The sequence below is a fragment of the Enoplosus armatus genome, chromosome 21 (assembly GCF_043641665.1).
Source record: "Enoplosus armatus isolate fEnoArm2 chromosome 21, fEnoArm2.hap1, whole genome shotgun sequence".
In the NCBI taxonomy this organism is placed as follows: domain Eukaryota; kingdom Metazoa; phylum Chordata; class Actinopteri; order Centrarchiformes; family Enoplosidae; genus Enoplosus; species Enoplosus armatus.
In genome coordinates, this window is record NC_092200.1 from 2,599,609 (window position 1) to 2,739,653 (window position 140,045).

The window sequence follows — 140,045 nt, forward strand, 5'->3', positions numbered from 1 at the left end:
TAATGGTAGCACAGTGGTACAGCATTAGTCGCTTATGATGTACATAAAGTTAGAGCTGAGACAATTAATCAATAAGTCAATCCACAGAGCACAGCAACTAACTAAAGCAACACCGTACAGCTGAAAGCAGACCGAATAAGCGTCTACCAAACGGAAACTGCTTTTTGGTTTGGGACAAGACTTAGTTTAATTAAAGCACTCAATTGCTTAATACATTCTTACTCTGTAGTCAAAACACTGCAAATTCCGTAAATGAAGAGCTGTACCTTGTGATGCAGAGAAGAGCATCACGACAGCCAGGGTGAGCAGACAAATCCAGCGGCTGGCAGAGAGAGTCGTCCACATCTTCAAACGCTGCACGGCACCAAAGCTGACTCTGGATCTCAGCTGCAAACTGCTTCGTTATTCAGTTACTAATGATGAGTGAACTAAAGAGGTGGGGTCTTTATATATTGAAGCTTCACGCAAAAAAAAGAGGAACCATTCTTGTCACGCACACACACACACACCCAGAAGATATTTAGTTAATCATGTCCATATATGTTCAGGTTCGTTGTGCATCTCGTCGCAGGGTCCATCCTCTTCACTGATGTTCACATCCAAACTGAACTTTAAGGAGTTCATCAGCAGAATGATATACGCTAATATGACCAAATATATGTGGACATCTCCTCAGGCAAGCCCCATGATATTTCTGCCAACTTTGTGACACCAGTTTGTCCCTTTCCTCTTTCAACATGACGATGCCCCCATGCACAAAGCCAGGTCCATAAAGAAGTGGTTTAATGTGGAAGAACTTGACCGGGTTGCACAGAGCTCCCTCTGCGAGTCAGACCTCATCACCCAACATCAGTGCTGGAACTCACTGATGCTCTGGTGTCTGAATGGGAGCAAGTCCCTGCAGCTGGCTCAACATCTGTTATAGCAGCAGATTAAAGCTGGAGTGCGGAACTTTTGTCTCCCCCTTCTGGTGTATGCCTGCAGGTTTTTCCGTAGTTGAGTCAACTCTGTTCTCTAACTAATGAGCATAAAATGTCTCTCTGTATTTACCATGGATGCATTATATGTATTGTATGTGAGTACTTCCTGGGACTATTTGAAGTCTGCCTGAATCACGTGATGATCAAGCATTTTGAACTTCTTTGATGCAACTCTACATGGCTCTGCTGTAGCCATGGTGATAGCCCACTCTGTCCCTACGGTTGCTCCTCCAATCAGCTCTAACAAACCAATCATTGCCGGTTGATGTAAAACGCATCACTATTGGTGCACCTGAATGTCGCCACAGACACCCGATTTAAAAACTCTATATACCGAGAAATACAAAGTGATTTAGCTGGCGGTGATCGTCTTTTGGCAACGGCTTGAATGTAACATGTCTATATGTTAAAGTCCCGCGCTCCGGCTTTACAGCCATGTTCAACTATCACATGTGGGTGTAATGTTGTGTACTGTATATTCAATTCAATAGGTCTATTTTTTTCTTATTTTTACCTGCTTGTTATTTTATTACAATCCTTACAGAAATGTGACACTGAAACCACACTGTACTGACATTTTAAATCAGTTTAACACGGTTTATTTTTTGGTTCCCGGTTCAAAAAGAACAACTCTGCCAATGCTGTTACTGACAACTTTACAAAATAATGCCACACAATTACAGGCTATATACAATTAAATACAAAAATAGCTTAAAAGTTAAATAGATATTTATGTAAAAGGAATAAATAGTAGATCAGCAGAAAATGGAGTTGCTGCTTTGCTGGGACGTTTTTGTCATGCGGCGTCAACTTCCAGGACTCCATGTAACGACAAATCAGGACGACAGTCCAATTCTCCCTGCAGTGTAGAGAAGGAGAGGGAAGAGGAAATGTACTATTAGTCCATAACAATTCAGGAAATGCTTGTTGAATAGTTGTACTGAGAAAGTGACTCTTTAATCTGTTTGTTTATAGCTTCTTCGTCTTCGCACACGACCGACCGGTGGCTGTGATGCGATTCTCCACCAGCTTCACACCCGCAAACATGTGGGTCAGTACTTTGCACCACCTACATTTTTCATGATGGTTTCTATTTAAAACACTTCAATTAAAATGCAGAAGTTATTGAGTTGAACGTCTTTTAACAATGCAAATTTCCCCGCTGAAGGATTAATAAAGGATTATCGTATTTTATCTTATCGCTCAAGGTGACTTGTGATTTTGATTCACCAGACCTGTAAATTTAGCTCATGATGAGCCAGTAATTTACCTACTCTGGTGTTTAACACATGAATCCAGACTTCATTTTGTTTGCTGCTTGGTGTGACTGATTCTCACCTTCACTATCTTGTCATTGAGCCACTTAGCAGCTGGATTGACGCACCGCGGTTTCCCCCTCTGCTTTATAATCCTGGAAACAGAGACACAAAACAATTAGACGCTTTCATTTCCTGAATGTTTGGTCATTTGGCCAGGAACAGCTGTTGAAATGAGAAAGGTGACATTCAGATTTATGTTTAAAGCATGCCGTGCTCACAGGAAGGCGTGGTGGTTGCAGCCCCCTCGTGGTTTCTGTTCATAACACGCTTTGATTCTCTCTATCCTCCTGGAGCTGACGTTGTGACAGCAGGGTAAAGCAATTGGATCATAAGAATCCACTGCAACACCAGACACACACACAAAGAGAGAAAATACTGTCATCATTCAGCATTACATTACATCACTAGTTCTTTAGTCATCAATATAGTAAGAGTGACCTGTTGCACACTGGGAGGTACCCATAAAATATGATTACTCCAAGACACACTGTAGCCATGGTTACAGTTCCCTGAATCACTGCTAGTACTGCTTTTTTGATACCTGAATCAAATATCTTTTTCACAATTATCTTTTATTTTAGTACAAGAATTTATTTTAATTGAAGACCATCTGACTGTGTTTTGAAGCTCAGAGGCCATAATTATGGTTTAGCTATCATACCGACTACATAAACCACACAGAAATTATATTAAATAATAGGTAGTCTACTCCTTGTGCATGGCAGTTTATTGACTTCATATAGTACTTGTGCAATAGTTTCTAAAATTGTGAGATGCTAATGATTATTTTCATCAATTAATCTGCCAATTTATCAGAGCCCAATGTGTTTAAATCCCTTGTTTTGTCTGACCAACAGTCCAGGACCTAAAGATAGTCAGTTAACTATCATACATTCAAGAATCCCTGAAACGGTTAATCCATTATAGGAATAGTTGCCCATTCATTTTATGTCCATTGACTAACAGATTCATTCACTAAGCATTTAATCCCTATTGTCTATATACTAGTTTTCATTGTTACAGCTGGTGCCTGCACACAATTCTCACATTCGATCATGAGTTCAGTTTTACCTTCTGATCTACGTATCTCTGTCCAAAATCAATAATAATTTAATTTGTACCTTGTGATGCAGAGAAGAGCATCACGACAACCAGGGTGAGCAGACAAATCCAGCGGCTGGCCGAGAGAGTCGTCCACATCTTCAAACGCTGCACGGCACCAAAACTGACTCTGGATCTCAGCTGCAAACAGGTTCGTTATTCAGTTACTAACTGCTCAACTTGCCAAAGTTTAATGATGAGTGAACCAGAGAGGTGGCATCTTATATACTGCGGCTTCACACAAAAAAGAGGAACCATTCTTGTCATGAGCAGTGTTGCTGGGATGGAAATAATCATGCTGCAGTGATGACAAGACAGAGGACAAAGACTCACACACACAGACAAGCTAGTAGAGTTTGTCCATCATCTCCATTTATGTTCAGGTTCATTGTGGTATCGTAGGACTCATCATCTTCGGTGATGATGCTGCCGTTTACTGTTACCTGACATTCACATTTCACTGATGCTTGAATCCAAACTGCAGTGATAGCCTACGTCAACATACTTTTGTGCTTTGTACTTTTGGCCCCTCAGTTCCAATGAGTACGACTGCAACGAGTTCAAAAACAGAATAATATATTTAGAAAACAAAATCACAAGCAACTTGTGAAATGTTTGAGTGACAGCCATAACTCTGACATTAAGTTTAGATCATACAAACACTTCTTGTAGGTAGAGATGCTCATGCTCAGGCCATGAATGAATGAAAGAAATTAAAAGTTTAAAGTTTATTTCGTTACTTTGTCAAAAAGAGTTTCTACACTGGCCCAACAAATGTAAAGCAGTTTGACTCTTGACACTCAAACTCAGATTTTCCTGCGTCCTTACAATGGTCATGTCAGAGAAGGAAGTCAAGGATTTCTTTCTCCTTCAAATTAGTCATGAATTAGTCAAGTCATGAATATTTCAGGTGTCAGTGCCAGAAAAAGATTTAAGAGTGCTGGAAGATTATTTGAATTGATTGATTTGTATATAAAGTTCTTTCAACGTCCTTTTTCACAACTACAGAACATCATACGCAGTGGCAGCGTCTCAGTTCAATTTGTTGGCTGCTGCTGGGGGCAACTGAGATAACTAAAACAATTGGAGGTTAACTTTGTCTATTAAATCGTCCTCATATTCCCATTTAATCTGGAATTTAATGTACAAACATTAAAGCATTTTGTGTGACCAAAACAGAGATCACGGAAGTATTTAGGAGCCAAGTTGCGAGGACATTTATGGATGAGGAGGAGAACTTTAAATGTAGCACAAAACTTGATAGAGTCAGGTGAGATGCTGTAGGTTGGAAAGATGATTCTATTCAATTAGGATGCATGGATGGGGGTCTCTGCAACAGAGTCAGGAAGTGATGGCTCGGGTCTGGAGATGCTCTTCAGGTGGAATTAAGCAGACTTCGATTTTAAGTGCAGCTCAAATGAAAGGGTGGAATCAAAGATAACGCCCACGTAGAGGGGCAGATGGAGCAGCCATCAATGGATGGTACGAAATCGCCAACTCTCTGGAGTTACAGTCTTGGACGCCACAAATATGAGCTCTGTTTTGTTGTTGTGTTGAGTTTCAGCATGTTGGATGTCCAGTTTTTTGTCATGATGGCAGCTGATGAGTGAGATGGGTGGAAAGTTTTGGGTGAAGATAAAATTGTGTATCATCAGCATAGCAGTGATGTCTAAGCCCATGATGTCTGATTGGACATTTACATAACTTCATTTTAAATTCTTGTAAAGATCCCAAGGTTTTCAAATACTAAATACTATTTGGTTGTCATAATATGTAACCTGTGCAGTAACATGCAAGACATGACTTTTCCCATTTTATGTAACTGTGCAGCCAAGTGTTAGAGTAAGTAGACAAAGAGTATAAAATAAATTAAAAGGGAACCTCCACATTTATGGGAGTCAAGAAGTTAAAATGTGGCTCTGATATATACATTTAATGCTTTTTGAGTATCCAAAAGTAATCAGTAATCCAGGTTTGACTATTGTGTGTGTAAACAGCCTGGTTTGACTTATATTCAACAAAACAACACCAGCATGACAGGGAACAAGCCACAGCAGAACAATGACCTTGACAAGGCACAACTTCAGGTGTGTTTGTTATTTCAACTGTGACAAAAATGGTCAAAATGAAATAATGTTTCTATAAAAGACAGAAAATGTCAGTCAAAACCTACAAGCATCAACACAAAAACACGACATCTAAAGCATACAGGTGCATGATGATGAGAAATAGTCATGTAGACTATAGTGCACAATCCATTAGGATATGTATGTTGACAGAAGTATTTTATAATGCTTTAATGACCTCACCGTAGCTGATTACATTAATGATTAGACATTACAGCAACTCAGGTTTTCTTGATATTTCGTGTGAGCAACAGAAGGGGAATCACCCACTCATGGGCCTGCTCAGAGACACACTAAGAATAACCATCATAGACTGACAAACCAACTATTCTTAGCATCCACTGTTACCATAATAACATCCAAAAACAGTCATAATGGCGTGAGACGCTGCTGAAAACCCTGAAAGAGGAATTACTCACACACATGGAATTTAGCTGCATCCGGAATATTCAAACTACATTTCTTTTCCACATCTCACGGTCTTCATCTGCAAATAGAGTAAAATATGTCTAATTTCTCTACGTTTTAATTACATTTTTAATTGAACATGGGGGGAAAAAATTAAGTTGTGATGCCGTGAATTAGAAAAACCATCTAAAGCCTGGATTGAGTCCTGACATTTCCTCTGTATGTGTTGTTATATGTCTGTTTGTTTAACTGGGTAGCTTCAAAGACTTAACTGCAACATACAACGTCTAATGAATCAACTTCAGTGTGATTAAATGAAACAAAGTTAGGACCTTCTGAAAATGTATATTTATATTGAATGTAGGGCTGCAACAAATCGATTATTTTAATTATAGATTAATTATAAGATTATTTTCTCGATTAGTAGATTAATCATTTACAATTTCTTCAAGCCTGCAGTGATGACCAACAGTCCAAAACCTAAAGACATTCAATTTACCAACTGCAAAAACCACACATGGTAGAAAATGTGAACTAATTTTGTCCTCAACACAACCCTCAAAGTGGAAAGTCCCCTCTGGTCAGCAGCCTCAAGCCTCCATGTGTGACCAGAGTAATTGCATGAGAGAGAACTAAAGAAAAAAGAGGAAGAAGATAAGGGCAAGGCCAGAGCATTGATAGATGGTATCAGTGTGTTCGCATCTTGCATCATACTAGTGTCAGCTTTCCTCTCCGTATGTCTTTGTGTGGGTGTTGGTTTGTAGCTTTTATTATTTAAAAATAAACAGAAATTGTCTAAGACTTCCATGATGAGTTCTCTCTCTCTCTCTCTCAGAGAGCACCTCACAGCGTTTCCGTCTTTGAACTGCACAACGTTATCGCCATACACCAGGGTCATGTCATATTTATGCATATTTAGAGGATTTATGATTTATGACAAGAAAATCAGTTCACATTCATGATTACACACATACATAATAGACATGTTGGGTTTTGGCTGATTATAATGTTTTTTTAGACCAAGTTTGACAGTTTTTCAGCAAAAACTACTAACTTAAAATGAAAGGAATTCAGTATTCACCAGAATTACATACCACTAGACTATCATGTAAAGAGATATAATTCACATGATATATAATTGAACAGTTAAAGCAGTAGATAAGATGTACATTACTGTCATTTCTTTAAACACAGAAATTTTAACAGGGTTTGGTTGGTGTCTTGTCCTGGGCTTGAACTCAAGCAGAGCACAGAAAACACACTGCAGTACTAAATAATCAAAACTGAAACTCTATAAATTGCAATCTCACAGTTTTTACAAACAGGCCTTTTTCCACAGAAGACATTTTGACGTTTCACAGTAGGAAAAGCACCAGTAACTGCTTTCAGTGTACATTTTTTACCAGTCTGGTTTGAAAGAGATGTGAAACTGTTTTCACTTAAACAGTACTCTGACAATTGTGAAACCAACTTCATGATGAAATCTGATGTTGAATAAGTCAATAGTTCAGTGAAAACAGTGACTGAGGACTTTGTCATATATTACATTCATAAATGAGTGCGCGCTCATTTTTTAAAAAGGGAAGTCATTGTGTAACAGTACAAAATATGGTAGTTAAACTGTTACTTTCAATCATTTCGACAACATTGTTTCTCAACACAAACACGACTATGCATGTGTAACAAACATTTGTTTGTAATGCTTGTGAATTCGTAATTTAATGACTTTATTCAGTTCATACGAAGTTAAACAAAAACCAAGACAAGCACAGAGGATAGCCAAGAAAAAAACATAAGGGCACATAAATTACTTAAATTTAAGTATTATTATTATTGTGTTGTTGTTGTTTGGCCCTGTAATGCTTCAAAATAACGTGGCTTCTTTTGATATCTTTTGTTTTAATAAAAAGGCATCTCTTTTCTGTGAATAAATTATTTCAACATTAATCCACGTATATGCGTTTGTTAAACATTTATTTATGGTGATTTCTGTGCCAATATCACAAATGGGGCTGCAACTAATGATTGTTTTTGTTTTTCATTATCTAACTAATCTAACTAACCTTTAGGACAAATCAATAAATCTAGATCTATAAAAATATAGTGAAAATCAAATGTCATCAAATGAATCCTTTCAGCTCTAATCACAAGGTGTAAGGATGACCGTCCATGGATGAACATGCCATTGTCTTTCAAATTGACCGCGTTGCGTGTGTTCTCGCGAGATCTCAACAACAGCGCCCCCTTGTTTGTGTGTGGCAAAACGACTGGAGATGTGAGGAATACTCTAACGGCTAACGATAGCAAGCTACACAAATAGGGTTTTAATTCACTTTCGATCTTCACTGACACTCTGGAGATCTACCAAAAGCAGCAGGAGGACATAATTTCGTTTAAACCTCTAGGTTTTGCTGCTAAGTTCCCACCGAGGCGAGCAGCGAGAACGAGAGAGTCCCGCTAATCCCGAGAAGTGGGGAGCGGCCTGCTTTTGTAGCCGGCTTCCCGGTGCAGCTCAGGCGGATAGAATTGTCACCAGAGCCCGGTGCTTTGGCTGGTTTATTTTTATTCACACCAACAGAAGCGTCGGAGCCTCGAATTTATTTTTGTTTTAATAGCCACAGCCTCTCCATCACCTATTTCCCTTCCTATCGTTGTGCAGCTGTCGGCGTCCCCCCCCTCCCCTCCCCAAAGAGGACCCTTTCAAGCTGGGGCGGCCTGTTTTGTTTTCGAGCCGCCTTGAATCTCCGCGAACAATAACACAACCATAACGAGCCTGCTGGGGCTGCACTGCCTAGCGAAATAGGAGCCACTGAAGCCTCGCTGTGAGACAATAAATGCATTGTGTGCTACCAGCTCTGGTATGGACGTGAAACCCCGGGACGAGCATGCATGTGGACTATGGAATTATACGGGGAAACCATTGCAAACCGGAGCACTTTATCACGAAAGCCCCTGTTTGAATTTCGGAGCTGCTGCTGCTGCTAGCTAACCAACTGTAAGTAACGTTAAAAGGCCACTGGCGGAGGAAAGAGCGCCACACGATGCTTTGTCTAATCATAACTCACGGACTGTATGGGAACAAACCGAACCGACTTGGATGAACGGACGTTTATATGCATGCTCGGCCTCCTTGTGAATGCATTTATAGTCTTCCCGCTCGAAAGCAGCAGTACTTTTAGAGCTGGGACATCACATTGGGGATGGATTGGATGTGATTTGGGATGAGTAACCTCGATTGCTCCCTGCGCAGACTGCTATATATGTTGGATTTACCGACGGGGAACCGAAACCGTTAAATCCATCTATGCTCTCTTCAAAGCCACCAGACTCCATTGACAAAAACAGTAATTTTACCTCGCAGAACACGGGAGTTGCTGGTCTACCGCTGCCTCGATCGGTTAGTTTGTTTGAGTTATTGTGTGACTTTGGTGTTTTAACGTATTAATACATCTTAACGGACCGGACCGGACTGGAGCCCCGGGAGAGGCAGCTGAGATGAACCCGGTGAATGCGACCTCTCTCTACGTGTCCGCGAGCCGTTCGGTGCTGCAGTGCGACCCCCGAGACCCCCGGGCCCTCGCGGAGCTCTGCAAGCTGCTGCCGTTTTTCCGCCAGTCCCTGTCCTGCTTGGTCTGCGGTAAGTGTGTGAGGATTTTATGTTTTATTTTAATGTGACAATAGACCAGTGTCAAGGAGTGTTTTGGGGGGAGGTTTGCGGGAACGTATGTTGTTGTCAGCTGTGCTAGAAGTGGGAGCGAACCTTTAAATAATGCTGCTTTCATGTACAGTCGGAAATGTCTGTTTCAGTACTAGTAATGACCAATGGGCCAAGTGATCAACAGTGGTGGGAAGTAAACAAGTGCATTTGCTGAAGTACTTGTACTTTACTTGAATATTTACATTTTATGCAACTTTATACTTACACCACATTTATGTGATAGTTACTCGTTACTTTGCAATCTAATTTCAATCAAGTTTGTCATATGTAATTATAAGGTCCAATTACGGCAAAACCTATGATGATTTTGTATAAGGAATACATAGAACATAATATTATTGTTTTAAAAAGGGTTTTGAGAAGTGATTTAAATTATGTTTAACCAAAATATGATATATTGTTAAAGAGTAATTGACCCTACATCCTAATACTATTACAGCTTACTTAAAATGTAAGGAATAATAATATTACCGCCACCCAACCAGCTGCAACTTTAAAAGGCTACTTGCACATAATGCATCAATAATAATAACTTTTACTTTTGGTAATCAAGTACACATTGCTGTGAATATTTGTCTAACTTTATCTAAATAAGATGTGTAGATACTTCTTCCACCACTGTTGATCAGCAATGACTTACGGTTAAACACTAGAGAGCCGGCTGTCTGGGAATAAGAGTCACAATGAATGTCGACTGTCTTGAATCTTTGTGAGGGTCCTTGACATGCCAGAGTTGCTAAACCACTGATTCCGATACCAGAATTTTCGAGATCAGACGTTCAGATAATATAGCTTTGGGCATTTGTACCTGATTTGTCTTAATCAGATTGTGAAGTTGTGTTTATGAAATTGGAGACGCAGTTTCCGGAGCGCAGTGAACGCACCATAACTCACAGCTACACCCATCATGACACACCCCCCTCTGTGTGCTGTTTGGCAGCATCGGGGCGTTTCTCTGTTTATCGTGTTGAATAACAGCCCTTCCACATACTGGATGTTATGCACCTAATCTCTCTCTCACCGCCTCATCCCTAAATACAAAACACAGTGAAATATGTGAACAACAGTAAAAGAAGTGGAGAAAAAGAGGGAGTACTTCGCAGTGTTTTCACACAACTTTAAATATCAGTGGCTGTGACTGTACAAGGCTGTAATTCAATCAAAGCATTTCTGTGGTTAGCCTGCTTGTGTTAGCTTGTAAATACACCTCATCTTTGATTTATTTCAGCGGTATATTTAATGCACGGTTGTCACTGCTCATACATAATGCAGTAACTCTCCCTCAGCCAAAGTGAGTGGACATACCGCTCCCGGTGAAGGGAATATCTCTAATAGGTGATAACTGTGTAGCTGTGATTGCAAGAGTATTTAAAAGAAGAGCAGCCTTGTTACACTCACAGATATTGACTGCTCCTCCACCCCCACGTTATGAATAATAGATCAACATGAAAGCAGTCCATACATCGTGTTAAATATAGACTTTCTGCAGTTACGTTGGATTTATCAGACAGGCAGTGTGTAAGGTTGGTTGTTTCTCATGAATGCACCTTCATCCTTTTTTTCGATCTGCAGCTGCACTCCCTAGCGACCAGCGTTGCTAAGGAAGCCCCTCTCAAAGAGCGGTTGTCATCCAGTCTGGCAAGTTGCCAGGCACTACTCAGGTTTACAAATACATGCCAGTTTAGGAAGCTGTGGAAACCCAGCAAACAAGGAAGCAATCGTTTGTAAATCTTAAACATTCTGAACACTCTCACACCGACACAATTTATTAGATCATGGGTTTACTTGAATACTTGTACTATTTGTTTTCTATATTTGCTGTTTCTCCTCAGGTAACCTGCTGCAGGACCCCATCGCTCCCACCGACTCATCATGTCAGCATTACGTCTGTCGAGGCTGTAAGGGTCAGAGGATGCAGCTGAAGCCGTCCTGTAGTTGGTGTAAGGACTATTCCCGCTTTGAGGAGAACAGGCAGCTCTCCTTGCTCGTCCACTGTTACAGGAAGCTCTGTCTCTACATCACCCAGTCCCCGCTCGCCCCGCACATAGCCAGCGCCGCCAGCGACTCGCCAGACCTCCAGGCCATCCTCAATGAGGGCCTCACGTTGGCCGAGAGCGAGCCAGAGGCGGAGGACATTTCAGATTCAGTCGGCCTGTCGCAGACGGCCTCCACCTCCGAGTTGGTCCAGCTTGATGACGCTCCACCTACGAAGGAGCTCAAGGGGGAGGAGCCGAGCCCCGTCAGTGTAAACGGGCTGCACGATTGTAACGGCCTGGTCAGCTCGGACGCTCTGCAACCCATCACTATAGAAACAGGTGGAGGTGTTGCAAAGCAGGAGAGCTTTTCGGAGGAGATCCCGGTGTGTGTGAGCGTCACAGGGACCGGGGAGGCAGGGCTTTGTGACATCAGCACTTTCGGGGATGACCTGAAACATGGCGGGGGGCCGTTGTTGTTGAGTGTTGAGGAGGTGCTCAGGACTCTAGAGACGGACACTGACCCTGAGCCCAACCCCCAGCCGGACTGCCCCCCCTCTGTACCTCAGTCCAGCCTCAATGGGCCTCACTGCCCATCTGGCCTTGACTCCTCCCGCCTCATCCCCTCCCTCCCCACAGAGAACAGCACTCGCCCCCTCCAACATCACCCACAGCCCTCACTGCAGCCTCCCGCTCAGCCCTCCACAGTCATCCCCCATGCCCCCCCTCGGTACCATCGCAAGCGTTCCCGCTCAGAAAGTGACAGTGAGAAGGTGCGGCCCCTCCCCATCTCCAGCCTCTTACGAGGGCCTCCCCTCGGTGCCAACAGCTCCCCCCATCACCCTTACCCTGGTGCCACCACCAAACAGGAGCCAAGGTTCCCTGCAGCCACGCCCCACCCACACCTGGCCCCGGTGCCTAACGGTGGCCCCCCCAAGGTGGGCAAGACTGTGCTCATCTCTAACAAGGCGCTGAAAAAGACTGTGGAGCACCATGGGGGCCCCAAGAAGGCTTACACGAAGGCCAGGCAAGGGGCCCCCAAGCCCCGTGCACAACCCCGTGACAGAGTAGCCCCACACCCCCATGCGCACCCCCTGACACACCCACCTAGCCCCTCGAAGCCACTGTATAAGAAGCCTGTGGAGAAGAAAGGCTGCAAGTGTGGCCGAGCCACACAGAACCCCTCGGTGTTGACCTGCAGGGGGCAGCGCTGCCCCTGCTACTCCAACCGCAAGGTGAGAACAACGCTGATGCTGCTCCCTGCCACCCCCCCCCACCCCGGTCTGCTGTGTCGCTCTGTTGTTGCTGATGCTGCTGTCACCACCAGGACCGCTAATGTTTGGAAATATATCTTTCTAAATGACTGGCAGCGTGTACACTAACCAAGTGAATTTCCACCTGGGGGCTCATTACATTTAACTGATGGCTTGTGTTTGTTGATTGTGCCGTAGTTTTATGACTAATTTGTTTCTGTGGGAGTCGTGCATGAGGTTGAAATACTGTTGACGCATCCATAAAGAGCTTTGCCTATTAGGGAAGTTGGACCTCTATAGCCGCGGTTCCCAAACCTCTTTAAACCACAGCACCCTTTTTATAGTGATTTACTTTTCTCCCCCACTCACAACACCCAAACATATGCAACTTTTTATTATAATTTAACAAACGTACAAAACACTTTTGTAAATATTCAGGAAAAAACTATTTAAACTTAAACGAGAATAAAATGAGTACACAGTACACATGTAAATGTCACCTCGTTTCTTTATGTGGTGAAATGTTAAACAACAATAGCGTAGTTGATCATTAATGGTGAAACTGTTCCTTTCTGCTTTACAGCAGCTGATAAATGTATTTAATTGTAGTAGTATTGTTAGTATTATTGGCATGAGCAGCAGGATTGTGTTCAAATCTAAAACCACAGTGAATGACAATGTGAAACCCCTTTCTTTTGACAAAATTATCTCAACTCAAGGTCCACTGATTAGCTTGCTCTGGAGCTTTCGACCATATCACACAGTCCTCAGCAGATGCAGTTTGCAAACTGGCACCTCGAGGACTTCTGTTCCATTTTGGCTTAATGTATGTCGACAGGTGATTCTTTCCCTTGGAGACAGCAGCTGATCTATTTAAGCTCTCCGTTATGGGACAGTCTTCGGATGATCTGTTGTGTGGTTGTCATTATTTATTAGATCTTGTTGTTATTAATTATGATTGTGTTTCGTAGGCGTGTCTGGACTGTATCTGCCGCGGCTGCCAGAACTCCTACATGGCCAACGGAGAGAAGAAGCTGGAGGCCTTCGCCGTGCCAGAGAAAGCTCTGGAACAGACTCGCCTCACGCTGGGCATCAACCTCACCAGTATCACCGCGGCGGCCCTCCGTAGCCCGGCCACCAGCTCCCCCGGCAACACCCTTCTCAACGTCACCACGGCAACAGGGGCCCCCGTCACGGCCACCTTCTTGTCGGGGGCGGGCCACGACAACAGGGGCTTCGACGATTCACTGGAGATGCGGTTTGACTGCTGAGGTCCAGCCCCTCCTCCGGTCAGTCGTTACGCACATTCCCCCCCCCCCCCCGCCCCGCCTGCTGGGCGTGATCCATCTGGGCGTGCCAGGGACCTGCGGTGGTGGAGCCAGAACAAGGCAGCTACAGTGACAGGCGATAGTGAGGGTCACCAGCTGAAGCTGAGGAGTCGCCCTCCGTCCATCGCCCGAAACTGCACCATGCTTGTGGTCTTGCATACAGAGAAGAAGAAAAAGAAAGAAGAGATGTAGCGTTACTGTATGTGCAGAGATTTCATTTCAGTGGGGATAGTTTCTTTTTGTTGTTTTCTTCTCTACTATGGGTAATGTGTAGAGCATGTTGTGTAGCTAAGTTGGGAGTGTTGACCACAGTCAAACGCCTGTGTGTGTGTGTGTGTGTGTGCGTGTGTGTGTGTGTGTGCGCGCGCGCGCGTGTGTGTGTATGTGAGGGGAAGGGTTTGGTTTGGAGATGAAACTTATTAGCAGGAACGGAGACATCATCATCATCATCATCATCGTCATCAGAGACTGGTGTAATTTATATAAAAGAAAGAACTTTTTGTACATGGACGTATCAGTTTCCATTTAAGAAGACATTTTATGATATATTTTATAAGTTACATTAAAAAAACAAAACCAATGGAAACCGGTGCAGGGGAAGACCTGCATTCAACCAGAATATTTTCACACAGGTAAGAGGTAGATTGTATTTTGTAAACTCTGCTAGACCTAGGAACAAACATGGAAGTGAGTAGACCCCTGAAGGAAAAGAACATAACTGCTATAAGGTAAAAACATTTACAATAATGCAATTTTTGATGTTTTTTGCTGCAAGAACTGGGATGTGAAGTTAACGCCACCAGCTAAATATACATTTCAATTTTGTCTGTTGAATGTTTATACTCTATGAGCCACTGTCAACAACATTGTTCTAAGATGTTATTGTATACAAAAAAAGTATATATAAAACTGGTAAAAAACCAACCATTGTGGCTGGTGGAAGATAACTTTTACTCCTGGTTTGCTGTTTGATATGTCGAGGATGCCAGTTTAACCTGTTTAGTCATTTGTGTGTTCTTGTATTAAGCACTTTTCACAGTTTTTCACCTTGGCCACACCGCTTAAAGCCACCATATTTCTTTGTTACTTGTGTTAAAAACTCTGGTTGATTGCAGGCCCCCCCCCGCACATTGTTATTCACATGTTTTTGGTTTCTGGAAGCTACACACATGCTGCTAAATACCACAAAGGACTCTAGAAGGAGAGCACATCTGTTTTCCTTGTCTTTTGTTTTTTTGTTCTTTTTTTTTTGTTTGTTTTTAATACATTTCGTTAACAACATTTGCAGTATTTATTGGACGTCTCCTAACATAGGTTACGTGTTGGGCGTCAGTTCTGCCCACTGCCTGTCGAGTCTGTCGATCCTGTCTGGACTTTTTTTCTGTCTCAGTTAAGTTGCCGTCTCCTTCTTAGTGATAGTTTCTGGTGTCTCCAAACGGTTTTTGTTCTCCCTCGGGGCATTTAAATACCTGTAATATAACTGTAACATATTTCCACAAAAAAGAAAGAAAATCAAAAACTTACAAAAGTGTTGTGTGATTATTTGTGTCCCTCTGAAGCCTTGTCTTCCTGCAGGAGCCTCAAAGTGTTGTTGCTTATTCCTGCAGTGCTGAAGGTGGACACTAGAGGGCGACACGGAGCTTCATTTTGCAGTTTTTAATAAGCACCAGCAGGGGGCAGAACAACCCAGTAAATGTCCATTAATCTACATTAAACCCCTGATGAAGACTCATCAAAGGTCTATTCAGGTTGTGTTTGTGTTCATCTGAACTTTTGGCTTCTTGCAACTGCACTTTTTTTTATTTTCAATGTCTTAGTTAAATGAAATGACTCAACTCTGCCAAAATAATAAGTAATTGCTTGCACGAACTAAAATCAAAGCTTTGCAGACCCAGACTGAGATGATCCAAATCAGATGAAAGACTCTGATCTACATCATTTTGTGTTCTGGTTTTGAATAAACGGGGGGGGGGGGGGGTTACAGACTGGACTCCCACGGCTGTAATCTCTTGATTTTAGCACTGCAGCGCTCTAAAACTTTAAAATACATCGCACAACTCTTCGCCAGGACACCGTACTTTGTTCACCTAACGTTTTGAGCTATCTTGCCTTCAGTAGTGTCGTCAGTAGTCTGAGGTAGAAAGAGAAATATAAAATGATCATGTTGTAAATACAAAGCAGACATTACTGGAAACAACCGGATACCTTGATGAAAGCAAGATGTTTGTTTTTACAGTGTCTTTATTTCACATATTTACAAACAAAACCACCTGGTTATTTACATTCACATTTAGTTTTGATCTATCTGGAAATGATTCAAATGTTGTTAGATTGTCTACAACCTGATCAGTGAACAGTCTTTTTGATGCCCTTTCAGGTGTTCGAGGTCCAGCTGACTGCAGGTGGATGTTTCCAGTCATCCCATTGGAGGAGGCTGAACGTAAAAGGTACCGACTTTCACTTTCTGTTTCACCGATCAGATGTGGAAGGGAAAACATAGACAGTTCTGCAGCTAGTTCTGTTAACATCCACCTCACAATTAAGTCAACTCAAAACTACAGATTTGTGTCAGTACATTCATATCAAGGAGCACAAATAAGGCCTTTAAACCGCCACTGTCCATTTTACATCATGTAAATTCCCCACAGAAATCTTTATGGATACCAAAACTATAAAACAAACATTTAAAGAAACTAGACATCCATAGCAAAAACAAGAAATTAAGGAGAGAGATTAAGTGTTGTGATATTTACATAAGTGCTACAGTGAATGCTGCATTCATGTCATATCGGAAAAAACGACGTTCGGTTGCCAAAACTTAATTCTAACTTTTTTTTTTTTTTTGGATGAATCAGAGAATTTAACTGAGAATTCATTCTTGCCCTTGGAAATAGTGTTTTGTCTCTTACTAGATTTCCTCTGGAGCTTTCAGCCACATCTCATCTCATAACTCCATCCGAGTCCCAGGAGAAATCTAGTGAGTAGACCTGAAGTTAAGAGTTTTTGTTCATTGCTTCATCGAGCTCTCCTTCGATCAAATATAACTGATCGTTTTGGTTTATACGTCCTCGTCAGTGGATTTGCTGCAGTGTTCACTGCAATCGCATGGAAGACAGAGGAGCTACAGGGAAAAAAAGAAATCCCATATTTCTTTGGATGCTGATGTGCATGATTGTTTTCCAAGTCTGCTTGTCACATCTGCAGTTAATCCAGCATGACATGAATGCCCAAGAATACCAGCCGTTAGGGAGCGTTTAAAGCACCATTTTGGAGAACGGTTACGATGGACGAGCCAACATGCTGGAAGACAGACAGCAGAAAGAGAGGCTGAGGTGCTGCTGCCAATAAAAACACAGCACTGAGCCTCATTTGTAAGGAGCAGTGTTTTAAAATTTACTGTAAAACTCATGGAGGAAGAGGTGATGATGTTACGCCTTGGGATTAACTGTCTGAAAGTCTCAGACGTTAATGCTTCTTTCTTCATGTTCGACATCTCACTGAGGGAAAACGGAGAGAGTTCATGGAGAGCCTCCAGACACCTAATTTGCAGTCTTATGAGAAAAATAAAAACAAAATATAGCGCAATATTTACACCTTTACACACATCCAGAGACTCGCTCAACCGATAAGAGTTTTATACAAACAATTCTTAGATGCAGACCCCAGTCTTTCAGTAAATAATAAATCATATCAGGCATTTGCTATAAAAATGTGTAATGAATGCAAATTACACAAAAGTCTAAACTGCGACAACTTTCCTTTCCTATAGGTGGCGCAGAGAGAACAAACAGCTCCCCCTTGTGGAGAGTGTGTAGGCTGTTAAAGGTGAGTTTGTGAATTTGTGAGATGATTTACAAGCTAGTTTTACAAATTTTAAAGCACGGCCTAGCTATGGCAGATTATCGCTATATTAGCATTGAGCTAACCTAACTTTGAACATAGCATGAGAGTTGGGTGATGTTATAGTATCTTCCCATTTCACCTTCCGTCATTTTAGTGCACAACTGCTTCGAGGATTTACTGTGAAAAATCCCAGTAACAGGTGACCCAGTTCAACTTTGGTGTAGGTTAGCTAAGCTTTCGCAGTCATGGATTCTTTGTTCGTAGGAGTCTATGTTTTTTTCTTCTTAGCTGTCCATCACTAGTTAGGAAACTTAATTCAGAAAATCTGTTGCTCTGCACACTTACATTTAGTACTTCTGCTTAAAGAAATGTTTGTACAACAGAAAGTGTAATCTGTCACTAACTTTAACTCAAATACAAATATTCGTTTAGTTGCATTAGCTCTCACACATACACACAGTCAGAAAACCCACTTCGGTCTCTTTTCCACCCACGAAATCAGTTTTTTGGTTTGTGATCCTGAAAAGAAATAAAGAGAGACGACTTCCCTGTGACTCACTGCTAGTTTTTCATTTCCTGGTTCTCCAAAAGTAGAAGTGGAGAGGCTGCAGCAATTGGATGCTTTACCAGACTGATGAGTTCATCACAAACATTAAAAACGTGACGGCGTCTGTCATCTGATCATCCCGAGTCCTGCATCTGGGCGCCTAGCTGATGAGAAACGCCCCAAAGAAGCTGCTTTTCTCGTCCATGTCCACAGCAGAGGCGTTGGTCACAGTGACAAACAGGCGGTCGCCGGTGCTGAGAGGGAAAAGCCCCCCCTGGTGGGCGGAGTGCAGAGAAAACTGGGAGTCCCTGGACCAGCAGGAGGTTCTGCTCGTCTTCATCAGCAGGATGGGCACCGGGTAGGAGCTCACCTGGCGGGAGAAGGAGAGGTGAGTGAGCTGTCAGGTCGTGAACACGCTCCACCACCCACAGACCCGAATAAAATCAATCTGTCAATCAGCTGATAGATTAGTAACGCCGCTGGGTCACTAGTCGGCATCATTTATGGTTTAAAGTCATTTTCAATCCTCTGAAGTTTGTTTTTGATTCATTAAAACTTTCTTCCCCAGTCCTGCGCCGGTCTAAGAATCGGCTTCTTCTTGCACAACACAAATGTCGCCTCCACCCGTCTTAATTATGACCCCAAGTGCTCCACGGGTCCTGATCTGAAAAAATGAGGGGGAACATTTTGGGAGATTTTATCCGTCCATAGAAATCCCTATTCTAACACAACAGACGATATTTAACTTCGTAGTCGCTCAGGAAGCAGCTGACCATTTATCATACAGGTGAAATGACGGATCTGAGGTCACCTGAGACCCAAGACTTCAGTCTGAGAGGGACAACCATGTTAGACAATATCTGGACATTTTTATGCTATGAAAACGTCACATTTGGTGTTTGTTTAGACTCAAGTAAATCCCTTGAAGACACACATCTGTGATCCAAATATAAAGAAAGTTCAACGCGCAGGATCTGAAACACTGATATGACCCCATATCACTAGAAAACATCTCGGATCAAATTCCTTCATTTTATGGTCAAATAATTTACCTTTAAATCATTACAGATCCTGAAGTATTTATCTTTATAATAAACTGCATTGATATTTTAACTTTGCCTCTCCTACATTATTAGGAAACTTCGGAACTTATTATAAATTATTCCAGTTTCCAGTCGCAACAGCTTTTATCTAGTGACACGTGCTGGAAAGTAGTTTCATCTTAATTAGATCTGGTTTCATCTGACAAAGCAGAAAGCGATTGTTATTGTTGTTGATTTGATTAAAATAAAGCCATTTTCACACTTATCTACACTTCAATAACGCAGAGGGAAAGTACAGTTGAAATATTCATCCAGAATGAAAAGAATCATTAGTTGCAGTCCGATACAAAATAGTTCAAAATGATTGATGATTAAATGACATTAATGATGAGGAATAATAGTCTAATCATAGAATATGTAATAGTATAACAGTCACAGGGGACATTTTACTGCATTCAGTACTTTTACTTTTAATACTTTTAAAACTACTTTAGTACTTTTTCCTGATTATACTTACATACTTTTACTTAAGTCACATTTTCAATTCAGTACTTGCAACAGAGTATATTTACAGTGTGGTATTAGTACTTTTCCTGCACTTAAGGATCTGAATACTTCCTCAAACACTGATTAAAACAACTTGTGACAATAGAGGTGAGTCAGAGAATCCACCATAAAATGGCTGATGAGTCAAAACCAGAGTCAAGCCAAATAATTAAACATTTAGACGAGCGGAGAAACGGCAGCAGAACAGAGTGAAGCATCAAAATCACACAGCACAAAGTTGAAATCAGAGACGAAGCGTGAATCATGACGGCGACCCTCACCTTTTTATAGACGTACTGCAGCAGGGGTCTCCCTCTGTCCTCACCCTCCTCACCCTCCTCGCCCTCCTCCTCCAGGGAGTGGGTGTGTCTGAAGTAGGTCTGGGCGTAGACGTAGTAGAGGCCGGGCTGCGGCACCACCAGCTCTCCGTTCACCAGCTGGACGTCCTGGAGGAAGGCCAGACCCTTCTGCCCCTCCCACCACGAAATCTTCTGGCCCTGAACTCGACGCCCAGCAGAGACTGGAGCTGTGGAGAACAAACAAACACACTCTGAATAAAAACACTTCAGGGGCTAAGTCATTTTTTTAGGTCAAAATAATGAGATAAAGTGTAAATATTGATGAAATGGAATTAAAAGTTATGGTTGATAAAATTAAAAATACCAAAATTATATGATTTTAAGTCAAAACTTGACCTTTTAAAGTCAAAATTGTCACTATTACACGATTCACTATTATTATGAGATAATAAGAAGTTTAAATCGTCACTTATTATTTAACAATTTTGACTCCGAAAGGCAACATTTTAATATAGTATCTCATAGGTTTGACTTATTGTACCATCAGTAATTTTTTCTCTTTTCCTGGTGGAAATGGGCTCCGCAGACACGTCTATTTGATAAGATGCATTTTTTACTGCAACGCTGCACTCCGCATCCTGACATGTTGACTGGGCCACACCTGACTGTTCATGTTAGTTTGAGCTAACTGAGACGAAAACTTGGAGCCACTTTTATCTAGATGCGGCGTTTCAGTAGGCCTTCATCATTAAGAGTCAGACCGAATTAAAATGGCTAAAGTTAAAATGTAGTCTGGTGCAGGCTGATTCTACTTATAACAAAATGTTGGTCTATACCTGTGGATGACACCCTAAACCAAAACAAACGCTTGCCAGACCACAATAAGCAAATCGAAGTTCCTACCAGTCACCAATCAATAAGGTCATAGGTGAACTTGGAACCAAACCACAGCTTAGACTGGCTTGTTAAATTCAAACACCACTGTGTGCAGTTCATCTCTGCAGGACTCACCTCCTCCCTCTCGCTCCAGTTTGGGCACAAAGCTGCCGGTGACATGGGCTGCGACTTTGGGGCGAGGTGAAGCCCTGTCCACCATCACAAGTGAGGGCAGCACCCGAGACACTTCATCTAACACGGACATAAACACAACAAATAACATGTCAACAAACCAAAAATGAAGTTTTACAAGTCTCTTATGCAACTACGTCAAACTCCTGAACAGTGCCAGGTTTATAATATACATCTTCAACACAGTCAGTGTATTTTCTCACCTCTAACTGCCGACGAAATCTGCTTCTGGTAACGCTGAGACAGAGACTGCAGGGTGAACAGAACAAAACATTTATTGTAGAACGCACAAAGGTATTTTTGATGCATTACCAGTGAGCCTTAAGACAAAAAACAAACAAACAGAAAACACTCATTTATGAATGGAATAAACAAACATAAATCTTTTGTTTTGACTTAAACCGTGAAATTCTGCTGACATCGGGATCGGGAACGTTTGCTCCGGTGAATAAAAAGGAGCTTCATGTTCGGGTCAGTGACAGAACCTTCCCTGGTGATCGACCCTTCTTCCCCTTTCTCGTGTTGCAGAGTCGGGATCAGAAATACTTTATTGATATCACGTTTCTCTCCCCAGTGAACTACTGCCAAACTGACAAAAACTATTTTCTAAGCTGTGGTGGATTCTGGTTGATGTTACACGTTTAAGAAATTGGAAAAACATGACGGGAAAAAAGAGGCATTCTGAACGCATTAGAGAAGAGAGACACAGAAGACGTATTATAAAGTATAAAGAGATGTTTTCCCATAATATTATATGTTAATAAATAACTTGTGTGTAGAAGGGAAAACACTGTTTTACCAGTGTTGTTGAAGTTCCCATTGAGTGCCAGTAGAGGTTGCAAAGGTTAACGATTTCCCCTTTAAAAATATTTTAACAGCTTCAGCAATAACTGAGAGGAAGGTGAAAGAAAACAACCCATTTATGAGCTAAATTTACCAGCGTTCAGTCAGCGTGAGCCACAATTTATGGGTAAAAGATCCCCGTAATGGCTCTCAGACTGTAACTGTCTCTTGAAGTTTAACTTGTTTCTGCATAAAACAGGACGTGAGGCGAGACTTCCATTTTGAGGGGAAATTCAAAAGGCAGACCGGCAGGTTTTTTAACTGACAGACATTTACGTGGAATTTAAAGGTGCAAGATGCCAATAATCCAAATGTGGCAAATGTGGTGCTCCTATTCTTCATGACATATATGGGAGGAAGGGATTCAACTGTTAAATTCAATTCAAAATACTACTCAGACTCCACTATTCCAAAATAAAACTACACAAAATCCATCTGTTAGGCCCTGTTGGTTTAGTATTTCTTCATTATTTTTACTAATTTAGAACCAGATCCTTTACTTCTCTGAAACTACTTTCCCATCCACTAATCTAAAAACTAAGACCTGGACTATTTAATTAACATCTTACATTTAGAGACGATTCGAGAACCTTCGATAAAAGCTCAACGGATCAGTGCTCCACGTCGGCCCAGACTGAAATATCTCAACGACTACTGGATGGATCGTTATGGTATTTGGTGCAGACATTCATGGTTTCCAGAGGATGAATCCTACTGAGTTTGGTGATCCTTTAACTTTTCCTCTAGCGCCATCTTCAGGTCAAGGTGTACCTGCGTGTCACTCTGCGTCCTGAGTTAAAAGCATTATGTTTATGTTCTGGACTAAATTTAATCAAGCGGCTGAGTCTGAAAACCCCCGGCTCGTGTTGTTTCAGAGAATCAGGATAACTGGGGGATAACTGGTGTGTGTGTGTGTGTGTGCGTGTGTGTGTGTGTGCGTGTGCGTGTGTGTGTGTGTGTGTGTGTGTGAGCAGGGCAGGTGAACACATTCCTCTGCTGATTAAACTACACAGGATCACATCACATCTCCAGCTATGAAGGAGCTCATTGTGCGTCTGCAGACAGTGACTCCTGCTAATGTTCAGAGCTGAGATCAGCAGCACGGGAAGCCCCTAATAATAATAATAATAATAATATTAATAACTGATTTCTTCACTGCACTGTATTTACAAGGACCTTATGTCCTTACAAGTCACTTTGTTGCTGCTCACTTCTTTTAGTTTAATAAAGAGTAAAGCTGTTAGTGCATCTCTCAGTACTCTCTGTCTTCTACTTCCTGTCTGTGGCTCTCAGCTCCAAGCCCATTGGTTCCTACTGGAGACGTAAATCTTTAAACTTTTCAAAAAAAGGCTCAGTAATTTCCCAAAACAGCTGCTCACTGTAGTTTTTAACGAACAAACAGGAGGAAACAGTGCATTTGGTGTTCGTTTTTTGGTGGTTTTTGCTTGAAAAACAACCAAAACAATTGATCAATTATCAAAATAGCTGCCCATTAATTTCCTGTTGATCAACTAATTGATTAATCAACTAATTGTTTCAGCTCTAAAAGGGTTAAAACTCTACTTTACTGTACTCACGACCGGATATTTATCATACTGACAGAAGTCTTTATAAAATGTTAAATGTCTCCAAAACAGCATGAAGTGTTGAACAAGATGCCTTGTTTTTTTAGTTTTACTCCGGCTTCTGTGAGGACGTACGAGACCCTGGGCTAATAATCATAATAATAATCATAATAATAATAATAATAAAGCTGGTTTATCATTTGCTTTGTTGGCCTTTGCAGCTGAAGTGTGGAGGGACTAGTAATGTCTCCAAACTCCTGTGGGCGGGGAGTTTCTGAGCGAGAGCAGGCCAGAGAAAAAATCTGAGCAGCTGGCCAAATAATCATTGAGTCATTAATACCGATCAACAAATACTGATATGTAAAGGTCATTTTGTGCTGCAGGGCAGTGAAGTCATACTTGATCCAGCTTGAAAGTGAGAATCACAATCAGGTTTATACGTTTGATTTTGGGTGTTTTACTTTGGACGTGCGGAGCTCAGTGTTTTGGGGCTGTTACCTTCTCGATGAGCAGGTGAAGCTGCTGAGTGACCTGCCAGCATGGATCCCCCCGTACAGCCGTGACGCTCTGCAGGTCAGCGCCCGTCAGGCAGGAGACGCTGCTCCTGGCAAACGTCTCCTTCATCTGCACGGAGTGAAAATGCCAAGAAGAGCATGAAACAATTAGAACAAACGTCTCTTTTTAACTCCTCGTCAAACTGAGGAAGAAGGAAAAGCTATAATGTTCCAGAATTTGGAAGGACATGAGTGAGGCGTAAACCACCTTTACACTCTCACAGTTTCTCACAGTCTCAAAGTTTCTCCTGAGTCAACATAATTTCCTGGCATGTTGTCCCTCTTCTTTGCTTTTCATCTGTTTTGGTTTCGTTTCCACATACAGTGAATTGCTGCTGCTGCTGCTGCATCTCACATAGGTAGATGATTAACTCCCGTAAACACAGACTGAGAGAGTTGTACTGGACTGAATCCAGGTAACCAAAGGACTTCAGGACTTTGGCTTCACCAAAACAAGCAGAGTGAGTCCAGCACACACACACACACACATACACTCTTGCAGCTCTGTAAAATAATCACAGCTAATCATAAAAATAGCTGCAGTTCACCTCTGCAGCTGCCAGAGCTCTTTACTTCCTTGTCCTCCTTTTCTGTGGTTGCAAATGCAGAGAAAAGTAAAGTGTGTATCACTGCATGAAGCTGCATTGTGCAAAACTGAACTCTTTTACTGTGAAAGCACTTTATGTGGCCTGCATTGCATTGTACAAACAGGGAAAAGGACATTAGACGCGTCCTGGACTGTTTGGGCAGCAACAGAACCAGTTTCCCCAAAAACTGTCAATATTAGGTTAAAGCACTAAAGTCTATAGAAATTACTGTGACGCGTTCAAGGTCAACATAAAGTCTAGTTTTCTTATAGCTGCGTTCAAAAGCCGAACAACTTCGCGCCGACGTCGCGGTGCGCACTGCACGGCGGTGCGTAAAAGCCACCGCGCGTCTCCGGTTCGTCAGTCCGACCCTTTGCGTTTTCCTTACCGAATTGAGAGCCGTGGTGAAGTGCAGCACGGTGATGGTGACGACCACAGTCTGCAGCAGAACCGCCAGCAGCAGCAGGACCCCGAGCTTCGGACCGGAGCCCGTCATAACGACAGACCCGCCGTCCGGTACCCGACCAGCGTCGCCCCGTCCCGTTCCCAGACTTCCAGAACAAGAACAATGGCAGAGAGCTGACTACTTGACTTGTACCCTCCCCGTCCCCTGCAAGCAGGAGGAGGAGGAGGAGGAGGAGGAGGAGGCGGGGCCGGCCTGTAGAACAAGAGTTTTTTCCCCACTATGAATTTCTCCTGGAGAGATTATTGTTTCATTTCTGCGCTGGAAAAACACAGATAGCCTTCTGGTTTATTGTGCCCGCTCCTATCTTTGCTGTAGATCTGTGTTCGGGAGCTTAACTGTGAGAAAAGAAAACTTTCAGTCACAGTGTGGCCAGAGGTAATGCTTTACAACATGCACCCAGTGGCACAGCAGCTGAGTTTTGGTAACTTTAATTAGGATGTCATAGAGTTTAAAGTTTTAATCACTTTCTGACATAAAGTCATATATATTGTGCATCACATAGAAGCAGCTCACTGATTTAGGTTATATAAGGGTTCTTTTCAGGGGAAAACCATAAATTAAGCTTTTCTTCAAAGGCTTCGGCCTACCTGACTTATCTGCCACTGTTTACTGACTCAGACCACATGTTGCCAAGACGTCAGGTTGTTAATATATAAAGTTTAACAGACGGTCCTGGTATTTCTTTCCCCTGTTTTATCTGTTTTAGTTCCAGATCGCTCCACATTTTATCTCATCTTAAACCCCATCAATCATGTTTCTTTCTGAGGTGAGGTGGGTAAAGAAGAAGGTTTTTAAGGACAAAAGTTGGTAAGATCAAAATATAATCATGTTTGTGTCTTATCAACTGGTATTGGAAATATATCTTCTCTCTTTTGGCAGATGTCTGATAAGAGGACTCTTGGATGATTGATGATTGATTCTCGGAAGCTGATGGGTTTGTAGTCTTTATCAGGCTGCAAAAACATTCACTCAACGTTGTTGTCGCTCGGCTGAAGGATGAAGCATGTTGATGATGAGGAGGAGTGAAGAGGTATGAAAGGTTTTCCAATTTACCATCGAAACAATTCAAGTTTTGTGTCCGTCAGCGGAAAGAAAACTAAACTGAAATGTGTGTTGTTTTTAAATTAACTTGTTGACCTCTGTGTGACGTCTCTGGGAGTATTAGGCCTTTGGTGGGTGCAGAACTGAATTATGGCAGTATTGGATATTTATGTGATTTTTTTATCACATAAACAAAAATTATAATTTGCAGGATTAACCGAAAACAGGCATAAAATTAGTTTCTCAATAGATTTTTCCAACTCTAGCGTATCATGATATTGTATGTATGATGATATATATATATCACGATAGAAGATTTTATCCAAATTGCCCACATAAGGAAGTCAAAAGTGATGTTTTTTATGTGGGAGATTCTTAAATTCCTTCATTTTGGTGACACCTTTGGTGTTAAATGGTTACTGCAGTGGTTTCACCAGAATTCCCATATTCTTTTTAAGCGTCGTTGTTTCATTCGTTTGATGTTTTACGTTCTCTTGTCCAGTACTTTTATAGTAATTTCAGGTAATCGTACAGTTTGTGAGAGAGAAACATCTTCATCTCTGTTCTTACATTCGAGCCAACAGCCGCTGAGGGTCTTCTTCAGATTGTTTTTGTTGTCGTTGACGAAGTTTGAGTTTCTGTTGTTCTGTCTTTGTCCATTCAGTCGAGGTCGCTTCAGTTATTCTTCCGTTTTTTCCAAACTGGAAATTTAAACACACCCCTTCTTGTGTGCCAGAGGGTTTTTCCCAGTAAAAGACCTTTCTGACATTTAATGTTTGGAACAGTGAATTCAGCAGTTTGGCTTTCTGTGGCGTCGTATCAGTCAGCGGTGGAAAGACCGACATTTGAGACGCCTTTAAATTGCAAAAGTTGTGAATTTTTATTATAAATCTGTGATGTGCTGTATTTAGGTAATGCAGAATAAAGTAACACCATATGTTCAAGAAAAATAAAAGCATGAAAACAGCATATTAACAGCTTGTATATCCATATATCTCCAAAAATATTCAAATTATTTAGACATTTTACCTCTGAACACACCCTGAATTTGTTGCTGCTTTCCAATGAAACCCTTGTGTCTCAACTTTTCACAACTTTGGAAAAGTAGCCTTATTTTTAGTCCGACCGCAGAAGCATGTTAGAGCACATCCACAAGCCGTACAGAGTAAATCTCAGGCCAAAGGACGGTACGGTCAGACACAAACGTAGAAAACAGAACAAGACTTGGATTACAGAGTTTACACAATGTCTTTCTTTCCCCCCTGACGTTGAGCGCAGCAGCCAGTGCTAACAACAGCTTCGGCCGTGCGATTATCGATGTATTGTTGTGCAGCGAGGCGGGCTGAGCCTATAAATGGATTCTGGTCCCGTGTGCTCGTTTCTGCGTCTGCAACATCTGGCCTCAATCTGGCTCCTACGCCCCACCGTCCCCCGGGAGACGCTCTCCGCTTAGGTTTCACTGAGCTCCACCGCTACGCCTGCAGGGCCTGCTGGGGGTAACAGCGTCTGTAAACTCTGTGTGTGTGATAAAGAGCACAGAGGATATGTGAGGGTCAACATCTTCCATGAGAGCATCCTCAGTACAAGCTGGAGAGAGATATAAATATTTTTCTTTCACACACATAGACTTGATTTAGTCACTTAAGAGGACTCTTCATTGACTTACATTAATTCCCTGGACACTTACTCTAACCTTAACCAGAACCACTGCATGCCTAACCCCAGTTTTAACCAAAACATTAAGCCTTAACCCTAAATTAAATCTTATTAGAGCTTTTTGACCAGAAACGGGATTCAAGTCCCCATAATGTGAACTGATTTTAGTCCCCACGTTGTGATTAATACAGGCTCAAACACACACTCTGAGTGTATTTTTGAACAGCGGCCAAGTTTTGATAGGAATACGAAGAGGAGAACTGACCGACTCCCCCGCAAAGTCGACTCACTCCTCTCCAAACTTTGTCCTCCACTCCCCTCGCTCTCTTTGTGTCTGTCTGCCTCTGTCTTTGTTTTCCTTTGTTTTTCTGTCTTTCTCGTGCCATTTCTCGCCGTCTCTCTCCGCCTCTCTTCACCTCAAATTAAAATTAGCTGCACTGACCGAAAACAAAGTGCATTCAAGGTTGACAATAGCGTTTCCATCCACCTGTTTTTATGCACTGCTCTTCTGAGCATAAAAAACCTGAGTGGAAAAGCGGAAAATTCGACAAAAATAAAAATCAAAAAATTGCTTGGCTGAGGTGGAAAACGTTGGCATATCGATAAAACAACATGTGCAATGGAAACAGACTTAGCGAATAAATCACACGTGAAGCATGTGACTTAAACGATGAGGAGACTGTAACCTTCCTCACATTAATACATGAAACAAACATAAATGTCATATTTCCTGGCCAGGGAACCAGACGAATCTGCGAGCTCATGTTTTATTTGCTCTGGCGGATGCGTCTGGCCCCCCTCCCGTTCAGACAGATTTCCATCTGGGCTGATTCAGGTCGGACCACCGCTCATCTAATGTTATTAAAAAAGAACCAAGATGGCCGCTGCCGATGCGGAACGTTAGGTACAGATGGAAAGTGTCGGCCTCTAGATCGCGTCACGTCAAACGTCTTTGTTGAACTAGAATATGAATTGGATGTTGGAACTAGCTAACTAGCCTAGCACCCTAACGCTACGTCACGCGTTCTGTCGCTCTGATTGGTCGTAGCATCCAGAGGCATTTTACCGTCTGCGCTCGTTGATAACGCCAATGAACCGAGCGTCATCTCGTTGCGTCCTCTTCTTCTGCGATGGTATAATGACTTGAGCATTAGCGCCACCTGCTGCTTACCTTGATGAAACAACTCCTAATATTCTCATAACGCGCTTTAATTCGCATTTTCTTCTGCTGAAAATTCTCTTTTTGCAGTTCATTTGTATGGAAACCGGACTATTGGACGTATAAGAATGTAAGAATCCTACGTTTCTCGCTGTAGTATTTTCGGCGGTAAGAAAACACCTCGTGTTGAAGACAAGACGTTGGCAGAACTGCTTGCGGCCCACATTATGGTGGACTTCAGTTGCTTTGATCCGACTAACAATTTGGATGCTTTTAGAGACAGGTGGTGCATTGAACCAGTACAGTGTTCCTTTCTGTTGTTGTTTTTCTTTTGCGGAGTTTAAGACCTTGTTTAATGATGTGTAGGTATGCAGTAGAGCGCTGGCAGTCGAGGAGACTTCAGACTTCTCCCTCTGAGTTTTTTGTTTTGCCAAAGCAATGAAACTTATGAAGCAATAAATCAAAATCAATGGCAAAGAACTTCATCATGCTTCAGGTGGATACGTGTGTGTGTTTATCTGTGTGTTAGTCACGTTTAGTCACAATATAGGGACTCCCCGCTGGTCCTCACAAGGTAAAACATTACATGTTTGGTAGAAATGTGTGAACAGTCGAATAATATTTTCTAATGTTTGTGGAAATAGAAGATTATTCATATGAGCAGACATTATCTATTAAAACTGTGAAAACTAACATGCTCTAAATCTAAGTCTCTCTCTCTGAGTGCATGCCAAGATAAACACCCTGCTAACACACACACACACACACACACACACACACACACACACTGCATTCATTTTATCCCTCCCATTAGAAAGAACGCAGTACTCAGAGCTGAACAATATCACTGATATCTGGCCCAAACACACACACACTCCCACACACACACTCCCACACACACACACACACACACACACTCCCACACACACACTCCCACTCACACACACACGCCTCGCGATGGGAGAGGTTGGACAACTGAGGCGGCCAATGGGCATGCCGGAAACCAGAGAGCTGACCAATGAGAAAGCAGGAAACTTTTGGGGACTTTCCAAAGTTTCCAAACTTTTTTTGGCTTTACTTGCCTTTGTCAGTTTTTTTTATGTTGACGTGTGTGTGTGTGTGTGTGACGGCACTATGGTTGAGGCTACTCGTTCACTGCTTCATTTCATTTCAGGAATCAAGAGTTCAGAGAAATCGAGGAGGCTGCCACTCCCGAGAGAGAGAGAGACCCCCTCCAGATACAATTACTAAAATGTGTGTGGAAGTGTGTGAGTGTAGATGTATGTCATGGTCTAAGTGTGTGTGTGTGTGTGTGTGTGGCTTTATCTGCACATGACAACTACAGCATGGTTTAGGTTTGAAAAATTTTGGTTATTGCAAACCAACTACAGTTACACAGTTAACGTTCAGTACAATCTGAGCTCCTGGATCTTCTGCACGGAAGTCAGACTCATTACACGCCCCCCCCCCCCCCCCCCCCCAGCTTGTTTTTCTTTTCCCCGCTTCCTGAATTGGTACCGAACGTTGGCACTGGATGTAATAAGGACATAATTTCTAGGGAGATTGGCCTGTTCTTCTTTGGTTTGGCCTATATATGCGTTAGTTTAGAGACCCGGGAGGTGTCATGGAGGGAAAAGAACACCATTAGCCCCCCCACCTTCACACTCTCACTCTGGTACAGCTTTAGTTAGATCTCGGACTGAGAGACGTGGCTATACTCTGGGTTTTTTGAGATCAGTGAGATCCCTTTAATGTATCTTACAGGACTGTAAATGTAACTCTGCCGGTGCTGCAGACGTCGTCCAGTTCATAAAAAACTCTGGGCGTCTTCTTCTCCACGACCTCACCCAACGCCTTTGGGATGAGCTGGACCTGAGACCTGGTCACCCACCATCAGTGCTGGACCTGAGACCTGGTCACCCACCATCAGTGCTGGACCTCACCGATGCTCTTGTGCCGCATCCAGGTTGTAAAATCTGTTGGAAAGCCTGAAACCAGAAGAGTGGAGGCTGTTAGAGCTGCAGCTTAATGACCATGATGTTGGAATCACGTGTGTCCACATACTTTTGGACATGTAGTGAAAGTGTGTGTGTGTGTGTGTGTGTGTGTAACATACAGAATGTGTCCTTGTGCAGTTTGAGGCCCACATTGTGGTTTTTCTCTTCCTCCCTACCAATCTTTCTCTGTCCTCCCTCCCTCCCTCCTCTCTTTCCCTTTTTGCACTCTCGCCCTCCCTCGCTCGCCCCCCCCCCCCCCCCCCCCCTCCCTCCCTCCACTCCACCTCTTTCCAAATTGCCTTACACTCCCGTCTCTCTCGCTGCCTGTCAGGAAGAAGTGAACAATATGACCTTGAGTCGCAGCGATAACATTCTCCCTCATGAATTCCCCGCCGCTCCGGCTTTCCTTTCACATTCTCGCCGGCTTGTTTTCGCTCCCGGCGCCTCTGTTTTCCCTAGAAATGATGATCATCTCGGCAGCCGGTGATTAATGAGAAGCACCGGGGGGGCAGGGAGGAAGTCAGACCTTCGCGGGGTCACACACACAGACATACATGCACTAAATATATGTTCACACTGCAGCTGTTTTTATCACAGTCACGTCTGACGTGTGAACTGTGAAAAGCTGCAGGAACTTTTATTCCCTTCTGGACTGAGCGGGGTCGGATATTGAGCTAGTGACCCCCGAACCTGAGCCATCAAGTCTACGCAGACCTCCTATGTGGAGATCTACCTGTGTCGGTTAGGTCATTTTGTTATTTATAGCTCAACTTTCAACTAACGACGAAACACGACGCGGACTTTGTGTCATTATTTACTTTTTCGTTCCAGATCCAGAAACAAACCGTCACCATTTTATACTGACAGTGAACGATCAATCAAACTAAACACCGTTTACTCTTCCCTCAATAATTTAGCACTTCTTGTTTTTTTGTTTCCTTGGATCTTTCTGAAACTGTTTAACAATTCAATTTAATTTAATTTTTTGCAGCTGTGAGCAGCTCCTCCATTTCCTTTGTATCAGATCAAGCCTGTTAAGATTTACATATTTATTTTGTCTTTTTCCGCTCGACACACTCAGAATCTCAAGTGCTTGGATGTAGTCTGGAATTGGGACACAGTGTATGAGTTGGAGAGGAACCCCTGAACGCACCATTTAAGGGGCTGCAAAGGATTAACCAGGCGTTTCCTCTAAATTCAGACAAAAGAAATCTGCATTTCTCAAACTCTGTTGGCTGTTATGACTTTTTTCCCCATCTTGAGTTGCGGACTTTAAAGGATCCACCCTCTGATTTGTGGACAAATTGCATGCTGGGATAATCTCCCTGCTCTGCTGTGACTCTAAATGGGATTAAGTGGTTATGGAAAAAACAATGGCTGAGTGGATACTCATGCTCTCAGTGGTGCGGCCTGTTTGGCAGCAGGCTGCAGCGTTGCAGGCTGACTGTTGCTTCACTGATCTACCACCCACACACACACACACACACACACACACACACACACAGTTTTTGGGGTAATCAAGTCCTGATGGGCAATTGAACGCACACTAATCAAGTGTGTTAGATGTGAGCAGACAGACACTGAGCGTGCCCGGTGGCGCTCCAGATGCAGGTCTGATGATGCAGGTTCAGCTGCTGATGGCACGTAAACACAACACAAACCTGTCTGTCAGGAGAAGCGTGTTCCTGCTCACCTCTCCGCTGCCATTTCTGATCACATGATCTGACAGGCATGTTGCATTCTGTCACGCAAACATCTGATGGGTTTCTGTTTCTCTGCAGGCTTTGACTTGAAGGACGAGTGTTTGTGTGGAAGAAGTGGAGGGCGAAGAAAGACAGAAAGACAAGGCCAAACTGGTTTCTTTGATATCCAGCGAGAGGTGAGGAAACCAAGTTGAGGAGTTTTCTTTTTTCACCAGGATGACAGATGGAGAAAGTCTGGCTGAAGTCTTTCGCTCTGAACGTGCTTTTATTACTTTCCAATATCGCAGGACGTCAGATCACGTTCATAAATCTAAACAAAGGGCTCAAACTCTGAATCCAGGGATTAAAAAAGTATTGACATGTAAATCCATCACAGAAAAACCATTAAGGTTTATGGTGTTCATAAATCTGAGATAAAAACTAGAATAAAAGACACACGATTCATGTGATAAACGATATCCACACTTATTTATAACAGCTGATTTATCTGCGGGAGGCTGGTGTCCAGGTGGAGGATTTGGCGCCATCTCCTGTGTCAGACCTTTATTCTGAAATATCGACCCATAAAAAACTCCTAAAAAATATTTGATGACACGTATAATCTATAAAAAGAGCATATATTTAAAGGATTACTGTATTTATAATACCAAAGGGAATTAACAACTGAGTAAACGATAATAATTGAATAATGATTATGTTTATAAAATAAGAACTATTTTTAATATCTTTAATAACTAATACTTATAGATAGTGACATAATAAACTATAAATGAATAAATAATAGCTGTTTTTAAATGGATATGCAATATTTGTCATATCTGTAATAATGAATAAGTATAATTCACTTTTAAAGTACAACGTAATAATTAATAACTATTGTTACCCATAAAGATAACCATAACTAATAACTTATAACCAAACTATGATTTAGTAACTAATAACAGTGTTTTTAGTAGAAATACTATATATTTGATACCCATGATGACTAATAATAATCATAACTAATAACTGTGCGATATTTATATATTTTTAAAGGAAACACAACATATTTTTGCCTATTATTACTAATAAATAAAATATAGGCTATTGATAACATAATAAGCTATATTTATGAAGGGATTACTCAATTTCTAACATCTGTAATAACTAACGACTTAATAAACCATAACCTAATAGCTAATAACTATATTGGTTATTAGATTTTCACAAAATACACATACAGACTGTTTATTAGAGATATTAACTTCAGTTTATTTCTTAAAAGAGAAAAGTGTGAACGGTGATTTTACGCAGAACAAGAAACAAACGCATCTCAATGTGTCATTAAAATATTTTGTTTTTCATAAATAAAATCACAAAAACAGTAACACGTTGTGTTCAGATACAGCAGCCGACCCTCGGAACTATTAAACTCTTTCACATCACAGTTATCGATTAGTAATTACAGCAAAGAGGAATTCAGTTTCTGTGATTACAAGTTCGACGCGTCTCGAATCACCAAACCACCACATCTGGTGCCATTTTGGAGGTCAGCTGGTGAACCGAATGAGCTCTGCTTCACAGTTAGTTACACAGAAACAGGAAGTTAACTACGTGAACAAAACTACATAAAAACAGCGGGAAAGTTTCCCGCCTACAGAACAATATTCTCATTTATCAGGCAAATATCTGTTCTTTGCATTTTAGAATGATTTACTTCAGTTCATCAATTAACTAACTAATCGTGTGATACATTTAGATTTTTTAAGGGCAAAAAGAAAATAAAACATGGTTCAATTTGCAGAAGAATTAAGATGTTTTTTTTACAAAGCAGCACAGTTTCATTAATACAGATGTTTTCTTTGTGAATCATTTGTTCGGATGTTTAATGGGTTTAGATGTTAGATGCTGTGGCACTTTACATATTTCATTTAGCTTGTTGTAACTCAATAATCTGTCTCGCTCTCAGCTCTAGTCTTCTATCAAGTGCTCTGGTAAAACCTCCAACATGGCCCCCAGAGGACGCCCTCTACAGGCGCTGCTGCACATCGTCTGCAGCACCTCGTGTCCTCGTAGTCACAGTACAGTCCATAAGCACTGACCCCCACAGTATAACACATGTACAGTACAGTATTTAAAAAAAAACATAAAGAAATATTGAGATCCTGCTCCCTACGTACACTAGACTTGTCACAGAAGCCAATAAAACAGCTACTTTATGGGATTTATTAGCGCTGCAGGAGTACATCTGGGGCCAGTTTTGTATATTTGCTCGGCTGCAACGATCTGTTGCACAACCGTACTTATGTTAAAACCTTATTTCTACAGTATTAAACTATATAATGCATAATTTCACGTTAAATGACAGCACTTAGAAACATTCAAAAGTCTTCCTCCACAGTCCCCTCAGTCCTCTCGTCTTTATATTTCACTTTTCACTAGAAAGTGTACAAAATGTGCGCGTCTGGAATTTGCTCACAGAAATCCACATGTTCGGAATAAACTGTCTGGAGTGGTTTCACGGCCCCCTGATAGCCGGTGTTTCGTTTGTTGTTTCTGAATGATGGGAGGCTCCAAAGACCCCACAAGCCAAAGCCGGGTCCGTCTGACGCTCGCTGTCGTCGCTTCATCGTATTCGTTTTGGGCCAGCAGCCGCGAGGGAGGGGGGGGGGGTACATGATAGTCCATTTGGGACCTCTTCTCTCGTGGTGATACAGTAATTCTCGCATACATTTCACAGCTATCATCATCATCATCATCATCATTGCATTGGCCCTGCACTGCAGTGTGAGGGATACTTTCAAACATACAATATTGCACAATCCAGTGAGTATAGACAGATGTGAACTCTGGCATACTTTTACCACACACACACACACACACACACACACACACACACACACACACACACAGCAGGCCAGACAAGGTTACAGTGTGTGTGTGTGTGTGTGTGTGTGTGAGCAGTTTCAGTGTCTCAGTGCATCATAAAAGAATAAAAGCTGAAGATAACTTCTGAGTGACTTTGACCTCTAAAACCGGTCAGATTAGCAGAAAACTGAAGGCTCATCATTTCCAGTTTTTACAGAAAGATACTGGAGTTCGTTTTTTTATTTTTTTTTTTAAAGGAGCAGTTTTAATAGATTTTTTAATAAGATTTTCTTTCCCCAGATGTTGTTGGATGTTTTCCTGCTTCAGTTTACAGTAAACGAGGACGGATCAGAGAATGATAACAGAAACAAAACGTGAATGAGCTGCAATTTTCACCCAAACCTTTGTATCTTTGATGTTTTAAAAACACATTTCAGCTGTTTATTATATTCCAAAATACACTAAAATGGCCACTGAGGATTCTCAACTCAGACACGCTGGCTGGCGTCTTGATGTTTTGTAACGGGCAGTATGACCGGACACCTCTGATGCAGTTTGTTTCGTGATTTGATCTGTGACATTTCTGATTTGTAAGGATCTCGGTGTTTAAAAATAACATTTTAGGAAAATCCAAACAAAAAAAAAGTCTATCTATTTACATCAGTAATACTTGGATGTTAATGATGTTTCATTCTGCAGAGGAACAGTCAACGACGCCTCGCAGCCTTTACGTGAACTCCTGGATTCTGTTTCTTTTGGAAATAACGAGCCTTAAGTATTCTGTCATTCTCCACAAGGTTGCATTGGATTTAAGTGTGGAAGCGTCACTTTCTTTGGTTTCATTTGAATGGAAATGTTTTGGTTTCAGGGTTCAGTGATGACGCTTTGTGATCCACTTGACTCGAGAGATTCCTCGGCTACGCTGCGTTGACGAACCTGCTTTTAAAGTTTGAGAAATAATCGCCGCACGTCCACAAGATGAAAGTCTGACGTGGTCTTAACATCAACACTTCTATACATTTAGTTATGTTTACTGCAAAATCAGAAGTTCTCAAGTAAAGGTTTTCTGGTGTCTGTCAGGGAGGGTTCGGCCCTGACTCGCCCCCTAGTGGATACATCTTTGAATCACACTAAATATGCAGGATTATGTGTTCACGTTGCAGCTGCTTGTCAACACGTACACGTTGGTAAAAAGCAAGAACATCATGAGCCTTTGAGTTGATTTGTTGGTTTCCATGTTTTTAAATTTGACTTATTACGCAGACGCTCTGATCCGAAGCGGCGGATGTTTTCGTCTTTAGTTTGTTGTTTTGTTCGGGACACGTTGCTGCTGACGGATACAGATCCAATCTACTGATCAGATTTTTTAACTAGCAGTCCTTTTCGCCCCCACATGGATTACATTTCTGATAACCAAAGACATGTCTCCTCTCCGCAGATCCAACAAAGAGTTCTCTGAAGTACCAGACTTTCTGCTCCAGGACATCTTTGGTGCCACAAACAATTTCTACAAATCCTGGGTGGAAAGGGTCTGGAGCTCTTTGATTGTCTACAGATTCTGGTCCAGCCAGTTGATGTAGTTGTTCATGCTCCTCTGTCCAACACTAGACATCAATGGCAGGAAGGCAAACACCATGCAGCCGTGAAAACCGTCCTCGTAGTGATCACTGGTCACCGTGACGCCGGCGTCCTGCAGGCGCCTGGCGTACATCAACCCGTCATCCCTCAGCACGTCAAACTCACAGGTCATCACGTACGCTTTAGGCGTCCTACCCAGAACCCCCTGCTCCGCCAGCAGCGGTGCAGCCCTCACGTCCATCAGCTCCGGCACCTCACCCATCACCCCCGGCGATCCCGTTTCTTTGACAACCGGCCGGAAGTGCCTCCTGCGTTCAGCCGGGAGCAAAGCGGTCCAGTCCAGCTTGGAGCGGGTGTCGGCGCTGATGGCCGGCTGGTCCAGGGAGCTGTGGTTGTTAGCGAGCAGGAGGGGCTCCAGGGAGGAGTCGGCGCCCAGGTACTGCAGCCAGAAACGAGCCATGACAGGCCTGTAGAGGATGGGCACGGCCCGGTTCTGCTGGTAGGACGGGGTGTAGAAGTCCAGCGCCTGCAGCACCGGGTAGATCAACGCCTGGACCTTGAACTTCACTGTCAGACCGTCATCTGAGCCGAGCTGTGGACACAGTCAGGTTTTAGACTACAGTCCAGCTGAGATGAGTCTGAGGGCCAATATCAACTGAAATATCAATATTTAACATCTTAAGGCCACTTTTTATGTGATTGCAGCATCTTTTAAATTATTCTTTTGATGTACGTCTGCTTTTTTTTCTGTGTTTCTTTCAGCAAATTCATCTCAGTGTCCTTTGGATCGATGAAGGGAGGGTTGCAACGTGCACTGTTGAGTGCCACAGTGTGTATTTAACTCTTCTCAGGGGACGCCAAAGTAAAACATGTTTAAAATTCAACACATAGTGCCTTTTAGCTTCCTTTGTTTCATCACCTGTCTTGCTGAGAGGGTGTAAAACGCCTCTGGAACACCATTTTTCACTAATACTCCCAAACTAAGAGTGCTAGCAGTTTCTGGCAGAACTAACCCACATCCCAGCCTCTCCTGAGAGCTTCCCTCGTCTGCACTGTAACAGCTGATTAAACCGGGCTGAGCTGCCGTTTGCTTTCATCTGGGTATCAGTACTACCCGCCCATGAGCTAGCTGAGTGGCTTATTTAGCACCGGGGAGGAGAAACTGCAGGACGCTGAGCCTCTTATGCTTTTAGATGAAGAATTTAAAAAGAAATGTGTGTGTTATGTGTTTGTTTTCATACCTCCTGTGCCACAGCGGCGGCCAGGTTTCCCCCGGCGCTGTCTCCAGACACACACACCCTCTCTGGGTCGATGCCGTAGCGCTCTAAAACCTGAGAGGACAGGAAAGCCCGTGACGCCGCTAACGCATCGTGGTACTGATCTGGGAACACCGCCTCAGGAGCAAGACGGTAACTATAGCAACAGGACATCATAGGAAGACAAAAATATTTCTATTACATAACAGGACGGCGGTGGTGCAGCAGGGTTTGTTTTTGAGGAACTCGTTGGTTTAAATGTATTTAAACAGAACGTTTCCAAGCATTTTAATTCTGATGCAAATGGATGTAATATGATATGAAGTTATTATGATAAAAAGTGACAAAATGAAAATAAGCTAGACTGCCAGACCCCATTGAAGTAATTCATAAAATTACATTTTTCATTTCTAAATTCAGATTTTCAACGTTTTCATCAAACTCAAAAAGGCACACTAACTTTCAGCCACGTCTCATGGCCTTCATCAGCTAAGATAAGATAAGATGAGCCTTTATTGATGCCCAGACGGGAAATTCAGCTGTTGCAACAGCAGCAGAAATATGTCCAGATACACAGAGAAAGTGAAAAATAAATAATAAGATGTATATAAAACTAAAATAAGAATAAAAGTGAAACATAGAAACTATACGAGTCAGCAAGTCTAATATATGTAAGAAGTGTACACCAGACTAATATATAATATGATTAAGTAATGATACTTAATGTTTGTCTGTATTAACATAGAAATATTATATATAATGTAATAAAGCAGTATAACATATTAACATAATATAGTATGGGATACAGTGTGTAGTGTAAGGTGAATGCAGTAATATAGCATCACATGATAAACTTGCTGACATCAATCATGGAGATAATCAGCAACACATCAACAACTAGCAGCCTCATTCCAACGTTTCTGTCTTCTAAACTCGATGATTTGCTGTAACGTGACAGAACTTACTCGACAGACATGACCACGGAGTCCAGGTCCTCCGCCATTTTCCGACAAAGACGGTCGTATGATCGCATCCCTGTGAAGCAGGTGGACTCGGTGAGCGACACTGACATCATGTAAACAGTCTTACATCATGTTCCACAGTGAAGCGTGTTAACGCAGAATGCTGACTTTTGTTTTCTCCTTTATTTATTTATTTTTTTATCAGACTCACAGTTGATGCTGGAAAATCAAAACATAAACAACAATCCTCTTTTTCTGCAGCTGTCAAGAGTTTTAAAATCAACTCACGGCCGCTGCCAAGAGCCCATCCTCCACCGTGGAAATACAGGACCCCCCTCTTCAGCTGCTTCCCCCCCGTCGGCTGGAAGACTCGGGCGGGCACGCCGCCCAGGGTTGAGTCAGTGACGTGAACGGCGGGGCAGGAGCGAGCCTCGATCACCTCCACCCAGGACACCACCTGGTTCAGCAGGTGGACCCGATGGCACACACCCAGCGCGTGAGCCACGTCACTCTGGAAATACAAACCGTTACTACATGAGTTTCCTACACCTGAGAGGACACAGTTCTGACTCCTGCAGACACCGACATCAAAACTTTACTGACAGAAAAGAAGTCTTCGGCTGTCAAAGCAACTTGAGTACTCAGATCTTGTACTTAAGTCCTGCATTCAAATTCTTACTTACTAAAAGTACAAAGGTATTAGCATCAAAACATACTTAAAATACCAGGGATCAATAATCATAATTGATCTTAATCTATACTATTATATCCTAATTTATCTGTTGACATGTTTTGTATTATCTGAATCTGCAAAGTGAAATCAAATAAAAGTTAATAAATAAAAGTAGTGGAGTAGAAGTATAAAGTAGCAGATAATTGAGTTACTTTCCTGGTTTTACCCTAAAACCTTCGACTTGTATCTAGAGGCGATCTGTCTCTGGAGCTGCTCCCTGCCATCACGTTAAAATCACGTTAAACACACGTTAAACACATTAGAATGAGGTGGGGAGGAAACACACCCAGCAGTGCTGCAGGGAAAGAAAGAGCGGGGTGTGAAAACCTGTTGCACTGCATGACGCATACGATTATAAGACTTGGAGCTGCTGTTGAAAGCAGCTTAAAGTTAAAACATATACACGTTACGCAGCTCTGTTACGTGTGTCACACGCTGTATCAGACAGGTTAAAGGGCGTTCAGCAGCAGGGTCAAAGGTCATCATCTTGTTGCACCTTGCACCTGTGGGCTCAGTCGAGTACCTGCGACCGCAACACCCTTCAGTCTGTTCTGTTTAGTTCGAGCATACCTCACATGCTTTGTGATAACGCATTATTCAGATAATCCAGCGTGTTTTTAAACAGCTTATTTAGCTTCAAATCAGAGAGTTTTCTTTGGCCTTAATCATTCAACTGATGCAGTTTTCACTGGACATTAATGTATATATATATATATATATATATATATATATCTTTTATTATACTGTCTCCGTTAATTCCCAGCCCTGTTGTGTTGTATTCTATTCTATTATTTTCTATTAAAGTGTAGTATAGTACATTATAGTATGTAGTATTCTGTTAGTATGTTACAGTATTCTAGTCTGTTCAGTTGTGTAATAGCAACAACTCTGAATACTGAGTTTTACTGTGGTATGTTGTTGTGTTAAATATGCTGAATTTAATGATTTCAAAATGTTCTTATCTGTAATATCAAACTGTGTTATATATCCCTTCTCTGTGCCACCTTATGATATCCTACAAATACCTATGCTGTGCCGATATTGCTGTTACGGTGTGCTACTACATGCCACCTGTGAACTATCCTGTTTTATGCCATTGTTTTCAGTATTTTACAGATATTCTTGTGTCTTTACTCGGTTATTCTGCAACACTCAGTTTTTGTTGTGTAGTCTCTTGTTTTCTGTCCCTGACGGCTCTCTGCCTCCCCTCACATCAACCTGTCCTCCTCTGCTCTCCTGTGGGCGCATCCTTCAGCTCTCACCGCCTGCATGAAGCTCCGGAACAGCGCGTCCAGCAGCATCAGCTTCCACGGCTCGCTCACGCCGCTCGGTAACGGCAGGTAGACGTAGTAGGCGGCCGCCGACATCAGCACGGCTCCGGCCAAACGGAGCCTCATCGCGGCGGAGTGTACCTGCTTTAAGCCTACCGTTCATTCGGGGTTACACTCCCCGGATCCAAGTGTTCGGTGGCTCCGCCAGGGATCGACGAAACACGGAGGAATGACCTTGATTTCAAAATAAAAGCCGGATTTTAGATTTTCGGTCGATCTCAGCGGCGACGGCGAACAATTTACTAAATTGCTCTTATTTTGAAATATCCTTCCAGGAAATAGTGTTTGCATTGCGTAATGTGACGGCTGACGGGAAGTGTAGTTCTTCTGATAGTATTAATAAAAAACTGTATTTACAATTAAAAGTGCTGACAAAAACTCATCCGAGTTTTATGTTTATGTTTGGTTTTGACAATGTCGTTCATAAAAATATAATATAACATTATATATAATATATATATATATATATATAATATATATATACATAATATATATATACATACACACCACTGTCACTGTTTCCTGCTGTGATTGCTACAATTGCTCTTGTATAGTTTTTAACTTCTATTGTTATATATACCTCTAATTTTTATTTATTTATTTATCTTGTGCTGCTGCAACATCTGAATTTCTCCTCTGGGGATCAATAAAGGCTTATTTTATCTTAATTTTAAATACACACATTTAACATTACAAAATATGCTAATCTGGAATTATGATCGGTCATCATTATGTTCATCCTTCCTCCGTTTGATTCATTAAATGTCCACCAAATATAATCATGAAATTGAAGTATCTTTGAGAATCCAATTTTAAATAAAATTTAAAGGTTTAACAACCAGATAACAAATATCTGTCTGATTAATTATGCATGTGTGTGTTTATCAGTGAAGTCCAGCAGAAAGTTCCATTTCCCTGTACTCAGTCAAGCATTACTTTACTGTTGATGAAGTTTTATGATCGGAGTTTATTCTGCTTGCTTCTGGATATTTACTAAATTCATATTTTGTTATATATTTTAAGTTTATTCAAGTTAAGATCCATCATGTTAAGTGCCTGAAATAACACATAATGATGAAGCTGACCAGATACTTGTACTCACATATCTACTTGGTTGGGCTGTTGGACTATGAGGAGGACACATCTAGATTCCCATAGTCAAGAAATAAAATGCAAAAAGCCTCTCAGCTAGCATTTTTCCTATGATGCAGTGGACCTCTCCTGTCAGTTAACTACACACACCTGTGTCCAGTTAATCAGCAAGGTAAGAGGGGACAGCTTATAAAGAGCTCCAGTGTTACTTCAGTCACTTATTGTTTTCAGACTGGTTCAGTTGTGTAGTTTGCTGACTGAGTTTACTGCTTCACTGGCCTACAACTGTGGCTGGAGCCATGGGGTTTCTCTTAAGGTAAGTTTTAAGGTTTGTTTTTTTTAACTTGTTTGCTCAACTCATTATTACAGCACATAGTAACTTGAGGATGTCTTGTCCAGATGGTTGGTGTTGTCCTTGCTAGCTGTTGGAAGACATCAAACAAATGGTAAGTTAGTCAAGTTGTGAAACTACTTAATTGGTTGTATGCATGGACCTAAAATATTTGTTTAACAGCTTACAGTCTTGGATCTACTGACAAGTATGGAGATAATGTGCCAGTCACAGGCTATCAACCAGATTCACATAGCGTTAACACTGGAGACACATCTTCATGGAGCACTGGGCCAATTGGTGGTGGTGATTCGACCTCAAATGCAAATGAGGCAAGTACCTACCGTTACCAGCCTGAAGCTGAATCACAGGAACCAAACTACCAATCTGTACCAGAAATCCAGTATTACCCTCAACCGCCACAGGTAGCAGAGTCTGTTTATCAGCCCCAGCAGCCTCCAGTGACTAGCTACCTGCCCCAGCAGCCGCAGGTTCCCCAGCAGCCGCAGGTTCCCCAGCAGCCGCAGGTTCCCCAGCAGCCGCAGGTTCCCCAGCAGCCGCAGGTTCCCCAGGTTCAGCAGCAGCCGCTGCAGGTTCCCCAGCAGCCGCAGGTTCCCCAGGTTCAGCAGCAGCAGCAGCAGCCGCTGCAGGTTCCCCAGCAGCCGCAGGTTCCCCAGGTTCAGCAGCAGCAGCCGCTGCAGGTTCCGCAGCAGCAGCCGCAGGTTCCCCAGGTTCAGCAGCAGCAGCCGCTGCAGGTTCCGCAGCAGCAGCCGCAGGTTCCCCAGGTTCCGCAGCAGCAGCCGCAGGTTCCCCAGGTTCCGCAGCAGCAGCCGCTGCAGGTTCCCCAGGTTCCGCAGCAGCCGCTGCAGGTTCCCCAGCAGCAGCAGGTTCCCCAGGTTCCGCAGCCGCAGGTTCCCCAGGTTCTGCAGCAGCAGCCGCAGGTTCCCCAGGTTCCGCTGCAGCAGCCACTGCAGCAGCCGCAGCAGGTTCCGCAGCAGCAGCCCCAGGTGCCCCAGGTTCCCCAGGTTCCGCAGCAGCAGCCCCAGGTGCCCCAGGTTCCGCAGCAGCAGCCCCAGGTGCCCCAGGTTCCGCAGCAGCAGCCCCAGGTGCCCCAGGTGCCCCAGGTTCCGCAGCAGCAGCCCCAGGTGCCCCAGGTTCCCCAGCAGCCTAGCTACCCGGCCAAGCGGCCCCAGGTTCCCCAGCAGCCTAGCTACCCTAGCTACCCCCAGCAGCCTAGTTACCCGGCCAAGCGGCCCCAGGTTCCCCAGCAGCCTAGCTACCCTAGCTACCCCCAGCAGCCTAGCTACCCGGCCAAGCGGCCGCAGGTTCCCCAGGCACTGCAGCAGCCACAGGTTCCCCAGCAGCCTGGCTACCCGGCCAAGCGGCCCCAGGTTCCCCAGCAGCCTAGCTACCCTAGCTACCCCCAGCAGCCTAGCTACCCGGCCAAGCGGCCGCAGGTTCCCCAGCAGCCTAGCTACCCGGCCAAGCGGCCGCAGGTTCCCCAGCAGCCTAGCTACCCGGCCAAGCGGCCGCAGGTTCCCCAGCAGCCTAGCTACCCGGCCAAGCGGCCGCAGGTTCCCCAGCAGCCTAGCTACCCGGCCAAGCGGCCGCAGGTTCCCCAGGCACTGCAGCAGCCGCAGGTGCCCCAGCAGCCTAGCTACCCGGCCAAGCGGCCGCAGGTGCCCCAGCAGCCTAGCTACCCGGCCAAGCGGCCGCAGGTGCCCCAGGCACTGCAGCAGCTGCAGGTGCCCCAGCAGCCTAGCTACCCCCAGGTGCCCCAGCAGCCTAGCTACCCGGCCAAGCGGCCCCAGGTGCCCCAGGTGCCCCAGCAGCCTAGCTACCCGGCCAAGCGGCCCCAGGTGCCCCAGGTGCCCCAGCAGCCTAGCTACCCGGCCAAGCGGCCCCAGGTTCCCCAGGTGCCCCAGGTGCCCCAGCAGCCTAGCTACCCGGCCAAGCGGCCCCAGGTTCCCCAGGTTCCCCAGGTGCCCCAGCAGCCTAGCTACCCGGCCAAGCGGCCCCAGGTTCCCCAGGTTCCCCAGGTGCCCCAGCAGCCTAGCTACCCGGCCAAGCGGCCCCAGGTTCCCCAGCAGCCTAGCTACCCGGCCAAGCAGCAGCCTAGCTACCGGCCACGCTACCGGCCCCGCTACCAGCGCCAGCAGCCCCAGAGACCGCAGGTGCCCCAGCAGCCCCGCTACCAGCGCCAGCAGCCCCAGAGACCGCAGGTGCCCCAGCAGCCCCGCTACCAGCGCCAGCAGCCCCAGAGACCGCAGGTGCCCCAGCAGCCCCGCTACCGGACCCAGCAGCCCCGCTACCAGCGCCAGCAGCCACAGAGGGCGCAGGTGCCCAAGCAGCCTCAGCAGCCCAACTACCAGCCCCAGCAGCCTTGGATCAGTTATTCACCCCAGCAGTTCCAGGTTTCTGAGCAGCCACGCTACAATAATTATCCAACTTTTGCCCAAGAAGTCACTCCCCAAATGGCTCCAAATGGGTAAGCTGTGATCATGCTGCATTTCCAGTAGGAAGATTGGCAGAATCAGTGACTAATCTGGCCAACTTTAACTTCTTCCAGACGCGGCACCTCTGGAGTTTATGGTAACAACATTGGGAATGGCTATGGACTTGGCTCAAATCCAGAGGTGCAATGGGCAGGGTATGTATTTAACTCAGCAATCACATGATTTAAGTTTTCAGATACTGATTTTCCTTTTTTTTCTGTTTAGGTACTAGAACACTGAAGATGCCTCAAAGACTGCTTTCAACTGAGCCATTATATTGACTTGTCAAGTTAAAATAAACTAACCTTGTATTCTGTAATCTCTTGACACAATCTTTTGTTTTTTTTTGGGGGGCATTTTGTTGGTCCATTAGAGATCCAACAGGTGGGAGATGGAGGGGTGACAACAGCTCAGTATCATGTTCAGTTTGCTCATGCACGTAAGTTGCCTGCAATGAGGCAGCCCACTGACCATTTCACTAGCTAAATGGGGTTTCTGGTCGGACTTAACAACTTTCATTTAAAACGTAAATTTATCACCTGCTTAATCCAGTCGTATTTCCTTTTCTAAGAGATTCTGGATGAGGCTCGTACACCAGGTTATACACTAATGCTAGTTTCATACCTGCTGTAAGGGTGTAATATGTTTAATTGCTCAAAAGTAGTGACTTAATACACTGCTTACATCAGGACATGTGACAATATTGGACAAAGGTACTCAGTAAGAAACTTTACAGCACCATCTGCTGGCTACTGTAATCAAGGTACTTGGTATTGCTGTGCCATGATTTAAATGTAAATATAAAATGTCTTGCAACTCCAAATATATTACAGCTTTGTTTAATGGGAATATAACATGTCCAAGTGTAACATAAAGCAGGGATGGTATAAAGTCAATAATAAAACACACTTGGAGAATTGAAAAATAGGTTCAGTGTCATCCAGAAGAGTTTTATGGCTTTTTCACTTTACTCGAAGTTGGTAACGTGGTCATCCTCTCCACTAGAGGCAGCACTGCTGCAGAACTTGAATTATCACGGCATCATGAAGAAGGCTGAAAAAATGATTGGCACCTTGTTGCTCCAATTGAATTACAACAGCTCAGCGTCTCGGCCAATCAGGTACTTAAGTCTTTTGGGCGGGACCAGAAGTAGCTGTTCAGACGCTTTTCATGAGCTGTCAAGTGAAACAGTTAGCCGTTACAGCTCCGGGAAACCATTTAGAAACCTAGATGAACCGATATATTTGAAAATCGGAAAATACGCATTTGTTTGAGGCTGTAGTTACTACATTATATTCCTCTTCAGGTAAGACTTCATTCAGCTCTGCTCGGTTTGCTAGTGTGCTAATGCTAATACACACTGGAGCAGCCGGCTAGCTGGTTAATTGATCTAGCAACATCCAGTTTAAAGACACAACTATAGGGGCCGATTTCGGGTAAAATGTTGTGCTACGCGACACGACTGCTGGTCCTTATATTTGGGAAATCCGTCGTAGTCGTTCATATGTGTTGCTGAAGCACATTTAGCCTCTGCTGGGGTCTCTCGAAGCCCGTGTCAGTGCCTTTGTCTTCCTGTGTCCTCTCAGCCGTCATCATGGGGGAGGTGGAGCTGTCCTGTCGGGCGTATGTGAAGATGTACCTGCACTCCTGTCTGTTTCCGCGGTGCAGCATCAACGGGCTGCTGTTGTCGTCCACTTCGGCAGGCGGCGCTGTGTGTGTGACAGACTGCGTGCCGCTGCTTCACTCCCACCTGTCCCTGGCTCCCATCACCCAGCTGGCCCTCACACAGGTAGGACACCTGCTGACCGGTGCGGTGCAAAGTTAGGCATCCTCACAGTATCCTGAAACACAGTGCAGCTGTAACTAGCTGCTGCTTTGTGTAAACCCAAAGCATCAGTTTCCCAGCAACACAGCTGCCTTGAAGGTATTTCCAGACTCCTGAAAGTCTCTAGATAAACATTTTAACCCCTTTACCAAGCTGTGACTTTATATTTTACATATGTCATTTCTGCAGAGCAAATCTCTGCCGCAAGGTCATAAAATTTGGAAGTCCTTCCCAGAAATGACATGTTCAGCCCTCGCATGTGGGTGTAATGTCCACATGCTTTGTGTCATGTAGTTCAGACAACATTTCAACAGTGGGGGGAAATCAGTGAAAAGGAAACAGGGATATAAAATGAGTCTTAACGTGGAGACAGAACAGCCAGTGAGTCAAACGCTGTCAAAGTATATTTTGCACGTTTTCTCTTCACTATACCTTTTAATATAATGAAATACAGCAGTGCCTGTACTTAAGTTGATTCCTTTAAAAACAGAGAAATTAACCGCTAATATTAAACATTTCCTGTAACACACTGTCTCAGTAGTAAACCACTGAGACACACGATGAAGGAAAGACCCGGAAGATTTTGAACTTTGTACTTGGTCCTTAATTTTCCAGGAAACAAATATCAAATATCAATATAAATTGAGACAGACTGGTTCACTAATATTTCAGACTGCTTGCAAACAAGAAACATTGACTTTAGCCTTGTGCCGGCTGCAGAAGAAGCTTTCCTGGGATGAGGAGAGTCATTTGCCTCCTCTCAACAGAGACAATCTGTGCTTTCGCTGGAACAGATCCCTTTTTTGGATTTGAGGTAAATTATGTTTTAAAGTGAGTCTGTTCTCTTGTTTCAGGTGGATGTGTGGTGTTCACAGACTCAGCAGAGGATCGTAGGATACTACCAAGCCAACGCCTGCGTATCTGATAGCAGGTGAAGGCCTCCCCAAACCCCCTTTTCATTTCAACTATATTGGACCTTTCATGAGACGTTGAAGATGTTTCCTAAAATGTTCCAGTCTGGTGGTAAATTCAGGCAACGCAGTGCTAATTTTAGTAAAATGTAAACTTTTCTAACTCTTTGTTTTTTGTTTATTTTCCTCTTTTGAACTCGACAGCCCGACGCCGTGTGGACTGAAGATAGCCGATAAGATTGCTGAGCAGTTTGACAACGCAGTTATGTTAATGGTAAGACCATCCCTTTACCTGCTGGCTTGTAGAGATGAGAAATAAGCAAGTGGTAAAACAATACGACGATCAGTCACTTAAGATTAAGATACTCTTAATGTTTTTCATTGTTTGAACTGACGAGCAGTTTTAAGAATTCTTGTTTTGTCACTTTTGATATTTGATGAAAAAAACAAATTATTTATGCTATGAGTTAAATGAATTAATTGAACATGTGTTTCTCTGCTGCAGCTTGATGGCAGTAAGATGTCTCCAGACTTACGGGTTCCTCCCATCGTAATGTACGAGCGCAAAGATTCAAGATGGATGCTCAAAGACAAACACACGTAAGTGACAGCGGGTTGAGCCTCTCAGACTGTGAATTGTGTTTTCCGTCCAGCTTTTTACGGTGAAAACTCACTACTGGTAGAGATGCCGCTTGTGTCAAATGAAGAACATCACGTGACCGATGACGTCTGAAGCTTCAAAACGGCGCTGCCGCTTCAGAGGGCAGCTTTAAGTTTTGCAGTTAAAGCTTTGTGATCGGCACATTAGTGGGATGAAAAGAGAGGAGAGTAATGGAGAAATATGGCGATGTACACTAGAAAGACAATCATCAAGATAATAATATTGTATATAAAAGTAATAAGCTAGTTTAATGAATATCTTACACCATTCATATCAACGCATTTCGTCATTATTTTACTGACACGTCTTCTGAACAAAAGTGTTAACAGATTTAATAATGACACGCAGGCTTCACACGTATGAGACCTGAACCGTTAAAATCAGACGGAGAGGTGTGTCTTGTGTTTTGAAGGGCTGCTGTGAGTTTTGCAAACCGCCAGGTGTCGCTGTTCCTCCTGCGTTTGAAGCCCAAAAGCTTCAAATCTTTTTTCGGGACAGAGCTGCACGACATCACTGGTTATTGGTGATTCAAAATGAAAAGGTTAATTTCCCCTTTGCTGCCTGTAATCCTCCCCCTGTACTTATATGAAAACACCACAGGGTACGTGTGGATCAGAGGCGACGGATTAATTCATCAAAATAATACTGTTTTATCTTGAGCTACCACATCTTTAATTAATAAGGAGTATAAAATGTTTCCTGTGTAATCAAATGATAATTTTTGACACGTAACATTGAATTCAACGTTTTTATGAGTATATGATAATATAGACGCCCCACATTAATGCTGTCCCTGTCTTTTTGAACTCAGGATCATGCTGAGACAGTGGGAAGAGACTCAGGCGATAGCCAGTCAGATGCTGGAGTCGGGCGATCACGCGCTATTGGTGGATTTTGACAGCCACTTGGACGACATTACAAAGGACTGGACCAATCAGAAACTGAACACCAAGATCGCAGAGCTGGCCTCGCCGGCCAACGGGAGCATGTAGACCGAGGAGTAGCATCACTTTGTACTCGAGACCAGATTTATTCATGTTCTGACCCGACGTGATTTTTATAACCCGACACACAACGAGTTTAGGAATATGTTCATTTTTAATGCATTTTCTCGACTGAACAGAGACATAACATAGAACATGCAGAAATAACAAAAATATTTACAGCTTGGTAGATCTCTGCAGTCTTCCTCACCCCCCCCCCCACCCCACCCCGTCAGAGTGTGCCTTGTGGTTCAGCCCAACACCTGCTGAATGACAGATCCACCTTAAAAACACCTTTAACCCTATTACAATGCACCTGTGGTATTTCTGGTCCCATTGTTGCTGTATTATTGTTACTCCTATGTCAAAATATATATATATATATATATATGGTGGACAAAATAACTGAAACACCTTACAATACAAAAGTCCTGCAGTAAATATAAATTTGTTGAAGCTCAAAGCGTCGAGATTGTTAGGTTGCGTGAAAATGCTGTAGTTTGGTAACAGTAGTAATGTAGCATTAATAAGCTGTATAGAAACATTTAACACACTGTAAGCAGATATGTGTTTATTATGTATTTGTCAATAACTATACGTTAATAAACATTTAAAAATGAAATTTTAGCTGCTTACGACTACATTATAGTGTGTTGTCAGCAATTTATTAAATGCTTATTAATGCTAAATAGGGGGGTTAAAGTAAAGTGTTACAGTGGTAATCAAGGCAACTACGTGCCACTTTGTACCTCTGTGTTTTGCCTTGAAAAGGTAAAGCTGAAGCACACACTGCTTATTATATAGCTCCTGCATCCAAAGTCTGTAATCTGCCAAGAGGAAATGTTTCATAAATCACGTCAACGTTTGGAAAAACAGTTGCTGCTTTAGGAAAGAGGAACAGTGCTGCACGAACAGAAACAGGATATTTGCTTGACAAACACGCCAAACTGCCACCTTAATAATATAAATAAACAAAAAACAAATATTCTGAGCTTCAGCAGACTGTATTTACTGCAGGACTTTAGTATTGAAAGGTCGGCTGTTTTGTACTTTCGTTTGCCCCTCACACACCCAAAACTTGTAAAATGTCTACAGCGGTGTCACAATTTGGTGTAACACTCATTCGCTCTTAAAAAGGTTGTTGTAAACTTGTAATAACTCCTTAAAACTGCACTGCATGTGGCAGACAGATGATTTCTACCAGCGGAGGAGTATAGAAGGTGGGATTTTTCCTTTTTTAAATGTCCTGACTGAGCTTCAAACCTCAAGAGTGTGAAACTTTTTATCCATCGAAAGACACACATTTGTAAATGTATCTGTGTTCTAACATGAAAGATGATTACCTTAGAGTTGGATTTGAGTCGATTAACAGGCGTTACATTAAAAGATTGCTCACTACGGCTACTCTACTGAACTACTTTGGATTTGTAGTATTATATAGTATTTGTGACCCCTCGTTACTAGCTGCATGTGTACAAATTGTATCCAGTAAAAGTGACTTTATTTCATACTTAAAACATCTAAAACCCCTAAAATTATCCAATAATTGGCAAGAAAAAAAAAAGCAAAGATTAGTTAATTTTGCGGGGCAGATACATATGTTAATCTTCTCTTGACCCCCCCTCGGATGTGACTTGCGACCCTTTCTGGGGGTCTCGACCCACAGGTTGGGAACCACTGGCTTAGAGGAAAACGAGACTTGCAGCTACGATCAGAGAACTGAGCTAACATCACATTTGCAGATACTCGAGGAAGAGAGACGACTAGAGCTGTGACTAACGATTACTCTCAGAGTCGGTCATTCTGACTAACAGTCCGAAGCCTTGAGATGTTAAATTTACTGCCGTATACGACGAAGACAGATCCTCACATTTGAGAAGCAGAGAACGAATGTTTGACGTTTTTGTGTGAAAAACGCCCGTCGACTCAGCGTTGGTTTCCATGTAGTGCTTCCAGTACACCACCTGACCTCTACGAGGACACGAGGGGCCAAGGTCCATCCCCGAAAAGCTCAGTATCCATTTTCCGGGTAAAAATAAAAATCTGATAGTTAAGTTTGGTCTCCAGTCAAAAAAAAGCATTTAAGCTCTTTTTGTTTTAAGTGCTTTAAGATTTGTTTTGTGCTACCTGTTCGGGCTGAGCGGAAATATATCATTACCCCACAAATTAGAGGCTCTTATTTTGAAATCAGTAACATTCTGTCAGATCAGTGGTTTTAATTTGGTCAGAAAACTCACTTTAGATGATGTCGCTCAGCCCTTTATGCTCTTATTTTGTAAGAGGGGATGTCTCTTATTTTGGAATGAAACCCCTCATGTTGGTCAGAGTGCTCAGATGGACCCGCAGGTGGTGGTCTCAGACGGCGGTGAGGGCACGGTGACCAGGTTTAGAGTTATTTCTCCCAGTGGAGACTGACTGGCCAGAGACTGGAGGATGGTGATGGACTCGAAGATGGACTGAGCGTTCTGGATCTGCTGCTCCGCCCACGGCAAAGTGATCTGCAGGGGGGAGAGAAGAGGCGGTAACGGTGTTATTGTTCTTTACTGCTGCGTAAAAGTTCCTGTGTTACTTTAATCCCACTTTTGGTTCTTCCAGGGTCTCGCTGAACTGCCCCTACAGCAGCGTCACAAAGGGTACTGAGAGCAAAACTTCATCCATTAAAGCTGTAAAGCATCAAATCATTTGTAAGTAAAATGAAAACTACGTGAATGTTATTTGGAATGCAAATAGTTTTTTAAAAAAGTTAAGTTTTGTTCTCAGTTTTCTGCACAGAAACGTGAATTGTCAAGTATCTTATGAATTATTCTGATATTTGGTGCCAAAGTCGTATTCAGAAAATATAAAATTATACAAATGTTTAGAGGCACCGTTTATATTTGTGTGTTGACAGCCAATCAGGGGCTTTAAATGGAGCTTTCAAACTAAAGCTCCAGAGCAGAAAATAAAAATATAAAAAATAAAACCTGGTAACGAACCTAAAGCGGTGCGATCGGTGTAGGTGTGGCAGCACATTCACCTGAACAATAATGAGTTTTCCTGACGGGTCTTCGGTGTTGCTCAGCTCCTCTCCGAAACACAGCGTGACGCCGCACTGAGGGGGGTCGCCGCCGTTTGAGCGGAAGTGGTCCAGTTCTGATCGTGAGGGAAAGAAAAGTGAGTTAAATAAATCGTACTGTAATTTTACCGATCTGAGGTTCGACTACACATTCACCGGTTTGAGGTTGGAAAATCATTTAAATGATTGATTAATTTCTCAATTGTTTTGTCTGTGAAATGCAGGAAAACATCCGCGTCCAAGGTGGAGTACCTGACCAACAGTCCAAAACCCCAAATATATTCAGTTTGTGGACAAATACGAAGCACGTTTGACATTTCTGGTGATGAGTCACTGAACAAAATCACCAATTAACTTCCTGTCGATTAAATCAATCTGTTGCTCTGTTTTTATAAGACAACAGACTTTTCTTTGACATCTAATTCAGACCTCCTTAACCTGGGCTGACTAAATATATATAAATACGACTGGAACTTAATTCATCGAATAATCAGAAATGGTTTTGGGCTGAAGAAACGCGACTGAGCTCCTTCTATATACTCCAGAGTCCAGTCTTATCTCAGTTTAGGGTTTGTGGTATCACAGAAACATGTTTCCTGACTGCATTTAGGACACAATCCCATCTCATCTTGAGTTTGGAATTCAGCTGTTAGAGAACCGTCCTCAGTTAGGATGGCAGAGACCCTGTCCTGGTTTCAAAATAACTCACGCGAGCTCTGAGACAGGATACAGCCATGAGTTCAGGAATTGCTAATTGCTATCTTGGAAACTGGAGTGGAGATAGGACGAGCAGTTAGGAAATGTTTCTGTAATGAGGCCCCAGAAGTTCACAGTCACTACAGGATCATTCAGGAACTAACTGAGTCACGTTAAGACTTGAATGAAGAGCGTCTCAGAGCCGGAGACTCACGCTGCTTGAAGGTCTCTTTACTGAAGAGCATCACCGGCTCCGTGTTTCTCTCCATCTTGTGCAGCGCCGGTCTGGTCGTGTGCGGTCCCGTCCAGAAGACCCGGCCTTGGCAGAACCGCTTGCCGTAAACTCCCTGCGGCGTGGAGGTCAGCACCACCCCCTTCTCCATGAAGGGCAGCAGGGTGAACAGGGCCTGCAGCTCCGGACCGGCCGGCAGCGTGGAGGGCGGCTCCGGCAGCGGGATCCGCGGAAACCTGACCTTCAGGGCGGCCGGCGTCGGGGGGACGAGAGAGGAGGGCAGGTACGTTATCCTGACATCAGTGCCCTGGATTTGACGTTTGAGAACCTCCTGCCCTAAATAATGAACCACCACGCTGAAGGAGTCCTGGACTGGAGGGACAGAAACAGACGGGGGGTAGGATTAAAGCAAGACCTTCAAAATAAAATAATCCATCTGACCAAACTTGAATCAACTTGTAGTTAACTTTTAGACTAAAAACTAGACCCACAGACAGAAACAGAGGGCACTGCCCACTCTGCTGCACATAAACAAGCTGCTGAGCTGGAAGTGTTTAGTACCTCCTGCAGGAGCAGAGACGCTCTCCTCGATCCGCACATCCAACCGGATCTCATCAACCACTGCAGAGAGAGGGGGGGGGGGGTAATGAAGAGTGATGATGTCATTGGCCGGATGTAATCAGGTTACGTTAACATGCACTGTAGTAACCTGATTACTGCAGATCCTGGCACACATGCAGCAGGCCAGTCATTATTTAAACTGTCGCAGTGACGACCGATGATTGAACTCACCGTCCGTCTGTACGGTGGCGGCGTACTGAGCCGGTTCTTCTGTCAGGATGGGGATGTCGCTCAGCAGCAGAGCCTCTTCAATACACTGAGGATCAGAAAGGTTAAAGCCACGATTTATTTAAAGTCAGGAAACAAAGGAGAGGAGAGGCGTGGCTCTACGGCTGGAAGAAAAACAATAAAAAACTTGTGTGTAGATGTACCAGGGCTGCATCTTTCATTATCGATTAATCTGCCGATTATTACCGCGATCTATAAGTCTATAAAGTCTATAAAATGTCAAAAGCTTGTGAAAAATGCACAATCACAATTTCCCAGAGAAACCCAAAGACTCTTCATTTACTGTCACAAACGACAAAGAAAAGCAGCAAATCCTCAAATTTAAGAAGCTGGAAACGAATAATCGAGTAATCGTTGCAGCTCTATACAGTACTACTACTACTACTACTACTACTACTACTACTACTACTTTACACACTGTGGATTTCTGACACAGTATCAGAAGTATCGTTAACTAGTTTTAGCACAAATCAGACTCAGCTCGGCTCAGATTTCTCTCTTTCGGCTTCACGGTCAAAAAGAAAAAGCTCACCAGCTGTGAGGTGACCTCCTCCGTCTTTATCTGCTTGAACTGGCCGCCGTCGTCGCTCTCCGAGTCGCTCCTCCTCCGCTTCGGCCTCTTGGTGGCTTTTACTCTGCATTTCTTTTCAGGAACGACGACACCTGAACACACAGAACCCGTTCACGGTCACAGTAAAAGAGAGTTTACAGTAACGCAGGGCGAAAGTGCTCGTTTCTCCCAGTAAATGTACTTGTCCCAGTTACTGGGATGATGCTGGCTGGACTTTTTGGCCCCAGTATGAGCTCACTGCCCCGCTGACTCAGCAGCAACAAGTCACCGTATCTGTTGTTGCCTTTTGTCCTGTTGTTTTTAAATTCATCATGTCGCCCCACTACAAACATGTTTCACCAAACGAGCTCTTTAAGTAAAGTTTTGTTAAGACGGCGGGACTCCAGCCAACAACATTACCTCAAATAATCTGAGTTGAAGTGAAAACAGCTGTGTGTAAAAGATTTAGTGCCAGAATAGTTACTAAAGAAGGACTGCAGACTCTGTCAGAGTGTCACTTTGGTCTTTTCCTAACTGGGTCACTATTCACAGTCGGGCACGGCGATCTGAACAGCAGCTTTAAAAACGAAGGCAATGCAAAGTGTCTTATGTAAGTCCTGGACACGCAATAAAACAGCATTTAAAGGCACAACAGAGGGGAGCCAAAGTTCAGCAATAAACAGCAACACGTTAATAGACAGGAATTAAAGTGCAGTGAAGCAAGATAATGCGAGTAGCAGCGTGTAAATACAGGCCTGCGCACTCACAGAGAAACAACAGACACCAGATGAAAGTATCTTAAAGCACAAAAAGACGGGAGTGGATGTGTGGAAAAGGTGAGACGTTTCGAAAGTCTCACTGTGTAATCTTTTCTAGGGTTCATTTAACGGTCATTTTACAACACGAGGCTGTTTGTAGATCATTTGTACTGATGTTTTCCACCAAGCAGTGAACCTCTGAACCTCTATTTTCTCAATTACTATCAACCAATTATGAATTATGGTTTTCTGAATTAGTGTGGAAGCGCGTCGAGACAATATGATCGTGTTGTTTTATGAAACTCTATTTAGGGCGGCGACTGAACGATGAATCTGCTGAAAACTGCTGTCATGAAATGCAGTTCAAATACTTATACATATATATATATATATACCTCGAAAACAACTAAAATCAAGCATTTTCCAAACGTTCAAGACTTTGTAAGGAGTAGTGGTGTAGTTCCTTTTCCTACATAAGAAGCTTCACAGGGTTTTTTAATAAACGCAGCATCAAACGTGACATCAAGGCAGTTTTCTTGTGTACGCATCACATTTCTAGCCTCCCTGTCGCTGCTGATAAGCTTATCATCGGTCTGTGGCGTCCCACATGTCCAGTCTTTTGGCACAGCTGGAGGACTCTTTCTATCGCTGGTGAACACTCACCGTACACGTCTACCAGTGTGTCCAACAGCAAATCATTATTAACACTCTCCCACGGTGACTCTCCTGAGTACAGACTTGAGTATTTGTATTTGACCAAAGGTTCTTCTTCCTGACCCAAAGAGGGGTCGGCTTTCTGGTGGAGTTCGGGTCAAGAACTGTCTCTGCTTGTTAAATTAAAAACACGGCAGAGGGAAGCTTCTTAAAGTCACCATTGATTTAGTTATTATTGATTAATATTGGTTTCTTCTTTGTGGAAACACTGTTTTATGACCTGTGATCGTGTCTGAACGTAGATCTGCTCTGGACCAGGACCGAGGTCTGGACCAGGACTGAGCTCTGGACCAGGACCGAGTTCAGCTGGGAAATCCGTGTTCACAGAGATGTTGACATCAACTAAAAGGTAAGCCAGATGTTTTTTTTTTGTCTTATCATGTGATGCTACTCTGTCAGGTGCTACACGGCTTCAGCTGACATTTATTTACATTTAATCGATTAACAGTCGAAAACCCCAAAATATTCCATTTAAAATGATATAAAACGGAGAAAAGCAGCAGATCCTCACATTGGAAAAGCTGGAAACACGCAACGTTTGTTCTTGATCAATGAAATAAACTATTAATCAATCATCAAAATAGTTGCACATGATGAACATATTGTACAATGCTGTTCCAGAGTTTGGAAGTCCCAGATGCCGGACGTTTCTGTCAGTTCTCAAACGCAGCACGATATTTGACCTATTGGCTGGAAAAAGAAGGTTTTTTTTGTTTTTGGAGGCAGCATTTCTCCAAAATTCAGTGTTTTTTCAGCAGAACATTGGCACATTTTGTAAGTGGTAATGTTATGAGTTTGTTATTGATGGTGATCTTGATGTTTTGGCAACAGCAGCGAGTCTGTTTGGAACAGATCAACTGGCTGAAACAGAGTACAAACACTTGGGAGTTACATGGATTTAGTATAAATCTTAATTCACCACAGAGCTCTCTTTACCGCTCGGCTGAATGAAGCTTTCCTCACTTCCCATGAAATCTAACCGCAGTGTGTGGAGTCGATGTGTAGGAGTCTCACCCTGCTCGCTGAGGGGGACCAGGCGGTAGACCTTGTAGGGCTCAGAGATGTCCAGCTGGGCTCGCTCCATCACCTCCGTGAACTCTGGACTCTTGTTGAGGGCGCAGCGCAGGCGGGTCTTCCAGGACGCCGGGTTGTCTAGATCCCCTTCTGTCAGCTTACCTTTGAACTCTGCCCACGCCTGCGGAGGACAGAGATGTTTGTGCCGTGTCAGAGCTTCTCAGATTGGGATGTGTTGGCTTTCTTTTTGTTTTGTTTTTTTGAGAACTATATGAGCTAGTTTAGAGCCAAGAAACGCATCTTGACCTTGAAGATGGCGGCGTCCTCGTCTTTACGGAAGTCCTGTTTCCCTGCGTGTTTCCACGGGATGCGGAACATTGTTTTGGCATCGTCGTCCCACACCAGCCCCGGGTACTTCCCACTGCTGACCTGCAACGTTAACAAACACACAACAACAAAGTTTAATTCACCCTCTAAAGTTTCTCTGAACAGTGAGAGGAATACCTGCAGACACAACTCAGGGCTGACAAAACGAGCCAGAGCTCCTCTTCTGCACGTTTTAGGGGAAAAAACACATTTAATGTACATTCAGATTTCTATTTGACAATGTGTCTCCCAAACAACGCTAAGAAAGAAGAGGCAGTAAAGACTTCGCTGAGTAATCTACAACTTTGATAATCAATTAACAGTTTAAGTAATTTTTCAAGCAAAGACGCCAAAAATTCTCTGTTTCATAGTTTTGTGAACTAAATATCTTTAGTTTTTACTGTATTATTTGACATTTTATAGACCAGCAGATTAAATGATAATGACAGTAGTCGTTAGCTGCAGCCCTGCAGTTTACAGTCTGTCAACAAAACTTGGCACAAGTTACAGGTGTGTAATAATGCAGAACATTAAAACAGTAAAACCCTGCTTTTACATTAATAATCTAATGATAGAATATATAATAGCAGAACAGTCACACGGGACATTTTACTGCTTTTAAGACTTCAAGAAGTACATTTTCCTGATTATACTGACATACTTGTTCAATACTGCAGTAGAATTAAACACTGACGTACAGTAATGTGTTTGTCTGAGGTCACATGAGGCCATTATCTCTCTTTCCTTTTCCTTCTCCCCCCCTCCCTGTCTCTCATCCTCACCCCCCTCCCTCAGGCCCACGCACACACAGTTTAAACACACACACAAACACACACCTGCTCGACGATCCAGGAGCGCAGTCTGCGAGTGGAGCGCATTCTTCCGGCTGCCATGACCCTCCAAAAACTCTCTCAGGGTGACACAAACAACAACAATAAACAACCTCCATCAGATACACACATCACAACAAGTCCCTCCCGACACATTAATAACACTTTCTTCTTAATAATTATTTGGAAAAACCAACAATAATTGGCTATAATTACGCGTAAAAGTTTAAACGTCGACTTGCTTTAATGCTGATCTCGGTTTAAGTCTCGTGTGTGCAGTTTTAGCTTATGTCGAGATATTAAACAAACAAGAGCTCACACAAAAATCTAAAATCAACACATTTTTAAATGCAGTCTGGTGTTGGAACAAACACCAGCAGCGCCGCCTGCTCTCACCTGTTACAGTGATATTTATAGATAAATCAAATTTAGACGCCAAGGTGTTAAATTAAGGAAGTAGATCTTGAGTTTCGTTTACCTCGGGTGCGTTTCCTCCGCGGTGCCTGCGGACTGAGTGTCTGCTCTCCGGCTCTGCGGTGCGGACTCGGCTGTCTCTCAGCAGACGCTCCTTTTCCCAGAAGTCACGTGACTTTAGAGAAACGCTCCGTGGTGGCCGCCAGGGGGCGACAGCGGACACACTCACACATAAATAACATATACAGAACCAAAACACACAATGTCACACTCTTACCTCTGGATATAGAAGTCATAGTTATTAATTAAATAATGAAATAGTAAGGTTTAGTATCAACTCATTATTTTGCAGTTTTATAGTTTAAATTCTGATCTTGGGACGTTGCTAAAAAAAAAAAGATTTTTAGGCTTTTCTGGTTAAGTATTAGATAAATACAATAAAATAAATGTTTTTGAGGGATTTATTCCTGTATTCTCTAATAATTAAGGGATATTAAATGCTGTTTGTGTTGTGTTTAATGCATTCATTTATCCAAACTGTTACATTAAATGATTATATCGCAGTGTTTTTGATAAATACTCTATTCTACTTTAATCAATGGCCAGGATCCCTCTAATATTCCCATATAGGTTTTGCTCACAGGGTTTTCCTATAGATAAAACAGCTGATGTATACTGATAAAATCTGATCTTGTTACAGATTTTTGTGTTATTTTTGAAGGATGTTAGTCTTTATCTCCTTGTTTACCTTGTTGCTGTGTATTCTGGCCAGGACACTCTTGAAAAGAGAGTTTTACTTGTTAAGAGTTTGGTTCGAGTGCAAGTACCTCACCAATCTTCTGAAGTTAAGTACGTGTTAATATACTCCATTATTCCAGTTTTAAGTACACCAAACAAGTATTCAACAAAAGCCCTAATAAACTGTTAAGTGTGACAATAAATGATTTAGTCTCAATAATCATATTTATTTATTGAGTTTGGTTCATCCATCATATAAACAGAAAAACAAAACAGACAGCAGATAATAATCATTTTGCCCAAATATTGCTACATCGTTCTGAGACAGAAACTTTTAACATACAAGTCCATTAGATGAATCATCGATCTGTCATATTCGTACATGAACTCCACACCACAAACAAGTTCCTTTAAAGAGTTTTCTGAAGGTTTGAATCAGAGTGGCCTGAAGACAAACAGAGATATTGTTCCAACGATTTGCAAAACTGAGATGAAAATCGCACAGAAGCAGCTTCATTCCTTCACAATCAGTTCATCCTGATGACCGACAAGGAAATTAAAGATTAACGTTCAGCTGTGAGAACTACAGACGCAGAAACGGCTGCCTCACAAAACCACTATTTCATTTTCCTTGGTGGAGACCAGATAGTGAACACAGTCGGAGCTCAAAGCTGCTGTTGTAAGAGTGCTGGCTTCAATGAATTGTCCATGAATGTTTTCCAGACAGATTCAGGATGATTTCTGGAGGCTGGTGATGAGGAACCTTTTATTTGTTTCGAGGAACTTTCTCTCCAAGAGGGACCTCCATCAGTTTCTGTGAAAAACATTATCTTAAATATTACAGGACAAAAACACACACACACACACGAACCTTTTCATAAAACTTACTTATCAATAATCCTTGTACTTGCTGCCAAAGAGATAGTTTTACAGTAAAGCTTCTTAGATAAATAATACTGTGAAACCCCCTTTTGAAAAACATGGATCACCCTGTGTTCTTCGCAGACAGTCGCATTAAACAACATTTAACATATCTGCTTCCTTTTTGAAGGTACACAGATCCTCTGCAACATGGACTTTACAGCTGCACTGGACCAGATTAGAGCATCTTGACGTTGTGGCGTGAGAGAAGGGGGCCAGGATCCTTGCAGCCAGTCTGGTAAGTCAAACCAGAGAACCTGAACACACAACATCTAGCTCAAGTATCCTTAAAACGAGACCCTGACGTATCTCACCTTGAGCAGGCGAGCGGAGTACGCGTTATCGTCCTCGTTCTCGCCTCTCTGCGTGTCCACCTGGTATCTCTCGCAGGCCCGGGTCAGCTCCTGGGCGTCGTAGAGCGGAGCGGGGTCCAGAGTGTGAGCGTTGATCAGACTCACCAGGTACTCCGTGTAGTGCTTCCTGCGGGAACAAAGAGCTTTGTTAAAGACTTGAGGCTGCTACGAGGAAAGAAGTGTTTCCTACGACGTGTTGAAGTTGTTCTGAACAACTTTCAACAGCAGATTAACTTAGAAATGACTTAAAGTTCTTGAACAAACTCTACTCAACTCTCACCAAAAGACAGCACAGGTCTAACTTTAACCCTCGTCCTCAACTTGCTCCCTGAACAAGCGATAACTGACCAAAATGACCCAACAAGGAAAGAATGTGCTTGTTTTTTTTTTTAGACTGGGCCAACTGCAGCTCTGCAAGCCAATAGGAAGAGTTCAGGATCCCCAAGAGAGACGCGTGTTGCTCCCTTTTTCTGCCACAAGAGTAGAACAAGTAAACAAGAGTATGAACCAAGCATCTGATACCAGCCTGTGGTACCTCAGCTTTGTGCACTTTGGTGGTACCAAAAAAAAGATTTAAGATTAGTGAGGTAATTTCACTGATAACTAAATTTGTTATCACGTCACCTTCTAATAAAGTAAAAGTTTTTTTCAAATGTTTCTACTTGTGTTTGGGCACAAATTCACTAAAGAAGAAGTTTACGCTTTCAGTTTTGCTTCAGAGGAGAGACCTTGTTCGACAGGCTAGCCTTGTATTCATTAGTAATAATTATTTCTTTCATACTTTTCTTTTGGGATTGACTCTTTGGTTGTTGTTGTGGACTGCGAACTGTCTAAAAACCAAGCACAAGCCCATAGTTTTGTCAGGTTTTTAAAAAGGTGGAATTTGCTGGTAGAGCAGACAGACCACAGCAGCCGCCACACACTCACTCGCAGAGTCCAGCTTGTCCCGGCTGAGTTTGGATCCCACACGGTGAATCAATCTGCAGACCTCCTTCATCCTTCTGCTCCATCACACAACAAGCGTCTGTGTCACAGAGGAGGGAATCGCATTAATGCATGAATGATAAAATGGGCAAAATACAAGGAGGCGAACTGCACAAGTTTAAAGAAATAATTGTCCAGGAAATATTCGTAGATTCTGAGATTAAAATAAGTCAAAGAATTCTAGAAAAGTAGTTCAAAATATCCTGAACTTAAAGTTTATTAAATCTCATCTAACTTTTGTTTGGATTCCAGGTTTTCCAGGACTTCCAGAGGCAACAAAGGTGAAGCATTTAAATGTCATATTTTGTGTTTCTTTGCTTCCTGAACATGATGAACGACAGAGCTGGATGATGAAGGAAACAGATGATGAAGGAATGCTGTTTTACCAGTTTGAGCTCCATTCGAAGGATCTGTGTTGAACTCCACTCCGCTCCTCTGAAACATCCAGAAATACACTATTAATTTACATTTCGTACGGCTGTTAGGATTCACACAAAACCACCATATACATTTATAAGCTCGCACATTTATTGAGTTTTCAATAGTTTCAAAGAGAGCTGACCTACAACACATCGAGCTGAAACAGTGTGTTAAAGAGAAAGTAAACGTTGTTGTTGTTACTTTGAGCCATGACAGAAATGCAAACTGATGTAAATTTGAACGCATGTTTGCTGGCGTGCCGTCACATACATTATTCTCCAGGAAGTCAAAGCAGTAAGACTGACTAGAAAATTAGAAAGAAAATATTTTTGCATGTTTTGTTAATAGTCAAAAGGCTGAAAAAGAAAGTTCCCTTAACATAATTACCCCACAAATGACTACGTTATACAACATATATAATCACATCATTTTACTTTATTATTAACGTCGGTTTCGTCCTCAAGCTGACCTGAACAAGTTCTGGATGAACAGTGTCCCTACCTGCAGCAGGGCCTGTAGTCTGGGCGGGTCCCAGTCTCTGAGATAGAAGAGGCAGTCGCGGGGGTGATGAGCATGTAGACCGCTGTAGCTGCACTGGGCCGTCTTACATACAGTCTGCCAGAGAGCACAAACACAGCGGGTGTTGAACATTTAGTAAAATAATCAGAAGGGGTGGATCTTTGAAAAGGTAGGTAACTCCACTGTTTGAGTGTCGTGCTTTGTGACAAACGATTCTCTAATCCTCAGTGAAACTTAGATATATTTTACAGAAGATATTTTGGTGACTTTTCTCTTGGTGATAACTTGCTCTCACCTTGTGGTAGGGGTTGTTGCAGCCGCTGCAGAACTGGTATCTGCACTGGGAGCAGCTGAAGTGCATGCAGCCGCCTTTGGTCAGAGCGTACTGGAACCTGCAGTGAGGACAGGCTGCAAGAGGACACCACGTACTGGTGAATCCATTTATTCCAAACAACTTCGAAATTATAGGTCATATTTAAAGCTGCATGAGGCAACATATTTATAAAAGACACTATGAAAATACTGTGTTACAAGTAAAAATCCTGCATTCAAAACCCTAATTATTCTCATTATCTAGTAATTATTTTTATAAAAATAAAAGTCAATTAATTGATTTAATAGTTTCAGCTCTCTATACAATTGTATTATTGGTTCATTATAATTGATGTATAACCTGTAAGCAGCACTTTAATGTCTTTAATACTGATTGAGATGAAGCTAATTGCTACTGCATCATATACTCTAAATATACTGTGATCTATATCAGTGCGTCATCTTTCATATTGTATGTATAACACCAAAAAATAAACATTAGCTGTGAAGTATAAAGTGGTATCAAATGTGTGAGGTGATAAAGTTAAATGGCTGATATGAAACTTGTGGTCGTAGGTAAAGTTTGTGGCCTCACTGATGCCGTTGTCTCTCAGGAAGCCGGCCAGGCCCTGCCTCTGGTACTCTGGATCGTTCTCCCTCTTCCACTGCTGGAACTGCTCACAGGACAGATCCTGGTGCTGAGGCTCCCACTGAGGCCGGAGAGGGAGTAAATGAGTGAGCACCTCCTGCACGGTCAGCTCTCTGAAGAGCAGCCAAAGTTTCAAGGCTGAATTTCTAACCTCCATGAGGCTTTTCATTAATGAGGTGGAAAAACGGTAACGCGCAGTACTTCTACTATAATAATACTCACAGGTTTCTTGCACTGAGCGCAAAAACTCTTGCGGCAAGACGGGCAGGTGACCTTCAGCTGGTCTCCGTCATTGATAAACCCAGAGGTGCACTGAGGAAGACATGTGGATTATTTATGTTCCATTCTTCAGACCAGACTTCATGTAAATATTCATCATTTCTAGTGTAATTTCTTTTTGTCTTCCTCCTCATGTTTAAGAGGTTTGATGTTCATACAGTGTTGATTTTGTCTCTTTTAAAAGTCAATAAGAAGAGGAGACAACAGTGATAATAGTAGGTATTAACGGACTACAAAAGAACTTTACAAAAAGATATAACAAATAATATATAAAACATTGGAACAAGAACAAAGGGCCTTAGCCTTGCTTTAAACACAATCAGTAAATTTAACAGAAATTTTAAATAACTAAGTTAGTAACTGCTGTTTTATATATACGTAACACATGGTTGCATTTGAATGTGGAGACAAAAGAGTGTCTTTGGACCGCAACTTAAATATTTGCATCCCTTCTTAAAACTAATATATATATAGTATATATATATAAGTGTTTTCTGAAAGTGGAAGAGTGATCCTGTCAAGCGACCCAGAAGAAGCACACATGAAATTCACTCTTCCACTTGCAGGAAATGCTTAAATAAATATCAGATTTAAGTCGTTTTTTGGTTTGACTCTCCTAAACTTATCAAAAGGTGACAAATTAACTCCTTACTTTACTCACGTTCACCTCTCTTAATTTTCTGCAACCATTAAAGCCTTCTTTGTCACTTCATGCATCTTGTTTTTTTCCCCCATCACTGCTACGTTTAATCACAGCATGAATAAACCACACTGAACTCAGGCAGCATGACAGAGCTAAAGATAAACAAAACTAATTAAAAAAAAGGGAAGCAGGTGTGAAAAGCAGGGTATACAAACTGCAGGTGGAGGAAATCAGACCGTGAGGGCTGATAAATCGACAGGGAAGAACAAGCGGACTGATTTATGATGTCGAGAAGAACTCACGTGACAGCACCACAGGAACTTGGGGTCTTTCATCAGAGCATGCTCAGTCAGCTTTTTATGAAACAGCTCGTACACGTCCGTCTCCAGGCAGTCACGCAGCTGGAAACACAAAACATGAACGGTTCCAGCTTCACCGGCCACGGTTCATTTCATCTGAGTGTGGGAGTGTTGATACCAGTTCCCTGTTGTTTAAGTTGTTTTTTTAAAAAAGTGATTTGGTTCTCGTTTAACTCAGCTTTCTCTCTGTGTACTGACGTTGGTATGTTGGTCTACAAGTCCCACAAAATACTAATGTAAGAGATGCTTTAAGACATATCTGTGTATTTACTTAGGTAAGGCACCGGACACTCAAATATAACATGTTCAGTATCATGATCATGGCAAGTGAACTAAAATAAAGGAAACATTTTCTTTAAGACTCAACTCACAAATTTAAAAAGCTGCTTATTTTATCGTTTAGGACGGATTTTAAATAAACTAATAAAGTTATATAAATGAACCAAAGTTATGTTATTCCTTGTATGAATTACATGTAATGAGATACTTTGCATGTAGTGGTAGTTTTTAGTTTCTTTTACGTGATCATAATTTGGATAATTTGACATTTAAGTTGATCTTTTTTTACTTTTTTCCTTAACTTTAAAGTGAGACTATGTACTCTTGCAACTGACAAGTTAAATTTAATAAGAAATAAAAAAAACACTTTGCTTAATTCAATACGCTCTACTGTTGCTGTTACAGCCTCAGTTGGTCTGGTATGACCAGTAGCTTTAGGGAGGCTAACGTTAGCAAAGTTTTCCTTAAAAAGATGATAAATTATGGGAAAAATTACCAGCTGCATTTAATATATATACTGTATTTAACAGCTTCCCAAATAAAAAGGAGAATTTAAAAACCATGTAAGAGATTAAGATGGATTTCATGACATTATGTGTGAAAGAAGTTATCAGAATGAATCCTCATTTAAAGCTAAATCTTAAGGAAGTGAAGCAGCCAATCAGAGTTCTCTGTGTACCTGTATGTCCAGTGTGGAGAAGTAGCTGTCCAGTTGTTCGGGGTCGTTGATGTCCGGCTCGCTGCAGACGGGACACACCATGTCTCGGATGTGTTTGTCCCTCACGGCGATGGTGAAGTGCAGCCCGAAGCACTCGTGGCACACGGAGCACTGACAGGAAGTCAGAGACTGCATCTGAAACAAGGAGAGGAGGAGAAGAAATGAACAGCTGTGCACTTAAACATTGAAGTCTGAAACTGCAAATACTGAACAATTTTTAACAGTCTGCATTTTAATGAAATAAAATACGGAATGACTGTATAAATGATCTAGGCTTGAGTACTTGTATGTCAACCCAGACTCCATAGACTATTTGGTGAATTTATGGGTTCTGTGTTCTTAAAGAATAAACATTTAGCAGTAGGTTATTTAATACACAAAGTGAAAAGGCTTGATCCTGACTTCAGTGCCTGTATTTGGCGTATTTACTTGTATTTAGCAAGTAAATATATATATAAATATTGTATTTTTACAGACCTATTTCTGCAGTGTGCAGTGTTAAACTAAACCACGGTGGTTTAAAGCCTGAACCGTCTCCACCCTCGTCACTGACCCACCTTGCTGCGGGGGAAGATGGACAGACAGCAGGGACACTCGTTGTTGAGGAGACGCCTGATGAAATCTCTGTCGTGCGACTCTTTCACAGCTTGCACTACGTCCTCCAGAGAGTAGGTGACGTCCGGCTCTTGAAGCAACGAGAGGACGAGCTCGCAGCGCCCCCAGCTGGGCAGTTCGTACAGCGCCAGCAGACGCCGGCACATCCTCTGCGGAGAGCACACAAGGACAACAAGGAGTTTATGCAACAGCAGCGGCCTCGTTAAAGAAAAACAAAACACCACACCTGAAATACACATGGGCACTTTTCTTTTCACTACATAAAAACACATCAGGCCCACGTCAGCACAGGTGCCAGGTGTGCTCTCTGAAAGCCCTCAGGCAATTTGCTACGCAGCCTAACCTGTTTGTCCGGGTGTTTGGGATCAATCGGCGGCTCCGCTTGGTTGGCCCAGATGCGCTGGTGGAAGGGCTCCAGGAGAGGGCGCTGGAGCAGAGAAAGAGCCCCCTTCACCTCTCCTCCACTCAGCCGCAGGGCCTCCTCACACTGCGACACGTCTCTGAAGCCCAGAGAATGCAGCTCCCGCATCTGCACACAGACGCGCAGCAGGGAGGGTTAGAGGACGCTACTAAAAAGACTCTGAAAATCAAAAGGTTTATGGTGTGGAAGTAAGCACTTTTAACCCTCTCAGTCTCCGGTTATTTAGTTACCTCTTAAAGTCTCTCTTGCCCTTTTCAGAATAACAGGAATATTTGACAAAACCTCACATTTGAATGTGACTTCACTTAAAATAAAATGTTAGACTTATAAAATTAATCTGCAACTGTTTTGATATTTAATATGTTTGTCGATTGACTGATTCATTATTTCAGCTCTACAGTTAAATCAATCAACAAAAAGCTAATGGACAATGGTTTTATTTGTTTTAAAAGTAACTTATCCTGTAAAAATTACGTGGTTTCAGCTTCACAGATGTGAGAATTTGCCTATGAGACAAGCTTTTGCTGTTTCCTACACAGGCGTCAAATCTTTCCAGGAGACTATCGAGTTTCCTTTGTGTTCTTCAGAGCAGGTTGGAGTTTCTACATCATACTTATTAACCAGGGTCAAGAGAGTCTTACAACACTCCTACATATCACTGCCAACCAACCACAGGCTGTATTTGTTCTGAGTTATCTTTCAAGGTCAGAAAGCCATGTTTCATGTTTTTATTTGATCTGAAGAGAGATCAACTTCACCACAGTTGTTGAGACTCCCCCTTGTGCACCGTCCATGTATGAATAAAGATCCAATAGCTTTGATTTAGGCAAAGTTCTTTTCTGTCTGCTTGTGTTTAGACAACATTTAACATTTGTGAACTTTGGCTTTTGAAACTTTCAAACATATTAATAATTCTCAAAGTAAGTAATGAAAAACCTTTCTGAAACGAATCTACCCTGAAAGGAAAAGCAGTGAGAAGACGTTGATGCAAATACATCTTGTTGAATGAACCGCGTTGAAGCGGCCGTTTTTAATTTTCCTACCTTGACCTGTCTGTCTCTCAGCAGCTGTCTCACTGCTCTGTCTGCGTCTCCTCCTGCTGCCAGCCAGGCCAGCTTGGCCTCGGCTCTGGACAGCTTCACACCTTCGCCTGTGGCACTGGGACCGCTCTGCTCGGACTCCTCTCCGTCCCTCTCCACCTCTGGTTGTATCCCAGAATCCCCCGCTTTGTAGTTCAGCTGGACAGAAGCCGCCATGGCGCAGATTTCATCCAGCAGGTGAGGCAGCTCTGAAGTCAGCCAATCACAGGGTTTAGTGTTGCTGCCGCAGCACAAGATGGCTGCGTACACCTCCTCAGGACTGACGCCACACTTTTCTGCTTCCTACGAAGGAGAAAACCTGCATTTTAATACTGCGATATCCAGATAGAGCCGACATGATTAGGCCATTAATCAACCGACAGACAATTAATCTGTAACTATTTTGATAATCGATTAATTTTTAAAGTCTTTAGTTAGTCAGGACTGCATCTTAAAATGATTGTTTTCATTACCAATAATGTCTTTGAATAAATAAATAAATTAGTGTATAAAATGCATGCTAGGACTCCCCACCAGCACATGATCAACCCCACAATCAATCCTCTGGGTTTATTGATTAATTAATAGGTTTATAGATGTCAGAAATGTGAGACATTATTTATAATATATAATTATTAGACCATTACAATTGTCCAAAACCCACATTTACAATCATATAAAAGCAACAAATTCTCACATTTGTGAAACTGAAACTTATTCAGCTTATTGTCAATTTACTTTATGTTGATTTATCTGTAGAGCTGAAATAATTAGCAATTTACAGATAATTAATCTGTAAACTATTTTGACAATTTAAATATTGTTTGTCAATTGTTCAAGCAGAAATGCCAAACATTTCATGGTTCAAGCTTCTCACGTGTGAGAATTTGCAGCTTTTTCCTGTCTCACATAGAAAGCTACATATCTTTGGGGTTTGTTGGTTTTTCACTATTCTGTTGTTTTATTTGAGAAAATAAATCGGTAGAATTAATTGTTTCAGAGTTCATTGTTTTCCTTAGCTGAGCAACAGATTCATGCTCAACTCTGATCACATTTGATTACGATGGCAGCCGACAGTTTCCCTGCTAATGCTTCTTTTAAAAAGAAAACAATCGTGTCGTACGGCTGTGTGGGATTTATCGGTGTTGACCTACTCTGATCTGGTGGATGAGAATGAGGCCGTCCTCCCTCATCATCTTCTGTCTCTTCAGCTCCAGGTTGACTCTGGGCTTCGGTTGGGGCCTCACACCAGGCTGAGGGTGATCTTTGATGCTGGACGGCGGCTGCTGGAGGGACTTGGGCAGAGAAACTCCAGCAGAGTCGTCTTTACATGACAGGTTGCACATCTCACACACCAGAGAGGGCTTGGTGTTTACGTAAGTGCAGAGCTGGCATATCCACTGTGGAAGAGAAAGAAAGGAATGAGGGAAAAAATAGACCAATCATGCATGTTAAGTAGACAAAACTAAGTCGTGTTAGTGTCACCTGATGAATTCAAGTCCAGTATTCACTCTCTGTCAGCTCTGTTTTGGGTCTTGTCTTTCCACTATGTTCACCAGCTAGTCTCTAACTGTGGATCTCTGCTGTTTGTGGGTGGGTTTTTAGTGAAAATGACGCAATGAGAGCACTGAGAGTGAACAAAAACAGTAAATTTGCAGCCCAATCGGCTGAAACTCACTATAAAGCTCTGTAAAGCCGAGGGGAGCTGCAGCAGAAATATTTGGTATGGATGACCCCAAACTCCCACCGTGTTAATGCCTGGAAAAATAAAGATGAACAGGACAAGAAAGCTTCATCGGCAGCAGTGAGACAAACCTTCGTTCCGGAGTCAGACAGAGACCCTGGGCTGGACAGCGCCGGGGCGACAGGTGGGCGAGTGGCCAGACGAGGGCGCTCACACACCTCACAGAGGATGCTGCTGCCTTGATTCACAACTGTGCAGCTCTTACACTGCCACTCTGAGGGGTGAAGCACAGACACAACTCACTCAAACCGCTGCTCTGCTTCAGTACTTTGTACTTATAAATGTCTTAGTCTCACCTGTGTTGGGTGATGTAGGAACTGACGTCGGGCTTTCTTGGACAGCCGATGCAGCCGTGGCGAGTCGAGGCCGCTCGCAGGTCGTACAGAGGACGGCTCGCATCTCGTTCACTGTAGTGCAATGAGCACACTTCCAAGGTGACAGAGATGGACTGGAAGTCGACAGAGAAGCAATAGAATTATATTTACTGTAAAGTATAGCTGCCCCTCTCATTTCTCTTTGAATCTCTAAATGTTATTCTTTATATCTACATAAAGCGAATTATGTTTTTTGCATCCAGCTTTTATGAGGTTTGCTCATCCTTACGAGAATTAGATTTTAAATTCTTGCTTAAGATCTTTAAGGCAGGACAGGACAAATCAAGCATGTAATACACTGATCATCAGACCACCCTGCCGTCAGTGAACCTGACCGTGAGAGTTCCTGTTCTCCTCACCTGGATGTTTTGGCTGGTGTAATAATAGTTCTGTTATGTCCTTTGCGGTCAGGGTGCGAGTGGAAAAGCTTGTCACAGTTGAGACACAACCTCTGAACACAAGTGGAGCACTGAGCGTGCACAGAGGAAATCCCACAGATGCTGCAGGTCTCTACAGGCACACAAACAAAAAACACAAGATAAACATAGCAACAAAAACAAACTTCTAGCTGTTCCCTGATGTGTTCCTGTTTTAAAGCCCATACCCTGTTTGGTTTTCTGTATTTTATCTCTCTTGTGATTGGCTCGGGAGGGGTGGCGGTGAAAGAGGTCATCGCATGCGTCACACAAAGGTTGATTATCACAAGACGGGCAAACCAGAGACGAAGGGCCACCACATACGTTACACTCACTTGCTGCAGGAGAGCATGGACATAGAGAGAGAGATATCATTTGTATTTAGGCTTCTTGGTACATATGCTGCACTAGAGACGTGTTCAATGCTTCTGAACTTCTACACTGAAACATAGTAATATCATAAATAAAACAGACATTTGCAATCGTAGACAAAATCTAAAACTTGAATACATAAACGTTCTAAAAAACGCAGGTTGTGAGGCCTGTTGGCAGCTCACCTGTTGACGGTTTCAATGGTTCTCCTCCGGGGACCTGAGTGGATTTAGGTGGAAGAGGCAGAACCAGGGCTTTGTCTCCCTGCTGCTCCGGGACACCCACAGCGTCACTCGCCAGCTTGTCCTGAAGAAACCAGCATCACAGTCAACAAACGCACTTTTAACATGTGGTGGACAGACAGATGATCATAGAGCAACAATGCTGAAGGATTATACAAAATTATATTTTGTTTTATGTAGTTTTTCTACTGTTCTTTATTTAACTTTTTTTTTTTTTTCTCCTTTCATTAGTAGAAATTCCTGCTTACAATGACTTCAAATTTATTGTGTGGACCATTTGTATGTATTAATGTGCACACAAGAGCAATGCAATGTGTGACTTGTGAGAATGTGTTCCAATATATGTAATTTCTGTTTCTGCATTTGTTGGGAAAACATGAAATCAAAAAAAGAAAAATTTAGTGACAACATTTTTATTTGAGTGATGCATTTTGAGTGGAAATGTTTGTACAGACCTGCTGGGTGATAAATGGGATGATATCTTTGAAGTATTCTAGGTGAGGATGGATGCCCTAAACAAACGGAGATATAAGGAATGAAATACGGTGAATTTCTTACACGGAAACAGCTGATCACACGTGTTTACGGCACTCTGATGACTGCTCACAAACAAACACAAACCTTAATGAGCTGGTCCACCTCTGTGCGTAAAGTCATGACCTCCAGCGTCACTGCAGCAACTTTTTCAGTGTCTGGTTCAGCGACTTCCTCGGGGAAACTGAGGCCGTCTATCTGCTGATTGGTGTAACCGTACAGATAGAGGACTCTCCGCCCTCCCTGTGGAAGAAAATTAAATCTTGATTGTTTAACATGTATGACCTTCAAACTTTCTCTTAGCAATGTATGATTCAGGATCAGAAACACTTTATTGATCCCCGGGGGGGAAATTGTACAAATTCAGCAAGTTAACCATTACACATGTAAAATATGTAAAGGAAAAGGTCTTACTCAAAGTCACTGTAAAGGCAGAACTACATTAAACTATCCAACTTATCAGGTCTTTGTTCACCTTGATGGCGTCCACTGTTGTTCTGAAGACGGGGTTGTTGTGCTTGACACTCCTCCAGAATCTGGGTCTAGCGGGACTGGTCAGGTTACAGCCGTACTTCTCCAGGATACTCAAGGCCTTGACCAGTCTACTCAAAGAATCCAGAACCTGAAGTAGAGGGAAAATGAACGTGAGCAGTTAGTTATGCTCCTGCACCGCCTACGTATAGTACAGTACAGCTCCAGTGTCTGTTATTTATGAGCCGATTTTAATGCAGGTATTTATGTCTAAAAGAAAAGTGCTTGCTTTTAATGAACATACTCAGATGTGCTGTGTGTATTCTTTCATTCATCTATCTGAGCAGCAGCACCAGCACGATGCATTCAGACAAAGAAAATGTTTACCTCCTGCCTGTTGCTGCCGGTCGTGTTCTCCCTCAGCATGGCCTCCGCTCCAAAGTGACGGTACTTCTCCGACACAGGCAGGGGGATGCTGGCCATGGTCTGGACCTCAGCCCTCACATCCTGGGCTGAACCTGAGGAGGACAGGAGGGACTGGAATCTCCTCCTGACCTCGTCGATCTGGACAGAAGCAGGGCTGCTGCTCATGGCTGTCAGAACGGGACGTTGACAATGAATTGTTATCATAGCACAGATGTCACTCTGACATGTGAGAATGTGCTGTGTTTTTCTGTTATACATCATTGTAAATAGAAAGTCTTTAGGTTTTGAGATTTGGTTGAATTTAACAAATTGTGATGAACATTTTAACTAAATGATGAATGAGAAAAATAACCAACAGATTAATAAACCTACACTAAGTGGAGACGATTATATGCTGGCAGGAAGCTCCATCATGTCAAAAGAAAAAGAAAATATACTGCTGTAGTCTCGAGGTAGTGGCTCCCTTATTTGTTGTTTCATTAATATTTAGGAGAAAGGAATAATAATTTCAACTTCAATTCATTCAGACAAATTGAAAAAAGGGCATCTTCTTCTTAATCCAAGCTCTGAGAGTGGGTTGCATTTTGGAGCAAATCTTAAATTTGTGAGGTAAATTCCAAATTATAAGATTACACATGAACAGACCATTCTCAAAATCTTGCCAACAAAATGTCAGAATTTTTTTCCCCCAGAGCCGAAGCTGACGTCTTTTACTAATTACCTTATTGACAACTTGATTGTCACTAAACAGAAAAACAGCCCTGTTTTCAGCTTTGTGAGGATGCATTTTCCAGCCAATCCAAGAGGGGGTTTTTAAATTATTCATTTAGTTTAAGAAGTGAAGGCATTTTCTCAACACATAAAGGAACACGTCATCCTTCAGTTTATCAGAAACATTCACATTCAAAATCACCAACTTTGGAGATACGTGGTTTTCACGGGACACGAAGGGTATGAAAATTGTAATGTGAAAAGTAACTAAAGCTGTCAGACAAATGTAATGGAGTAAAAAGCACATTTGTCTCATTTTCAACTAAATTTCCATGCAGACAACGAGAAACAATAAATCCTCATGGGTAGGGGAAAATAAAATCTACACTTTACATGAGAAACATAGTAAATATAGGATAAAACATCACTGATCTCAGGAGAGGAATTCACAGGACTTTTTGAATTAAATATATAAAAGTAAAATCAGAAATTAGAGAGAAGATAATTGCCTGGATGAGATCCAGGAGTAATCAGTCAACGTCATGAGAGGGAAGCTGTTTTAAACCGGGAAACTACACAAGACTTAATACATGTAAACATGAGAACAGGGTAACGTTTTACTGTTAAGGTCTACCATTTATTTTAAGCTGTCAGCCAGTGGTAGCAAAAACGAAAGTGTGATAAAGTGTCCTCAAGAATTTATGTGACGACTAGGAAAGTCGAGGCTAATCACAGTGTCGCTCACTGAAGTTACAGTGAGTTAGTAAACAAGAGTATGAAACCATAAAGTCAGCCGGACGACACTGTCAGCGACGTTTCTTCACGATACAATCTCAGCTAGCAGGAGTTAGCGGTGTCAGTTGTTAGTTTAGGAGCTTAAGCTAGCAAGAACCCCCCCCCCCAAGATAACAACAATTCACGTTAGTTGAAAACGAAACTTTTAAGTTTCTCAAAAACAGCGTTACAACTACAAACCTGCTCAATTAAGTTCACGAGCTTCGGCAGTTATTCCGGTTTTCCGCGTGCCGGCAGGAAGTCTTTATGTTGCCGTTAATAAAGATAATGTGTTTTTAAAATCCATATCAGAGGTTAATGTCTCACTCACAGTGGGTTAGTGCTGTCTCTGTGTGTGTGTGTGTGTGTGTGTCTGTCGCTCTGAAAGCTAGTTAGCTTTAAATGCGGAACTCGAGTTTTGACGTTCTCACTTCCGGTTCTACTTCCTGTGCCGGATGTATTTTTCAAGATAAAAGCGGAATTTCCACAAGTTAATTTAAATTCTACAATTTAGCTGAAGTTTCCATCCTTTTTTCTTTTTTTTTTTTTTCTCTCGTGTCCCCTTAAAATAATCAGTAGTGGAAGAAGGTGGAAGTAGTAAAAATACTTAAACCATAGTGTAAAAATAATCTACTACCAAGTGAAAGTAAAGCAACATTTACTATCAAAATCAAAAGTACTTGTTATGCAAAAATAATTTCCCTGTCAGTGTTTTACTATAACATATGATGTTTTTGTATTAATATTATCGGTCCATTAATGCTTATGTTGCATTTTACTGCTTGTTTAAGGCTGTGCTAATTTTAACTACTTTATGTACTGTTGGGTAGTGGTGGAATGTAACTAAGTATAAGTATTAAAGCACTGTACTTAAGTACAAATTTGAGGTACTTTACTTGAGTATTTTCTTCTCATGTCACGTTTTACTTCTACTCCACTACAATTTAGAGGCAAATGTTGCTTGTTATTGTTTTACTTCACTACATTTACTTGAAAGCTTTAGTTGATAGTTACTTTACAAATTAAGATTTTTGCACACAAAACATATGAAAGAACAGCTGAAACGATTAGTCAATTAATCAATTGATAGACAATTGATTGGCAACTATTTTGATAATCGGTTGTTATTTTTCATGGTTCCAGCTGCACAAATGTGAAGATTTGGTGCTTTTCATTTTTTTTTTTTTTTTTTTAATATTTCCATTAACTGAGGATATGTATTATCCATATTATCATCAATTTACTTCTAAGGCTATAACATCTCCTCTGCTGTATTTTGAGCACCCAAACTAAAGTTTTAAGGCTGTAAACTCCGGAAACTACCTACTTTGAGGGGAGGAGGGAGACAGTGGGAGGGAGGTGCAAACTGCATCATCCGACATGAAATCGAAAGTAAAGTGAACGAGGAAATAAAAGAAATCACATTAGCGAGCCGCGTTGTCCTCTCCTGCAGCTGCACACTTGTGATTTCATTTGAAAACGTACTCGGACATATTTATTTGTCTTTTACTTGAAAGGTTCGCTCCGTCATGTCGAAGACATCAACCCTGAAGATAAGCAGCGCGACTGCACTCAAGGTAGGTTGATCTCCTGTAGCAGGCTACATGAGATAGCTAAATGCTAAAAGCTTTACACAACAGTTGATTTCATGCAGATAGTTTCTGGGATGTTAAGCACAAACATGTAGAAAGACAGAGTCACTTTGTGCCTCTGTGAAGCAGCGGAAAGTCCCTCTCTGAGAGGAAAACGAAAGTAAATCCAAAAGGCTTTTATAACATGAGTCAGCGGTTATTAAATTAAATAAATGTTATGTTATTGTGTTAAATATTCTGATGTTTTCATTCACTTCATCCTGTTTTCCATTTTCTAAAAGGTGGAAAACTTCCGCCAGAACCTGCATCATGAGGTTTGTTGAGCCAAACATTCATTCTGCTGTTTTTTTATTATGCTGAATGACACATTTATTCAAAATAAGCAGCAGCAACACTGAACATTTTGTGTTTTGTGTCTTTCAGGCAGAGACCTTGTTCTCCAACAGCATCCCCCTGAAGATTGTGCAGCTGGATGCTCTGCTCAGGGTCAGCAGGTTCAGTATTTACACACAAGCTTAATAACCTTTGACCTTGTAAGTTCTGGTCTTCTCATCCCTGTCTGTGTTTTCAGGATGACGCCCTCAGTATCACAGACATGACCTCGCTCCAGGCCCCCCTGGACATCCCCATACCCGACCCTCCTTCCCCGGAGGACGAGGTGAGACCAGTTCCATCCACCAATCTCACACACCACCCTCTCCATCTTACCAGTGATTTTATCCACAAGTTAATGGGTTCTTAGCACTTAAAATGAGTTAATTTGGCTGCAGTTGACTTGGTTTGCTTCCAGTTCAGTTGGTGGCTTTCAGTCCAAAGAGGGCATGAACCAACCTGTGTAAAATGCAAATGTGTTTAGTTATAGTGTATGCACCACTAAAGCACAATCGTCCCCTTTTGACCTTGTAAAATTGATCTTGCAGGAAATGGAGACGGATAAGAATGAAGAAGATGAGAAGAAAAAGAAGAAAGGTAGTAAAGTTGTTTTCTTTTTGTAGTAATTGTCGAGGATAACAGGAACACGATGTACGTGACAGTAGAAATACCTCATGTCTCTTCTCTGTCCTACAGCCCCAAAATGTGGCTTCATCAAGGGGAATGAGAAGATAACGATGATTCTAGAGAGGGTGAAACCAGAGATTGTTGCTCTCAGAGAGACCATCATCACTGTGAGTCACTGTAAATATGAATGCTGAGCTAGTGTCTGCTCTAACACACTGAATTAAGTTGACATGAAAACTGCTGCTGTGTTGCCGTAGATCTCCTGCTGGATTCAGCACCTCATCCCAAAAATAGAAGATGGAAATGACTTCGGTGTTGCCATCCAGGTACATTTCCGTGTGCAGCCTGTTCATAGTGACTCAATGTGGTCAAATTATGCGACGTTTTAATTCACTTTCACCACAGGAGAAAATCTTGGAGAGAATCGCTGCAGTGAAGACCAAAGTTGACGGTTTTCAGACCAACATCAACAAGTAGGTTGGATGTAAATGTTGCTTGTGTTGAGCGTAATGGTGGGAAATACCACCATTTATCCCTCCAGACACTTGGTCTGGCTCACCAGCTGTTTTGACAATTAACAGCATGTTTATTAGGAATGCAGGATTTCTAGACTTATTTTTATGGTAACTTTGGTTGATGTCAACACATATTTTTAGCTGCAACACATTTCTGTTTATCCAGGTACTTTTCAGAGAGAGGAGATGCTGTTGCAAAAGCCTCCAAAGAGACTCATGTGGTGAGTGTTCAGTGTCTTAATCTTGATTTTCTACATTTTTCTCAGTGTGAATGAACTGATTGTTTGTCCAAAAACTATTGAATGAGCCTCACTGTTGCACTGGGTGACATGTTCCTTCATTACCAGAACACACACATACACCGTCCTGCTGCCCCAAATACTCACCACCAGATGGGGATTAATCCGCTGCTGAAAATAGTCCCCAACAAATGCACTATTTCCTCCTGTTTGTTTGGAAAAAAAACCCCAACAAACTACAGTGAGCAGCTGTTTTAAAAGAAATAAAACTATATTTGAGTCTGAAAGAGACGAACACTTTGTATACACTTTATAGACTAACGGCGGCCTTCTTCTTTAAAGCTTTAATACAATTATTATAAATACTTTAAACTCAGTTTTCTCTACCTCCAGATGGACTACCGCTCGCTTGTCCACGACAAGGACGAGGCCATCTACTCTGAGATCAGAGTGATTGTTCTCGACATTCGCGGCTTCTACGTAAGTCAGACTGATCTGAGTCAAGAAGTATTTACCTCCCTACTGTCACAGTGGGAAATTTAAACAGTTTTTCTACCCGTTTCTTATAGGCCGAGCTTTACGACATCATCAACAAGAATCTTGAAAAGGTGACCAACCCGAAAGGAGAGGAGAAACCTTCCATGTACTGAAGCTGGAGGGGAGGTGACGTTCGGGACAGACTCTACAACGCTGTTTAACAGTTCACTGTGTGGTGTATTCAATATCAATAAACTCTCTGTTCAGTAATGATGCATGTACGTCTAAATCAGTCTTCATTTTGCTTGCTCTTCTCATTAAACAACTGGATCAAGGTTTTATCACTGCTGTTGTATGATGACACTTTGAACCAACATTTTGCACTAAATTTAAGTTTTACAACTTTTAAAAAAATGAATAAAGAAAAGCATTTTTTTCCAAATTGTGTGATTCTCATTTATTTGTAACAAAAACATCGTGTGAATCATGATACACTTCGAGTTTCTCTCTTTTTAAAACAAATACTCAATTATTACAAAAATATTTCCCTCCCTCAAGTTCAAAAGGGAAGACCAATGACAACATAACATATAATCAACTAAGGAACACAGCGTAGGAAAGGCTTGTAACCACAACACAAAACTGTCAGCGATCAGTGATGACTCTCATACTTCAGGACCTTCTCCTCCAGGAATGAGCTGAAAAAAAGACAACATATGGATATAAATTACACTGTGAAGGACTGAAACAACAGCAACAGGTCATGGTGTGGTGTGGGATACACTTGTGAGCCTATAAAGTGAATAATGGTACTAAACATGCAAGCTATTTACACACCATGGTGATGTTATTGCCGTTAAGGAGGATCTGGTCCAGTTTGGTTATCCTCCTTCCCTCTGGTGTGATTTCACTGAATCACAGACATAAGAATGAGATCATTCAACAAACAGGTGAAGCAGTTGGCTTAAAAATGACAAGAGGTGTACTTACAATTCTGTCACATCCTCCAGGACCATATCTAAAACACAGAGTTAAGGTCGAGAGCTGGGACAGCATTCAGAGCAAACAGTACAATCATGCAGGACATTAAACAGGAGAAAATGTGTTTGTTTATTATTGGAATGATTGGTTGATGATTTATTATCATTGGAATCTGGAAAGGATACTGACAAAGTCATCGAAACCCAGCAGGGTGCCGACGATTTCTTTGTCGGTTTTCATGACGATGTGAATTCGGGAGCCGATACATTTGTCCACAAGCTCTGAAAGGTGAAAACAAAATGAACTTATAGATCCTGTAATTTTCTGTTGTTTTCTTCTTGTGTAATTCTCTATTTCTTACTTTGCACCCTTTCGCAGACAAACCTATTTTGTTTTAGAGCTGAAATGATTAGTTGATCAGCAGAAAATTTACTTTTTTCATAACACTTTTTCTGATTCCAGCTTTTTAAAACGTGAGGATTTGTTGCCTCTTCAACATTTATGACAGTAGACTTTCTTCAGAAAACAACAACACATTTGGAGACGTCACCTTGGGCTTTGACAAAATATAATGGGCATTTTTCACCTTTTTCTAAACAAAAAGATGAATTGATTGAACTGAATCACAGACTAATTGATAATGAAATAATCGTTACTTGCAACTCCAATTTGTATATTTTCTAGTTTTAATTCGATAAAATTTGAACTTTCAGGACAAATTCATTTTACTAGCAATTGATATATTACCTTTACACACTTATTTTCATTTTCCTGCATTTGCTGCTGCTAAATACATGCTAAATACAGGCTGCAGCTATAAATATCTTCATTATTATTATTAATTTGTTGGTTAAAACAGAAAGTAGTGAAGAATGCAAGTCACATGCAGAAATGTCTTCCAACTGCTTGTTTTATCTGAACAGTCCAAAACACAAGTATATTCAATGATAGCTAACAATGATAACAATTTTAATATTTTGCTTGCTAAATGACTTAACTTTCTCAGCCAGACCTGATACGGTAAAATTGTAAAGTAATTCACCAGAAAAGGCAAAGATAAGACAAAGATCCAGCACTAATTGTTTTTAGTATAAAACGAATTTGTGTCTGGCTTTTGTAACAAAGCATTTCCCTCCGAATCTGGTGTGTGTTACTTTATGGAAACTAAATAAGACAATAAGTCAGTCTGTATGTTATACTATAGCACTTTTAGCAAAGACATGCCGTGTAATTTCCCCCCGGGGATCAATAAAGTATTTCTGATTGTGACATCAGCTCCTAACGAGGACTATCATGCGATAGTAACTGAAAGCATGATGCTAACGTTAACTAGCTAAAAACACATCACCAATATCTGAACTGCGGTCTCAAAGTCCGACAGACGCAGTCCGGCTTTAATACTAATTCACAATCAGATATCTGAAACAGAAACTCAACATTAATTAGAATTTACAAACCAAGTGGGAGCAACTGTGACGGATTTGTTGCTGGAGCAGCCGCCATGTTCGTTCAATGGACCCCGCGCGCAGTGAGAACCAATCGACAGAAGAACGTCACTTGCCAGGCTAAAGCAATCGAACCTGAAACAATCATCAAACCGTAGCATCGAACGACTATCTGCAGCAGCCAAAGATGAGAGATCTACGCTGTAAACATAACACAGCTAAATACAGCGCGCAAATTAATAGATGTAGCATCAATTGAAAGGACTCAAAGATTAAATTATGTTATTCAATCTATTTCCACATGATGGTGCTGGTTGCGCTCGTCGATACATGACGTTATTCTTTGACTGTAACAAAGAGAATGGAGTTAAGGTAAAGATAATTCCCCACCTTAGTTTCTGTAGTCTGCCAGGTGCAGTCCAGTGGTCGAAGGGAATTCTTCTCTTAAATATTTCCATTTTATGTTACTTTCAGTGGTGGAAGAAATAATAAGATTCTTTATTTAAGTAAAAGTAGAAATTCTACACCTAAAAATGCTACAAGTAAAAGTACAGAAGTATTATCAGCAAAATGTACTTTAAGTGTCATAAGTGAAAGTACTCATTATGCAGGAGGGTTCCTTTCTAAGTGTTATGTTATTTTATAACATAATATATTAATGTTGTAGTTAGTCAAAGTGGAGCCAATTTTAAATACTTGTATACTACCGGGTAGACTAGCATAAAGTACTGCATCAAATTTTATAAGCATATCATGGGATTTTTTTTAATGTAAAAAGTGACTATAAGTGTCAAATAAATGTAGGGGAGCAAAAAATACAATGTTTTTATAAAGTGGCATAAAATGGAAATACTCATTAGGGAATATTGTACTTTTTTACTACACTTGATTTATATGACAGCAGTAGTGACTGGTTACTTTGAAGATCAATATTTTACATACCAAACATGCTCACCTTATCAACTGCCAACAGTGTGAAGAAAACACTAAAATTAGCTCAATCACGCTGCACACGTGGTTACGACGAAGACGGAAGTGCGCAGCAGTGAACCCTCTCGCTCGCTTCCTCCTCTGGCGCAGTGGGACGAAGCGGAAGAGAAAATCATCTCCGCTGAGGTTGTGTTGTGCTCGTGCCTGCCTGTCTTCTGCGGACGGCATCGATTCAGGGGGGAAGAAATCAGCTTCGTTTGCTGTGTTTACATCCGACCCCCGAGTTAAAGACACCGCAGGACTGTCAAAACACCACGGGGGAATGGAGTCTCACGGCAGAGACGAACTAAAGGGACCGGTGCTGCATATCGTGGTGGTTGGATTTCACCACAAAAAGGGCTGTCAGGTACGTTAACCCCTGCTCCATGCTAACGTAGCTAACTTCTAGCTAGCGCATCCCAATAAACTGACAATAAAGGCACATTTCCGCAATATTTCAGCATGATTTGACTGTGGAGTTGTAATCCGGCTCACCGACAGTGCCTTTCTGTTAACTGGAGCTCTGACACTGCACGCACAGCCCTGCAGGGGTGATAATAATTGTTCACTGTTATGCAGTGAAGAGAGAGAGGTTGTAGTTAACATCAGCTGTTGGCTCTGGGCTCACATGGTTATATAACATGTGCTCTGCTGCCAACTTGGACGTCTTTCCAGTTCAGTTTATTCAACAGAGAGCAGAGCAGCACTGTGTTTTTATTACAGGCTCCAGTTTGCTCTCAGTCTTCCTGGATACAGTATTTATCTTTGCATGGCACATGACTTGCCTCCCTGTTTAATTAATCTGTCTGTCAAATAGAGCTGGCTGATTTAGTACCTGGATATCAACAGCGTGAGGATGTGTTGACTGTTGGTGCTTTCATACAGGATGTATTCTGAACTAGGAGGGTGTGTTTTTGGTCTTCTGGGAAATTTATTTTGTGTTATTGACATTTAATTTCTCTCAATAGTCTAATTTCTAGAAAGAAGTGCAGCACAAAGTGAAGCTGAAGCAGTTCTGAAGCCTTACTTACTGATATTTTTCATATTTGTGTGTGATCTTGTTGATGTTGTGTAATTTGGTCTCAAGTTTCTCTTGCAAGAGAGATGTTGGTCTCAATGAAACTTCCTGACTAGATAAAGCCTGACTAGATAAAGCTTGACTAATACTTTTATAAGCTGGGTGTCGTTTGAGGTTTCTGGTTTGAGTTCCTGTATTGATACCAAAGCGTCTTTTAATTATAAACTGAATATATTTTGTTTTGGACTGTTGGCCCGAACAAAACAGGAAGTATGAAGACGTCATCGTGCCCTCTGAGAAATTGTGGTGGGAAGTTTTTCCTGTTTCCCCACATTTTGTAGACGATTAATTTATTAATCAGGCATTAGTCACAACCCTAGTGTGATGGTATGGGGATGTTGTATATTCTGTATGTACAGTAATTTATTCTATGGTCCCTCTTGCAACAGAGATCTCAATCTTATCGAGGCTTCCTGAACGCATCAAGCATAACTGACAAACTGAATAAGTCAGTCTTTCCCAAACTTTTTATACAATAAATAATAGAGCAAGCGTTACGCAGTGCTGCAGACATTTTTCACACAGTACCAACGCTTGCTATGACAACTAAAATCTGAGACAATATCTGCTGTCAATATCACAGTGATGTTTCACAGATATGTCTGCAGGCTCTAAGTGCAAAGCCGAGGACTGAACTGCTTTTGTTCAAACAACAATCACAACTAATGCGACGATTCCTCAGCTTGCTGTATTTTGAACTGAACAGAAACTCCCCCACAGTCAAAGCTCACATGTTGGTTCTGGTCTTCTTGTCCCTGTAAACCTGTTTTACCAGACATCAGTCTCTGATACGTTGACCTTTTGCCCTCATGCATGACTAAAAGCAGCATTTAACACCTGCTAATCAGTGAAAGTGTATGTGAGGCTCTCAGCACAAGTGCCTCTAATGCATCTTCTAATTATCGGCTCTTCGTCTTCAAAATTCATTAGATTAACAGGCCGAGCCGGCGGCCATAATACCAAACACTGTGGCTCCTTGCCGTCGCTGCTCTCCATCTGTCTCTGCTGCTGAAACATGAAGGGGCTGTCTTTCTGTGGCCTGTTTAACTCGTCTCAGAGGCCCCGAAAGCAGCTGCTGTTCGAGGCGAAAGATAACAAAAAAAAAAAAAAAAGAAGTAATTTTTTCATATAAAAATGGGACAAAGCAGACGGGGCTCGCTCTTTGTTTCAGCTGATGGGGCCTGTTGCCTCTGATGGTGGAGGTTATCTGATAGGAGTCAGCGATCTCCTGCTGGGTATCAGATTGGGTTCCTGTCTCCTTCTCTTTCAGCCTGTTTGCCTCTCTGGACCCCCCCCCCCCCAGTCACCTGCCACCCATCTGTTGCTCTGGCAGGAAGCTGATTTAAGAGACATGGGCGTGTTTTTATGAAGTGCATCACTTCTCCAGAGTCAGTGGTGGCACCTCGCCCTGAGGGAGTGCACTCTGCAGGAGTTTATCTTTAAAGAGTGAATCATTGTCCTGTGTGTGTGGCGTTCAGGACCAGCAGGTTTCAGGTTAATCTTAACTGTTACTGCTGGCAGAAGGCTGGGCTTTGTGGGAGAACTACAATGGAGGTGTGAATGTTTTCTTCAGACAGCTTCTTCTCGAGCTCGGTGGAAACATAACGCGGTCGATGAAGGACCGTAAGATAAAATTAGAGAAGAAAAGAAGGACAGTGTGTGAACGCTGTGGCTCTACAGATATTCATGGTGCCCAGAGGACAAATCCTGCTGACTTTTCCTTTAATGCCAGCATGAGATTAAAATGATCATTTGTCCAATAATAGTTAATGAGTAAATACTATTAGCATTCCCATCAGCCTCAGCTGATTTAGTGCTAATTAGCAAATGCTAAACTAAGATGGTAAACACTGTAACCATACCTGCTAAACATCAGCATGTTAGCAATGTCACTGTTAGCATATAGCTCAACAATACCACCTCACAGAGCTGCTAGCATAGTTTATAAGTCTTTCAGTTGTTGTCCAGCAAGTATCTTATCCTCTGTGCTGAAGTGTCATTGAGCAAGACACAGAGTGCATCAATGAAGTATTACAAGTATTGTAATACGCGTGTAGTGTACACTCAAGATACTTTCTGACACTGTGTGTGGTTAGTGTCCAACTATAACAAACATGCTGTGAAACAAAAGGAGTTGCTTTCTGAAATTCTCTTGACGACTATGGAAAGAATGAAAAATATGAAAATAAGACAATGAAATAATGCAGACATGTCGGAACAAAGTACATTTTTAAAGCAACGTAAGACAAGTAAAGGGCCTTCATGATAAACAAAAAAGAAAAAAAGATCCTCTAACCTGCAGGAGGAAACACACACACACGTTGAAACACAAGCAGAGGAAGTTGTGATGATTGAGAAATAAAACAAGTTAAAGGAAAAGTTAACCGTCTGTCCTCCACCGTCCAGGTGGAATTCTCCTACCCGCCCTTGATGCCAGATGAGGGTCACGACAGTAACCTGCTGCCAGAAGAGTGGAGGTACCTGCCTTTCCTGGCTCTTCCTGACGGAGCGCACAACTACCAGGAAGGTACGTCACACCCACAGAGTGTATGGATCTCAAGGGCGTAGGACTGTTGGTCGGACAAAACCAACAATGTGAATATGTCAGCCTTGTCTTTTGGAAATTTTCTGATGACGCAATTAACTAATTAATCAAGAAAATAATTGTTAGTTTGCAGCTTTATTTGGATCTTTACTGCCTTATCTTTGATTGATGTTCATTTCTAGTGTCTTTAACAGATCGCCTTAATAACTTCCCAGAGTTGTAAAATCCTGTCTGTGACTATTACAAACTGTTGTTTAGTGTTTTGGCATCTGATGAACTTTTAATTGCGTTAATCTGTTAATCAAACTGGACTTCCTGGATTGTATTTCATTGTCTCACTGGTACCTTAAACAACCTCCACCAATAAGGTACCACAGACTGTATGTAGCCTGAGGGGCAGTAATAATCCAAGGCAACTGAAATGAGTGTATCAACATTTTTAGCACCTGTGTCCCATTCCCAGTGGAGACTACAGCCTTGTATAGTGTGTATTTCAAACTTGTATGCATCTACTTGGTGGTAAAGTTCTACTTTGTGTCCATTATTGAGTCAGATAGTTTAGATCCTCATATGGCCGCTGACGATGATCGGATGAGATTGTGAGTCTGTTTTTGCTTTTGGTCTGTTGATTTTGTAAAAGCAGGTGTCACTTTTGAAAAGAGAAACCGTGTCCAGGCTGCAGAGAGAGAGAGCAGGACTCAGCTGCCACTGCAGTGATAGCGAGCTGACTCCGTCTTCTTGGGAAACTGTCCCGTGTGTTGTTGCTGCCGTCATGTGACAGCCCTGTGGTTTACCGCTGCCGTCCCGCGAAGGCAAACAGCAGGAACTGAGACAAAGTTCACATCCAGACTTTCAACTGAAACTGTTATTGTACTGGCATCACAGACAGGAGAGCTTCTGTCTGCTGTGGCTTCCTGTTGGTCAGCCTCAGACTGAGGTTTTCATGTTGCCAGACTGAGCAAAACGTTCCCAGAGCAGAAGATACATCTGAAGGAAGACACATGAGAGGAAATCTTTGCTTTTAAACTAACTTGAGCTCAAAATCCGCCCCTCAGGGTCCCTCTGAGAGGCAGCTCTTGTGTCCTTTTTTATATTTCTAAACGTAGAACATGTTGAAACTATCCCTGCCGTGTATTTCATGATCTTTTGTGTCCTGCCTTTCTGCTGCTTCGGTGTGTGTTGCAGACACAGCAGACTGTTAGCTGATTAAAAAAAACAATAGTGATGTGGCCGACTCCCTCTGCACTGCGGCTCATAAAAAAAAAAACAGCAGTCGCACTGATATTGCTGGGTGTTGGTTACAGAGGAGTACAGTAGAGTCTTATTCTACTGTTAACACTGAAGGAATACTATCACATGAGTACACACACCTTCCTGCATCTAAGCTAATGTGTATGTCTGTTTTTGGGAGCCATGTTGGAGTCGCTATGGTTTCACAGCCATTTTATATGTAGCGTTCACTGTGGAAAAATGACAGAAGTAATGATTTTTGCTGTTGACTGTGGCACTATTGTCCCACCATGCAATGCTCAAAGGAAATGGAGGCGCCGCTTATGGCTGATAAGATAAGCTTTTATTGATCTGCAGAGCAGAAATTCAGGTGTTGCAGCAGCACAAGGACAGAAATAAGTCCAGATAAATAGAGAAAACGTAAAAAAATAAAATAAATCAAATAGATGTAAGAATAGAAAAAAAAAAAGTAGAAACTATACAAGAGCAATTAAAGTCAACATTGCAAGGCAGTAGCAGTACACATACACACAGTACCCACAAACCAGTGTTGTGCTTAAGCTTTTGCAGTACTTTTATATATTTATTATATGCATGAGAAACAACTAGTTTTCTCCTCATGAAGTTAAATTGGCAAATAAGCTAATTGATTGGCTCCTCTTAGCATAATATGAAAAAACACATTACAAAATCAGTATACTTTGTAGTTATAATATAGCTCATACTGTGTACACTTAGTATGTGGTATAGATTTGGGACAATGCTAGTTTTGCAAGGTTTCCAGTGGGCGGTGATGTTAAACGACAGGTTTAAATGCCTGAATGTTAACATGAAAACATGCACGTTCCAGTCTCCAGCCTTTAGTTTGTGGTTATGACCGAGTCAAGCAAACGGTGATTTGTGTTTTACGTAGATACATTTTAGGGGCTTGAAAGGGTAAAATTATCCAGTAATTCACAAGATAGAAAAGAAAACATTAAGTCTAAAAGTCTGAAATAATCTAAACCAAATTTATTTTGTGTATTTTTCTGCTTTCCCATCCTTTTGAAGGAAACCAGTGTCTGCTGGTCTCGTATGTTTCATGCACCTTCTAGAAGCAGCTTTCTCTGTGAGCGTAAGCTACGAAGCAGAGCTGAAGGCTGTATTTTTGGACATGCTGCAGCTGTGGCCTCCGTCCAGATGCCCTGTCCCTGCCTGGACCCCCACCCCCACCCCCACCCCGCCTCTCCTCCAGGCTCTGCTTAATCTCTGACGTCCACAGTCTAACCTTTGTGACTCTGCTGTCGTCTCGTCCAGAGGAGATCGTAACCGCATTAGAAAATGCTCTTCATCCCCTCCTCAGATGGAATGAAGGCTGATGGTTGTGGCATTTCCTTCTCTGAGTTGTTTTTCCTGTTGAAGCGGCTCCAGGCGATCTCTGATTTTAACTTTGATTAGCGATAAAGATCAGGAGGAATTCCCTATAGTATCTTATATTATTCCGTATTTGGATTGATGGTCTTAAACAACCAAACCATACTTGACATTTTCGCTGACCGTTTTCCAAATCATGGATGTATTTATTTCACTACAGTGTTAAAATGAACCTGCAGACTGAGATAGGTTTAATTTATTCTGAACAATTCTTCCTTTTTGTTTTTGTGTTTCGGATGAGTCAGCTGCCAGAACAGTATTTTATTGATTGTGGAGACAAACAATAATCAGACTGTGATGTGGCTGAAAGGACGATAAATTTGGTCACTTATTGCAGCAAAAAAGTTTGTGTCTCAGATGTCCAGAGCGTCTTCGAATGCACCAAAAACAGCACGACATCACTCTCAAAAAGATTAATTGTTTTCATTATCAATTAGTCTGCAGATTATTCTTTCGATTGACTGTTTGGGCTATAAAACCCCCCCAAAGATGTTCAGTTTACAATGATATAAAACAGAAGCTGGAAGCTTAAAAGTTTTGGTATTTTTGCTTGAAAAATGATTGAAATTAAACAATTAGTTAGTTTCCAATTAATTTTCTGTCAATTAACTAATCGTTTCAGTTTAAATTTATAACATTTTATAAACTAGTCATATGTTTTTATGCAAAAATCTTAATTTGTAAAGTAAGTAGTTACTAAAGCTGTCGGAAAAGAAAATACTCAATAAAGTAGTACTAGAGTAAATGTACTCATTTCACCACTGGTTGTAGTTAATGGGCTAAACATGCAGAACAACTCGTTTGGTTCCTGAACTGAAGACGTCAGCGATGCTTCAGGGGTAAAGACAAGCTGCTGACGCCGAGGTGGGAAATGAACACCTTGTCAAATTTGTCAAGTTTATCCAGTTTGGCAGCTGACAGGCCACCGTTCTGAAGCTAATCCCTTGAACGTCTCACAGGAGGAATTGCCTATAATATCTCATATTATTCCGTAATCTCTTGAACGTCTCTCCTCAGCTGTCTTTGATTTTAATTCTCTCCTTCGTACCTTCCCTCTTACGTAACCATCCTCCCTCTGAACTCTTCATATCCTGCCGTCAGACGCGTGCATTGATGTTCTGCAGCGAGAGTGCAGAGTAAATCCTGCACGAGAGTAAAGCTAAACTGTATTTACACACGATGTATCTCATCTAACTGCCTATTTCTTTCTTTTCATTATTATTGTTATTCCTGCTAATTGTCTCTTTTGGCCGAAAGAGTATTTTACAGATCCTGATGGATACTCCAGACCAAAGAATGAATGACACTGTGTATTAATATTAATATGTTGTTGTTTTGCAGACACTGTGTATTTCCACCTGCCGCCGCTGAGCGGAGACATGAAGTGTGTCTACGGGGTGTCCTGTTATCGACAGATAGAAGCAAAGGTCAGTCGTTTAATGCTTTTCTTCATTCTTACATGAAGCCTTAATTTTGTTATCTAGCTCAGTGAATTACTGCCTTTAGTATATATATGTAGTATGTGGACACCAGCGGCAGTTTTAGCATTTGAATACACTTAAAGTACCAAAAGGAACTCATTATGCAGAATGGCCCATGTGTTAATAATGTATGTTGCAGCTGGTAAAGGTGGAGCTGCTGGGTGGATTCTTCTGTGATAATACACCATAATGTATCTTGTTGATTATATTTTGCATTATAGCTTCTTACTACAGTTTGGTGAACTTTCCTGTTTCGACACGACGATGCCTCCATAAACACATAAAAGCTGCGTCGGAGGAAAGCTTATCGTGAAAAAGCTCCTGTGCTCCGTCTTTATTTATGACGTTTCGGTTTACACAGCCTTCATCAGGTGTATGGACTGTCACAGTAAACGCTGGGTAGAGAAAACAACAAATGAAAACAACAAATGATTAGTTCAGTTGGTGAATGAAACACACACATTTCTATCCAGGGAAAGAAAATGACATGTGAAAAATGCCATTTAATAAATAAGAAACTTATGATTTTATCATACACAGAGCACTACAACACTGTCCATAATACAACCCAAACTATCCAACAGTCGAAGAGTAAAAAAAAAAGAAACATTAGTCAAGTTAAAGTTATTCATTGAGCACATTTAGAAACAACAGGTATTTAAAAACTTAAGATATTAGAACAGAAACAAACTGGTACATTTGTATTTTTTTTTCATCCAAAACCAAACTATTCAGTGCAGAAGAGAAATTAAAAGTAGATTCGATTAACCCTGATTACACCGCAGTGTTCAGCAGACACACGTGGCTGTAACGCTCAGGTGTCCACATACTTTTGGCCACGTGCTCACGAAGCGGCATTGTTCTCTTCTTCGTCGGCGTTCTTGATGTGAGGAAATGAAAAGTCAGCATCTCCTGGCCTATTTCTGTCTCTCGTGACATCAGCGCGAGGTCGTCTGCAGAGCGATGAGTCACACGGTGGCCGCACAATGTTTGCTTTGTGGTCTTTTATATATATATATATTTATTTCTTTTTTGTAATCACTCTGCAGGCCCTAAAAGTCCGACAGGCTGACGTCACCAGGGAGACGGTTCAGAAGAGCGTCTGCGTCCTCAGTCGAGTGGTGAGTCGGTCTGAAGACGAAGCTGTTATCTGATAACATAATAGAATAAATAGATTTCAGAATCCAAGAGTCAGTCGCTGGGCCGTGAAATATAGTCGTGACCTTATCGTGATCATGTGAAAGTGGGAAGAGGAGGGAGGATGTGATCCACTGTAGTAGAAAAGGCTTTTTATCTCCCGGCATCTTCTCCTCTGATGTTCAACGATGAATCCTCCGAAGTCGCCGTCTCCTCTCATATGAAGAGATAAAAGGATCAACATGATGGGCCCCAGAAGTAAAACTCCCTTTCATGTGTCCCCACAGAGATTTCACGTGTTAATGGTGTGAGGTAGATTCACCGTGGGACTCTGGAATAATTATATATGACGCTGGATGAGCTGTTAGATATTCTGAGGTGAACTTCAGAGAAGAAGTCGTGTTTTATTCCTAAGTTCTCCTGTGAAATACTGCTCTGTCCACAGGTTATAACAAGCCACGCTCACGTCATTCAGGAGATCAAGATCATTATTATTATTATTACTACTATCTGGCAGCGCTTATTAAAACGTTTAGGAAAGAGAGTTCTACTGTTCTGTCATTGGAAGATTAAATATCAAGCAGACATAGTTTAGTTTTCACACCGAAGACCGAAAATGACCCCAGAAAAATGCAGATTAGAGCCAAAATTACTGCTTTATTGATCGGTTAGTTGATCGACAGGAAATTAATCTGCTGATATTCTTGATAATCTATTAATCCTGAAGTCGAACACTTTCTACTTCCAGCTTCTTCAGAGTGAATATTTGCAGTGTTTCTCAGTGTGGAGAAAGTAGTACAAGTAGTAATACCACAAGTACAAAATAAAGTAGTCGTTGTTACATTATTATATATTATACTATTAGAGGATTAATATTGATGCCGTAACATGTAAGACGCATGTTAATGTTGTAGCTGGCTGCAGTCAAGTACAAGATTTCCCTCTGAAATGTAGTGGAGTAATACTTGAGTAAATGTACTTTAAACTGATGAAGAGGATGCAGCTTTTGATGGCCGACCAGCTGATCTGTTGATCCTCTTAGAAAGTTCCTCATCTTCCTGCCACATCACTGCTATTTCTGGACAGCACTGTTTTGGGAGGCGGTGTGGTGCACATCAGGGTGGTGGGGAGGACATCCGTCATGTAAACAAACACATTTTAGACATGAGGCAAAACCTGGAATATAGGAGCCACTTTGGGTCAGAGATCTGGTCACCGTTTCCTGCTAAGAAGAAGATAAAGAAGCACATGTTGTTTTGGGGGAAAAACCAGGAGTCATGGTTGAGTGTCGCTGGTCCCTGTGAGGAGAAATTAGCTTGCAAAGGTTTTTCTGGGTCCTGCTGTGAATGACTCACACATGTGATCTGCTGCTGACAGACTTTGTTTTGGTCTCCAGCCTCTCTACGGTCTGCTTCAAGCTAAACTGCAGCTCATCACGCACGCCTACTTCGAGGAGAAAGACTTCTCACAGATCTCAATACTGAAGGTGAGAATGTGCTCCGACAGAGACCGTCTGTTAACGCTTTACCCGTCTGTCGTTCGCCTCCTCTTACGTCCTGTTTCCTCCTGCGACCCTGCAGGAACTGTACGAACACATGAACGGCTCTCTGAGGGGCTCGGCTCTGGAGGGATCGCAGGTTTATCTAGGTGGGTGAAACCTTCAGTACATTTGCAGGTGACAGCTGGCAGGACAAGGTTCCTCAGCGGGAAGAACATAATAGCGTACTTTGACACTCATTTCTGGTGTTTATTTTCACATTCACGCAGTTTAACTTAAGAAAGTATTCAGATAAAGACAGAGGGTTGCAAATATGTGTCATTTGTTTACTTTTATATTTGTATAACCTCTTATTCCACGTAAATCCTCTTCTCCTCGTGATTTACAACAAATCTCAGGCTGAACAGCAATTCAACAACAGAGTTTTGTTGTTCCAGAGATGCAGACTCTGTAAACGATCTTTGTTGTTGTTGGGACTTGTCAGGCCTGCCACCATGTGATTGTTGTTAACTGCACAAACATGTTAATGCATAGATTCCTCATTTGTTGATGCTGTGTTTGCTTCCTTTCCTCAGGGTTATCACCGAGAGATTTAATACTGCACTTCCGACACAAGGTAGAGAATTACAGGTTGAACTATAATGTGTGTGCTGGTCGTGTAATCGTGTGAAATATATGTGTAATTCTTTTCATTTTACCTTCACAGGTTCTCATCCTCTTCAAGCTTATTCTGCTGGAGAAGAAGGTACGATTACAAACTGAAGCAAATCTTTTCTCTTTTCTAGTAATTCAGAAAAATAACGCTGAATGTCTGTTCTGATGTTTTTGTTTTGTTGCTGTTTGCAGGTCCTGTTCTACGTGTCTCCTGTCAACAGACTAGTAGGAGCTCTGATGACAGTTTTATCGCTGTTTCCAGGTCAGCATCTCCAAAAGAAAGTTTCATACATCTTCTCTCCCCTTGCCTTTTGTCAGGATGTTGCATAGGTCTTATTCATCTGTACTGCTGAAGGAACTGTAAGAACCTACATAAAACACAAAACATTATCAGGCCACAATGTATAAATAATACATCTGGTTAAATTCAGGTTTGCACAAGTTTAAACTCAAGATAACATGTTGGAAAAAGGGAAAAACAGTGAGATAACTGGTAAGTGAAAACAGTAGCACAGTAGTGGAGTATAACACTAGCACAACCAAAGAAAAGTCATAAGATTAGCAAATGGACACCATCAGTTACACAGCAATATCTATCTAAAGCTTGCTAACGCTAGCTGCCGTTAGCTACTGGTCACACCAGACCAATCAGCTGCAAAACCTGCGAGTGTATTAAAATGAGAGGGTGTGATTTATTGCTTATGAATGAATTATTTTCATTTGTTTAAGGAAGAATTTTTATTTCTTGTTAAAACATCTCAAAGTCAGGAAACACTGTTAGACAGCTAAAGGGAAAATGGATTAGTGGTGATGAAGGAGACTGAAGTGACATTTTCATTTGATCTGATTTGTCCAGGTATGATCGAGCACGGCCTGGTGGACTCGTCCCACTACAGGCCTAAAAGCAGCGCGTCGGAGGACCTGATCCTGGTGGAGAGCGTCTCGGGAGCCGAGGAGTTCGTTTCCGTGTCCGTCACCGACATCGCCAACACCACGCTGGAGCTGGAGGGGGAGGAGGCTGGCCAGCCTGCCGCAGAGTCTCTGTCCTCTGGGAACAGCACAGAAGGAGACAACCACCTCCTGAAACCGCCGTCACGCACCTCTCCAGAGTCCTCGGAGAGCGACTGGGAGACTCTGGATCCCAGCGTGTTGGAGGAAAGTGGTCCTAAAGAGACACCTGAGGGGAAAGAGACGGGGTCAGAGCTCCTGGACGCCTTCGACTCCAAGCCCGGGACGCCCATCACTTCGCAGCCACAGTCCGCCAGCAGTCAGGGAGCGGTCGTCCAGGGTCTGGTGTCTGGTCTGGAGGAGGATCAGTACGGCCTGCCGCTCCCCATCTTCACTAAGGTGACACTCAAACTCACGCTGTAAAATACGAGTTGTAGTTTATAAAACTCGTCAAACTTGAGCAGACTTTCTTTGAGAGTTAAGGTTGTTTAAGTAGATAAAAATACTGTAAAGCCAAATTCTTCTAGTGGCACCAAAAAACTGGACTGAGACGCCTTAAAATGGAGCACAGAGAGAGTCCAGACCGGTCCATCATGGTTAGCTGAAGCTACATCGACTAATAATGAGCCCGGGCAGCCGGCTGGAGATAAGCACCTGTCCGGCGGTCGTATACACAGTGACCTTTGCCTTTTGTTGCCAGGGTTACCTCTGTCTGCCCTACATGGCCCTGCAGCAGCATCACCTCCTCTCAGACGTGACGGTGCGCGGCTTCGTTGCCGGGGCAACCAACATCCTCTTCCGCCAGCAGAGGCACCTCAGTGATGCTGTTGTCGATGTAGGTCCCGCATGTATGAAATGTAGATCTCGTGGGCTTTAAGTCTAAAGTTAGATACTGAATATGTGTTTTGTGTTGTAGGTGGAAGAAGCCAGTGTCCAGATCCAGGACCCCGAGCTCCGAAAGATCCTGAGCCTGACGACGGCGGACCTGCGTTTCGCCGACTACCTGGTGAAACATGTGACGGAGAACCGCGACGATGTCTTTCTGGACGGGACGGGCTGGGAGGGCGGAGACGAGTGGATCAGAGCCCAGTTCACCCTCTACATCCACTCCTTACTGTCCTCTGCATTACAGCAAGGTAGAAAGACCGGGACCCCCTCGCCCACGGTCCTCGCCTCTCACTTCTTCATTAAGGCCTTATTTTACTTTACTTTTATTTGCCCCTTTAATAAATTTATTCAGATTTACAACACGTATCTTGTTGCTTCTTTAGCTGTCGGTCCCTGCTCGACATTAATTAAAAAATAAAGTTGACTGAACGTTGTTAAGCAACTTTTCTAGCTTTGTTTCATCAGTTATTAGAGCGAGCATTAGAAAAGCTTTAATTTGTATAAATATGCAGCTCACTCACTTCTCCATTCAAGTCATGATGAGTTGATTCAATATTGATATTAGTTGATGTAGCTGTATATATCACTGTGTCACGCCTGCACGCAGTGATCGTCACACATAATTAACCTTGTAGAGGAGATGAGAGTAAATCCAGCTGCTCATCACGTTCACTGACTCCTCTTTTGTTTCTTGTGTCGTCTCCGTTCAGATAACGAGAGGCTGCTGGCTGATTACGGCGCGCCGTTCGTCGCAGCCTGGAAGATCACCCACAACTACCGGGTGTGGTACAGCAACAAGCACCCGGCCATGGCCACCATCACCCCGGGGTAGGTGGACAGGAGGGAAACTGACCTCTGACCTCGAATAGAAACTCTTAATGACGTCATTTCAGCAACACCAAGAAAGCAAATGTCATCTGTTTCATGTCTTTAGAAACGCCACATAGATCATGCAAAAACAAATTTCATTGGCCACAGTGGGATATTTGATGAGAATAATCAGTTATTATTATTGTTATCAGAGTATTTGGAGTCCAGTGGTCTTGTTGACGAGCAGCTGAACTGTAAAACTGTTAACGTACGATAAATAAAATTCATGAATATAAATATGTATTACATGCAGGTTTTTCTTCTCTGTTGCAGACACCCGTTCCAGGGCCAGTACGGTGTTACAGACGTGAAACTACGACTCTCACAGTGAGTATTCTTTCAGTCCCATAAAATACTGCAACTTTAAGACACAGAATTTCAGAAATAACTGCATGTAAGACCTGAAAGACTTGAAGGGGGACAGAGGCTGAGCCGTGAACTATTTATTTTTCTGTCAAAGTTCATTGTATCAGATGTTTTGCTGTAGCTCAGTTGATCTCGTGCTCACCAAAACATGCGTGTTGCTGCCCTCTTGTGGCGACAAGATGATATGCCAGTAAACATTGAACACGTGACGTTCAGCAGTAAAACTAAATGTTAGAGCACTCTGATATCTTCTGCAGCCCTTAAACATCTGTTAAAATGTTTGTTTAGCGTCATGTTCTGTTGATTCGTAGTACAAGTACAAGAATTTAGCTGTTTAAGGGCACAAATTAGTTTCTCGCCCTCCTCTTGACGCTGATTGGGCTCCGTACTTCCTGAAAAACTAAAGGATCAATCCAAAATAAAAGGCAGGAGGAAAATATAAACAGGGAAACACTTAAAGAATTTATTTGTGGGCTGAATTTAATAATAAATTCTAAACATGTTAGTGGGGGTTAGTAGTTTGAGGCCCCTCCTCTGAATGTTAATTGTTGTCAGTTTCCTTTAGTGGTGTTCTGCAGTTATTAGCAAGATGAAACAGTAAACAAGCAAAGAAAAAGGAATAAGTCTGAAAGTTGACACCCTTCTGCTGCTTGTCTCAACTCATGATTCAATTTCCAAAGGTTGTCGTGCTCCGTGCGCTCTGTAACACCCAGCTATGAATACTTTATGAATGCTGGATGTTACAGAGAGAGCCGGGCAGTGTGTTACTTCATGCTGTGTTGGCGGGTGGGTGGGGGTGGGGGGGGGGTTTGTGGTGGCAGCGAGAGTCGCATATCAGCTCAAGTCATTAATTATGAGCGAGTTTCATTCTGAAAAACAGAGCTGGAGACTTCTTCAGCTCCGGTTTCATTACAGGAGAGTGTGGATGAAAGGTGACTCCGACCACAGCTGGAGCCCCCCCCCCCCCCCCCCCCCCCCCACCACCACACACACATACACACACACACACTGAGTCGAGTGTGTCTCCATCCCTAACTTAGCTTTATGGTGAGAACACAGGCAGATCTGCTGGGCTGAGGCACTCGGAGCTCTCACTTTACCTCCGGGTGTTTGGTGACGCGGCCGCTGTGAACTTTGTCGTAAATCCTCAGTAAACAAACAAACTGTAGAGGAACTGGGTTCAGTTTGATGCATCTGTACAATATTTACTTCAGAAATGGAAAAAAGACTAAATTCTGTGGGAAAACATTATGATGAAAAGCCAAAAAGTGCACAAATACTGATGACTAAAGATGCAAGCTGTGACATTTTACTATGAATCCAATTCAAAATGCACCAAATTGACAATAAATCAAGCTACAATTCAATGAACTGTCAGTAAAGTAATAATTTATCAACATGTGATTGAGACCTGATGACACGTAAAAAATACTAAGAACAATAATAAACATTATAATATTAAAAACAGATGAAATGAAATGAAATGAAATAATAAATTAAAAACAATAATGATTTATAACAACAACAATAGTAATGCAATGTAAGTTCATATTATCAGTAAAAAGATAGTTGATACAGTATTGATCTAGTGATGTTATTGATTTATGCAGCACTTTATTACTTTATATGAGTAGTTTTAATTCGTTCTTGATGCATTTAGAAAGACTTTCCATAACTTCACTAAATAATGATGAAAACATTGAGCATTGAACACACCACAGCATGCTAATTGATAGCTTAATTGATTAACTACAAACCGGGGGGGGGGGGGGGCTGTGGCTGCTGGGGGCTGCTTTGTCGGGTCAGAGCTGCTTCCTCCATGATGTGTTCATGGACCAGGAGGCGGATGAAGGGGCTCGGCTGGCTCTCCACTCCCTTCACTTCACTATAAAACTGGATGTGGCCGGCATGGTGGTATGGGGGTGTCGGGGGGGGGGTGCAGGCAGGAAGTTTGGCACTCAGCCATCTGAGCCTCTCAGGAATAAACGCGTCTCATTTCCTGCCTCAGCTTTGTGTCAGAGCAGAGCTCTTAAAGAGGAGGGGGTTCAGCCGGCCGGGAAGAGGTGAGGGCACGGCGGCAGATAAACAGCTCAGTCTCCACCTCGACCTTGAACATCAGACACGAGTGTTTATTGACTGTCAGACAATTCGAGCCTCGCAGACTTACATCTCCGAAATCCCCCCGGACAAAAAGCTGAAGGCAATTATTAAACCAAACAACACTAAATCAATAATAAAGATGTGGATAAATGTAAAATGTGTATTTTATTTAATTTAAAGAGTAGAAAAATATATCAAAACTGGCGATCGACACGCTGAAAAAGTGTTTGCTGATGTTGAGTAGATCCTGACTGATGCTAGATTTTGGAGCCTGATACTAATTTTGATATTAGAGTATTAGAAATATCTGATAAATACATCCAACATATAGTCATTCGTTGAATATGAACACGCCATTAAAGAATTGTGACCAAGATGTGTGCTGAGTGGGACGCATTTTAACTCCAATCTTATCCATCACACCTTGTTTGTGTTATGTGCCTTTTATAACTTGTTTTATTTGCTATATATGTCCTGGTCTCATGTTGAGTTTGTGTCTTTTGTTTTGATTGGACTGGGGCTGGTGGGACAGACGGTGACTGGTCTGATGTATCCCACTCGTCTCTGCTCAGCTCATCACTCTTTGTCCCACTGCTGCTGCCCTGCCACCTCCCCTCTATTTATACTCCCCTGGACAAAAAATAAAAACTAGGCCCTACGCATGACTTCCTTGTGAATGTGCTGTGTTGCATGTGTATTATGGAAGCACCGGGGGCGAACACAGCCGACCCTTTTCATGCGTCCCCGTCATCAGTGTTGGACAAAGAGCAGCCGGTGGCAGAGATGTTCTCAGAAAACAGAGTCATGTGACGGGCTGCACGGCTGCAGGCAGACCCTCTCTGTTAGAGGATCTTTCTTTATTGTCGGCGCTACATAAGGAGCTGTTTATCTGGGTCAGCCGGCGAGATGGAGAGTCGGTGTGTCCGCCGGGCTCCTCTCTGAGCTGACAGTGTGCACAGCAGCTCCGGGGAAAGACTGCTCTCCGTTACCTCGAGATTGTTGGAAGCTTTTCCGAGGCTGGGTGGCATCTGAAAAAAGTTTGAATATGATCACTTTACCACAGTGTTTCCATTATTTCACCCAAATTTCCCCTCAAGAGCTTCGACGTTGACATCTTTTCCATGCTAGAGTATGCCACACTCACAGTTTATTGAGCAAGACATTTAAATCAGGATTCTAGATGTCTTTTGCATTATTTTATACACATTTTAGATATATCGGGACCATATACTTGGAATGAGACATTTAAAATCAATAAAATAATAATAAATACACAATTTAAAATATAAAAAAAGTACAAAAACAAAGTTACATAACACAATATAAAACAAGAAATCCAAAATCTAATCCAATATAACAAGAGCTAACCTTAATGTGAGGCTTTTCTAATATATGATAAGTTTGAAGAAGTGATTTATAAGAAGTTAGTCAGATACATATAGATTGCAGTATATTCACATATATATATGCATACATACAGACATACAGCAGTTTTCTGGCCTTACTGACGTAAACAAATCCTAAACTGCAGATGTAGTTGTTAATCCCTGTATCTGTTAGGGAGCGATGGCAGCTTGAGTTGTGATTGTTATACTAGTTTTTAAGTGTTTTTTATTTCTTGTTTTGGGTCATTTAGTATTTAAAGTCCTTTCTTCCGAAAGCCACTTTGTGTAGACTTTGTAAATGGCAGTGTCAAAAAAAGACGCCTAAACTTAAACTGCACTAATTTTCACAAACAAAACGAATGCCGTCAGAATAAATACAAAATTCTACTCCCAGCGGCTTTAAACTGGGTGCTCTCAGCACTGCTGGGAATGCACAACAGTGGGTCTCTTACTTTGAAAATAAAGACAAAAGGAAGTTGGCACGGCGAGGACAGATTCCTGGTGGACGTGCAGCCGTGGAGCTGGATTATTGATCCTAGCAACAAGCGCCTAGCAACCGCAGCTTGTTTGGTGGATCCCACTCGGCGTCCCATGAGTGACGGCGCCGCGGGACGTCCGTCTGACTCCGAGACGCCACAGAGGCAGCGAGTCGTGGTGCCAGTTCACGCTCCGCTGGGCCCGCTGTGCACAGAGTGGTGTCATGTTGATGCTGTAGTCAGATAAACACTATATCTGTCTGTGGTGTGCAGGAATGACAGCAGTTATGCTGGCAGCACACACACACACACACACACACACACACACACACACACACACACACACACACACACACACACACGTCTCACTTTCTCTTTGGTTTCCGGTTTCACACAGACTTTAAGGTCTCCTTTAGATTGACTCTGAATCTTGGCTCCTCTGACAGTTGCTTCTATTCACTTCTGTCATTGAATAATCAGGAAGCAGACGGCGTCACGCTGAAGCTGGAATCTGGGATCTGCACTCTGTGTTTGAATCACTTTCCTTCCTTCAGTTGCGAAGCCCTCTGGATCAATATTTACCCTTGTGTGATTTCTGTCCGCCTTTTGGCGTCTGTGCTGCCTCAGATAGATGCTGCGTGTTTTTTTTTACGGTGCAGGAGGTTTGCAGTTGAACTCTTGAACATCTTTTTCCAAATTTTTTGTTTTTAAATGTCTCTTTTGTCGATTAGTTACATCATATTCTTTTTACTTTTGGTGATTTTACATTACATTTTTATGTTCTGTCTCTTGTCTTGCACATTGTATTGCATGTATTTGTAAAGAAATGCCCTAAATAAATAGGTTTAATAATAGTAATAATACAGCTACTACTACTACTGATAAAAATAATAGTCAGATAATGCAAAAGCCAGCTATTAAAAAGTGATTATGCTTGCTTTCTTTATGAGAGTTCGAGGAGAAGATCAACATCACTCTCATATCTGTGCAGTAATAACACAACTGGAGTCAGGAGGCAATTAGCTTAGCTTAGCATAAAGACTGGAAGCAGGGGAAACAGCTAGCCTGTCTCTGTCCAAAGGTGACCCAATCCACCTACCAGCACTGATTAACTTGTGGGTTTTTAACTTTAGACAGAGCCAGGCTAGCTGTTTCCCCCTACTTCCATTCTTTGTGCTAAGCTAGGCTAATTGCCTCTTGGCTCTAGCTCCATACTGAACATACAGACATGAGATTGGTATCCATATTCATAGATTCATAGATTGAGTGTTTTTCCCAAAATGTTGCACAATTTCTTTAACGTCTGACACGACATTCGACCGTGTAGATGACATAATGTTGTTTTAGGCAAAATAATGGATGGATTTTAGATTTAAAGTGTCATTTGATGGTGAGAGCTATCACACACACACAGTTCTCATCATCAAAGGTAACCAGCTCCTACAGGCAGCTGCAGTGTAGTAAAATTCAGAGCTACAGGATTTATTTTCAGATGCAATAACTGGCTCATTAGAGGGTGTGAAGGCACAGAGTTGCAGCTGCTGACACGTATCCACATCGTCATTTTAACAACGCTGCTGTTTGCCCAGATGATGCAGGAGCGAGATTCCTGCTGAATGTCAAGTCAGTGGGGATCCATGTGAAAGGTTGTGTGTTGGACTCGCACCAGGCTGCTGTTCAGATGAAGCCACGCGGGGCTGCATTTAGCCGCGCGTTTGTTGTGAAACGTAGCCTGCTCGTTTCCGCTCTCGGCTCTGATCCTCAGATGCACCACCTGTGACTGCTGCTCAGCCTCCGCTATTACATAATCCCCCTCTAACAGGTTGGCGCAACATTTAGCAATGGCACTTTTGTGTAGTTTGTTTCCTGGAAAGGAGGAAGAATTCCTACAATGTCACACCGGAGACAGGGAGGTGAGGGGAGTGCATGCAGACGTGGTTTGTGAACCTTTTGTTTCCTTCATGTCCACTGCAGCTCGGTGCAGAACAGCGAGAGAGGGAAGAAGATCGGGAACGCCATGATCACCACCAGTCGCAGCGTGGTCCAGACTGGGAAGGTAGTGGGTAAGAAAGCTCAGAAATCAATCCCCAAGTTTAGCCAAAAATCAGATGTCTGAGGGAAGACATTGACACTCTCAGTCAGTCTGATGGTGCTGAACCATCCTTGAACTCTGCTGCTGACACAATATTACTGGTGGACTTAAACCAGATCAACCACAGTTGTGTGTGTCCGGCAAAATTCACCACTAATGTCAAAGATCCAGATATTGATTGGTCTCAACAAGACCTGTTTTTTTTAGTATACTTTCTCTTGCTGTGAGTCAGCTGCTCTCTCAGCTTCTGCAAACCAAACTACAGTGTAATTATGCAGAATTTTACAGTGTAGAAGATTTTATTCAGTGAGTCAACCAGAAGCTTTCATCAGACATCTTTTTCTCTTGATTTTCTCTTGTTTTCTCCCAACAAACCAAACATGTAAAAGCTATCCACCTCTTGTTATGCATGTTTCTGAGTATCTTCTGAGTTTTTTGAGCACTAGTGTTTATATCAATAACAAATTATTTTCAATTCCCTCAATTAGTTTTTCCATGAAACCTTTTTTATTGAACAAAAATAATCTAATGTTCTCAAATGTCAAATGTTGCCTAAACACAAACAGCCGTACACTAACTTTGGCCAAACAGGAAAATTCTCACTGTTCTCCACCTCTGCTCCCAGGTCAGTCGGTGGGCGGAGCGTTGACCAGCGCCAAGTCGGCCATGTCCTCCTGGTTCTCCACACTGGCCCAGCCCGCAGCTGTAGCCACCCCGGCCTGTCCAGAGCCCGCCACAGAGCCCGCCACAGAGGTCAAACCCTGAAACCGAACCCACCAGTCGTCTCCAGTCTCTGACTGCCTCCTTGTCCTCTGATCTTCTGGCTGCTGTGAAGCCTGAGGTGTCAGCGGAGTGACAGCTGCTTTTATGAAGGATGTGAGCAGAATCAACGAGTTTCAAGTCTGAACCAAAAAAAAAAACCCTGACACTCTAATCCCTGTTTGGTGACTCCGGGCAGCGGGACGCCACTCTGGACAGGAAGGCAGCGCTGCCGTGATACTAACTGTACAGTCCATATCCACTGTGAGGCAGAGACTGCCAACACTATCGATCAAATCTCAGCAGGCTGCATCATGTCTGACCGCCTGTCTGTCACTGCTGCAGTTTGTATTGCTGGATGCTTTCCTGTGAGGCTCTCAAGATGCTGCCGTTGGGTTTCGCGGTGTTCTCTCTTTCCTGCATATTTCTAGAGTTTGTCTATATAGCCGACTATTTTGTTGAGAAGTTATGTAAAAAAAAAATAAATCAATATGTCTGTGTCACAGGATTTGACAGAACAGCATGAGCTGTGACACCTCGAAGATTTTGACAGTTTAGGTTTTAAATTCAGTCTGGCTCATGTTCAGTGATGCCTCTGTAGTAACATTGTGGTTGTCATGGTAACAGCGTGAAAACCCTCTGTGAGATGATATTGCTCAAAAATACATGTTGAGTGCAACTAACAATTAATTTCATCGATTTATTTTTGAGATTATTCGTTAAGTCGGAAAAAGCCCCGAAACTAAATGTAGTAAAAGGTTAAATCAAAAATATAAACGGGATGTATCAATAAAAAATATTGTTAGCTAAATAACTTAAATGGAGTGTAAACTGAGATATACAGCTACATACTTTTTCTTTAACCTCCAATCAGTTAGTTAAAAATAAAATATATATATATATTTTTCCCTTGTAACAGTAGCTAAAGCCTTTTAGCTGGTAAGGAAACGCTATCAAACTTAGCTAGCTACTTTTTTTGGTTAGTTTGTTTGACATTGTGAGTAAAAAGACATTAAATCATACACATTTACAAAATATCAAGGATGCAAACAATAAAGCCCAATATTTACGTAAAGAAGAAGAAATGTCTGCAAACTTCCAAGTTGTGTTAGCTAGCGAACTGTTAGCATTAGCTTGTTGGCTAAAATGCTTTCGCTACGATAGAGTGATACTACAGATGTATGCAGTACAGTATATGGGTAATTAACATTTACTGCAGTGATGTAGTTTTATTACAAAGGTTAGCTTCAGTGAGGTAGCCGGCTGAAAAGGCTGGAGTCAAAAATTAAGTTTTGATTGGTTTTTTAAAGCTTTTTGCTATTTTCTATCAGCTGATCGGAGCTTTAAGTAAAAGTATGAAGCTTTATATTTTTTACGCTTTATTTTAACAGTATTACTTATTGATAACTATTTTTTTAACTTGTCTGATAACCTTTTATTACATTATGACACTTTCTGGGCTCCGTAGACGTCTTAAAATTACTTGTTCTGTCCGTCCAACAGTCCAAAATATTAAAATACCCCTAAAATATTAAATTTAAGATGAAAATTAAACAGCTAATCGACTCATTTCCTGGTTAACGGTTCTCTCTGCTCTCAAGCATCTGTGACAAATGCAGAACAACATGATTACAAAATGTGAATGCTGTTACTGCAATAACCACAGTGTTATTACTTAGATCCTTGTGTACCTAATGCCTGATTTTGTGCCCTGATAAACGTGATGAAAACCTCCCTTAACTATGAAGGAACCTGCACCCAGCTGTGTGTTAACCCTCACCCAGGCCTTTTTGTACTTTGCCGTCAGAATATATATATTGGGAGAACTATATTTAGTAAATCTGAAGATAGTTTAAAATCAGATATCTTATTTATTTGATGTGTGTAAACTTGTAATCTCATAAATATCCATGTTTTGTCATGACAACACTGGAACAAGTCCTAATCTGTGGTGTGAATTTGCACAAAGCAGCCATTATATTCTATTTATGCGACTCTTTATCTTGTATATCTGTAATTTCCAGGTGCTTACAGGATCTTTTCCCTCCATGCTACAAATATTCCACAACAGTTGGATTAAAAGTGGTCCAGTGAGCATGCTCTGTCCAGTCCGGTTTTACAGCTGTAATGAGTGTCATCTTTCTGTCTTCAAAACTCTTTTAATGTTTTCTCTTTCTTTCTTTTTTTTTTTTTTTGTTCTTCATGCTTTTAAACCTTCTTTGGCCCATTGACTCATTTCTGGACTAAGTATAAGAAAATAGCTGTTAAAGCTGCTTTTTGTTTCTTTTTCTTTTTTTATCCTCTGATGATATATTTTCATTTTGTATTTAAAAGATATGAATGTATAGTGAATTAAAATTCACAGAATATTTTCTTGACAGATGCTTTTAATGTATTTGAGAAGAAAGTGATACTATACTATATTGCTGTATTAAAAAAATTATTAAAATATACGTCAGACTTTTATTTTTTGATGATATAGGAACAATTCTCTTCTGTTATCCCTCTGGGTTTGTGTCTGGGTACAAATGTAGGTCAGCCAAACAAAGTGTGTGTGTGTGTGTAGAGGAGGTTGTTGTTGTTGTTGTTGTTGTGGTGGAAACACGTGGACGCACAAAAACGCACCCATGTGCTGTCCGACAACAATTCGGCATCATCACAGGGACACGTGAACCCGGCGACCTCAGCCCCGAGGCGAGCACACATTCACACCCAGTGATCCTGACTGACAGGGCGGGGGTTGTTTTTGTCTTTAATTCATATACTGATTTTAATTTACTTTTATTAATAATCTACAAGATCCTTAAGCCTCCTTCAAGTCATGATGTGAAACAAAAAGAAATCAAGTTTTAGTCAAATGCTTCGTTCTCTTTTTCTTGATAAATGTAAAATGGTGCCAGTTGTGGTTTGGTAATACGACTGTAAAATATTCTTCACAATTAAAATCACAGTATGTGACGGGATGATGGCTTTTTACGTCTGAGACGCCTCCTTCAGACTTCCTGAGTGTCAGGTAGCGCAAAAGAAATGCTGTTCAGACAAGACTTTTTTTGTTAAATTAAAAAGTTTTGTTGAAAAACATGCAAATAATTCTCAAAGTAAATTCAAATGTAAGGTTTTGGTAAAGGAGACTCTCAGAAGGAGCAATTATTATGCATGTGGCTGTTGAGTTTTCATTGTTTTTAAGGAAACACTGAAGTTTTAAACTGAACATCATGAAATGCCTGCAACTATTGATTATTTCCACTGATAAATGTTGGTTTTTTTCTGATTTATCGTTGATATGATCACCTCAGGTAAAAATATTTAAATATAGCAAACTTTGTCCAGTAAGGTGTAGACCAGTAATCACTGTTAGCTCATTCTTATTCAGTACAACTGCCACTATGATACCTGATATTCTGTAAGAAAATGACTTTTCCCCCCGACACCTTACTTGGAGAAATATAAGCATGTTTTTCTACAAAACACCTTTTTTTCCCATTTAAGAAAATAAGCAAAACTTGTCAAATGTTATTGAAGCACAAGCAGCTGCTGAAGAACTAATAAAATAGATCAAAATAAAACCAAACTCTTTGCTTGAAGAAAAAGCAAAAAGAAGTAAACAAGACCATTAAGTCTGGGCGACACTCAACACCAACAATGTGTGTCGCACCAAACTGTTTGAGGTTCCCAACCATAACAACTTAACAACCATTTCAAATAAATATCTAAAATGACTTTAAAACAGCAGCACACTTTTGTCAAAACAAAAGAAACGGGGAGTCAGTTTCAGGAACGTTTTTGGTATGTTTTTTAATAAATTAACGTTCATTCAAAATACAGTGCCAAAGGAATATGATGCAGCCAAACATGCTAGTAAGGTTTGTCATGAAGCACCTGTGCTCATGTTTTTAAGGTAGAAGGAAGACCCCTTCCTTCCCCAACCCGCCCTCTCCACTACTGCTAGCGGTTGCCGAGCGGCCGATTTCCATAGCAACAGCCGTGGGCCAGCCCTCTCCTCTCACAACCAATCAGCAGCAAGATTCCTCAATATTCACTCGAGAAAAATTAAATCTGATAGGAAAATGGATATCTACCCACAATCACACTACAGTAATGTCTGATATTAAATTAAAAAAAGACACTAATACAAAATAGACCTGGTTATTTTCCCCCACACTAAAACAGTTGTCTTTTAAACGTATGAAAAATATATATTTTATTATATATATATATTTCAGCAGCTTGGAAATAAAAAAAAAAAATGCATGAGCCCGAAACCTATGTTTGTACTGAGAGTGGAGTTGTGTGTATTTGCAGAGACCCTCGTGGAAAGAAAGGTTTCATGATGATGTGACGATGGATGGAGTGAGGTGTAAACTGCTAGCTGTGTGGAAGACCTGTGTGCAAACAGACTGACAGACAGGTGATGGAGGCGCTATAGTGGAGTCAGGGTGGAGGACAGAGCGGTGAGGGAGGAGAGGTGACGGGTGACCGGACCTGCAGTCACCCTCTTTTTAAACCCTCTCCGCCTCTCACTTGTTTCCCGGTCAGCCCTCCGACCCCTCCCGAAAACCACGGCCCCTGTTCCTCTCGTCTGCGGGGGCCTTTTGAAGAAATAGATGGATCCCGTTTTTTAAAAAAGGAACACTCTTAAAATCCATCTTTGGAGTATCAAATATTGCACCTGTAAGCTTTTAAAAAAGGCGGCTCTGAAGAGTTTGGATTCCCAGCAGTTACAACGGATTCTAATGGAGACCCAGAACCCAAAACAACATGTCTAAACTAGTGCTACATGTCCGTTAACACAGCTGAAATTGATTTCTTCAAATCGCTTGTTTTGTCCAACCAACAGCCCAAAACCCAAGAATATTCATTTTACAATGACATAAAAACTGAGAAAATCATCAAATCCTCACATTTTGGCTTGAAAATTGACTTAAATGATAAATCAATTACCAAAAATCAACTAATCGACAACTCATTTTTAACTTCTAAAGCAAAAATGTCAAACATTCTCTAGTTCCAGCGTCTCAAATGTGAGAATCTGTTTGTAGGTCATCACTAATTTAAGACTTTTGGATTCTGCACTGTTGGTCAGACAAATCAAGCTATTTAAAAAGGGCACTTTTGACAGAATAATCCTCCCTGAAAATAATCTTTAGACAACATATTATTGACCTCGGAAATAGTATTTATATGAAGTGTCTGCATGACTTCCTTGTGAGACATGTACAGCCTTTGAAAACAGCCCACTTACTGGAAATTTCCCCAAACTTTCAGCCACATTTCATGGACCTTGTGCTGACAAACTACCATTTCCAAGGTCAGGAATTAAAAAGTTTCAGACTGCTGCATTATTACTTCACCACCATTGATCCATAATGTTCAGTATCTTCTAATACACATCTTTCGTGTCGTGCCATCACTACGTCACAGTGCCAAGGCTCCACCAGAAAGTAGCCAATTTAGTGATTCACTGGCAAAGTGAGGTTTGAAGCGTTTCTACAGATCATTTTGATAGTTTTATTTTCTATTGTTGTGATTTTAGGTCACCTTTGAGAATCCAAGCTGAATCAAAGCCGACTGATCTGCTGCCCTCTGCAAAAGGAAGCAAGCTACCTCTTTCTCAGAGGCTCCTTTTCAAGCCTACGGGGAGTGTTTCTGACACTCTAAGATGGACTCTCAGTTGAGTGTTCCTTTATCAGTGGTGAGAGAAGAGAAAGAGAGGAGAGGGGGGGGAAGAGAGGGAAGCCACAATCGGAGGGGAGGCTGGGGGATTTTGGTACAGTTGCCATTGTTATTCCAAGAAGGTTTTACCAGTTGAGTGCATCATCACCCTCATCATCACAAAAAAAATCAGTTGACGTTTAGATTATCACATTGTAGAAACAGTATGACAGATTTGTAATAATATCTAACAGATGTCACAACTGACAAAAGAAGAAGGAAAAAAAAAAAAAGAACCAAAAAAAAACAGAAGTTTTCAGATTACTAGTATTTTTGAGGGGCATCTTTTTCTCTCCAAGCTTGTTCATCAGCAACAGCTGTAGCTAACACAAGCTTCCAAAGTCCAGAGATCCCTCCACAACACAGATACCGTCAAACCCCCCCCTCATGTTCATCCCTCAGCGTTACAGATTCCTGGTTCAGTCAGCGAGGTAGGGGAGGGGAGCTTAAGAGCTATACGGGAGGGTCACCAGCTCCCCGTCCACCTCAAACTCCTCGCCTCCGTCGGGGGAGAAGAGGTAGGTTGGGGGTTTCCAGGGGGACTCCTCCAGGCAGGAGGGGTACAGCTTCCCCACTGCACAGCGGAAGTCCTTGCCAAGGTCCCAGAGCACGCGTTCGGACACGGGCTGCCGCAGGTACCAGCGGTCCAGCTCCATGTCGTACTGATAGATAGCGTACTTGGCGCGCTCGTTCATGTGGGTTTCTCGCATGAAAATGCACAGCGAGTTGAGCAGCACCACTGCCCGCACGCATGGGTCCGAGTAACGCTTGGCAGGGATGTTGGCGGCCAGGCGCCACTCGTTCTTGTTTACATCATAGATCTCCACGGTGACGGAGGAGCCGTCGATGGTGCTCGTGGGCATGCGGATGCCAGAGTTGCTCACCACGTGGAGGCCGCCGATGTAGAAAATGAGGTCACCGAAGGCAGCCGCAGAGGCGAAACAGCGGCTGGTCTTGCGCATGGCCATCTCCACCCAGGTGTCGGCTCGGGGGAAGTAGCAGTACATCAGGTCGTGGGTCATCACGTAGATGCAGTCGTGCGCCACCACGGAGGTGCTCCAGTTCCAGGCGAAGGGCAGGGGGCTCATCATGCTCCACTCGTCCTTCTCGCAGTCGTAGCGCTCCACCGTGCGCTTGTTCAGCTCTCCTCCAACGTTATCTCCCCCGATTGCATAGATGAAGCCCTCACAGAACACCAGCGAGGGCTTGATTCGGGCACACAGCATGGGGGTTTTGGGTACCCAGGCATTCTGTTGGGCGTCAAACCAGAAGAAGCTGTCTACCGAGCGGAAGACCGCCTGTAACTTGCCACTCTTGCCGTGGTTGGTGATCGAGTTTTTGAGAGGGATCTGTCCACCAGCAATGAACACATCGTTGTCTGGCGTAACGAGGGTTCCCACCTTCTGTAGGTCTCCTGGGGGGTTGCTGAGTTTGTACACTTTCTCTGCCTGCGGGCTGTAACACACTACCGTAGTAGGCAAGGACCCAGACATTACATAACCCTCGCCCTGCGTTTCTGACATGGCCTCCATGAAGATCAGCATTTCTTCCTTGGTCATGCCTAACCGAGGTTTGAAGAACTTGGGCATGGACTTGTAGAGGCCCTGCACCACCACAGACTTGTCGTTGGGGGGCAGACCCTGGAACCAGGCGCGCTGCGTCACCTCAGACAGCGCATCGATGCGAATCTGACTGAGCACGGAGGACAGGTGCTGCGAGCGTGCCTCCATGTTATACTCCAACCACAGCATGGCCGCCTCACGCACCGTCTCCTCCTTCTCCACGTTGAGGTTGTCGCTGCTCAGGACGTCTATCAACAGCTCGTGGGAGAGCTGAAGGAAGGCCTCCTGCCTGTAGACCACAGGGAACTTGTGCTCCACCATGCGCTTAGCGCTCTGCTTTAGCTCACTGCAACTGAACAGGTCGCCGATGCTCAGCATGCGGACGCAGTTCTCAGCGTTTATCTTCTTCACCAGATAGTCTCGGCACTGCAGCAACACGTCCTCCACCTGAATGGGACAGAGGACAATGGATGACAGGCTTAAAAAGGCTCAGTAATTTGCTTTAACAGCTGGAAACTAGTTTTTAGAAAACATACTCAAACAGGAGGAAATAGTGCATTTGCTAGGGACTATTTTCAGCAGTGGATTAATACACATTTGGTGCTCTAGTGAGTATTTCGGCAGCAGGACTGGATTTGGATACACACACACACACACACACACACACACACACACAACACTTGTTATTACGATCAATTTGTTGGTTTTGATCTTTTAGTTTGAGGACAGTAAAAAATGTAGTGCTGTAAGGGAGACAGGAGAACTTGACAAGAAGTGTTTGCACAGACCTGGAGGAAGCAGGCGGTCTCGTAGAGCGGCTCCACAGTGCTGTCGCTGATGGCCAGATTGCCCGTGTAGGCGTAGGTGATGATGATCTGCAGGGTGGCCGGGTCCACGTTCCTCAGGTGGACGTGGGTCTGTTTGCTCTCACTGAGGCCGCTCATGAACATCGCCCTGCAGGAACAGGACGGGATCATCAGTCAACACATGAACACAACAGCTATTGAAAGAGGAAGTGAACTACAAGATCTCACACTGATTAAGATTCCCTAATAAGAGATAAGAGATTATATCTGCTGCTATGTCACATACGTCTTGTTACGAGTACATGCAGGATTTTACTGCACACCTGGAGTGTCAGCCTGTATCATGTTAACTGTGTTGGAATATGTTCAAGCACCAATTAACCAAATACAACCAGTCTTTGCTCGTGAAACGGGATCCATGGCAACTGTAGCATCACTTGGGATAGATTTTTGTGCAGCACAGTGAAGGAGATAAAAGCCAGCGGTGCAAAGTTAATGACAAACAAAAGTAATGCAGTTACCCCCAACAGAAAAAAACATGTTTGAAAACTGGACCAGTACTTTGGATTCCATTTTAATTTCAAACTGTTCAGACCACAAAAAAAACACCATTTTATATCAAATCCAAAGCCTATTCTTTCTTATCTGCTCATGTCTGAAGTTTCTCGTCAACTTTTTGTAATCAACAAAGATTTGGCTTCATAATAAACCCATGAGACAGGTCAACTTCTTACTGTACATTGGGTGATATAATTCAGTCTTCACCAGGGTCCCTGTAATTGACTGCTGCTGGAATGCAAAATCCTTTCGAAAGCAAAATCCACTGTAAACTCAATGTTACTAGAGCCGAGTGTTTCTGTATAATACTGGTACAGTGATATCACACCGGATATGTTCTGGGATTTTGGTTATCAGAACATTGTGAGCCATTCTTGGTATCAAAAGCTAATAGGACGGCAAGTAACAGTTATTTTCATTATTGATTAGTCTGCTGATTACTTCCTTGATTAATCAAAAAGTCAGGAAATGGTGAGAAAGTCCAAAACCCAACGATATCCAAGTTACTATCACAGAGGACGAAGACAACCAGCAAATATTTACTTCTGAGAGGTTGGACTTGGGGCATTTTTGCTTTAAAAAAACAAAAAACACTGAAAAAGATAAATTGAACATTCCAGCTGCAAAAGCTATAATACAGTTAAAATGAGAACGAAATGAAACAGTGAACACCACTTTTTCTTCCTTTGGAAACTATTTATCAGGTTGAATACTGTGACATTGTTCATGCGGGTACTGACTCAGCTATCGTTTGTTTTCGTCCAAAAAAACAAAAGTATTCTCGGCCTCAAAGAGCCGGATTGAATACCTCTGTTTCTTTTGGAGCAGATGTTACTGACTTGATACTTGATAGTACACCGTTTAGCGTGTCCACCACCCCAGTGAGACAGAAAGTGACGGTCACCACCTGTCTGGTGGGCTAAGCGAACAGTTTGGCTCCAGCTGGGCTCCTCTCTCCGCTCTGACTCCCATGTTGCTGCAGCCTTGGCTGGCCGCCTACACATCCACGTTGTCATTCATCAGAGCTCTGAGTGAGTCAGAGCCTCTTCGACCTCCTTCACCACATCGATTTCTCACATTTTATGCATCTGTAGAACTGTTATTGGCTTGAACTGGTCATTTGCATGTATTAGGGCGATGGCTTTGGTGCCAAACAATCACCACTGCAGTGATGATTCTGTGCTGCACTTGTCAGAGATGACATGTCAAATACACAGCATGGGAAATACAGTGTTTTTCACTGTTTGTGTTTAGATTGTCTGAGTAGGAGTTTCCACGTAAAAACCAAATCTATGTAATTCCATATCCTCAAATAGATTCAAATGTGCAGGCTAAGCTTCTAAAGGTGCTTCAGTTCTAAAACATTTAGACCATGAACCCATTTATTAATTGACAGGTGACAAATCTATGATTTTGATAATCAATTAATCATTTAAGTCCTTTATTGGGGAAAATGTCAAGAATAATTGCTGCTTCCTGCTCCTCAGATGTGAGGATTTGCTGCCATTTTCTCTTTAATATTATTGTAAATTATTCAAATGAATTACCTTTGGATGTTATGGATTGACGATCTTACACAACAATCAGAGCTAAAACCATTTGTCAATTAATTGATTAGTTTGATCAAAAATGAACCTGCAACAATTTAGCAATCAATTTTTCCTGATTGTTTGTCTTACAGGACGGTTAACTGAATATCTTTGGGTTTTAAACTGTTTGTCGGACCAAAAAACAGACATCTGTAGACGTCATCTTGGGCTCTGGGAAATTGTGACTGACATTTTTCACAATTTCCGGACATTCTGTAGACGAAACAAATAATCGATTAATTGACCAACTGAAAATAATTGGCAGATTAATCGATAATGAAAATAGTCATTAGTTGCAGCCCTTAAAGAAATACATTTGGAGAGGTTGCGTTGGGCTCTTTGAAGTTTTGATGAGCAATTTTCAAAATGTTCTGACATTTTTTTTAGATGATGAGATTTTATAAACGACTTTATGAAAAAACAAAGCAGATTTGTCAATGATAAAACTTGCAAATCTACTTTTAAACAATTATTTGTCTGCAAAACAGCTCTGCCCTCCTGTCTGGGGGTTTTGGGGGTGTGTGACTGTGTGTTGCTCGCAGTAGGGGCTAAACCTGCCAGGCTGTATTACGCAACCCTGCAGGCATACCCCTGCACACCCCCCCTCTTTTTCCTCTCTTTCTTCCCCTTTCTCTCCATCTCTCACCAAGACCTACGTGACCAGACTTTCCCCTCCAAACACGAGCTCTTTCCCAAGTCTTGCGGTCCCCCCTTTCCCTGAAGCGAGGAGAGAGGAGGTGGAAGGGGAAGCAGCAGACAGAAAGAGAAGGAAGGAGTAGCAGTTTAGAGGAAGCGCTGCGACACCTCTGAACCCTGCAGGGGAAATGCTTTGCATGTTCGCACCAGATAACGAGTGCGTGGGAAACAGTGGGGAAGATCGCGGAGAGGTGGGTGTGAGAGAGGCATCGAGTTGTCGGGACCTTTTCTTGGAATGCATGTGTGAGTGTGCAGTGAAACGGGGAGGGAGGGGTGAGACAGAGAGTTAGACAGGGTGTTCAAATGCAGCATGAGCTCCTGTCATGTACAGATGGACTCTTCCCAGAGCCGAGGCTGCTGCTCTGTCATATTCACCGCAGTGCACACACTTCATTATGCAATGTTGTGCGCACAAATGTGGCCTCCTGAGGGCCTTGAGGGATACGTCTGTAGAACTACAGGTTAGAGGTGGCTTCATTTGTTCCATGAGAAATATATCAGACGGAATAACTGGTACAGACGGCGACTCGAGCACCAGCTTTCAAGTAAACACCATCCCCTTGTTTCCACCCTCCATGTATACAGTGGGTAACACTTGCTCTACGACGTGCTGCATTATTCATTGTAACTGTAGGAGGTGAGCGCTTACAGGCATAACGGCCGTGCTACATGACAGCGTACCTACACAATCATCACAATCAGGCTGAGGGGAAATAATTGCTGTCTTTAAAACACAAAAAGCCCAATGCTGTACGGTGCATTATTCATTGAAACTGTAGGAGACAAATTCAGAAGAGCTATACCACACAAAGCAAGGTCACAATCAGCCTGAGGTCATTAAAGACAGAAATCCCCAACATACAACATGAGTTATTCCACACCAGCAGCACTGGGTTGACAACGGCATGGTGTACTCACCTGAAATAGGAGCTACATGTGGCCAGGACCATCTTGTGACATGGGAACTCCGTGTCCTCCACCAGCAGCACAATGTCAGTCAGTAATTTCTGTTCGTAAAAGAACTTGAGCTGCTCCAGCAGGGAGACAGCGTAGTCCGTGTTGACCGGCCTGCGCTCACTGAGATCCGACATGGTTGCATCCCATGAATCGCGCCCCAGTTTTGAAAAGTCACACGGCCGGCAGAACCGGACTCAAGCCAACCAGGGAAAAAAATATTCTTAAAGATTCAAGAGAATAAACGGGGTGGGGAACAGCTCTTCAACACCTCCACTGACCCAAGTGGAGGTGTTCAACTCCTTTGTGGAAAAAAATTCTGCTGTTTCCTCTGCTGAGATCCGAGGTGAGCTGAAAGATGAGATGAGAAGGTTGTGGCGTTGTGGCTACCAAGTGTCACACAGTCAGGAGTCCAGAGGAAGGGGTCCTGGGTGAGGAAGGGGCTGTATCTGTTGTCTGAGGTCATGCAGTTAGGCACTGGGGACCGGAGGTAGAGGGAGAGCACGATAACTGTCGCAACACTGCAACATCAGTGCTTGCCTGAAAAACACAGGAGAAAAACACAAAGAGCAACAATGAGTCTAGAATCCATGGAAACAGGAAGCAGTTAAGAAGAAAAAACTCCTATTAAATCTTTTAACTCTCTCTCATTTCCTTTTTCTTTGTGCATGTCAGAGCAGCAAACATCCTGAAACCACTTCAAATGACAAAAACAGCTCTTTCAACAATCTGGTCTCCCTTTGCAGGTCACCTGCTGCCATCTCTCTCTCCACCATACCCTCCCTCCGCTCCTCGCTTCCAGAAACTGCACTGACAGTTGGCAACCAGACAGTCTGAATGTGAATGGGTAGCAAGCAGCAAGCTACTTCATTCATACTTGTTTACGTGCTGCAGTGCAGAACCAGATTCATTACTGAAGTATTTAACACCAAACTAGGGACCCATTTCATAAGGCTATCATGATCTTAGTCCCATTGTAAGTATAGTGTATGGGCCGAGATGCTTTTGGGAAACAGGGCCCAGATCTTTCTGTCTGTCATGATGCAACTATGGTAAATCCTAGTAAATACCGTTATGGATAGTTTGCAAAACATTGTGCTTGAGGTGGTTCTTTACATGGCTATACATGACAACAGATTCAGATAATACTGCATTTGTGGTCAAGAAGTTGCCATGTTTTGTAAAATGTTAAAGAGATTCATAGTTTATGGTACTTATGTCTAAAATGGCCCTCAATACTGGGACCAAAAGTCAAACTTTCCACCTTAACTCAGTCATGCCTGTTCTGAGTATAATCATTTGTGTCATCAAGACAAAACAATGTTTATATGACAATTTCTAATGCAGAGTACATAAACCAACTGACGCAAAGTTGGTCAGATATTAAAAAGGGCCAAGAGTAAAATATATCGTTTCAATCAAGCTCACAAAAACACACCATGCTTTTGGATTTAAGACTTGAGCTCCACTGCTCACATCCTCAGCGACTTTGGGCTTCTTGGCAAATTACCATGACACAGAGCCATTAAGCCACGTTTATCACCAAGCAGCACAGCTCGAAGCTGCACCACCAATGACACCACCACTGTCGACCACAACAGTATGTTTCAACAAAGCACTTCTGACAGCAGGACAAAGCACAAGGAAACGCTAGTGTCAAGTGTTTTATCAACCTGTCAGAATATCCGAGTCAAAATCAAGGTTGTGTCTCGGGGAGTTTTACAACCATCTCCACACCACACTGAATCTGTTGGATGCTGATACCGGCGACCACCCGAGACGACCTCTGATCTGCCGGCATCTTTTCGCACTAACACTTATGTTGTTAACACGCCCTGCGACAGCTGTCAACATGAGATCCAGAATATCTCCCGTTTCTGTGAACACTGATGTTTAACGTGAGCAGCTAGCTAACATTTTAGCATACCGAAGCTAAAATTAGCTTACGTTGGCGCTACCACATTTTTAAAAAAAAATAACTGACATAACCACACACCAGGAGACTCCTAATAAATGGAATCGTTACTGTTCGCTAGCCGTTAAGTTAGCCTCCAGGATATATGTTATTATGTTGTCTAATCTCCAAACAGTTAGGGATGCAGTTCACTTTAGATAGATGTTAGCGAGCTTGCACCATCGGTCATTGCATGGCACATCCTTCACCTAACGTTAGGCCATCTACACACATCAACTTCAAAAACACTAGCTTAAATAGCTAGTCAGCTATCTAGCGAGCTAACGATATATTTCCCCCAACAACCTGCTAACTAACGGGTTACTTCTGGAAGTAGAGGGTGACATTTGAAGAGTGTTCATCGTTACGACTTTCTGGACTTTTCTGATGCTGGCTAGCTACGTTAGCACATTACCGTTACCTACCAATCCACTTTCCATCATGTCCAAAACAAACCCTGCCTGCTATCTAAAACATGGCAAAGTAACACTAGACAGGCAGGCCTGTTTGCAAAACACATCTATCGCTGCGGTTAGCTAACGCGACGAACCTTAACATCATCCCCGTAGCTTTTTTTCAAAGTACACGTTCAACGAGGTGGCCATCCTCGTCTTTGATCAACCAATACACCTAATCAGCTAGCTTCGATGTAATGTTGTTCGCTAGCTCAAGTAGCGACACTTGCTTGATGCCACCCGCGGCAAGTTAGCAACTTTAGCTTATCTGAGCTCTACAGTTCCGGGGTAACGTAACTAACTTAGCTAACGAGGTAGCCAGTCTGTTGATGCATAACGTTACTAGCTGGCTGTTGGAAAGTAAAGCGTCTGCCATCATCGGCTAAACTGTGAAATTGTTCTAGATAGGTACAAACCTCTGCAGCAACCAAATTACAGAGCGCTCATGCTGCTAGCCGACACACAGCTAGGCTAACCGCTAAAAGAGCTAAATAAACGTAAGCTAGCTACCTCACTGAACCACTTTCCAAGTAAACCACTTCAACAAGCAAAATCAAAGCTTCCTTACAGCAAGTGTAGGCAGACTCCACACACTGAACCGTCGCGATGGCTTTTCTCGTCAGCAGAAAGTGCCAAGTAAGCTCCTCAAGCCGAATTTAGACATTAAACAGTTGTGTAGAAGCGCTGAGCAGCGGACAACCCTTCTACGCATCATAAGCGCCTGAAAGACCAGAGGCCAAATGAGGATACTGCGCATGCGCCCAAACTAAGCCGCCTGTCCTTCTTAAAGGAACAGTGACCTCTGCTGGACAGACGGAGACACAAAATACTGAAAATGAAGGACGTTTATGGAGACGTGAGTCCTCTATAAGAAATAACTGATGTACTTTCTCTATATCATATATTTGAATTCTACTAGACTTTTGGGCCACTAAACAACTTAAACTACAAAACTTGAATTACAATTTTTTTTTAAAGAAGACAAAACCAATATAACAAAAGTGAAGGAAAATATGTTGAAAAAAAGACAAAAGGAATAATAAATACATAAGTAAAAATAAAGATGATGCACAGTTTGTCAATACATTACTTAAATCAATGATTTGTACATTCATCATGAATGTTCCCCACATCCCTTTACCTTTCTTTCTTTCTTTTGTGAACTTGTAAATTACAGTTGTTTTTTTAGTTTTAGTAGCTTTTTATAACAGTCTTTATTGTTTTTATTTATTATATCTTGATCTTCTACGTATGTCTCTATTGCACTATCCTGTATGCTGCTGGAACAATGCAAATTTCCCCACTGAGGGATTAATAAAGGATTATCATATATATCTCATATATCTTATCATTACAAAGTCTTTGGGTTTTTCCTTTTATTACAAATGTTTTTTTTTTTTTTAGTTTGATGTCATTTTAAAGCATAGATTTGGGATTTTTCTTGATAAGAACCACTGCCAAAATATTTTCCTGTATAATAGTTATATATATGTATATATAGTTAATTTGTGGCTCATGTGAGGACTTGATGCGGTGTGCTCCGAAGTGGACATAGAAAAAGCAGTTGTTAAAGTTAAATATATATTATTAAATGTATTTTTGACCCTTTGGTCTGGTTTGAGTTTGACCTGTTTGAGGGGACACTCAGCTGATTCGTGCTTGCAGCTGCAGGTGTTTCCTATATGACTAATTAGCGCAGATGTTTCGGCTTTTGTCGGTAGGACGCCATGTGGACCTGAGAGCGAAGCGTTTCTACTTCTGTTTGTTTATCGAAGAATTGACTGTAAAAGTCGCCTGTAACCTCTCGAAGCTGGGGGATGTTGATTTGGTTGTTTTCATCCCTCTGCGGTGTTTTATTTCTGACAGGTTGAGCAAGCACGTCAGAGAAAATGGACGGTAAAGATTTCCATTATAATTTCATGAATAACACCTGAGCTATATAAACTTCATCAACCTCAATGAGCAGAGAATTGTTTTTTTTACAACACTGTTTCATTTAAACTGCTGCTTCCTGCAGATGGAGGCAAACAACCACATACATTTGGGAGCGGACAACAGAGAGCTCACCATCCCAGACCTTTTTTCTACGTCCAGCCACCATCTCAACCTTACTACCTCTACCAGCACTGGCAGATGAACAACCCATACAGTTACTATGGTTTGCCTGGAGGTATCAAGCTATTTAAACTTCATTTCTTTTGGTCTAATCAACCAGTATTGATTGAAATCTCACTGTGTGCATTTCTGTTTATATTTCCCAGGTTTTAACTTTGGCCGTCCCTGCGTGCACCCTTACCAGTACATGCAGTATCCTGGGTATGTCTTCCCACATGCCCCGATATATCCAATGGACCACAGGCGAATGTTTGAACCTCGCTTCCACGCTCCCCCCTGGAATGACATGCCTCGCCAGCAGCATCACCCGCAGCCTCATGGGCGTCGAGAAATGGCCTGTTCAGAGGCTCAAACCGACCCCAGTGATGCCATAACAAAACTCATTGAATGCTTGGATAAGATCCGAGGCAGCGAGCTGCAGGGTGCTGAGAGAGAACTCGACTCAGGTGTTGCCTCACAGTCCTCGGGAATGTTTTCTCCAAGAGAAGAGAGGAAAAGTGATGAGCAGGGTCACATCCTGCCATCAGCGCCTGACGTGAGCCACTTGAAGTCTCCAGCTGTGACCTTCAGTGACTCCACAACAGCGGTGTACGACGGTGAGTCCAGCCAAAGGAGCTTAGACGGCCTGAGCCCTCAGGGATGCTGGTCAGGAGAATTGGAAGAGGAGTTGCCTCTCGATAGCTCCTCTGTTCATGAAGAGTGTCCTGAGCTCGAGCAGCCAGCAGCTGACGAACACTTCCTCCCTCTTGGGAGAGCAGAGGTCGCGGATATCCAGTCAGATACCTCAGTGACCGATCCAAGTGTTCCCAAATGTGATGCTAAAGAGCTCCTGAAGCAGAGCGCAGATCCAGTCCTGCCCTCAACACCATCAGTGCCACCTCCTTCCTTTTCCTCCAGTCAGCCAACGATCAAAGATGCTAAAAGTGGCGAAAAAGTCTTAAAGACAGAACATCAGAAAGCTGGTCCGAGCTACCAGATCCTCAAGCTGCCTTTTGAGAGCGTTTTGACACCTGGAGACGCTGAAGCCGGCCACCTCTCCTCCCCCGCTGCTCCCTACTACTACAACTACCTATCCATGCACACCACCCATGAGCGGATGAGTGTCCTCAGTCCATCTCTGGACGAGCTTTCCTCCAGAGATGAGATGTTCTCCACAGATCTGGATGATGCGGATCTTTTCCCCAAACATGTGTATCCAGGCAGGAGGCTTGCAGAAGTAGTGAGTGGGTCTCCACAAGCTGCTCAAGAAGTAGAGGAAGTGTGGCTGCCAGGCTCAAAGAGGTTCATGTGCGCCTGCTGTGGGAAAAGCCTTGCAAAAGGGGCGGGTAGAAGCAAAATCCACAGTTCAAAGATGTACAGGGATGAAGCCGGAGACTCTGAGGAGGAAAGCAGATATGGAAGAGGGTGTGAGCAGCCTGTCAGAGTGGTTGTGAGGAAGCACTCTGCTCCCAGGAAGCCTCAGTCTGTCCCACTGAGACATGCTGCCAAACCTTGGTATAAAAGAGGCCAATACAAAGATCCCTCGGATCCAGTCAACCAGGAGGAAGGTCACGATGTTTGTAAGCAGGAGCCAGCTGATGGTGAGATTGGAGAGATGACTGGTAGCGAGCTGCAGTGCAGAACGTGTCAGGGTAAGCCTCTGCCAGCAGCGTCTTTTCTTTGATGTCTTCAGTAGGGTTTAATGTTAGAAATGTGAAGTGAATGTGTGAACTCTTTCATAGACGGACTCTGCAGAGAAGACGTGACCACGTCAGATCAGGGCAGGTGGGGAGACGGTGGCGTGATTCCCAGGAGGAGACAAGCAACCGCTCTGCAGCGACAAGGTTGAAGTTTGCAGCTCGTACACAAGTTCAATCTCAGTTTCCTGAACCAACACAGTTTACAGGGACAATCCATTTTGAAGCGCCATCAATCTGCCCAAACAGCTCGTGCAGCTTAATTAGAAGTTTGCAGCCAAGTTAGAGCAGTTTTGGTCCCAAATGTGTTCATTTACTGCAGACAAATTGAATGAAGCTAAATGTAGTTGGAAATCTGAACAGGGAGGATGTAATTTGTTAGTCAGTCCGTGTCCCTGGTTTAACTTCGTTCTATGGATGTAAGTGGAGTCTCGCTGTGTGACGTCTCCGTTAACGTAACGCATGCTTCTTCTCTTAGCCTTAACTCATTCTTCAAATTAAATTGTTTTCTTTGTTCGCCTGGTATTTTATTCTGATTCTCATATATATATAAAATATATCCACTGCACAGAGATGAGCACTCAGAGGAAAGTGACGTACCACAGGCCAAGAGATGAGGACAACGATGAGGACGAGCCGCCACTGTTACACTGGGAGAGAGGTTAATATCTTTAACAACACTGTCGAGGCCGACCTGGCTGTCTTTTCTCTGAATGTGGTTTATTTTATTTATTTGTCAGGCTCCACGATGAGAGGAGAACCAAGATGTTAATGTCCCCGGATTGACTTTTGGACAAAGTGTGTTGAACTGTAGGTGAAATGCACACATCACAACATGAAACCTCTTTCACACACTCTTCAATCTTGTGTCTTGGGGAAAATCTGTTTTATTGAAATGTTGTCTTTCCTCCTCAGGCCCCCCCCCCCCCCCCCTTCAAAGGTGTAATTGTTCCAGGATGAGGTGTTTGAAAATATTTAGAGCACCAGGTGAAATGCACTGCACAGAAAGCCTCCTTTTGTTAGATAAAAAAGAAAAAAAAAAACGATGTATAAAGTTTCTGCAGTGACGCTGCCGTGCACCATTCATGATTTATGAATTTCACAAACAGGCAAATGGGCTGAAAGGTTGTGTTGCACTGTTTGGGGCCAGTCCAATAAAATGTCATTATTTAAACTTTGTGTTGAATTATTTTACATAACATCTTGGAACAGTTCACACAGTGTTTCATAAATGTCCATATTTGTTAATACTGGTTGAGTGTATTTCAAGAAACCGGTTTTACTGGTTACCATGTACTTTATCTGGACAACTTGGAGTAATTTAGGGTAGAACTCTCCTTTAGATTTTACACTTTGAGCATCAGATGTTGATAGATGTATAGATACGGCAGCTGTGGGGAAGAAAAAATATCTACTTGAGCTGAAACAATCTGGATTAATGGATTAGTCGCTAGAAAAGAAATTAATCTGCAACATTTTTCAAGCAGAAATGCCAAACCTCTGTTGATTCCTGCTTCTCAAATGTGTTTTTTTTTCTTCTGTTCATTGGCTTTTGGACTGTTGAAGACCTTTTCAGTATTTTCTGAGTTTTAACAGACCAGACGAATCGGGAAAATTAAGTCAGATTAATTGAGAATGAAAATGATCATTAGTTGCAGCCCTCTTATCTACAGTACTGACTTTTGGGTGTCAGTGGACGCTCTAAACATGTTTTTTTTTCAGGATTTTAATTCAAACAACTGATGTTTTGTCCTGAAAGCACACTGACCAATCTCCATACACAGAAAACACTCACAGTAGTACTGATTCAAAATCACTGCTCAAGTCAACGAACTGGTCTCACAGGGCATGTTTATTCTTCATGGATAATACAGTCTATAAATACTGCTCCAGGCTACCAAATAAGCTCTCATCTAACCTCATAATTGGCTCTTCAGGGGTCAAACTTGCATCTCAACGCAGGCTGTGTGAATATGTGCTTTGCATTTTAGAGATGTCTCAGAGAACCCTCAAAAAAGGAAAGTTAGCCTTGAGCTTCACAAAGATGCTAAAAAGAAGAAGATGTGCCACTTGGAGCCATATATCTGTAACCTGTGCCAATGATTCCAACAAGCTGCAGGTCTGGTGTCCTTAATTAAAACCACTAGCTAGTTTCAAGTCAATTCAAGGCCCCAATCCTATCTATTGTCTGCCAACAATGGGGGCGGGAATCAGTGGGAAACAAACATTTTTCATTGGCTTTAAAAGAAGGTCATTTATCTCTAATTGGACAGTTGTCACCTGGAACCACAATCTAGCCAATCAGACAAGCTAGCCTATATCATGAGTCCACGCCTTTGATTTCCAATTTAAAACATACTGTGTTGGTTTGTCAGTGGTAATCTTCTTATTGCATGTAGGTGCACTTGTTCAGGTGTTTTGTTGTCAGCAAAAAAACACAGAAACCATCTGCTGTCTTGTGACAAATTTGCCAACAAAGAATGAAACAATTCAAACAGTTATTTGAACTTGCTTCTCGTCTCTTTGTCAGATATGGAGGCAGCCACGTCTACTTTGCAGCATTCTTTCGGTCTGGGCCCTCGGGGTCCAAACCCATTACATGGAGCTCAGCAGGCCCAGGGGCCCCATCAGCCAGCTCCAGGGCCTTCAGGAGCTCCACGTCCTGAGGAGCAGCACCAGCAGCACCACAAACCTTTCTTCTACATACAGCCCTCGCAGCCATACCTGCCCATGCAGAATCTGCAGTGGCCTGTGCCGGTGCCCATGCCTGTGTCCTACAACCCATACTATGGATACCCTGGTTTAGGTAAGTGCCAAATCTCCTAAATCTGTGTCTATTTAGTGTAACTAATGGATTTTAAGGGTGCACATCTGAATCATTCTCTTCAGTAATTTCATCATGTAATATGAATAGCTGCAAATTCACATTTGTTGTTTATATTCCTGTACTGACTCACTGGATGGATTGCCATGAAAACTAATGGCGTTCCAGTCAACCTTAGCTGTACTTTGTTTCAAGTGCTAATTAGCAAATGTTAGCATGTTAACATGCTAAACCAAGATGGTGAACAAGGTAAACATTATACTAAACATCAGCAAGTTAGTGGTGATGTTAGCATTTAGCTAAAATCACTGCTGTGCCAAAGTACAGGATCTCAGAACCAGTGACCCCATTTTACATATAGTTTCTCTTTGGTGTAAAGTTCTGCACAGGCCTAAAACTGAGACTTGTACCCTGCCCGTACCTGCATCTGTAAGACCTAACCCCGCTGAACCTAATTGGTACTTCTTATCTCAACTATTTAGTGAGATGTGCTTTAAAATGTACATATTTAACAATTTACAAATGGCGACTGCACTGTAGTATGTTTTTCTTCTGCTATTAAAGGTTATGGCATGCCAATAATGCCCAACTATCAGCCAAATCCGTACATGGAGCCACCTGGCTTTGTTGTACCCCATACCCACCTCCATTTGATGGACTACAGACGCATGCTCAACCCTCAGTATTACCAGACCATGGCCTACCACTCTCGCAGGTTCCGCTACCAGCACAATGGCCAGACCAGAGAAATGACCAGCTCTGAGGTTCAAACTGAGCCACTGCCTGCAACTCAGAGGACCAGCACCCCAGGTTCCAGCATTGTCAAGGCCTCCAGTGACCTCCCAGTCCGCAGCATCGACAACACCCCCAGTCTAACCACCAGTCAGCCGCTCTCACCAGCCTTGGCTGTGCAGAAGGGGGATCATTCTCTGGAGCTAAAGGACACGGTGCCCTCTTCCACCACCAGGACGCCACCGAATGGCAGCTTTGTTATTCAGACAGAGGAGGTGAGGATTGAATGCTGCACCACACCGGTGGGACTACAACTCCTGCATTCTCATGAGACTTCAGAAGTATCCCATAGCTTTTCCCAAGATGTGGTCCAATGTAGCTCCATCCTCCAAGGCCATGTGCTGCAGGACGAGGGACTGTGCCTCCCTGCAGACCAGTCGGAGCAGGCACTCCAAGCTTGCCCTGACATCCTGTTAGTTGGGACACCCAGCAGTGGTGAGAGGATCCCTGCTCTGGAGGAGCCCAGGAACCAGAAGCACCATGTGACTGTCTCTTCTGACTTTGATTCCCAAGTAGCAGCTCATGGTGATGTTCAGGAGACGAGCAGTGAGAAAGATCCGAGTATGACATCCAAGAATTTTCACTTCAAAGTTGTTCACCTGCCCTTCGACCCCAAGTACTTGGATGAGCTGAGGAAGATGGAATCCACTGTCTGGTCAATGGAGGAAACTTTGATTCCCTCCCCTGAATCGCTGATCCAAAATGGTCACACAGAGTCTTATGATGAAACACTGGCTGCTGTTACTGAAGTGTGCTCAGCAGATGTGCTGACGGTGAGAGAGGAGGCTCCTACAGAAGAGGTCGTCCCCATGATTGAGATGCCTCCTCTGGCAGAGGATGAACTGGAGGACATGGTCCACACTGTGGAGAGTCCTGGTGATGCGATGGTGTCTGAAGCTAATATGTGCCCTATGGTGGATGGTCCTGTTACAGAGGAAGCTCCTATGACTGAGTTGACAGCAGAGGTGGCGCATGCACCTTATTTGCTGTTGTTGGATAAATCTTCTCCACTTAAGGCAGATAGAAACCAACATAGACGAGAAACAAATGTCCAGGATCACCAGGACACTTCATTCGAATCATTGCCTGCCTACCTCCCCTCAACCAGCTGGCTAGCTGACTTTGATAATGTCTACTACTGTAGCAAGTTGCCACCAACTCCCAAGAAACAGAACAGACCACTGAGCAGCCATGGTTTAGATGTGCCCTCCAGAAGAAGAAAACTAGACCTAGAGTACAAAGAACCACAGCCTACCATTCGCAAGCCAAAAGAGAGGTATAAACCCAAAGGCAAGGTGGATCGGCGAAGTCTCTCTGACCATGAATGTTGCCTTAGCAGGAATTTCAATGAGAATGCGTTTACCCCTTATGCGTCTAAGAGGGAGCGACTTTGCTCCAGATGTCTGACGAAGCGCAGGATCTGCATGTCTGCCAGTCCAGGACTCGATGCTCAGACCTTAAAAAGAAAAGCTTTCCAGCAGTGGAATGACGCACTCTTACCAACATGTGAAGCCTGCAGATCTCACCCCAAGAAACAACTGATGAGAAAAGGTTCCAATCCTGATGTCCGTGGCCATCGTCAAGGAAACGACACCGAGGGGGAATCTTCTGAGAACAGCTCATGTCGCACAAGGCCAAAATGGAGGGCAGCTGATGACGCCAGGAAGCTCAACGATCTCAAGAGGCCACTGGCCTCCAAGCAAAACTTGGAGAAATGTCCTGCGACAATGTACCCAAAGCTGAGGGAAAATAACTGTGTGTGTAATGAGCCACAGCATCAGTCTGGTACATGGGAGAGGCTGCGCCACTGTCCCCACGGCAACACCATCAGAGAAATGGATGAGAACTGCACCATGCCGGTTTCCCTCCAGGACAAATGGAGCAACATGGATCAGATTTACTTGACACACAGGTGGCAAACTGGTGAGCAAATGGTTTTCACTTTGATATCCGAAGATATAACCCTTAACGTGCTCTTCTGTAACTCCGTCTTTCTTTGTAACTCATCCGACAGAGAAGTCACGGAAAGCAGCGATGCCTAACTCTGACATTGATGAAGCCAGATCACAGCACTTGAATAAACACAAGAAATCACAACCACAATCACAAGGTTTGTTTTTTGGCATTTCACTTTCACTGTGCTCTAAAGTCATTTAAATCGAGATTAAAAAGGAGGGCAGACGTTGAATGCAGGAAAAGAGATTTTGACATGCTAATATGTGAGCAAATACAGGCACTGAATAGCATGAAGAACACAGAAAAGGCTTGGATCAAGAAGTTTATGCTCATCTTTCTCTAGAAATGGAGAGAAGGCAGGAAGTGACATGGTAATCTCCATTTCTAGAGACAGACGTTTGTCCAGTTGGTTAGTTACATGCATGTCATGATGAATACAGAGAGATGAGGTTGCAAGTTATTTGCTCTTAATATTTTGTGTAATTTGTATTTTCTCTGCAGGAACCTGTAGAAAAGACACAAGATGTTGATTTGCACAAGAGCACAATTCAACAAAGTGAACACACTTTTTCTTTTAAATTATGTGCACTTAATTTAAATTATTTCCACCTAAATTATTTGTATAATAAATCACTATGTTCACTATTTATTAACATTAAAATAAACACAGATTTATGATAGTTCATGTGTGTGTCTTGCTTTAAAATAACACTTTGTGCACCTGCAGTTCCTGCTTTTCCAATCATGTTTGAGGACTAAAACTGTGGTAAAAGATGTAGTAATTGTATTTGTCCACTAGATGGAACTATTTCTATGTTAAGTATACAACCCACCAGGTGAGAACGTTGATCTGGGCTTTATTTTTATTCACATTGACAAAAGCATGCATAAAAAAAAATGCATAAATTATAGGAAAACTTTACATTTTTCAGAATTTAAATGGAACTCTTCCATATAAAAGTCAGTATTTCTAACAGTTCGGAGGAATGAAAATGAAACCACCTGCAGCCTGACAGCTTATTTCCTCAGGTGGACGCTGCTTCATCTTCTCTTTGACCGTAATAACAAAACAATTTCATCTCCGATTTGCACATAATTTATTAAACATGCCGCTGTGATCACATATTTGCATAAGACCTTTTAAGTGACAGTCTTATCTTGAATGACTTTCAGTGAACGTTGAGGTGGGTGTCTATCATCGTGTTCAGGTGAGTCACTGGTGCTCTCATGTTTCTGGAGGATCAAACCTGTGAACTTTTGATAACAGAGTGGCCTGTAGCCTGCTGTACAATCTACAGCTTCTCTCAGTAAGGCTGGTAGATGACTGGTTACAGAGAGTAACATGAATAAAGATACAAGCTTACAGCTCAAAATGGAAAACATTAAATTACATCTCATTACCGGGATTTACTGTATATCTAAACCTGCGTAATCCAGATCAAATTAAGCATCCGCTCTGTTTCAAAGATTAGCCATGCTAATCGTGTGGCTCTACGTCAATGTTTGCACAAACATTCACAGTCCCCAGAGGATGAATTCTCCTGTTTTTGGAAATCCCCCTAAATCTTCCTGAAGTGAGGCTGATATTTGGGGTCTTGAGATGAAATGACAAAATACCTGCAAAACTAATGACCTTCCCATCAACCTCAGCTTTGTGTTTAGTGCTAATTAGCAGACGTTAGCATGCAGAGACAATGAAGTAAGGGGGGATGTTTACTTGGCCTGTTGTAAATTTAGGATCACAGCAATTTTTCCATTTAGCGGAGTATTTACTAAGACTACAGATGTAAATGAGATCAGCTGCAGTTCATCGGATTTATTTAGGATGCCTGAAGGGGCCGGTATACTCCATCATGATTGGTCAGCTGTGCAGAGGTGAGAAAGTGCAACACTATGAATGCCTTCCAGGAGAGACGGTCTGAAAATATAAGAACATTATCCCCATTTTTAATCAATCAATCGAACGTTTGCACGCTGATGTTAGCGTTTAGCTCAAAGTGCCTCACAGAGCTGCTAGCACGACTGCCGACTCTTAGCCCTGTTTCTGATTATGTCAGCTAAAACATGAAAACACTCAAACGCAATACTGAAACGGGTGACTGGGTTGTTCTGTGAAAAAAAAAACAACGAATGTTTCCACATTATATTGAATTAATAGTCAAAAAGGACATTATTAGAGTCACAGTATTTCTTGTCGAGCTGCGAAGGCGACTGTGAACCCCATTATCGACCGATGTCGCTCCCCAAGGGGTCGAAACACACAAATGTATTGAATAAATAATGAATCAGACCATTAGAGTTTATGCAGTGTTCAGCAGGCCTTTGAGAACAGGTAATGAAACCAGTTTTACTGACATTGTTCCAAATGAAACATGTAATGCACCAATAATAGCTTTCCTGGCTGGAGGGGAGGTAAATACTGGGATGTAGAGTGTATGTTTCTTTCAGTCGCTTCGTGTGAGAGAATCATGGGAGTGAATGTGTGTGATTTTCAGGGTCTCGCAACAGGCCAACAACTGCTCACTTTGCCTCAGATTGCTGTGCTTTCTTCTCCTCATCCTCCGTGGAGACATCTGCACAGAAAGCCCACACAATGCGCCGTCTTCAAAGGGAAGAAAGGCCTGCGTTTGTGCATTGTTTGAAACGGAGACAGTCGAAAAGCTTATGCATTTTGAAACAACCCTCTTAAGTGATTTCTGGCTAACGGGGAGGAGAGGTTCTTTGAAGCTAACAATGTGCGGTGAGGGAGGCAGATGGGATGAGGAAAGTTGCCGCACTGGAGCGCAGCACATGATTTCCCCTCAGATTCGTCAGTTTCAGGGCAGAGATGGACAGCGCAGCGTGGACGGTCTCGGAGCTCATATCTCGTCTTCTTCACGCTGCCGTTCCATCTTCATGACGCCTGCATTATGGGTAAATGTGAAAGGCTTCAGCGTGATTGGATCCCGAGGGGATTTACAGTATGAGGTGGTGGCGGCAGGATGTCTTATATACTGTGTGTATCACATAAAGCAGGAGGAGGCACATATATTTCATATAGAACGACATAAACAGTCGGGGTCTCTGTGGGTAAAACATCCTGCAATGATGCTTTCCTGTTCCTGGGCTGGTGTGAGTTGATGTATTCAAATGCATAAACACCAAAATGTCCTCTTAAGGACAGAAAGATGAAGAAAATCCTCAGAAGCAAAGGACATTTTACAGCTTCTCACTTCATGAACTTGAGCACCAGCTCTTGAAATGCACCGCGTTTATGAGGAAAATAAAACTAACCGCACAAAATACGGATGTTTTGAAAAGGACACATTATGAAGTGGCATCTTTTAAAGAGTTGGTTCATCCAGATCATGAAAAAAAACACTTTCTCTCACTTACCTGGTGGTACAGCGTCGAGCCGTGCAAGTTGTGAAGTTATCAGTTTTTAACATCTCATTATAATTAATTTCATGTATCTTATTATTTTTGCATAATTTTACTCTTCTGTGGTTTTACTGTAAAGCACTTAGAAAGATGCTACATCAATAAAGTTTTAAAGTATTATTATTGTTTTTAATTTCTTGCATCAGATGCACTGAGATCCTTCGTCCTTGAATGTTCTGACAGTGACCAGACAAAGTACTGGTGATGAACCGAAACCAGCAGCTCCCTGGAAAGTCGAAAGGTAGGAATGCATGCAAAACACGAAACATGCAAAACCACAGACATGGTCCTTTTAAAGGAATAGTTCAACATTTTACAGTCCTGTTTAAGTACTGGTTAAACAAACCAGATCTTAGAGGCGTTGGTAGGTGTGTTTTTGAACTTTGGACAGAACCAGGCCAGCTGTGTCCCCCCTGCTTCCAGTCATCATGTCAATCTAGGCTAACCGTCCCGACTCCAGCTACCTAACGCATACACAGAGATTGAGGTAGATTATTTTTACCTCGCTCTGGAAAAGACAGGAAGAAAAATGTGCGGCTGTAGCTCAGGCTGAAGGTGAAAGTGGGCAGTTGTGGAAAGTAACAAAGAACTTTTACTTATGTACTGTACTTACGTACAAATTTGAGGTACTTTACTTGAGTATTTCCATTTTATGCAACTTTATACTTCTACTCCACCACATCTCAGAGGCAAATATTGTACTGTTTGTGTGTATTTACAGATGCACAGATGCAACATTTCCCTCGACATGGTCTCTTGGTGTGTTCGAGCAGATTGTGTTAATGTCAGTGTATGCCTCTGTGAGTGTGTGTGTGTGTGTGTGTGTGGGTGTGCGTAGCTGCTTGAGATGCCTATAAAAGCTGTGGGAGGTTAAGAGCATCCATTCTGCCTCCTTAACTGTTTGGAGTGATTCTGTCAAGCTGTCAAGTCGGTTTTCCAGGGAACAGCGGAGTGCGTGCCACACGGTTCAAGTGTTTTGAAATGCTCATCATCTACAGACATCTCAGAGATGACTAAGTGGTATCAGAACACAAGATTACTTTGAGGAGAGTTTCCTCAAGTGCCCCCTGTTCCCTTTACTGAAGAAGATTACAGCAGGAGATTATTACACAATGAATATGAACCAACGATTGTGAGTCAATACCTGTACAGTATTTTTACAGGACTGACAGGTGCTGTTGTTTCCACTGAGGATTATCCCTTTAAAACTAGCATGACGTAGTTGAATATTTTGATATAAATATTGAGTCAAAAATATCTTTATGTGTGACGAACCTACAGAGAACATTTTAGCCTCTTTTAGCTAATTGTTCTGATAGCATTTCACCAAAATGGCACATTTTTTACATTAACGCTGGTTTAGTCTCACCATTCTCAACAACCTGCCAGCACCAAACGGCACAAAGACAAAGTTAGCTGCTAGCTAACAAAGGAAGTGGAACATCTAGCAGCGTCAGAGTCAGATATTTTTCTCAGGAGTTTGGGTGGAGGCCAAACCAGAGCTAAAAGAAAAGCGAATATTAGACGAATATTTTGAAATCAATCCTTTTTTTAAATTTCACAGTGTGGCGTTGCTACTTTTACTTGATTTAAATAGCCACTGGGTGTTTGCGTGTCTGTGTTTTATACGTTAAAGTGTCATTTATGTGCATCAGCATGCGTGTGTTTCAAAACAAAACCTGATCTCTGTGTAAAACTCTGTGTGTCTCCATTATCAGCTCCTCGGTCCTCCTTCAGCTGGAGACAAACACCCGGCCGGCGTGCCGACAGTGCCGTCTGCTCTCTGCGGCTCCTGAAGGACATGATGGATTCTTCTTTGAGGAATCCCTTCTGTCATCCAGACGCACAATTACGGGCCGGCTACAGCTGGCCACTCTGGACTGAGAGGTAGGAGGGCAGCATCAGTCACTCACTGGACCACACTGGCTTCTTGGCAGTTTAGCTCATTGGTCACCTGAAAAGCAACTCTGTGTGCATGCCGGAGCTTCAGCAGACAGTATATCCCTTCTGCAATATCTCCATATTTTGTTAATAGATCTCTCTGTATGGTGGAGAACTACAAAACACACAAACAAAAGTACATTTATGAAGAAAACCAGTGAGTAAGTGGACACAATGGTCCTGTAGAAGTGCAGCATTTGCACAAAAACTTGACAAATGCAGTAAAAGTATGTGTCGCTGTAAAGTGTGCGGTCATTTTTCAGCAGAGAGGAGGTCCTGAGTGGCTCAGTGGCACTAACATCAGCAGGGTTGGGGGTTTGATTTCCACCGGGGCCTCCCACACTCAGGTGTACGCACTCAATTAAGCAATAACACAGTCAAGGTCAGGCTGCGCTGCGGTTATTGGCAGCAGTGAGCTGCAGCTGGAGGAAATGTAGCTCAGCCAGCAGCCACAGTGGAACACGACCTTGCTGTGTTATTGCTGTTACACTGACTCCGTTTACACAGGAGCTCCACAGTGATGAGTGAGGGTGTAGGTGGCTTACTGGGGAAACCATTTCTTTATGGACATGGCTTGTTGCTCGGGGGGGGTTTCATGTTGAAAGTGTTGCTACAAAGTTGGAAACACTACTGTCTAAAATATTACAGGATGTTGCAGCATTAAGATTGACCAGCCGCAGAACAAAAGTACACAAGTATGCACACAAAGTGTCCACGTGGTGTAGTATGAAGTGTGTAATATATACTCATGGTCAGGAAGATGTTTTACAAACATGAATTAATCAATTAATCAAGATATTTATTTAAATGTTTTGCAGTTTCTGTGAACTGCATTGCTGAAAAATATAAACAGTAAATCATTTTCTAGTTTTTTACTCAAAATCTGCCCCAAAATAGCATGAACACAAACCTGATTCACAGCCTGGCTCGTAAAAACTAGACTATATATAAGTTTGTCCAGCAGTGACACTTCAGAGTGGGCTGTTGTTGTTGTTGTTGTTGTTGTTGATGTTTTTAATCCTATTTAATATCTGGCCCAGTATAACAGGCTCACTCTGCTTCTTTCTCCTGTTGCTCAATAAGCATCATCCCTGACAAACACACGAATAATTAAAGATCAAACGACTGAAAATGTTTGTGGTTTTCCAGCTGGCTTCATCAGTCATATGTTGGGAATGTGAGTTGGTTCTAAGTCAGAACCAGATCCCTTCTCCTCCGGTGAGGTCACTGTCTCCACATCTTGTTTCAGAACATTATCATTTTCAAAACATTCACAACAAGTGTTTATTGAGAAGGTCAAATTCAAAAGCCGGTGATGCACGGCTGCTCATGAGCTCCACACGTAAATGTCAAGGGTGCATGTTTTTTTGTTTCCCCTCCCCCACCACCCTCTTTGGGATGATTCACACTATCATGCAGCTCTTTGCTCGGGGAGCAGTGGCCTCTCAGCCCCAGTCGGATACACCAGAGAGCATCCCAACAACAACAACAACAACAACAACACTGAAACATCCTGCCCGTCCGCTGTGACACAAACAAAAATGGAGCGTGGCCTTGCCGGATATTGAACCAGTGTACTGTGAAAAGGAATATGGTGTAAGGTCTCCGGGCATCGTGTACTGTAATGGCTGAGCCCAGAGGGAAGCAGAAGCCGCAAAGTTCAGCGTGTCCACTTGTCAGCTGCACGGAGAGCGGAGCTGTAAAACAGCTCCATCACGTCGCCGAGCGGAGAACCAGCCTCGGCGCCCCTCGCTGCAGGCTCAGCATTTCTCCACCGCCGAGGTGACGGTAGATAGATCAGCCCGTGCTCTGCGGTCTTAATACCTGGGGCTTTTACACTTTAATGTCTTTCACTTGACAAATGACCTGTGTTCATAAAGTGCGCCTCGCAGGACTCGGGACTTGTGGAGCAGCCGGTGGCACTGAACCCCCTGAAAGAGTGGTCCAGCTTTTACAGGAAGTGAAAGAAACCAGTTGGAGAAGAGAAGGAGGATTTAATGAAGCAGGGTTACATCAGAGACTCACCGTGCAGCTCTTACCGGCGGCGTTTCTAATGCTTGTTACATGCTAATGCAAGAATACGAAACACAAATCGTGCGATGGAAACCGATATTTCTTCTACCCAACGTTGCTTGTTATTATTTGGAAAAGAGAGAGAGAGAGAGATGAAAAGTAGAGCATGAGGAAATATGTTTCATAATTAATTATATGCCGATATTAAATCAGTTTGATGCTTTGAATGCACAACAGTTCTTTTGCCAGTGAACATTAGGTTAGAAGAAACAGCAGCCCGATTTAACATGACGTCCGATATAAACCACGCCCACTTTTGGTCTATCCGAATACAGATCCTGATGCACGAATATGGATCTGGTCTGCATCTCCTCATGAGGTGAACTGCTTCAAACCTCGCACTCCACAACAACAAAACAACCAATTATTTATAAATAATAACAACAATGAACACAAAGTTTTTATAGCATATGCAAAATGTTGGCAGAAATGGGCTTCCATCCCTGACAAATGTCTCTCCCGGCAAACAAAACAAACAAAACCAAGATATTCATCTCATGTACGTCATCATTATCATGGAATTAATAATCAGCAGCAGAAAGTAAATGATCTGCCCGCATATGAAGACACATGTTCAGCTGCTGCAAAGGCATTCAGCCGCCTGGCTTTGCAGTGGGAATAATCATCCACACGATTACTGTCACAGTATTTACTTGTTGAACAGATCTGCTCAGATGAGACACACGCACAGTGGGAATAGCAGAGCACTGTAGTTTTCCTGGGCTGACTTCTTGGCAGTGCTGCTACTCCACCCGGAGGTAATCAGCACGCCGTTCGGGGCTTTTCAGCCTAAGCTGTGCAGAGGGACAGGCCTGTACACAGGGCGTTTTACCCAAACAAACACCGCGTAGGGGGAATGCCAATGACGACCAAATTCAGGAAGAGGGAGATTGCAAACACATGCAGCGGGGGCCCTCGGAGGGCACGGAGGAACGTCATGTTCCTCCGCAGGCCTAATTGCCAGAAACACGTTCCAGATGTGGCTATCAGAGGCTGAGCGTTCATTTGCAGAAAAGGATTACAGGATAGCGAGCGTTAGCAAACAATAACATGCAGGATGGAGAAATGAGCTAATCCTGGTTATGTAACGCGGTGGAGAAAAAGAGGTGGGGTACTGCAGAGGAGAAACACACACACACACACACACACACACATCTACCTGTGAGGCTGCAGCTACTTCTTTTACCATCTCCTCTGCAGGTTTAATGGCTGATAATACTGCGTTTGCTGCTTCCTGTCACTCGCCCTTTTATCTTCCCACACTGGTATTCATATTTTAGAAGAAGTTAAATTGTATGTAAAGCACCTTGAAACTGCCTCCGTGTACAAATTGTGCTTTATGAATAAATGAGTCAACCTGTGACTGCTAGGACACGTGAATGACACAGAAATTATGTCTTGACACGACTCTGGGTGGCTTTAGACACTGTATTTATAATGGACCTAATGGTTCAAATTGTGACTAATCAAGAGTCATTTGTGAGATGAAGACGCCCAGGAGGTTTTCATCTGTTGCACTGGATTTATTGGAGAAAATCTCTTCCTGGGTCCAAGGCCGTCATGTGATCTGCAGTTATGACTGTGGTGCACAGTGCAGCGCTGTACCACAGCTCCCACTAAAGACACTGAGGTCACACACTGTTTGAGGACGTGCTTCAACTGAGCACTTTCATTCCAGTCATTTTTTTTTACATTCAATATCTTTAGGCCAACAAGTTCAAATGACGCTAAAAGATTCAATGTGTCCTTAGCTGAACGTTATAACAAGCAGTGCGGAAAAAGCTTTAAATTCAGACCACGTGGAGAGAAAAGTATATAGTTCAGGGCCATGAGCTTTTTAATTTAGGAGACTATGTTCATTAGGGAGTTTTAAGCACTTTGTGCTGAACACTCAAATCTGGTAGAAAGTAACCGTAGAAAAGGTGTCCTCCTATGGCCCCTATGGTTGGTAAAACATGATAAAGGGTACAGGGTGCCCTTCCAGTGCAGAAGAAGTGATGCAGTGCCCTCTGACCCATAAATATGAATTACATACATTAGCTGTGACTGTTTTGTGCGTTTAAGTGTTTCAGGTTGTACTTTTATCCTCAGAAATGTCCAGTAATTTAATATCTTGATCCTCAAATGAACACAAGGCTTTTGCTAGAAAGATACTGTTGGACTCAAACCTTCTATGATAGTGTATTATTAGGCAACAAAGCTGCAGCTCAGACAGACAGACTTTACTCACTTAGATATGCAGCCTTCATACTGTCAGATACCATAATGTCCTCTTTTAGCTGAGCCCTCTTTGTGCTTCTCCTGTGATAAGCCCTGTTTCATTTCCACTAAAGATGATGAAGCTGAAGCCCAGATGGCATGAAAGCTTTTACCATGTGGTCCGCTAAGAGACTTGCACAGAAAACTCTTCCCAGACTTCTTCTGTATACACTCTCATTCCCATTTTGAAGGATTCACGCTGTGAACAATTGTGCCCGCGTTGATACTACCACAACAACACACACACGTTTCACAACCTAATTAAATCTGTGATACTCAAACCCCCGAATGATTTATCTCGCAGAGGCTCCTCTCAGCCGCTGGTCTGATGTAAAGCTTTAAAGTGAAGCTGATTGTCAAGGTAACCTCTCTAAATTTAACGCTTTTCCCATAAAATTAGCTTATCCCTTGAACTGCGATGAATAAACCTCAACAGCAAGGAAAAAAACTTGGTCTCCCGCCTGTTTTTTGTGGCCTGTTAACACAAGATATGGAGTTTCTTCTCCTACTTTCCCGAGGCAGGCTCAGATAATCCCTCATGGATAGGAAATATCTGACCCAGAGACTGATTTCTGGAGACCCTGCTGTGCCTCTATCGTGGATTAGTGGAGCTGAATTGGAATCAGAGGTGGGGGGGGGGGGAGATGGAGCCGATGGGCAGAGCCGCCATCCAGGTGTGAAAGTGCACACATTTACTGTCATGGCTTGGTTGATCTCAAAATGCATGAAATTTCTCCCTGGAGATCGTCTCATAACAAGGTCATTAGACCTCTGGACGCTGCAGGAGGCTGTGCAGAAATGTCCAAAAACCTCTGCACAGTTTGGTGGGCGAGAGAGTGTGTGTGGGCTGTTTCTGTATACACAATACTTAATATATTCATCCATCTCCACTTAGTATTAGAATTGAAGGTCAGCCTTCTGAAATGAGAAGCGGTCGGCCTCAAAATTCAATTTCTGCTTCATTTCCAGGCTGCGACAGAGATGTTAATACAGCCTCCTATATATTCACTCTATACACTGCACATGGGCGCCTGCCGACATGTAACCACAAGCAACTCCACCAGATAGCGTCCAACTTGCGCCGGCAGCTACATTATTGAGAGATCATTGATCACCAGCAGCCTGAGAAACATGAGAGAATGAATGAAGACAGAGAGAGAGAGACAGACAGAGAGATCAGGAAGTGAGAGAAATGTTGAGGGAAAGACAGGAGGAGAGACGAGAGGCGGGATATTTGGCTGAGAGACAAAGTGAGAGGGATGTGTACTGAAGCGAGGAGGAAGTGTGAGATGCAGCCGGCTGGTGAGAGACAGAAACTGTGTGGATTTACAGCTTTTCAAGAAGACAGTCGGACGCTTAATAATGTAACTCCTGCTGTTGTCCTCCGGGGTATTTCACACCGTGAGCTGCTTGTAGCCCGCTGTGGGAGATGTACCGGTTTTATGGTGAGCTCAGACCACACAACGTTTATGGTGATAATGACGTGTCAGACTACACGCTGAATCTTCGCTCGCTGTCTTTTCCTGCGATGCGTTGTAAGCGTGTTCGGGAGAAGTGACAGTGAGCGCAGATCTTAGTCACTGAAGTAAATATTGGACCAGTTTCTCACAAGCCACGTATCATCTGAACATTCAGACACTAAAATGGCATTTTTCAGACAAATCAGGGGAAAATGAACTTTGTTCGAGACACGTCTCCGTCTCAGCAACGCACTCTCGCAAGACATCAGCTACAGAAACACGCAGCGTGTTGTAGACGACGTTAAACCACGTGAAGCAAAGACGAACCCTGTTTTTTCTGTCATGGACTTGAGAGGCAGAACTGACGTCTTCCTGTTTGACACCCTTCATGGGATGAAACAACTACTTGTCGTCCCCGACAACACATGCTTGTCGGCTCAGGCCATTTTCAGGTCCGGCGGTTCTCGACTCAGAAGCTTGAACCAACAATATCACGACATCCAGCCATCAATCAATCTTCAACTTTTAGCGGCACCGAGCTAACGTTCATTAGTTAGCTAGCTAGCAGCAGCGTGGTACGTCGGTTATGACACGCCCACTTATCAACGGTCAAATCAAATTCCTCCTAACGTTGCGTCCCGCCTGCCGATCCTGTTTCACTCAGAAATGAGTCACGATACGTTAGAGACTCTCAAAATGCTCGACTGTAAAAACACGCCACTTTGAGTAAAAACCTTACTCAAGTAAAAGTATGTAAGTATTATCAGCAATATTTACTTAAAGTATCAAAAGTAAAAGTACTCATGTTGCAGTAAAATGGTCCCTGTCAGTGTTTCTGGATTCATATTTCTGCTGCATTAATGTGTCTGTAGATGTTTCAGGCTGAGCTCATTAAAAGTACTTTATATACTTTATATGTTTTCAGCTTTGTGACGATGCATTTTCCATTGCAATCTGCAAAGTAACTAAACTGACAGACAAAGACAAAGTGTACGTGAAGCTTGTAGCACGTCCACATTTTAACCATTTATTCATTACTATCATTACCCTGCTTGTTTGGGTCTATCTAAACATTTTGGACACATGTAACGGGTATACTGTCAAATTTAATTGCGTTTGTATCCGATCACTTGAATCTTCAAAGGCACAAGTGACCAGAATGTATTTGTGAGTCGTGCTGTAGTCGTCGGTACTCGCTGCTTCGTGGCCGAAGGTTGCGAAAGGTCCGAAAACTTAAATGTAAGGAAAACTGGGAGCTGCAGACAGACACAGATTGATAATGTATGAGACATATTTTATTCATCTTTTATTTTAATGTGGAAAGAAGCTGCATATTCCAACTTTAAAGAGACTCGGTTACTAATTTGCACCTCGCCAGCTTTGGATTTGCTGAGGTGCGTGTTTGATCTGACCTCTGCTGTAATATTCCCCGAATTCATTTCAGCTTGGCTTCAAAGACAAAGACGCTGCAGGCTGCCACACTGATTGAAGCTATATCAGAGAGCATGTCACTGAGCAGTAACACCAACTTTAGAATCTATCAGGGAGTAATGAAAGGGATTATTTTAAATGCTGAAGAATAATCAAACAATGAAAGGCTGTTTAATCTGTAATTCCTTGTAATCGAAGACATTCAGAGATTTCATTCCCTTCTACTTCATTTTATTTAGCGAGTAAGTGAATAAACTTTATTTAGGTAGCACTTTTCAAGAGGAGTTATCGAGGTGTTTGCAGAAGGGAGACAACAAATAAAGAAGTAGAAAAGACGCAAAACAAAAGAGAAAACTGAGATTTACACACATTCAAGCCTCAGGATGAATTGTAATCACTTTGATGATCCTCTGGCTTTTCCTCTAGCGCCACCATCAGGTCAACATTACAGATTGTGCAATGCTTACCAAACACCTGCTAAGCTAGTTCCTGTTGGCCTCGCACACACTTTGCTGCACTAATCAGCGAATGTTAGCATGCTAACATGCTAAACTAAGATGGTGATGCATTGTCATTGTGAGCATTTACCTCAGCTGCTAGCATAACTGTAGTCTGCTAGTCTGCCTGTTTTATTGGTACCATAAGACTGCATCACTTATGGTCAGCTTTTAATTATTAAGTGATTGATTTTACATATACGCTAATTTAGTAATTTA

The 140,045-nt window shown here is 42.5% G+C and overlaps 12 protein-coding genes and 2 long non-coding RNA genes across 19 annotated transcripts; 8 read left to right on the forward strand and 6 right to left on the reverse strand.

Moving 5' to 3' along the window:
- Positions 1-9,426: 9,426 nt before the first annotated feature.
- Positions 9,427-14,149, forward strand: LOC139304526 (E3 ubiquitin-protein ligase MSL2-like). The gene is made up of 3 exons (XM_070928462.1): positions 9,427-9,571; positions 11,485-12,860; positions 13,850-14,149. Exons 1-3 carry the CDS (start codon positions 9,430-9,432, stop codon positions 14,147-14,149), a joined length of 1,818 nt encoding a protein of 605 aa, XP_070784563.1. The 5' UTR covers positions 9,427-9,429.
- Positions 14,150-16,429: 2,280 nt separating this feature from the next.
- Positions 16,430-25,647, reverse strand: tnfsf10 (TNF superfamily member 10). Of its 3 annotated transcripts, XM_070928276.1 has the most exons (7): positions 25,490-25,647; positions 24,459-24,584; positions 21,756-21,801; positions 21,606-21,612; positions 21,496-21,569; positions 20,467-20,705; positions 16,430-18,966 (listed from the first exon to the last, which is right to left on the reverse strand). In XM_070928276.1, the coding sequence occupies exons 1-7, from the start codon at positions 25,595-25,597 to the stop codon at positions 18,757-18,759; spliced, it is 810 nt and encodes a 269-aa protein (XP_070784377.1). In that variant the 5' UTR covers positions 25,598-25,647; the 3' UTR covers positions 16,430-18,756. The 3 variants fall into 3 exon arrangements, with proteins under 3 accessions (XP_070784377.1, XP_070784376.1, XP_070784375.1); XM_070928275.1 differs by having other exon boundaries at positions 21,496-21,612; XM_070928274.1 differs by having other exon boundaries at positions 20,467-20,711; positions 21,496-21,612.
- Positions 25,648-37,519: 11,872 nt separating this feature from the next.
- Positions 37,520-41,896, reverse strand: LOC139304209 (neutral cholesterol ester hydrolase 1-like). The gene is made up of 5 exons (XM_070928096.1): positions 41,762-41,896; positions 40,055-40,277; positions 39,770-39,839; positions 38,790-38,961; positions 37,520-38,140 (listed from the first exon to the last, which is right to left on the reverse strand). Exons 1-5 carry the CDS (start codon positions 41,894-41,896, stop codon positions 37,520-37,522), a joined length of 1,221 nt encoding a protein of 406 aa, XP_070784197.1.
- On the forward strand, positions 38,859-40,531 carry LOC139304210 (uncharacterized). Its single transcript, XR_011599070.1, has 3 exons — positions 38,859-38,957; positions 39,763-39,859; positions 40,028-40,531. It is a non-coding gene; the product is annotated as an uncharacterized lncRNA (long non-coding RNA).
- Positions 41,897-43,472: 1,576 nt separating the features above from the next.
- Positions 43,473-45,980, forward strand: LOC139304604 (uncharacterized). The gene is made up of 3 exons (XM_070928533.1): positions 43,473-43,589; positions 43,679-45,741; positions 45,974-45,980. Exons 1-3 carry the CDS (start codon positions 43,473-43,475, stop codon positions 45,978-45,980), a joined length of 2,187 nt encoding a protein of 728 aa, XP_070784634.1.
- Positions 45,981-46,924: 944 nt separating this feature from the next.
- Positions 46,925-51,526, forward strand: emc9 (ER membrane protein complex subunit 9). Its single transcript, XM_070928302.1, has 6 exons — positions 46,925-47,054; positions 47,335-47,537; positions 48,428-48,504; positions 48,689-48,758; positions 48,990-49,084; positions 49,957-51,526. The coding sequence occupies exons 2-6, from the start codon at positions 47,343-47,345 to the stop codon at positions 50,135-50,137; spliced, it is 618 nt and encodes a 205-aa protein (XP_070784403.1). The 5' UTR covers positions 46,925-47,054; positions 47,335-47,342; the 3' UTR covers positions 50,138-51,526.
- irf9 (interferon regulatory factor 9) lies at positions 50,225-59,713 on the reverse strand. Of its 3 annotated transcripts, none has more exons than XM_070928299.1 (10): positions 59,671-59,713; positions 59,199-59,270; positions 58,303-58,425; positions 57,997-58,177; positions 55,493-55,623; positions 54,904-54,988; positions 54,673-54,732; positions 54,094-54,483; positions 53,145-53,260; positions 50,225-52,626 (listed from the first exon to the last, which is right to left on the reverse strand). In XM_070928299.1, exons 2-10 carry the CDS (start codon positions 59,253-59,255, stop codon positions 52,459-52,461), a joined length of 1,311 nt encoding a protein of 436 aa, XP_070784400.1. In that variant the 5' UTR covers positions 59,256-59,270; positions 59,671-59,713; the 3' UTR covers positions 50,225-52,458. The 3 variants fall into 3 exon arrangements, with proteins under 3 accessions (XP_070784400.1, XP_070784401.1, XP_070784402.1); XM_070928300.1 differs by having other exon boundaries at positions 53,104-53,260; XM_070928301.1 differs by lacking the exons at positions 59,199-59,270; positions 59,671-59,713 and adding an exon at positions 59,187-59,197.
- Positions 59,714-60,561: 848 nt separating this feature from the next.
- LOC139304370 (E3 ubiquitin-protein ligase RNF31-like) lies at positions 60,562-75,319 on the reverse strand. The gene is made up of 24 exons (XM_070928298.1): positions 75,161-75,319; positions 73,436-73,641; positions 73,053-73,199; positions 72,665-72,820; positions 72,499-72,555; positions 71,987-72,107; positions 71,618-71,767; positions 71,373-71,523; positions 70,936-71,087; positions 70,711-70,853; positions 70,050-70,295; positions 68,860-69,198; positions 67,739-67,924; positions 67,338-67,544; positions 66,742-66,915; positions 65,727-65,825; positions 64,725-64,814; positions 64,449-64,563; positions 63,837-63,949; positions 63,524-63,637; positions 62,989-63,037; positions 62,546-62,642; positions 61,580-61,745; positions 60,562-61,158 (listed from the first exon to the last, which is right to left on the reverse strand). The coding sequence occupies exons 2-24, from the start codon at positions 73,637-73,639 to the stop codon at positions 61,111-61,113; spliced, it is 3,324 nt and encodes a 1,107-aa protein (XP_070784399.1). The 5' UTR covers positions 73,640-73,641; positions 75,161-75,319; the 3' UTR covers positions 60,562-61,110.
- LOC139304373 (uncharacterized) lies at positions 61,401-64,606 on the forward strand. Its single transcript, XR_011599099.1, has 4 exons — positions 61,401-61,503; positions 62,855-62,883; positions 63,847-63,972; positions 64,468-64,606. It is a non-coding gene; the product is annotated as an uncharacterized lncRNA (long non-coding RNA).
- A 1,038-nt stretch (positions 75,320-76,357) lies between the features above and the next one.
- psme2 (proteasome activator subunit 2) lies at positions 76,358-79,056 on the forward strand. Its single transcript, XM_070927757.1, has 11 exons — positions 76,358-76,536; positions 76,833-76,865; positions 76,975-77,037; positions 77,123-77,209; positions 77,472-77,520; positions 77,620-77,717; positions 77,808-77,876; positions 77,956-78,023; positions 78,232-78,286; positions 78,698-78,784; positions 78,874-79,056. Exons 1-11 carry the CDS (start codon positions 76,489-76,491, stop codon positions 78,952-78,954), a joined length of 738 nt encoding a protein of 245 aa, XP_070783858.1. The 5' UTR covers positions 76,358-76,488; the 3' UTR covers positions 78,955-79,056.
- Positions 79,057-79,223: 167 nt separating this feature from the next.
- Positions 79,224-81,269, reverse strand: lsm5 (LSM5 homolog, U6 small nuclear RNA and mRNA degradation associated). The gene is made up of 5 exons (XM_070927758.1): positions 81,220-81,269; positions 79,948-80,043; positions 79,772-79,799; positions 79,619-79,691; positions 79,224-79,479 (listed from the first exon to the last, which is right to left on the reverse strand). The coding sequence occupies exons 1-5, from the start codon at positions 81,263-81,265 to the stop codon at positions 79,447-79,449; spliced, it is 276 nt and encodes a 91-aa protein (XP_070783859.1). The 5' UTR covers positions 81,266-81,269; the 3' UTR covers positions 79,224-79,446.
- A 1,190-nt stretch (positions 81,270-82,459) lies between these two features.
- On the forward strand, positions 82,460-103,412 carry avl9 (AVL9 homolog (S. cerevisiase)). 2 transcript variants are annotated; one of them, XM_070928288.1, is made up of 16 exons: positions 82,460-82,543; positions 85,661-85,781; positions 89,784-89,869; positions 90,973-91,044; positions 92,457-92,546; positions 92,641-92,707; positions 93,134-93,174; positions 93,265-93,303; positions 93,405-93,474; positions 94,069-94,559; positions 94,861-94,995; positions 95,077-95,296; positions 95,759-95,876; positions 96,192-96,245; positions 102,220-102,308; positions 102,963-103,412. In XM_070928288.1, exons 1-16 carry the CDS (start codon positions 82,460-82,462, stop codon positions 103,100-103,102), a joined length of 1,917 nt encoding a protein of 638 aa, XP_070784389.1. In that variant the 3' UTR covers positions 103,103-103,412. The 2 variants fall into 2 exon arrangements, with proteins under 2 accessions (XP_070784389.1, XP_070784390.1); XM_070928289.1 differs by lacking the exon at positions 96,192-96,245.
- A 5,842-nt stretch (positions 103,413-109,254) lies between these two features.
- On the reverse strand, positions 109,255-115,110 carry kbtbd2 (kelch repeat and BTB (POZ) domain containing 2). Its single transcript, XM_070928499.1, has 3 exons — positions 114,938-115,110; positions 111,159-111,324; positions 109,255-110,817 (listed from the first exon to the last, which is right to left on the reverse strand). Exons 1-3 carry the CDS (start codon positions 115,108-115,110, stop codon positions 109,255-109,257), a joined length of 1,902 nt encoding a protein of 633 aa, XP_070784600.1.
- Positions 115,111-119,271: 4,161 nt separating this feature from the next.
- Positions 119,272-121,945, forward strand: buc (bucky ball). The gene is made up of 6 exons (XM_070928534.1): positions 119,272-119,278; positions 119,400-119,552; positions 119,644-121,128; positions 121,219-121,320; positions 121,745-121,834; positions 121,914-121,945. Exons 1-6 carry the CDS (start codon positions 119,272-119,274, stop codon positions 121,943-121,945), a joined length of 1,869 nt encoding a protein of 622 aa, XP_070784635.1.
- Positions 121,946-140,045: the final 18,100 nt, after the last annotated feature.

Excerpts from the sequence above, each read along its gene's own strand:
- irf9 (XM_070928299.1), bottom strand. The coding sequence starts at position 59,255 with ATGGCAGCCGGAAGAATGCGCTCCACTCGCAGACTGCGCTCCTGGATC. Across the intron at positions 58,426-59,198 it reads GCTCCTGGATCGTCGAGCAG|GTCAGCAGTGGGAAGTACCC; the intron begins GTGTGTGTTTGT and ends TTAACGTTGCAG. Across the intron at positions 54,733-54,903 it reads CGCCACCGTACAGACGGACG|TGGTTGATGAGATCCGGTTG; the intron begins GTGAGTTCAATC and ends CTCTCTCTGCAG.
- tnfsf10 (XM_070928274.1), bottom strand. The coding sequence starts at position 25,597 with ATGACGGGCTCCGGTCCGAAGCTCGGGGTCCTGCTGCTGCTGGCGGTT. Across the intron at positions 21,613-21,755 it reads GATTTCGTCGGCAGTTAGAG|ATGAAGTGTCTCGGGTGCTG; the intron begins GTGAGAAAATAC and ends TGTCCGTGTTAG. Across the intron at positions 20,712-21,495 it reads ACTGGAGCGAGAGGGAGGAG|CTCCAGTCTCTGCTGGGCGT; the intron begins GTGAGTCCTGCA and ends TGTTCTCCACAG.
- emc9 (XM_070928302.1), top strand. The coding sequence starts at position 47,343 with ATGGGGGAGGTGGAGCTGTCCTGTCGGGCGTATGTGAAGATGTACCTG. Across the intron at positions 48,505-48,688 it reads GCCTGCGTATCTGATAGCAG|CCCGACGCCGTGTGGACTGA; the intron begins GTGAAGGCCTCC and ends TGAACTCGACAG. Across the intron at positions 48,759-48,989 it reads ACAACGCAGTTATGTTAATG|CTTGATGGCAGTAAGATGTC; the intron begins GTAAGACCATCC and ends TCTCTGCTGCAG.
- kbtbd2 (XM_070928499.1), bottom strand. The coding sequence starts at position 115,110 with ATGTCGGATCTCAGTGAGCGCAGGCCGGTCAACACGGACTACGCTGTC. Across the intron at positions 111,325-114,937 it reads ACATGTAGCTCCTATTTCAG|GGCGATGTTCATGAGCGGCC; the intron begins GTGAGTACACCA and ends CTGTTCCTGCAG. Across the intron at positions 110,818-111,158 it reads AGACCGCCTGCTTCCTCCAG|GTGGAGGACGTGTTGCTGCA; the intron begins GTCTGTGCAAAC and ends TGTCCCATTCAG.
- LOC139304370 (XM_070928298.1), bottom strand. The coding sequence starts at position 73,639 with ATGAGCAGCAGCCCTGCTTCTGTCCAGATCGACGAGGTCAGGAGGAGA. Across the intron at positions 67,925-68,859 it reads TGAGAGACAGACAGGTCAAG|ATGCGGGAGCTGCATTCTCT; the intron begins GTAGGAAAATTA and ends GTCTGTGTGCAG. Across the intron at positions 67,545-67,738 it reads CCAAACACCCGGACAAACAG|AGGATGTGCCGGCGTCTGCT; the intron begins GTTAGGCTGCGT and ends TGCTCTCCGCAG.
- LOC139304209 (XM_070928096.1), bottom strand. The coding sequence starts at position 41,896 with ATGAGGCTCCGTTTGGCCGGAGCCGTGCTGATGTCGGCGGCCGCCTAC. Across the intron at positions 40,278-41,761 it reads TCCGGAGCTTCATGCAGGCG|AGTGACGTGGCTCACGCGCT; the intron begins GTGAGAGCTGAA and ends TTGTATTTCCAG. Across the intron at positions 38,141-38,789 it reads CCGCCGCTGTGGCACAGGAG|CTCGGCTCAGATGACGGTCT; the intron begins GTATGAAAACAA and ends CTGTGTCCACAG.
- psme2 (XM_070927757.1), top strand. The coding sequence starts at position 76,489 with ATGTCGAAGACATCAACCCTGAAGATAAGCAGCGCGACTGCACTCAAG. Across the intron at positions 76,866-76,974 it reads GCCAGAACCTGCATCATGAG|GCAGAGACCTTGTTCTCCAA; the intron begins GTTTGTTGAGCC and ends TGTGTCTTTCAG. Across the intron at positions 77,877-77,955 it reads ACTTCGGTGTTGCCATCCAG|GAGAAAATCTTGGAGAGAAT; the intron begins GTACATTTCCGT and ends CTTTCACCACAG.
- LOC139304526 (XM_070928462.1), top strand. The coding sequence starts at position 9,430 with ATGAACCCGGTGAATGCGACCTCTCTCTACGTGTCCGCGAGCCGTTCG. Across the intron at positions 9,572-11,484 it reads CCTGTCCTGCTTGGTCTGCG|GTAACCTGCTGCAGGACCCC; the intron begins GTAAGTGTGTGA and ends GTTTCTCCTCAG. Across the intron at positions 12,861-13,849 it reads CCTGCTACTCCAACCGCAAG|GCGTGTCTGGACTGTATCTG; the intron begins GTGAGAACAACG and ends TGTGTTTCGTAG.
- LOC139304604 (XM_070928533.1), top strand. The coding sequence starts at position 43,473 with ATGTGCCAGTCACAGGCTATCAACCAGATTCACATAGCGTTAACACTG. Across the intron at positions 43,590-43,678 it reads CTCAAATGCAAATGAGGCAA|GTAGCAGAGTCTGTTTATCA; the intron begins GTACCTACCGTT and ends CAACCGCCACAG.
- lsm5 (XM_070927758.1), bottom strand. The coding sequence starts at position 81,265 with ATGGCGGCTGCTCCAGCAACAAATCCGTCACAGTTGCTCCCACTTG. Across the intron at positions 80,044-81,219 it reads GTCACAGTTGCTCCCACTTG|AGCTTGTGGACAAATGTATC; the intron begins GTTTGTAAATTC and ends TTCACCTTTCAG. Across the intron at positions 79,692-79,771 it reads CTGGAGGATGTGACAGAATT|TGAAATCACACCAGAGGGAA; the intron begins GTAAGTACACCT and ends TCTGTGATTCAG.
- avl9 (XM_070928288.1), top strand. The coding sequence starts at position 82,460 with ATGGAGTCTCACGGCAGAGACGAACTAAAGGGACCGGTGCTGCATATC. Across the intron at positions 93,175-93,264 it reads TACTGCACTTCCGACACAAG|GTTCTCATCCTCTTCAAGCT; the intron begins GTAGAGAATTAC and ends TTACCTTCACAG. Across the intron at positions 93,475-94,068 it reads AGTTTTATCGCTGTTTCCAG|GTATGATCGAGCACGGCCTG; the intron begins GTCAGCATCTCC and ends TGATTTGTCCAG.
- buc (XM_070928534.1), top strand. Across the intron at positions 121,129-121,218 it reads GCAGTGCAGAACGTGTCAGG|ACGGACTCTGCAGAGAAGAC; the intron begins GTAAGCCTCTGC and ends ACTCTTTCATAG. Across the intron at positions 121,835-121,913 it reads ACTGTTACACTGGGAGAGAG|GCTCCACGATGAGAGGAGAA; the intron begins GTTAATATCTTT and ends TTTATTTGTCAG.